The sequence below is a fragment of the Pezoporus occidentalis genome, unplaced genomic scaffold (genome assembly GCF_034315485.1).
Source record: "Pezoporus occidentalis ecotype Australia unplaced genomic scaffold, CSIRO_AGI_Poc_V1 ctg118, whole genome shotgun sequence".
Lineage (NCBI taxonomy): Eukaryota > Metazoa > Chordata > Aves > Psittaciformes > Psittacidae > Pezoporus > Pezoporus occidentalis.
The window spans coordinates 5295648-5439826 of NW_026912972.1; the positions used below are offsets into that span (position 1 = coordinate 5295648).

The following is a 144179-nucleotide window of genomic DNA, read 5'->3' on the forward strand; positions in this document are numbered from 1 at the left end:
GCTAGGTGAAGTCTGTACTCTTGTGTCATCCAAATACCTTGTCCTCAGGGAAACAGGTTTATCTTTGCGGTACATTTTACAGTGCAGACTTTACAACTTCATTAGAAGGCTTATGGAATGGTATGAAAGCCGGGCTCAGGCCCAACTTCTTAATGAACTGATAAGAATCTCTGTTGTAAACTGAACTGAGCTGCTTTTGGGGGAGTCAGCAGATAGTTTTCTCCAGGTGCTTCTAATTCACTGTGAGGAGAAGGGAGCAGGTCCTTGGTGCCAGACCCTCTGAATCCTGCCCTAGCCAGTGCTTTGGGGCTGAGAGGCAGTCAGGTTGTGTTCTCCAAGGTGAAAGGCTCATTCCTGCCAGGAGCTTGACATGCTTGTTCTCATTCCAGGGAGTTCAGCTCAGAGTTCACATGCAGGCATCTGGGAAGCATCTTGCCTGAAGCCACTTCCTTTCTCTATTGTGTGCAATTTGCTTTGAGCAGATTTGAACTCTGATTAGAAAAACAAAGTGAAAATCTGGAGCACAGGGAGATGAACCAAGCCAAGCCCAGGCACGTTTCTTGCTGGCAGTTGCTGTGACCATTTCAAAGGGATGAATTTGGGTTCTGTTCTGTAAAATCTGTTCAGTTTTTGGCACGGAGCAGTTCACAGTTTTGCAATAAACACTTGAGTCGTGCCTCAGATCCTGGCAGGGACAGAGCGGGAAGTCTGCCTGTGTTCCCTTTGCTCAAGCAGCTGCAGGGGTGCATAGGTGGGAGGCAGATTGAGAAGAGCGGAAGTTCTGGTGTGTTCCTGGCTCTGCTGCTGACTTCCTGTGACTGTGGGCATGTATTTAATTCTCCCTGCTTGCCTGCTTGATCCATACTGCTTGAAGTGAGCAAAGCAAAGATATTTCCTGGGGAATATGAGGCATTTAAGATACCAAGAAAACCTGGCAGAGGCTGCCCAGAGAAGCTGTGGCTGCCCCATCCCTGGCAGTGTTCAAGGCCAGTTGGATGGGGCGTGAAGCAGCCTGCTCTAGTGGAAGGTGTCGCTGCTTGTGACAGGGAGCTGGAACTGGATGAGCTTTAATGTCCCTTCCAACCCAAACCATTCTGTTGAGTCTGTGATCATAATCATAGAATCATAGAAGGGTTAGGGTTGGAAAGGACCTTAAGATCATCTAGTTCTAACCCCCCTGCCATGGGCAGGGACACCTCACACTAAACCATGTCACCCGAGGCTTTGTTCAACCTGGTCTTGAACACCGTCAGGGACGGAGCACTCACAACCTCCCTTGGCAACCTATTCCAGTGCCTCACCACCCTAACAGGAAAGAATTTCCTCCTTATATCCAATCTAAACTTCCCCTGATTAAGTTTTAACACGTTACCCCTTGTCTTATCTCTACAGTCCCTAATGAAGAGTCCCTCCCCAGCATCCCTGTAGGCCCCCTTCAGATACTGGAAGGCTGCTATGAGGTCTCCACACAGCCTTCTCTTCTCCAGGCTGAACAGCCCCAACTTTCTCAGCCTATCTTCATACAGGAGGTGCTCCAGTCCCCTGATCATCCTCGTGGCCTCCTCTGGACTTGTTCCAACAGTTCCATGTCCTTTTTATGCTGAGGACACCAGTGAACTGCACACAGTGCTCCAAGTGAGGTCTCACGAGAGCAGAGTAGAGGGACAGGATCACCTCCTTTGACCTGCTGGGATGCGGTTGGCTTTCTGGGCTCCAAGTGCACACTGAATCCAGCTCATGTTAAGTTTTCTCATCAACCAACACCCCCAAGTCCTTCTCAGGGCTGCTCTGAATCTCTTCTCTGCCCAACCTGTAGCTGTGCCTGGGATTGCCCCAACCTGGGTGTAGGACCTTGCACTTGGCATGGTTAAACTTCATAAGGTTGGCATCAGCCCACCTCTCAAGCATGTCAATGTCCCTCTGGATGGCATTCCTTCCCTCCAGTGTATCAACCGAACCACACAGCTTGGTGTCATCAGCAAACTTGCTGAGGGCGCACTCAATCCCACTGTCCATGTCACTGACAAAGATGTTGAACAAGACCGGTCCCAACACCGATCCCTGAGGGACACCACTCGTTACTGGTCTCCAGCCGGACATTGAGCCATTGACCACAACTCTTTGCATGCGGCCATCCAGGCAGTTCTTTATCCACCGAGTGGTCCATCCATCAAATTGATGTCTCTCCAATTTAGAGACAAGGATGTTGTGTGGGACAGCGTTGAACACTTTGCACAGGTCCAAGTAGATGATGTCAACTGCTCTACCCCTGTCCATCACTTCCGTAGCCCCATCATAGAAGGCCACCAAATTGGTCAGGCAGGATTTCCCTTCAGTGAAGCCATGCTGGCTGCCACCAAGCACCTTGTTGATTTTCATGTGCCTTAGCATGCCTTCCAGGAGAATCTGCTCCAAGATTTTGCCAGGCACAGAGGTGAGACTGACTGGTCTGTAATTCCCTGGGTCATCCATTTTCTCCCTCTTGAAAATGAGGATTATATTTCCCTTTTTCCAGTCATCAGGAACTTCACGTGACTGCTGTGATTTTTTAGATATGATGGCCAGTGGCTTAGCAACTTCATTTGCCAGCTCCTTCAGGACCTGCGGGTGGATTTCATCAGGTCCCATGGACTTGTCCACATTCAGGTTTTTAAGAAGGTCTCGAACCAGATCCTCTCCTACAGTGGGCCCAAGGTCTTCATTCTCACAGTCCCTGCATCTGCCTTCCAAGACTTGGGTGGTGCGGTCAGAGCCTTTGCCAGTGAAGACCGAGGCAAAGAAGTCATTCAGAACCTCAGCCTTCTCCAAATCCTGTGTAGCCAGTTCTCCTGAGAGCTTCCTGAGGGGGCCTACGTTCTCCCTAGTCTGTTTTTTATTTGCTATGTACCTGTAGAATCCCTTCCTGTTATCCTTAATACCCTTAGCCAAGTTTAATTCTAACTGGGCCTTAGCTTTCCTAACCTGGTCCCTAGCTTCCCATACAACATCTCTGTATTCTTCCCCGGCCCCCTGTCCTTGCTTCCACCTTTTATAAGCCTCTTTTTTTCATTTGAATTTTCCTCAGGAGCCCCTTATCCATCCAAGGAGGTCTCCTGGCCCTCCTGCTGCACTTCCTTCTGGTTGGGATGCAACACTCCTGAGCTTGTAGCAGGTGATCCTTGAACATCAGTCGGCAGTTTTGGGCCCCCCTGCCCTCTAGGGCTATATCCCATGGGACCTTACTAAGCAGGCTCCTGAAGAGGCCAAAGTCTGCTCTCCTGAAGTCCAGGGCAGTGAGCTTGCTGCACGCTCTTCTCACTGTCCTGAGGATCTCAAATTTGACCATCTCATGATCGCTGCATCCAAGGCTGCCCTGGAGCGTCACATTTCCAACAATCCCTTCCCTGTTGGTGAGCACGCGGTCAAGCACGGCACCTCTCCTTGTCCGATCCTCTGTTACTTGCAGAAGGAAGTTGTCTTCCACACAATGGAGGAACCTCCTGGATTGCTTGTGCCGGGCCGTACCGTCCCTCCAACAGATGTCCGGGTGGTTGAAGTTTCCCGTGAGGACAAGGGCCTGCGGAGCGTGAGGCTTTTCCTCTCTGCCTATAGAGTGCTTCATCCGCAGGTTCTCCTTGATCAGGCGGTCTGTAACAGATCCCCACAGTAATGTCTCCCATCACTGTTCTCCCTTTAACCCTGGCCCACAAACTCTCTGTTGACTGCTCACCTGTCCCCAGACAGAGTTCCATACTCTCCAGCCTATCCCTAACATAAAGGGCAGCTCCCCCTCCCCGCCTGCCAGGCCTGTCTTTTCTAAAGAGCCTGTAACCTTCCATTCCAACACTCCAGTCATAGGAGCCATCCCACCATGTTTCTGTGGTGCCTATTATATCATACCCCTGTAGACGTGCACACATCTCTCGTTTGTTCCCTATGCTACAGGCATTTGTATAGAGGCATCTGAGCTGAGCTCCAAATGAAGCCGGCTCATTGGCTGGAGCGGCTGGAATATCTCTACAGTGCTCCAAGCATTTATTATAGGTGCTGGCAACTGACTGGGTGTGTTGGGATGGAATGATGCCCCTCCTCCCCCAACACATCTAGTTTAAAGCCTCCTTGACCAGTCTGGCAAGCCTCCTACCAAAACTGCTCTTTCCCTTCTTTATCAGACCAGCTCCACCAGCCCCCACTAGACCTGGCCTACAAACTTGGGTCCTGTGTTCAAGACACCCAAACCCCTGACTATGACACCACTCTTTTAACCATTTATTAACCTGGCCAATCCTCCTAGCCTTTTTAAGGTCCTCCCCTGTATCCTGGAGAATTGACGAAAAGACTATCTGAGCTCCAGAGCCCCTAACCACCTCCCCCAGGGCTCTGTAGTCCTTCTTTATGTTCTCCAGGCTGCTGCTGTCTATATCACTAGCGCCCACATGGATCACTAGAAGTGGGAAATAGTCTGTGGGACTTACTAGAGCAGGCAGCCTCTCTGCAACATCCCTGAACCATGCCTCAGGTAGGCAACACACCTCCCTTGAGACCAGGTCAGGCCGACAGATGAGTGCTTCTGTCCCTTTCAAAGTAGAGTCCCCTGCCACTATGACCTGCCTCTTTTTCCTGGCAGCACCAGTAGAGATCTTCTTTACCAGTGCATCAGCTGGTTGTTTCTGGTGCGAGTACGTTTCCTCATCAGCCCCCTACAGGACAGCAAAGTGGTTCTGGGCAGGAACAACCGATTTAGGAGGAAGCCCCTTGCTTTTGATTGTCCTTTTCCTCCTTTTTTTGTTGATTTTATTTGTCACTAATTCCCAGCTTCCCAGGTTAACGGCCTCCTTCTTTCCTCCATGAGCTCTAGAGGGGACGCTTGAGGCTCCTGCACAGTTTGGGCCAGGAGCAAGCATTCCTGCTTCCTCTCAGCTACTCTGACATCTTGTAGCCTATTAATAGCATCCCACACCCAGACACCTGCTGGAGGACCTCCACCACGGAGCACCGAGTGCAGCCCTGCCCATTGTGCACCTGGTTTTCCTTTCCACGCACTGGTTTTCCTTTTAATGCTGTCATTCCATGTGCTGTATGTATGTGTGTGCCCCTCACCCTCCTTGTGTCAGAGGCACTAGGTACTGCCTAGGAATTCTGTGTGCCCTTGCTCTAGCTGAAGAGAGCAGTTTTCTCTCTTTTCTGGTCTCTAAAGTGGCTTATTTCCAAGTGGCTGGATTAGGCAGGACAGGGGAGAGAGGATTCTACTCTGGGGGCTCAGATGAAGACAGTCCAGAGTAGAAACAGTCCATTGCTTATGGCTTGCCTGTTGTCTGTGTTACCCCAAGCCCTGGCCCTGACTGCTTTCTGTGCTGTTGCTTCCCATGGATTGTCAGTGTTTTTAGTCTTCCCTGGTTTTATTATACTTCAAAAGTTGGGTTTCAGACACTTTCCTCCACTGTTGTGCTATTCCTGATGTCTTTTCTGCCATGCTGTTCTGACTGTAGCTGGTACATAGATGCTATGAGGTTCTCTCAGAAGCTTTTAGCTCATTCTTCATCTGCATCATGTAGAGTGTTGGCTAAAATAGAGACTGGTAATAAGCACCTGGCAAATTCTGTGTTCCTGCTCGTAATACACCCTTTGTTTGCTGTCCTTGGTGCACTGTTAATGGAAGTTAATGGACACTGATCTTCCAGGTGAGCTTTCTGTAGAAGATGCTAGCAAACCTAGGATGCAGGTCTGAAAACAAGGGCTTCGGCTGCTGCTCTGTAAGGTCAGGGCGGGAGCTGCTGTTTCCAAGCTGCTGAGAGATGCCCTGAAGGGGGGATCCAGTCCCTACTGGTAGCAAGTCCCTGCTGACAGCTGGGCTGAAGAGCTGTGCGCCTTCCCCTCGCACAGCTCTTTGTAAGAACAGGCTGTGCTAGTCCAGAAGGGCTCCTCATGAGGTATGTTGAGCTCCTGCTAGTTGAGTGAATTACTTCTCCCTTTGATATCTGCAATGATTAAAGGCAGCTCTGCTTAGTATGTGTTTTCCATAGGAAAGGCCATGTCTCTTCTCAAGGAGGGGATAGTTCTGCTGCTTTGGTTGATGTTTTTTGAAGAACTGGCTGCTGACAGGCTCTGCTTTGCACTGTGTGGTGCCTTGATCCCAGCAGGTCTCGTGCTGGCAGAGCAATAGCTCCCAAAGGGGGGAAGCAAAAGCAGAGCAGGAGGAGCCATTCTCCACCTTTTCAGTCAGTACCAGATATCTTCTTTCCTTTTTTCTTCCCCTTCAGCCACCAAGGGCCTCTTCCCTGCAGTACAGAGTCCTGACTCTGGTTGCTCCTGTGCTCTGACTGGAGCTCGGAGTTAGCTGAGAGGACAAACCATGTGGAGATGTGCCTCTGCAGAAAAAGGGTTTAAATGCCGCTGGGCTTGGCATAGCTGTGAGCACCTGGATTGAGAGCCCAGGACATCTGAAAGCTCCCTGCTAACAGGGGCAGCTGCCCCAGCCTTGAAAGTAGCTTTGGTTGGACAACATCAGTTGCTCTGAGTGCTCAAGGCGACCATTGACATAAATGGTGTTTTTAAGGCCCAGCTACTGTTCTGTTGCCACTTTGTGCTGCAGCCTGGGTGAAGCATGGGAATCTTCAGAAGCTTTGGTTCCTTTTGGTTCTTTCTAAAAGGGAAGGTGTGTGGTTGGTACCTTGGATCTCACCTTTCCACTGCCCCTGTGCTGTGCTCTGCTGGTGGGTTTCGAATCCCAGACAGGTTTCAGTCGGGAGGGACCTTAAAGCTCATCCAGTTCCAAGCCTGTGCCACTGGCCCGGACACCTTCCACTAGACGAGGTTGCTCCAAGCCCCCTCCAACCTGGCCTTGAACATTACCAGGGATGGGGCAGCCACAGCTTCTCTGGGCACCCTGTGAACGTAACTTACAGTAAAATGTAACTGAAAATAGATGATTTACGTGGCTGACCCAACACCCAGCCCTGGTACATGTTAAACAGATGTTCTCAGAGATGCAAACCCTCATGATTTAAGGCCCAAACAAACCTTTAGAGGGACCTGAGGCAAATGCAGTGTTTAAATACATTTATCTCGTAATGCTCACTGCAGGGAGGGGTGTGCTGCTGTCACAAGTGATGTGACATGAGATGTACTGTGTGTATAGAAATGTGCTTTAAAAGGAAAGTATTCTGTGTGTCTGTCTACGCCAGTTTTAGTTCTCGTGCATTTTTAACACCCATTTGGCTCTTGAATGCTGGTGGGACAGAACTGATTTCTGCTGCATTCACTGTTTGCAAATGTTTTGGTTGCTCTATAGATAGCAACCTCTGAAAATATCTGCCATGTGTGTTAAGAAGCCAGATTCTATTTTCATGCTACGTTTTATTCAACCCAGAGAAATCCATTGACTTGAGCAATACAGTACTTGTGCAGCTGAGAGAGGGATGTGGCCCAAGGGATCATGACAGAACCTTTCTTGTCCTGTCCTTGCAGATGCTGTACAGGTTTTGCAGCGTTGGCAGCACGAGCGATTTATGGCAAACTTTGTTCAGTAAAATCAAGACTGGCTTCAGTTTAAACAAAGCTTTTGAGGAGAGTTCCAATACCCCCCTCCCCACCCCATGAGGCAGCAGCACAGCAGACTTGAAAGCCAGGATAGACCCACGCGCTTTCTGTTCCCCTCTTATTTTCTGCAGAGGTAAGGGCAGGATGAAGGATACGTAGGCTGCTGTGGCAGCAGTGCCCAAGGGCATGCTCACTGCTCCAACAGCCTCAGTTCTGGATTTGGGCATTTGAATTCCTTGTGGCCAAATGGAGATGGAATAGCTGAGAGCTGAAGGAAGGCAAACCCTTTAGGTGGTCATGGGGAAGAGATGCTTCATTGCAGAGAGGGGTGAACTGTGGCCTCCTCTGGGGTGAGGCATGGAGCAGGGTCTCAGAGACCCAGGATCAATTTGGACCTGTGTGGGAGTCATTGGGGCCACAGACAGTGAATCTTTGAACTTTTCTGACTTCACAGGTGTGGATGGCCTCATTCATTTTGGCAACTCAACCTCACCGAAAGCATATTTGATGATAGATATTTAAGTGTCTAGCTGGACTGAAGGCCATTGCTACCTCTGTTCCTGTTCAAAGCAGAGAATACTTCCTTTCCCCTTCCACTTCCTCACCTATTCCCATAAAGCAAGCAAGCCCCTGCCTCCAGCAGCATGGCACATATACATACATACATACATACAGTGGCTCTACTGGGGCAGGGGGTGCAGGTGGAAGTCTGCAATTAGCAAACTGCTCTACAAGTATTCTCTTGAGGTTTACTCCACGCTTCACTGAGATGTTTGTTCCATCTTGTTTCAAGGCAATGTTACTCCAGCTCAGAATAATAATCTTCATCCTAGATTCCATGGTAGTAGCAAAGAGAAGCGCTTAAATTGCATGCCTGGTTTGTAAATCTTTTTATTAAAAGAGTTGTTTTTTATTCTTTTCCACAGTAGTAAAGCTTTGGCACTTACAGTATAAAAATAATCACTGATCATAATTACACCAAATTCCTCTTTGTCAACTGCATACTAAGTGTCTTCAATACATTTCATTCCCATATAAAAACACTTGAAGGTCAGGGGAACAAAACTGATAAATAACAGTATGAGATACAAAGATACAGCTAGAAAAATACTAGGATCATGGAGAAAGAATGAGGACTGTGCATATTTTAAATATCACAGTGACTGGATTTGCTGTTCCTATCTTATTGCTGGCTGCACGCTTATGTGAAAGCAGAAGTGTTTGATGGACTTTCCTATCTCTAAACTTCAGTGATGTTGTACTCAAATATTCTTTGCATAGCAGGGGAACCTTGAATTTCTACACCCTCCCCTTTCCCTTAATCTTTTGATCCCCCCCCTAATTTGTGATTTAGCATCTCCCCCCCTTTTATTTCCTTTAAATTTGAAAATACTGACTGGTATTCAACACTTTGAGTAAAACCAAGACAATTGCTATCAATCATGAGAAAAGTCTGAAACACTCCAAGAGTGGCGCTTGGAGAAGCTGTGAGTTGAGCTTAAGCTGGGACAATGGCTCCGGAGCATTTGGCCATTCTCCAAAGCTGCAGTTTTGCTTTAGCATCACTCCAGTTTGGTGGTAATCCTGGCAGACAGGGATTTAGACTTTGGTTTGTCTGTTGTCATTGCTGCAAGAGGTCTTGCTGGATGTTACTTTCCCCGCGGATGTTGTGTGTCTGCCTGTACATCTAAGGGCATGAAACACTCAATGGGGCAGTTGACGTTCTGTCAGGAGGGAAGGAAATCAGTTAGTGCTCTGTCCTGTAAGGACGGACGCTTCCATGCTGTGGTTTGGGCTGAGGATTGCTGCCAGCACTTAGGCTTCCTCAGCACAAAGCGCACAAGCTGGTTTAGAGCAGCAAGTGAAGACTAGGAAATCACTACATGCACCACCACCTCAGCCAGAGCATGCAGGAATACCCCAGAACTAACCAAGAAGTCCTACTGATGTGAGTGTGGCACCCAACACCACATGTGGAAGGGTAAGCTCAGTGACAGTTTGCTGGATCAGTGGCTGGACCATGCACTTGTGACCAAGCAGAGTGCTGCACACTACTCTCACTCTCAAGCCCTGTACACACCCCATGCAGAGAAGGAAACTACTCACGGTGTTTGTGGCCTGGTGGTATCTCTGTGTAAACTGTGTGTAGGTGTGCCCAGCAGAGCCTTCAGGGGCCACCTCCACACTGGGTCTGCGGCAGTTGTCACAACGCCAGCCCTGGGGAACCACAACACATGTGCACTGGTCAGACCACTCTGAGGCAGGCAGCCAAGGAGCTGCCAGTATTCACACCAACACCACAGAGGCTGCTCCCATTTTACCTTGCACAGGCCCTGAAGGAAGATTTAAGCTCTCCGGCTAGTCATTTTTTCTCTTATAGAGGCCTGTTTTGGCCAGGCATCAGGCACCATCTGACCTGAAACCCAGCAGTCTTAGGACTGACCTCAGTACAGCCTCCTCTCTTCACCCCCTGTGTTCAGCATGCCACGTCCCTCCTGCTTACCTGCTGTCCTCCATAACAAGTGCAGGAACAGATGGCCCCAAAGTACTCCTTCTGCCACTGCTCTCCAACTTGGTACATCTTCCCATCATCATAGCATGTGGTCTCATCTGTGAAGGAATGGGCAGAGCTCAGCTGCATGGCCTGGCCTTGGCTCCAAGCAGTCTCAGCAGGTTGGTGCTGAGAACAGGATCCTCTGGCTCCTGTCTGAACAGATGCTCACTGACTGGCAGGGAGAACATCAGTCATTTTTATAGCTCTCCAGACACTTCAAACTAGAGCATGAGGGTATTTGCCTGACAAGAGCAATACAGTTTAATTCAGAGTGTGAAGTCAGAGGACATTCAGGTGACAAGCCCTGCAGAAAAGTCCTGTGTTACTGATTAGGGTAATCTACAACCCTTGGTGCAGTTACATGTCCCTCTTGTGCAGCTCCAGGGCCACAGGCAGCCAGATGCTGAGTGTGCTGTGATCTTAGCTAACAACAGAGAGTTTTCTTCTTGTCAAGCTTGGCAATGTGACTTTTACACCTTCAGCCCTTGTGAGAACAGATTCAATCTGTCACAGATTCAGCCTCCAAAACCTGGATCAGACACCCCGATACCCTGCTTGCGCCCATGGCAGGACCAAAAGTTAATGGGAAGGGTCCTGAGGTGCTGAGATTTCCTGAATAGGAGCTCAGATTAACATCAGAAGGGGACTTACGAGGTTCACACTTGAATTCTCCTTTCCCATTTCCAAGGCAAGTGCAGCTCATCATCTGCCCGTTCTCTCCCTGCCGGTCCCACTTCTCCCCAATCTTGTAGTTCACACCATTATCATGGCACCACTCTGAAGAAGGCAGAGGAACAAGAGAAGCAGGAATTATCTCACACATTGAGGCGACCCAGCAGCAGAACACTTTGGCGACCCGGCAACCAACAGAGAGTCAGGAGAAAGGATCTTTTCAGCTTGTCCACGTCCCAAGGATGAAGTGAGTTCCTGCTGGAAATGGGTTCAGCTTTTGCAGCTTTCAACTGCTGAAGACTATTACAGCTCTAGGAAATGTCTGGAGGCTCTTAGGAAAAGAGTAAGTAGGATGTGAAAAAGACTGGGGACAGGGAAAGGAGTGCTGGATAACAGGAAAGGAAGAGAAAGGAAAGGGAATTTGATAGACATGGAGAAAGAAGGGAGAGAGAAATATTTCAAATGCTCTTTTGGAGCAAATACCTGGTAAAACTGTATCACAGAGACTGCAAAACAATGGGTAAACCATGTGTATCAAACAATGAATTATAAAAATGAATCCTGTAGAACAAAAGTCTTCCCTGCAGTCACTCCTCTGAGGCCATGCAAACTGTAGAAATGCCCTCTATGCTGAGCTTACTCTAAAATTTAAATTAGCTGGGTATGTGTTGTGTTAAACCACTCAATCACAGGCTTTTCTTCCATCCCCTTTCATGAAATTTGAGATTATTCCAAGTAAAACCCAGTCCTGCAAAAATAAATCTTAGTGCCCCAGCCGAGGTGGTGCCTGCAGAGCTTAGCAGAGCTTCAAAGAGCTGCTGAGAAAATCACAATATCATCAGGATTGGAAGGGACCTCTGGAGATCATCTGGCCCAACCCTCCTGCCATGGCAGGAACACAGCTGCTTCCACAAGTTGCTTTTGCTTTGCAGAACAGCATGGGGACTTTCTGTAATACCCATTGAAATCCACACAAGTTCTGTCTGGCCCATGACAACCATGTTTATATTTAAGACATACAGATTCAACCATAATCTAATATTCAAAGCCATCTCCTTCACTGGCACTTAGGCCTCTTGCCTATCTGACTCTTACCCATTACCTAGATGTGATTGACAAGGGTAGGGAAAATAAAACATTTCCCTTCGGTGAACAAGTCATTATGTATCAATACAGCATTGCTCATTCATGAGGCAGTAAGTGGCACTACTAGCTAAGCTGCACAGCTCAGGAACAACCCCAGTTTTCCATCACTTCTCGTGATGCAAAACACTGCTTCGGTTTCAAAACTTAAGAGCTCGCACCCATCTGCATCATGTTTGGATCAGGCTGGCTCCATCAAACATGTCATTAGTACTCAGGGAGCTTGGAGACAGGGATGGTCAAAAGCAAGCTACTCACTAGAAGAGTCGCATCTGAAATGGCCGCTGCCAAAGCCTAAACACTGGCACCAGAGCTTAAAGCCAGTTTCAGATAACCGCTCCCATTCCTCGCCAATGGAATAGAAGGAGCCAGTGTAAGTATCAAAGCAGGTGTCGTCAGCTGGCTGGTTTAGTCCTTCAGACACTGGAACAGAAAGAGAGGAAACAGGCATCACACACAGCAATAGGAACTACTGAAAGACAGAATGATTTTCACTGAATACATGTGGCTTTTTTTCTCTTTTAATATCCTGGCAGTAACAGAGCTCCCCCATGGGCATATTGATGATTCTGTCAGCAGCCCAGACTCCCTATGATTTATTTTCCATTTGCATGTGTCAGAGAGATTGAATGATAAAAAAAGCTGACATGGAGGCTATTTTCATTTTGATTTGCCAAGTTTTAAGCAAGTGTGAGTTTCTGCATTTGCTGCTGGAGAGCAACAACCCAACTTAGCCTGGTTTTGAGAGAAGCATGCTGTGAGATGCTGGGGAACAGCAGGAGCTTGAGAGCTGCACGTGCACATTTTTGAGGCACTTCAGACTCTAGCTCATGGCAGGGGGACAGGAGGAGGAGACCAAACCAAGGTGGAAATCAGGACGGACTGATTTACACCTTAGGTATGTGCCTTGATTGAAAGGTGGGTGTTTCACACCAACAGCTCAGTGTGTGATGATCAAGGTTGAGGCTAATGCTCACGGTTCAGTCTGTGACAGACATAAGGCAACTGGGTACTGCAAGGGGAGAAACAGCCTGATTTCCCAGTGAGGCTGCGTGGAGCAGCGTAATGGATGGACAAATAAATCCTTAACTCTTCATTTCCTCTTCTCCCATCCTGTCCTCTTCTTCCTTTTTGACCTCAAAATACACACAGGAGCATCTGGAGGGAGAGCCAGTTGTTGATCAGACCAGACCAGGCTAGACCCCTGTGCTGCTAAAGGCAAAGCCCAGGTCCCACAGGGTGTGTGTGGGCTCTGGGCTTTCCATCTGCGGCAAGTGCTGTCTCAGACCACAAGTACTTTGTGGTTGGTCACATGGCTTCTAAGTGCTGCTTGTTTGGGCATGATCAGCATCTCGGCAGGCAGCCTGCCCTGCTGCCAGACCTTCCCAATGGGCTAGTGGTGCTGCTGGACAGCTAACACAGCAGCAGTGGCAAGTGACTGACAGAGCAGTTAAGCTGACCACCAGCACCTTCACATAAGCATGATGTGATATTTGGACAGAAGACCTTTGCTACTGGACAGGAATGTGCAACACCAGCATGATCCCTGACCTCCTCTGCAAGCAGCAAACACCAGATCTCTTGCTTTCTCCTTGGCACTCATCCTAGAGGAGGAGTGTATGGTGCCTCAAAACACGTTTTTCATGATTAGACAGCAGATCAGAATAGCTCTAGTCATACAGTCAGTGGGCCAGTTATCCAAAATCAATGGAACCCACAAATCATTTGTCCTGATGTCCTGCTATGACCTCTCCTTTGCCAGGAGAAGCTTCCTTTCTGAACTGCTCCCAAGCCTGGGCACCAGGTAGGTTGCCTTGAGTAAGGGAAATGAGGCAAGGGAAGCACAGGTTCACTGGGACTCCATAAGGCTTTTACTTACCAGTATTGCCAACTGTGACCACCTCCTCCAGCACCTTTTGTCTACGGTGATCTTTCAGGGCTTCCACTATGATGTTGTAAGTGGCCCCTCTTGTAAGACCGGTGAGCGTAGCACTAGAAGAAGTGCCCGGAACCCTGAACTGCAACAAGAGGCAATGCCAAGTCACCAGAAAGAGTGATTACTCCCTAGGCAAGTAGTAAAGACATAGGTGTTTAGGTTGACTTCTATGCTCTGCATCTGATGGAGCCCATGAGGTATATGTTATTACCACCATTTAAGGGAAACAGAAACCAAGGGAGACAAAGGGTAAGGGCTAAAAGAGTCTTCAGGGAAGCAGCATCTGTCTTTGAAACCCCCAACCACCTCCCTGACTGTCCCTTTCCCTGGGACTTTCTGGTTTATCAGTTTTATCCTGTAGCCTTCACCATGGAGAGGAGGGAGGCATTTACCCTGCCTTGTTTCAGTTACGTGTTAAAAAGACTCTTGAAGCTAACTCTCACTGCCACTCCCTTAACACAGCAAAGGGACTGGACTCCCAGGAGATGCCTGGTACCACAGGTGAGGCCAACACCATTCCTGTGCCAGGAGAGTTCAGTTACCTGCAGAGTATCCTCGTCCTGGCTGACTGGCTGACATGAGATGATGTATTCAGAACTCTCCAGCAACGGCCTCCAAGAGATGGTTGTTTGAGAAAGAGCTTCTTGTCCTGTGGTGTCGTTGCGCCGGGGCCCATGGGGGTGGGGGTATGAAGGTTCAACTATGATGGGCACTTGGTACCCAGGGATTTCAATTGCTTCATCTACATTTGGTGGTTGCCGCCTTGACCCCGGCCTTAGGGGTGTTGCTGTAGTGGGTACAGGCCGTCTGTAGCCATGTTCCTCAAAGAAGACTTGTTGGCCCTGGTGTCCTATTGTCTGTGGGTGCCCAGAGGTGCCTGGGAGTTGGATACCATTTCCATTGTCATACCTATTGTTGGTGAGGTAAGGGGTGCCCTCATCGATGGAAGGTACGTCCAGAATGTCAGGTTGGTTGGGGTGAGGTCTGGTAATCAATGTGGGAAGCTCATCTAGCCAAAAAGGAGGTGAGAAGCCATAAAGCAAAACATTAAAAATGGTAAATTAAACAGCTAGAGTGGAGGCTGTACACTGCTCCAAGCATCAGAGATTAGCAATCATCCCAAAATACAAAACACTTTGTGTGACCTCGTTGTGATTGTGAAGGACATTTCTATCTCTAGATGTATTTATATACATGTATATCCTTAATACATAGGCATAAGAAGTGTGTTGGTATAAAGTTTTTATACAGCTGAGCAACAGTTTTGAACACTGCTACCTGAAGAAGCCACCACTGATCAAATTAAGAAGAAATGATTACAAGAGATATCCACAGCTTACTTGTTGAAGGTGTGTAGTAAGAAACTGCACTTGCATTGTGGAGGTTTTACAGTAAGAGAAATACAATGGGGAACAAATTAAAGTATCCTGCCCTTGAGGCCACCATGTGCTGGATAGTAATGTGTTTGTTAATCCTAATTCAATTCTCAGTTAGGTAACCAGGCAGGAATCAAGCACCAAGCATATTGTTTTGTTCTTGGGGTTCAAACACAGCTAAATGTGATTAAAGTAACTTCAGAATCTTACCTCCTGCATTCTAAAAAGGAAAACCTCCCTACAAAGCCTATTTGACTCATAAAAAAAGTGTGGCTGAATGGTGTGAACAGAATATTTATATAACATTATTATTTCAGCCCTGAGATTACATTCTGCAAGTAGAAGACATCATCTCCTGTTGGCACACAGCATTCCAGAGCTTTGTTTTACCTGTTCTTTTCCTGCCAACCAGTGGTTCACTCTTTTGATTGTTCTTCACAGCAATGATGTAAATGATGTATTCAGTTCCTGGTTCCAAACCTAGGGAAGGAGGAAGGACATAAAGCAATCCGAAATTTAAGAGCTGCTTTTCTTTAATGATTATATGTGGGATCTAGGGTAGAAAGGGAGGTTGGTAGGGCTACAGTATGGGTATCTTGGATCTGAGGTTTTCAGGACAGTATAAAGAGTCCAACCTCCTGCTCCTCGGAGCAAGTTTCAAATCTGACTATGTCAGCTGGGATCATGGGTGCTGCAGACACAAAGCATAATGAAACTTCACAACATGTGACTGATAGGGTGCCAGGGTCAAGGGCTTTTTCCTTGAATTGATGATAGTTGCCGTGACAGTGGGAACAAACACCTGTGAATTGTTCTAACCTGATGGTTGATCTGCTCAGTTAAGTGTATCATGTTAGTAGGACAAGTATCCTTATAAAACCACTGTCTATCATTAGAAACCACAATGAAGGGGCAAAACTTTGTCTTTCTCTTAGGTGACCATCAACACGTTTTATAATTAGGCCTTCCCCCTCTCCCTTCAAATTTAAGCATTTCAGATGAAGAGCTCCCATGCAAGACAGAGACAGGTACCAGTAATAGTAGCCTCAGTAGTGCCAGGCCGAGGGCGAGGCAGAACCTCTTTGGCTGGTGAGCCAGGTTTCTCATATCTGATGATGTAGCCTGTGATCTTGGCTCTTGGAGGCTGCCAGGTAGCCAGGAGGGAGTTGCTTGTGGTTGTAAGGAAGCGCAGGTTAGAAGGAGCATCAATAGCTAGGTGAAAACAAAAGGACACAAGTCAAACACAGTAAAGGCCAAGCATATTCTTCACCTGAACTTCATCTTCTTGACACACTTCTCAAACTTGGGAGTAAAACCTATTGCTGCAAGTCGCAGTAAAAGTATTATATGGGGTCAGATATAGAAAACCAACTGAACATATGTGATTACAATGTGCTAGCATAACCAGAAAAGTCAGACAAGTTCCTTACCAGTGGAGGCATCAATCACTACTGGGGAACTGCGTGCATTCTCATTCAGAGTGTAAAGGTAGATCTTGTAGTCATTGCCAGGCTGTAAGCCTAAAATGAAGTTGAAACATAAATGTTAGTAATCTGAGGAAGAACTCAGTGTACCTCCTGATATGCACCTGTACCTGCAGAAGCTACTCACTTACCAGTAATAGTGTAAGTCCTAACATCAGGGCTGATGGTCCTTTGAATGGGGTTCTGCCCGCTCACTGGGACAGCATCAATTTGGAAGCCAGTGATGGTCTCAGTCTTGGTTCTCCAGGTTATGGTGATGGTTGTCTCAGTAGCATCTGTCACACGAGCCCTGCGAGGGGGACTAACATCTGCACCAGAAGGAAAAAGTCTCCTCTCAGTACATGGGGGACTCTGAATCTCACCAAGTGTTTGTGAAAGCCTTTGCTGGAGCTTTGTACAGAGCCCTACTTTTGACACAGGAGGACCTCAGCCTCTGCACCCAGCACAGTACCAACTGGTCATTTGTGAAAGGATCATTACTTACTTTCAAGAGTGGTGACCACCCCTTGGGCTGGTCGGCTGGTCAGAGAGTCCTTCAGGGCATACACACTCACTTCATACTTGGTTGCTACCTAGAATCGACAATTACACCATGTTATCAGAAGGAGCTGGCACAGCGGGAAATACTCCTGCCCTCATTCAGAGTTTGGCAGAGTCACATTTCTCAATCACCAGTCACTGAAATGTGAAACCTTAAAATAGTTGAAATCAGTGAAGGATTGATGGCATAATTCTAATTATTTACAGCTGTAAAAAAGAGTAGACATGGGCCTTGTTGATAACACCAGTAGTGCACATATGCACAAACAGGAGCAGATGAAATCCTGGAAGAAGCTTATTTGTCATCTCTCATTTTGGAATCAGTGCTTCAAAGCTGATTCTCTGGAAAAACCTACTTTACCTCCTGTTTATCCTGGGGTTAATGGATGCCATTTGCTATGATAAGGTGTTCTTGCTGTGAAAAGAATGGTGGAAGTTATAACGTGGTATTTCATCCTTGTCTGCATCAGACCAGGAGTCCACTTACAGAAGAATATTTTTTTAAGGTTCATTTTTGAAAATGATTCATAAAACTCCTTAAAAACAGATCAGTAGCTTTTTAAGATAGCAGGAACCATAAAAGCAGTGATTTTCAGCTTTTTCCAGTTCAGGAACTTCTGGAGTGTTTCCAGTGGAGAAGATGGCTGTATAGCAAATTTAAGCCTACTCACAAAAGACTTGCATTTTGTACTTATATTTTACAGATGTCTTAAAAATAGGCAGAAGACTGTCAGAGCTCCCATATCACAGCTTGAAAACCTCTGCATTAGATCAGCTTATCTGACCTCTTTTGTGAAAGATGAGTAAAAGTTTTTTACTGGGTTACTGTTGACTGTGAACCTGATCATTTCGATTTCATTAAGGCATCCAGTCTGTGCTCAATGAGGAAGGAAAAAGAATACAGATTCAGCAGGCCAACTCCTTGCCTTTTAAAAGCTATGGTAACACATAGTTAAAAGTCTGACTAGCCATCAGCTTCAGGTTTTCCTAACATCTTCCCACAACGTGGTCTGCTTTACACAGAGAAAAGAGTTACCATTAATCCAGACACGACAGCAGATGTACTGTCTGGAGAAAGGTTGATTTCTTTCATAGGACCGGTCTTTTCTTTGGGGTTCACTCTGACTCGGTAGCCAGTGAGGCGAACGTTTGGTGCATTCCAGTTGACAGTAAGACTGGTGGGAGTCACCTGAGTAAACTTCAGGTTTGTTGGAGGTGGAATTGCTGCAAAAATCCATATTGGCACATGGTTAGTTTAAAGAAAACCATCTTGGATAAAACAATATTTTGTCCTAAACATGAGACAAGTTTAGGCTCAAAATAGATGAGCAGAAAAGTGGTGTGTCTCCTGCAGACACAGGCACAAAGCTCCGTGCAAGGGGACAAGGAATTCAGGAAGAGGAGCTCAAATCTACAGTACTACTTTTCAGCAGAAATAATAGGGTCTTGATGCCTCAGCCCTGAAGTTAGCCAAGTAACAACACTTGCTGTGATATAAGTTGAAGGCTTTGGGAGGTGCTTAAATCTGCAGTAGGCCAGTCTGGTTTAATTCTGCTTTTCATCACACAGCCAATAGTTCAGTCCTGCTTCACTTGCCTGTTTCTGTTCATTTCTAACATAGGATGGATGATTTACAAAAGTAAGTAGGAAGCAGGCTCAGGAATTGCAAAGAGAATATAAAAATACTGCAAATGCGGAGGGGAAGCATTTTACAGCCACTTACACAAGTGTAAATTACTACACAGAGAGCAAGGCAATGGAAAGCAGAGCTATGGTGGCCATAAGGCTCATCACACAAGAGCCTGTTCATGAGTGAACCCATCTGATTGATGTCTTTGAAAACAAATGTTTACATAAAAAGGAGCATCCATTGAAACATTTTCTTGCCTTACAGTTGGTAATCCTTTGGCTGTAAACAAGGGAAATATACATTGTTCCCATAATGCCCACTATTAGCATGTTGCTGTGAAGTTCTCTAATTTTATAGAGTGGAAATATAAGGTAATTCTTCCTTGTTGCTTTCCTCAAAGCTCAATCTAAAGCTCAAGAGAGTCAATGGAACGTCTTGAATGACTTCAAAGACACTTTTGAAGAGCCCGCAAAGGTTAAACCAGACAGCGGGGTTTAAAAATGACTATATTTGCATTTCTGGCAGGTAGTCAGTCAGCTGTTTCAATCATTATAGCACTTAGCTTCAGTTTAGCATAACAATCTGTACACTAGGAATCACTGTCTTCATTACACCCCTGGAATTATAATGCTAACTTTTCAACCACAAATGAAGAGAAGACCTTTATTACAGAGGTGCTACCTTTGCCATAAGGACATGTCTGGTAATGCTGGAAGATCTGCAATGGATTCTATATTGCTGGAAATAATTTTATGAGCTTCCTTTTCCTTTTTGACAAAGAAATTTGAAACGTATTCTACATGGAGTTGGATGAGACTGGCACATAAGGGACTCTCCTGACTGGATATGTCCTTTCCTTTTGGAGGTGATGTGAGCAGAGGCATGGGCATGCGCAGGGGCTATAGTCCTTAGGGTAGTGCCAGTGAAGGATCTCTGTGAGATCCGAGGGTTAGGCAGTCTCCTAGCCCTTCATGCTCCTTTTGCTCCATCCAACAGTGAGGACCCTGAGGAACGAAAGCTGCCCTGATCTCTTTGTTATTGGTAACTGCTTCTGCTTGCAGGTGCTCCACATCCTAAAGACAAGATAAGAGCATTGTGAGAGGGTGGTTCACCATGAATTAGGCTCTGTGAGTAGGGACCAGACATTACTGATCCACTTGAGGACCAAGAGAAGGCTATGAAGTGACATTCTTCCTTCCTCTAGAATCTGCTCCTTCAACCCTGCCAATCTTTCCTGCGTTCCCTAACTTTCCTAATGCGCATATAGGCTGAATTTGCTGGCAGCCAGCTCTCCAACTCCAACTAAGCCATCTCTCAAGAGCAATCACATCCCTTCAGCTGCCCCTGGGGCTTCCCCGGCACAGAGTTGCGCATGGAAGCACACTTTACCCAACAGGGCAGAAGCCACTGCTGCCATGGCCTACTGGGTGGTGTAGTTAAAGGTGTACCTGTGGACTGGGTCCCAGTGAGGGGCAGGCTCTCCATGTCATCGTATATGGCAACGATATTGATAGTGTACTCAGAACCTGGCCTGAGGCCATGCAGCTCAGCAGTGTCTTCTTCGCCACCTGGGGCCGGCAATAGCTCATGGATTCCATCCTCAGGGCTTGAGTAGGTCACCCTGTACCTGGTGACTTGCCCCTGTGGGCTTTCCCAAGCAATTTTGATGGAATCAACATCCACCTCAGTGAATGTTAGTCCTTTAGGGCGGTCAATGTCTGTTAGGCAAATTAACGGGAAGAGGTTATGTGATAAAAAGCAGATTGTGGGTGAGGAAAATAAAAAGCACTTCTATTACATGCAAAGCAGTTTTCGGTTTTGCGCAGGAGGGGGGGACTTGATTCTCCTCTGTGCTTGCACCTTGCACACGTGCTTACACTGTGCCGAGTGAGGTTGAGAGCCTGCAGGTGCCAGACAGCAGGAAGGCTATCTTGGCCTTGGTGAAAAAAAAAAGCACTTGCATTAATACTTGCAAAGCAGCCAGGCCACCAATCCTTACCTGTATTTGAATGCCATTAGCACTAAACCCCTTTCAAACAACTCTTGCAGCATTGAGCTACCTTCAAGTGGTCAACAGAGGAAAAGGAAGTGGGAATTTTAAGCCTTGTTTCTACCATAAGAGCCAGTAACTGGTTTCTAGTGCTAAAGGTCACCAGTCAACCCACCTGCTTTGGGAAGTTTGGATTCATGCTGCATTTGCTTTTCACTATTGTAAGCTGCTGTGCAAAGCGCCAGTCCAAGGAGAATCAGTCCCGCTGTTTTCTTTCATAAATATCCAATTAACACACTCATCAAAAAAGCAAATTACTCAGTATATTATAGTTTCAAATCAGTTAGAAACAAACTTTTTAGCTTCATATTGAGTGCACAGGGAATGTCCATAGGTGCAACTGGGTGATATGCAGGCTTCCTGCTTCGATCAGTTCATCAGCTTTTCCTAGCAAGATGGGAGCTCAGTGCTGGACAGCAAAGTAAGTGAGCCTTGCTCCACAGGAGTGGCTACCACAGAGCTATACCCATTTGTTACACAAAAGGTGAGGATCTGGCATATCATTTTTATACTGGATCCAAATTATGCTTTTCTAGAGGTTTTCAACTCTTTTATTTGCCATGTTATATTAGTTCATCTTCTAGTTGGCAAAGGTGATTTTTGTCCAGGAATTTGTTCATTTGAAATTGATGTGGACCCTATTCCCAAGCTCCTCTTATCTTTAGGACAATTCTGTAAGTATTTGGGGCTGAGCTGTGGTGTTGAATACAAGCCCGAGCAAGGGAATAACATGCATCAAAATCCCTATCCCAAAGGTGTCCCTGAAAAAGGCACTTGACATCAGGGGTTCCCCTCTGAGTTACATGTTCCCTCTTGCCTTCTCTTTGTAGCCAGTAATCACCTTTGCCACCTAGCTCCAGAAAGATCTTTGCACATTTTTTCCCACTGATTGGCTGATGGCAAACAGAACCCCAAAAGATTTTGTGGCTTTAGTGAAAGAAAAATCAGAAGCACAGCATTTTGAGGGGGTGAGGAACTGCATTTTGCCACTGTTTGAGGTAAGGAAACTGCATTTTTTGCCAGCATCTGCAATTTAGGTGCATGATACTTAGCACAGGGCAGAGACCACTTTGCATTCTCCTGGAGACTAGGCAGCTGCCCCTTGCTTTAACTGGGAATGTGATACTGCATGGTAGACATCCATAGATAACACTTGTTTTGTTACCGTGAAGTGAAATACATACTGGTGACAGCTGTCTCTACCAAGGGGAGGCTCTCTCCATTCTGATTCTGAGCGTAGACACTGACCATGTACTCAACTGTGGGCTGCAGACCTTCAATAGTGACTTGTGTTTGATCTGCCCGGAAAGAACAACATTAGTCCATCAGAGCTGGCCTCTAAGTAGCCTTGAATGAAGGGCCTGTATAAGCCATACCATGAATAAACATCATTAAACAAGATGGGATTGACATATCAAGTTTGCCTTTTGCTTGCACTATGCTTCTCTGGCATTGCACAGCACAGCATCTGCAATTTGTACCTGTTTGAAAGCCCCCCAGCTGAAAGGGCAGGTCAGCACAGTAGAAAAAATAAAGCAAGACCAGCTTTCATCATTTTCTGGGCTAAGTCTGACCATTAACCCAACTGCATCCCTAGAGTGCTAATCACTGCTGATCCTACAAAATACACTGTTCTTGAAAGCAACCCGAGAGCTGACTTGGCAAGCTCTATGGTAATGAGGCCAAGCCTGCAGCCTGTGTGACCTAGTCCATGCTATAAGCAAGGGCCACATTATGGGACCTTCAAAAGGATTTTAGAGGAAGTTTTGCTGGGTGCTAGAAAATCCAATGGCATTTCTTTGAAATCCAGGTGCCTTTCAGAGACACTGAGGGTTCCAAAGCAAACCTTTGCAGCATGCAAAACTTTCAGGGCAAAGTTTGTCTTAGCTTCTCCTGAATGAGACCCAACGGAAGTCAGCAGGGATTGAGCTTCAGGCATATGCCCAGTGCCTGATAGTGCTGATTCTGGTGGCCACATCTTTCATTCTTTACAGATTTGCTCTTACCTGCAGGGACATTTTTAGTTTTTGTGGGCCCATGTCCTTTCTTGGGGACAGCTGTCACACGATACCCTGTGACAGGGGATGTCGAAGGAAGCCATCTGATGCTGATGCTGTTGTCCTGGACATCGGTAACTTGCATCTGGGATGGTGTGTCTATTTCTGGGCAACAAAAAAAGGGGTTTTTGAGTATGTTGTTACAGGGAACCCTGCCCCCACTCTTGCCTCCTTTCTGAATTTTAGTCTGCTCTTCCTTTTCTAGCTGTGCTTCTTGGAACAGCAAACACACGTTGCTACTCATTTATCCCTCACAATAGCCCAGAGCAAAAAAGCCTTAACCAAGATGTGTGGGTGACTGACTTCATATCAGTATTAGCTGAGGATTTTTGTTGTTTTAAAGGACACTAAATGCCTTTATCTGCAGCTACAGAAGGAGTAGGATTAGGCTATATCCAGATGAGGAGTGAGATGACAGTCCTGGCATTAGAAAGCCAGGTTTCATCAGGATCACATAATATGACAGTGTGGCTCAAGTATCAGAGTTAGTTAAGCCAAGAGTGGTCCCATGATACAAGAGCCCAACAGGATTGCCACTCTGAAATAAGCAGTCAAATATTGCTTGTATCCCCACCAGGACTCCACAGGGTGTCTCTCCACCAACAGTTAAAGTCCACAGAAGATCACCTTCTGTGTCATGCCATTATCATGCTGGGGCACCACAATACCAGCAGGTCGAAGGAGGTGATCCTGCCCCTCTACTCGTGAGACCTCACTTAGAGCACTGTGTGCAGTTCTGGTGTCCTCAACATAAAAAAGGACATGGAACTGTTGGAACAAGTCCAGAGGAGGCCACGAGGATGATCAGGGGACTGGAGCACCTCCCATACAAAGTCAAGCTGAGAGAGTTGGGGCTGTTCAGCCTGGAGAAGAGAAAGCTGTGTGGAGACCTTAGAGCAGTCTTCCAGCATCTAAAGGGGGCTACAAGAATGATGGAGAGGGACTCTTCATCAGGGACTGTAGTGACACGACAAGGGGTAACGGGTCCAAACTTAAATAGGGGAAGTTTAGATTAGATGCAAGGAAGAAGTTCTTTACTGTAAAGGTGGGGAGGCACTGGAATGGGTTGCCCAAGGAAGTTATGAATGCTCCATCCCTGGTGATGTTAAGGCCAGGCTGGACAGAGCCTTGGGTGACATGGTTTAGAACGAGATATCCCTGCCCATGACAGGGGGGTTGGAACTAGATGATCCTTTCCAACCATAACTATTCTATGATTCTATGATACACAGCTCCACTGAAAGTGATGGGCTTACAACATAGCCCACGACTTGTAAAAGAAACCAGGGATCAGTGATAAAAATTTACAGGGATAACTGAACATAGGCTGTAGTGGGGTTTGTATGTTTTGTTTTGTTTAAATAGGTCTCACCTGTTTTGTAGGTGACAGTGACTGGCTTGCTACTGGCAGGGCTGTCTCCACGGCCAGTTACAGCATACACCGTGATGGTGTAGTCTACACCAGGTTTGAGGCCAGTGATGGTAGCAGTAGACATAGTGCCAGGCACTGTAAATTCCTGCACAGGGCTGCTTCCACCTAAGAAGGGTTGGGTGGAAAAAGAAATATAATGGATCTCTAAATTCTACATTTTAAATCATTACCAAAACCAGGACAATCCTATATGCATCATTCCTTGAAGACAGAACCCTGTTGAGTTCAATGGTTGTTAGGTCAAAGTTTTTTTCAGACCAATCCAAAGAAAAGAATGAAATATGTACAGAGAACTACTTCTAAATGTCTGGAATGCTCCAGATACTCTTTCTTTTTGGTAGACAAAAAGTGATTTGCTCTCCTTTAAAAACAAACAACACCTACATTTTATAATCTTCTCTAAATATACTGCAAGAATCTCAGAGATACAAGAGGTTTTTGTCTGCTACAGTCAAACCTGCCTTTGCTATTTGCTGTGGCTCTCTAATGGCCTCAGAATAGAATTTCTGTTCTGTGATTGTCTGTAGCAGCCTAGCCTCACCTGTTTCACCATAAGTGATCCGGTAGTATCTGACTGTCACTGCAGGAGCATCCCAGGAAATCACAAGGCTGGTTGGGCTGGTGGGGGTTACTTCCAGGTCCCTTGGAACATCAGACACTAGAAACAAAGAATTGAGAGAGTTTAAATGCAGTTAACATACACCAGTCACATACTCCACCTATCATACTGTGCTCCTCTGCTACTTATCTCCCTTGCTTTTAGGCCAGTGCACACACTTCTACAAGTGATGTATCTGGTTAAAATCCGTCCAGTACTGGACTAGATTTAATGAAAAAAGTCTGCTGGCCCTAAGGACATCCAACTTGATCTGAAAGTAGCATAGTTTCTCACCATTTTCTAAATTAGGCCCTACCTCAGTATCATAGACACTTCCTCATAAGCAAAGTTTCACTAGCTGGTAGGGAATATCTTGTTCAAGAGCAACTACTTTGCTACAGGACACCAAAATTCTTCACAGCAACTTTTAGCCAGTGCTCTCTCAAGGCTTACCTGTCGTTTGTTGGCCGACCAAGGGCAAGCTCTCCTCTCTGCCATTGATGGCAATGATGCTGACCACATACTCAGTCCCTGGAAGTAGGTTTGTAAGGGTGATGGAGTTCCGTGAGGGGGGCACGCGGTCCTCCTTGGGTCTGCCAGCACCATGCTCTGGGTGATACCGGATTTTGTAGCCTGTAATGGTTGCACGAGGAGCAATCCAGTGCACGGTGAAGGAGTTAGCAGTTATATCCGAGAAGTCAAGGCCAGTTGGGGAATCAAGAGCTGGGTATTTCAAAGAGACAAGAGACTGAGCTCAGCCAAACTACTGGTCATCATGATCACTAACATATTTCATTATGCTCAATACTGCAGCTCTACCAGATCCTAAGCTAAATGCCATTTAGCTATAGAACTAAATAAATATGTTAATGATCAAAGGGAGATAAACAAGTACTGAAACACAACTGTAGGGAAAGAAAGTATGGCACACACAGACAACACAGCATAAACAATGCACATGAGCATGCTCCATTACACAGTTATGAAACACAAAAGACCGAGTGATAGATATGACAGGCTCTGCCTGGCTGGTTCTCAGGCAGACACCATAAGTACGTTCACACCAGGTGCTCTGTTTAAAACCAACAGAAGTTCTGGCCCTCAGGCATAGAGAAATGCAAAACTTGTTAGTGTTTCCCAAGAAGTTCCTCTGCTTTGCTCTTTGATATCTAACTGGCGACCCACCAACGAGGTGGCAATATACAAGAGCAAGCAACAAAGTCCCATAAATGAATGCTTACTGGATGGCGTTAATCTTACATGTGTCTCAACGTGCATCTAAGTACCTGTTTTCTGGATTCCAGACAAAGGTGCACTTTCATGTTGCTCAGAAACACTGTAGACTCTGACCAGATATTCAGTACCAGGAAGCAGATCTGTGGAATTTAAGGACAGAAATTCAAGTACAGGAATTCAGATATCTTTCTTTACTAATAGCTAGAAGTCATTCAGCCTACACAATTTTAACTGTGTTTCTTAAGGAAGAGATTAAGGTTTGACTTGATAGAAAATCTGAGCCTCCAGGACAGACAAAAATTTAAATCAGCTCTTTTTGTGGCGTTATGGTTTCTTACAATGTTTTAGCACGAAGGAGCATGGTATCCTGTATCATTGCTTCATCAGTTTGTGGAGACAGGCTAGAAGCAAGTAGTTTTCTACAAGGTCCCTTCTAGTTATCCAGTAGTTTAGTTATGCACCGAGCCAAAGCTTTAGTTGATATAAAGTGGAATAGGGCCAAGGATTTCCAGCACAGCTATTCTAACTCGGATAAACTTCATATCTGGCCTCTTATTTTGAAAGTGGGTATTGTCTCTCACTCAACTCAACCTACCTGATTCTAGGATGGATTAAAAAAAAAAAAAGAGACTTCAAATGCAAAAGCTGGAGCTTTTGCACCAGCAAAAATTAATGTCAGCTTTTCGAAAATGCCCAATGTTCTGTTGCCGTGTCCTGTAAGGTTACAAACAGTGTTTATTTTCTGGTCCCGAGCATACAAAACCAAAGGAGCAATGACCTTTTGCACATTCTGATCCTCTCCCTGAGCCTCTGCACTGCAAGGCCTTGACATTTCTGGCAAACCAGGTGAGTAATAGGTATTTACTCTTAATACCTAACCAGGCTGCAAATCAATGCAATTGACTCACAGCCTGATTCATCACTGTCCTTGGATTGATATGAAAAAATGTTCCTGCAGTTTGGCTTTAACTTGGGTAAAGCACGTGGCCAAACCCCATTTAGTGTGAGTTAGCAGGAGGCTACTTCAACATTAGCTTACATCAGCTGAGAATTTGGCCAGTTGTACTTACAGTAAGCACTTTTTTTTTGCCCCATCTTATGTGATATATAAGGGGCCTCTTTATATTTGTAGATAACCTACTTACTTGTTAAGATCACCATGTTATCTGAGGGTGAAATTGTCAGCTCTGCAACATCTTCGTCCTTCTTCACAGGTGAGTAGCGCACCAAGAAGCTGCTCAGCACGATGGAAGTTGGTGCAGTCCAAGTCACTCTCATAGTATCAGGCCCCACATTAGTGAAGCGGAGATCAGTGGGAGGAGGCACAGCTACATGGCAAAGAACAGACCTCTTAGTTCTGTGATTCATAAAAGCTGATCAAGATGTATGTTCAGGGAATCAGCATCTCATGCATATCAAACTACTGAGTCATATCCATGCAAACAGACTTCTAAACTACGTTCAGTTCTACTATAGTTAAAATATGTCTGTACTACTGTCAGGCTCCTTTAACCTCTTGGCAATTCCTGATACCTGAAATACACCCTGTGGGGATAATTTGAAAACAGGGTAGCAAGTTTAAAAGTAACATGCTTCTTGCAACTACATTTCATATTATAGATGTGGAGCCATGAGAGGTTTAAAGTCACCATACAGCAGATTACAGATGGAAAAGTCATCTCATCTAGAATTCATACATGCACACATAGGAGAGGAGAAGGTAAATCACTAATTTCCTATAGCTCTACTTCTACTCATGTCAAAGGATTTACAGCCTCAACCACAATAGGATTTCATGCAAGAACCAGTTTTCAGCTTGCCTTCTGCTCATGCACTAGAGACACCTTTGACGGCATGGCATGGCTGTCAATGGCTTGTACACAGGGCGTGGCCATTCCATTTCACGTGCATCCTTTGGGGCATTGAGGAAAGAGCGGAGCCACCACTGAAACAGGCTGCTGGAAGCTCAAATAGCTATCAAGACTGGAGGGTGTCTGCTGAACTGCTCCACCCTTTGCAAGCTTACTTTGGGGGATCACAGTTTCATAGTCTGGTGAATATACAGCTCATGTTTCAGGCTCTTGATTCCAACTATATCCCAGCAATATGAATAGTGGATACTGAATGCGTCTGACAAGTCTGCAGCTATTCAATTGGAAATAGCCTATCCATCCCCAGTTGCCATTTAGCAAAAGGAGCGAGCTGAGTCTTTCTGGCTTCCCTGCAGTGAGTGGCTCAATTCCTCTTTGGACAAAGCCCCATCCTCCTGACAGCCAGTGACAGCATGAAACACCGTCCACATCACAAAACACACAAGTTTGCAAGATTCACCCGTTTGCTGTGTCAGAGTGGTAGGGGCGCTCTCTCCACCATTAATGAGTGTGATTACACTGATGTCGTAATCAATGCCCGGCTCCAAGCCTGTCACTGTGTAGTATCCTACTGAGGAGTCCACAAAGTCTTCAAAAATAGGGACACTCTCTCCTGCCGCAACTACTGTGATGCGGTAGCCAATAATGGTGGAGGCATTTAACGGGGTCCACCTCAGGCCGATGCTGGAGTCAGTTATGTCAACAAAGCTTAGGTCAGTGAGTTGGGGCACCTCTAATGAGTTAAAGAGCAAATGGGAAAGGCAAAGACATACAGAGGCAAAAGAAAGATAAGGGAGAAAAAAAAGCAGTGTTCATCACTCTTAACATTGACAGCACATTAGAAGCAACTGCGGTGATATGCAGAATTTCTCATGGGGTTTGGGGGAAAAGGAGAAGCTTTTGGTGGGTTTTGGTTTGTGTGTGTGCGTGTGTGTGGGGCGGTCTTCTTTTTGTATTGTGCCCTTCAATGCAGTCTCCAACTGCCTCCCTGAGCAGACAGAAGGTGAAACTCCAACTCCCTGAGTTGCCACTCTAGACACCTGATTTTCATAAAAACCTATAAGAGGCACTTAATTTGCAACAAATTTACTTTGAGCAACAATGAGCCATAATGATGAAAATAGAAACAGGAAAAACATACCTCTTTTTTTTTTTTTTTGTGCAAGTAGAAAGCAAGAGATCAAAGTCTATTAACACATAAATAAAACAACTCATCTGGAACAATTGTTGATTTAACCTCTAGAATTTCTGTCCTGTTCAAATGGCGAGTCTAACTTTCATCATTAGGATCATAAAACATATCAATCTATTTAAATCAGATTTCACCCTCAGCTGGTGAGAACCATCACAAAGCTTCAGGGTAGATCATTCACTACCTGAACTATTCACACTGGACTTGGGGGAAAAGTCTCAAATCCCTGTAACAGTTTGAGGATCTGGCCCAGAATTCCTTATGTTCTACTTACCACTGACTGCTGCAATATATGTGCAAAAACAGATGATACAGCACAGTGAATAATTAAATACTTCCTCAGAGAGATGGCAAATGGTTTAAAATAAGCATTAGATAGAAAGAATTCTGTAAGTGACAGTGTCCCCATATTCAGAGGTTATACCCAGCACATGATGGAGCCAACAGGCTGACTTGGTTTGTTGGCTAAATTGTTCAAAACCTCTGAACTGAGCACTGAGCAAGGATCCTCTTTCATAACCTAGATATTGTCTAAATTTCTGTACGGCAAACAAGCACAGCTGTGACTGTTTTCCCTATCCATGTTATTCCTATTAGCAAAGCTGTTCTTTTCCTGCATGTTAGGACCAACAGAATTGGGCAGGGAGCAGGGAAAGTTAGATGCCTCTTTAATTGACAATGGCCAAACCCTCAGTTGCTCAAGTCAATAGACTGGTATTGATTTAAGCCACAAGATTTGGATGTGCAACTTTAGCAGGGTGATCCTGAAATCAGAGGGAGCTTATGCATGCTCTTCCTCACTCAGGATCAGACACCCAAAGGTGAGTCAAGGATGCATGACTCAGTACCCATTCTGTTGGATTATTACAAGTTATCTTCAAAAGGAATTATGGGACAGTAATATTTCAAAAGGCTGGCTTTAATAACAGTGGTTATTTCCATTTTAATGTCCTTCTGTGGAAAGACTTATTTTACAGGAGAGATGCAAAAAAAAAAAAAGTCAGTTTTCTGTAAAATCATTGTTTATCCACATGGAATGCATGTACCATATCACCTGCAGAGTGCTAAAAGCCAGAGACATACATCCTTAGCTTTCCCCCACTAGAAGATGGTAAAGGGCCAAAGCTATTACTGCTTTAATTATGCAGTATCACAGTACTAGTTCACCCCCAGGGAGCATACAGTACTTCAGTGAAGCATAGAAATTTTAAAGCAGTGTTATAAGAGCAAGCAAACACAGCAGCTGGCATCATTTCAGAGCTGAGCAGAAACAAAAACAAACAAAGCCCTCACAAAGGAAAATGAAATGAAACCATTTGGAGAGATGCGTATTAATTTTGCTACTGTGGCTACAAAGGTGGTTTCCGCAATCATCACAGCAGGTAATGTGAGGTGGCACACACCACTTTGTGTCCCGTGAGTGCTACAGTGATGGGCCTTTCAATCTTGTTTTTCCTCTCCATTGTGCTGAAGTGATCTTCCACCACTTTTGCTGCCAAAATTTCTCCTGTGCTGCTTCCCACTCTTATCTCTTTTCACCTACTTCTCTTTCCCACCCGCTGTACTCCAGATGTTAGGGCACTTCAGAGCCAAGTTAAATCTCTGTTGCGTTCCAGCTCAGTGTACTGATAAACAGACCCATCTCTTTACCACCACCCTGTTGACAATGTAGGCTGCCCATGCAGAGAAGTAAATGGGTATAAAAACTGCTCTGTCATATGCTAGTACATGGCTATTCTGCTTCTTAAGACTCTCTCTTAAGCCCTCTGCCATCAGACTACTATTTGAGTTCTGCAATATAGAGCTCTCGGGCTCAGCAACTTGACTTTGAGTAGCTAAAACTGATGTTCATCCTTTCATTACCTTGTGTGATGGTTTCAGAGATGGGGATACTCTCCTGGTCGTCCTTGACTGAGTAAACGCTGACATTGTACTCCACACCAGGGTTTAGGTTTTCAAAGGTGCAGGTGGTCTGATCTGCACCTACTACTTCCTCCAAGGTAGAGCCCTGCTGCCCATTGGTAGGAGAAGTGGTCACTCGGTATCCACTGATGCCTGAAATACAGATATACCAGTATGCAGTAATCTCATGATGTACTTATTTACATCAGGTCTCAGTATAAACAACTGAGGCAAACACATTACATTCTGTGTAAAGACAGGCTGAGAGAGATGGGCTTGTTCAGCCTGGAGAAAAGACTCAAGGGAGACCTTAGAGCAGTCTTCCAGTACTTAGAGGTCTATAGGAAATCTGGAGAGAGACTTTTTACAAGAGCATGTAGCGATAGGACAAGGGGTAATAGTTTTAACTTGACTATTAAGTAGAGGGGAGATTGAGATGAGCTCTTAGGCAGAAGTTCTTCCCTGTGAGGGTGCTGAGGCCCTGGCACATGTTGCGGAGAGAAGCTGTGGCTGCTCTATCCCTGGCAGTAGTCAAAGCCATGTTGGATGGGGCTTGGAGCAACATTCTCTAGTGGAAGACATCCCGTAGCAGGGGGTGGGAACTTCAAAGCTCATCTAGTCCAACCCACTGCAATGATCATGGACATCTTCAACTAGATCTTGTTGCTCAGAACTGCATCATATCCTTAATATATTAAAAAATATATAAATTTTTGCTTAAATTACAGCATGCTTCCCATTAAAGTCTCCTTAATGACTTGCAGATAACCACAGAACAAATGCTGGCATTCTGACACAACAGAAGGTTTGAGCATAGTGCGAGTTGACATAGTTACCTGGAGTTGTGCTTCTATCCCAAGAGACTATCAGGATCCCAGTATCAGGATTGGGCTCCAGGCGCAGGTTGGTTGGTGGAGACAATGCTGCAAGCATTAAGACAAATGGGTCATTTGTGGCACTGAGAATCATGCTAGCTCCCTCACATCCCTTCTCCCTACCTTTTATCCTCACCCTTCAAAATGACTTAAAAATATTCTTCTCAAGTTTCGACCCTGCATTGCATAAGCTAGTGCTACCATCACTTATGCATCAAAAACACCCTCCAAACCATGACAGGAGGAAAAGACTAGAACTGAGCCCCAGAAGACAGCACAAGGGCACGCAAGGGAAACAAGTAGAAGAAGGAATAATTGGGGAAAAGCAAATGTGTCATACGTGTAGTCACTCTCCTGATGATAGGAGTCTCTCTCTCCTGGCCATCCATCAGGACTGTGAGGTTGTAGGTGTACTCCACTCCAGGGGTCAGGCCAGATATCACAATGCTGCCAGAATCAGAGATGACTTCCCGAGGAGCCTCTCCACCTTGGCTTGGGCGTACACCCAGCTGCAGAGAAGGAGAAAGTTTGCTTTCCAGTCTCAAATACTCCTATTCCAGCTAACTATCATCCTGACTTATCCAATATGGGTATTATAGGCCCTTATGCTGAATGCCAACTGTTCACCCTGTATCCTTTTTTTAGATGTCCCACTGAGGAACTTGACCTGAAGCCCAGATGAGATGCTTGCATTGACCTCTGTGACCTAGACCTGCCCCCTGTAAGCAGCATGTGTTTTGTACTTCGTGCTGTCTTCAATGCAGTCCACAGTAAACAGCTTTAATCTGCCCTTCCTATCACAATGAAGCAAGAGAAAAAAGAAACACAGGATCAATTCTCCTACCTTGAAACCAATCCTCGGGGCAGGTGTCCAGGTGATGACAATAGAAGTCTCAGTCACTTCTGTGTTAAAAGGAGGAACAGAGCCAGCAGGCTGATCTGTGAAGTGAATTGACAGAGTTGGAGTCTTGCTGCTGTGGTGGTACCAAACAGCTAGAAAACCTGACCTACAGCAGTTCAGATGGCAAGGGGTATGTGATAGGTGCTCAACTATATTACTTCTAAAAATCCAGTGATTTGGGAGAGGTCTGACAGATGACTCTGTCTGCTGCTGGGTTTGATCGACCCAGTACACAAGTGGCAGTGCTTTTGTTGTTCCTAAGGAAAAGGAAAATATTGAACTGGGCCTCATAAATCCTATATGCATCCAACCCCAAGAATTTGAGGAATATTGGTTTTGGCATGATATCTAAAGAGTTCCTCAAACCCCAGCTTTTTTTCCTTCACCCACCATATGCCAGTCGATCAGCAGAACGCTATACCCTTGTCTGTCACCCAGCTGTCCCAGTTAGGACCATCTCATTTCTCACCAACAGCTTCAACTCTTTTGAAGTCAGCAGAATGAAAAGGAACTCAAAGTCTATCTGAGGAATTTGTGGTCTCATTGATATCTGCCAGGAGCATCAGACAGAAGCCAAAGCCTTTGTGTACCCCAGAAAGAGTCAGAATAACTCTGACTTTAATCTGCATTGACCTCACTGTCAATGAAGAGACCTGCTTTATTAATTTTTAGTCTTGAACTGGACTGGTTTCATTCAGATAACCCCAAATTTGAAGGCAATATTCATCTAAGATACCAAATCATATCTTAATCGAGAAATATTTAAAGATAAGGCTGTCTGTTAGCAAAAAAAGAATCTTGCCAGTGTCAACAGTGTTACTCTGATTAGAAGTTTGAACACTTTCACATTGTTCTAAAAGAAACCACATTCTCTTTTGAAAAGAGGATGTGGTTCTGGGCTTGGATGGCTTTGAATTTTGATACTTTCTGTGATGGTTCCATCATTTTTTCAACAGTGAACGTATTTGTTCTTTTCTATAAGTACATCTGGGTTCTTACGGAACTCCTTTTCCTCTCCAAATTTGCTCAGTACTTTTTTCCAACCCAGCAGCACATGTGACTGAAATAAAGAAGCAAACTGCTAGAACACAATGTTTGTATCAGTTTTGTAACTACAGTTAAGCTGGTATGGTTGGACTTGAGAAATGACTGCTTTCAACTTTATTCAGATGACAGACTAATTATTCCTTGCCTAGTTTAAGGCTGCTGTTTCCTTTCCTTGATTCCTTGTTTTTGTTTGCCAAAACCAAACAACTGGAAAGATCAAGTAAAACCAAATTTCTTTGTTATTCAGTTAAACAAAACCTGAAGTACCAGTAGTTAGTAGTTTCCCTTTTGTCTTTAATGACAGAAAAAGCTGAAATATATTTTACTAAAAGTTTTTTTAGTACAAATTACTCTCTTGTATCTTGACAAATAATTCAGAAAGAAGAACAAGGAATATTTCCCAAGCCTTCGGCTGGAATGCTACTTCAAAAGGCTTCTTCTGTAAACCAATTCACAATAGACACTTTCAGCGCAAATTTTGAAGGAGGGCCAGGGTGTTAAGGAAGAGGAGTATGAGCCTGTCATACTTACAAGTTGTGAAGACTCCAGTTTCTCTGGCACTTTGCAAGTCATCTTTAACTGCCACAAGGTACACGGTGTACTCAGTGCCAGGCTGCAAGTTCCTGAGAAGGTACTTGGTGGCAGAAGGTCCTACATTGTAGGTCCTTGGCTGACCTCCTCTTGTGGGACCTGCAGTCAGCCGGTATCCTGTGATCACAGCGCGGGGGCGCATCCACAACACTAACACTGAATGCTCCGTGGTATTGAGAAATCTCAGGTTGGTGGGGGCATCGAGCTCTGGGAAAGAAAAAAAGCGCAATGGGAATCAATTTCCCAGTTGAATCTGTACTTTACCCCTACTTCCAAGGCAGCCCATTACCGTGCAAAAAACACAGGTACACAATGAGGTTGTTGAGAGTGTATTTCTTACTCAGGGTGTTCGTGCAACAGTAGGGAAGAGAGAAGGTAGGAACCAGGACAGAGCTGGTAATCATAGAGTCATGGAATGGTTTGGAAAGGGCCTTAAGGTCATATAGTTCCAACCCCTGCCATGGGCAGGGATACCTCACATTAGACCATGTTGCCCAACACTCTGCCCAGCCTGGCCTCTAACACTGCCAGGGTGGAGCATTTACCACTTCTTTGGGCAGCCTGTTCTAGAGCCTAATCACCCTTACAGTAAAGAACTTCTTCCTTACATCTAACCTGAACTTCTTTAGTTTCAGTTTGAGCCCATTCTCCCTTGTGCTATTGCTACAGTCCCTGATGAAGAGTCCCCTCTCCAGCATCCTTGTAGCTCCCTTCAGACACTAGAAGCTGCTATGCAGCCTTCTCTTCACCCAGCTAGTCAGCCCCAACTTTCTCAGCCTGTTTGCATACAGAAGGTGTTCCAGCCCCTGGTCATCCTTGTGGCCCTCCTCCGGACTTGCTCCAACAGCTCCATGTCCCTTTTATGTTGATAGACGTGAAATTACTACATCCATGCCTCAGTGCCATCCAGTAGTACGCTGGGTGAGGCAGATCTGCATGTTCCTGGCTGTGCTGATTTGGGTGGTTGCCATATGTGCCATCCCATGGGAAGTGAAACTAACAGCTGAGGCAAGACAAATGAACCCAACCACATTTGGGAATTTCAATAGTTTCTCATGAATGCTGAGCATTTTTTTTAAGCTCAGCTCAGTTCAGACTTGTCAGCATAAGCACAGAAACCCAACTTTAGCCCTTTTTAATTAAGAAGATTTATTCTTTTCAATCCTTGCCCAGCCCTATTCCCTACCCTCTCAATATCCCTTCCCAAAACAACATACCCCCAAAGTCGGTCATTTTCATGTAAAAATAAAGAAGAGTCAGCGACTTTCAGCAGAAAACCAGTCCCCAGATCTACTTAAAAACGATCACACCCTGGAACTGACTATCCAACAATTCTAAGCATGCTCATCTCTCCCTTGGGACTCAGGCAACTGCTCTTAGCAGGCTTCCTCCCCTTTTTATCACTGCCCCTGAGAAGCTGCTGAAACTGATAACCCAGCAAACTACATAAACAGGAGGCTGAAGCAACACAGCTTCTTCAGCACTTACACTGGAGTCCAGTGAACAGTGGACATGTCACTACCTTTGGCTGAGACAAGATGAGGCTCAGATGGGGAAAGACACCTAAGCAATTTGTCCTGTACAGCAGGCAGGACTGCAGCAAAGAGTTTATAGCATCCATGCGGCAAGTTTTCCACTTTCCCTAGGTCCCAATTCTATGTTGAAATTAATTGCTCTTTTTTGATAGCAAAACCACCATTTTTAGTTCTCCCCCTGAGTAACTAACATTTTTGTGATAAAAATTAATGTTTTCTCACTGTCACAGTAATTCAGTGGGAGTTTTGTCCCTTTTGTTTTCTCCCCAGTTGTTTTCTCACACTAAATCCAAAACACAGTATTATATCAGCTACTAGGAAGAAGATTAACTCTATCCCAGTCAAAACCAGGATAGGAGAGAGGGTAAAGGAAGTGAGGACTTCCTTCTTCCACCACTTGCAAAGATGGAGGAGATGACAGTTCTAACAGACAAAGGATGAGTGCGACACTCCTTAGGCCCATCTCCAACCCACAAGCTGGGAGTCAGCTTTATTGCTTCTTGGTACTTAACATCTGTCCTAAGTCTCATCTGACAAGGATTTTATCTTCCACCAATTTATAGCCTGCAGTCAATTCCTTTCTGCACAATTTAATTTGCCAGCTCTATTAGGCTTTTATCACTTCCTCTCCCCATAGTAAAGGAAAAAGGGGAAGATTAAAAAGCCACACACACACACTTGGAGTTTATTTGTAGACTGTTTTTTAACGGAAGGCCAAAAAGAGAAGCACATTTACACCGTGGGAAGAGACTTTTGCTTCAGGGTTTTCCTTGGGAACTCTGACTGATTTCTGTTTCCCAGGACTTTCGATTACAGGATGCAATTTATGTGAATGCTTTCTGAAATGTGGTTTAGGCAAAGCAGTTAAGCGGGTGATCACAGCCTATGGAAAATGATTCCAGACATTTGTAACTAGCCCTGCGCTGTCTGAATGAAATGTCTGTGCTCCAATGTACAACTCTGTGTGGACTTTCAGAAGGGCTCTACACATAGCCAAGGCTCCTGAAAACAACCACTTAAAATTACAGATCTAACTGGGAACTGAGCTCTTCTTGTTCTAAAAGCTTCCAAAAGAGTCCAGCCTCCTAAGCTGTATCCTTGCTTTTGAAAGCCTCACTTGAAAGAGGAGGGGGGGCACTCACACAGATACTTATGTCAAAGGATGAACATAAGGATCCCATTGTCCCTGCATAGTCAAGGGAGATGGTAAGAGGTAGAGGCACTATTCACGGCTCCTGACTTTATGGATGTAAGTAAGTAGCATTTCTCAAACAGCATGACTGTACTCATAGATTATCCCGTTTCCTTCCCTCTCATCTCTGTAAGAGTTGGCCTGGATTCTCTGGAGTTGCTCTCTTTTACTGAAAAATGCCACAGCAGCAGCAAGAAATCCATAGCCAATTTTTTGTCTTTTAAATAATGTGACCCAGTCAAAGAACACCACAAACACCAAGTCACCCTTCTACTGCCCAATAAACAGGCTCTGCCCAAGTGAACCACTTCCCAGCTTCTGTCTGATCTGTCTATTTTTGATCAAAAACGGAGAAAATCACCCAAACCCATGCTAAATTCTTCTTATTCTGTCTGAAAGCCTGTATCTTGCCCAACCACTGCTTCTCCCTTCTCTGCACTTCTGCAGAAGTCTAACATTCTGCAAATGTCTAACATTTGTGTACTGTGGTTGTCACTTGCTTCACACTGGTGGATGCTGCACTGCCACTAGATCATTAGCAGCTGGGTTCTGAGAGATCTTGCACAGCCCTTCCTGAAAAACATATGCTCCCATGGGTCTTGTCAACAATCCATTGAAGTCGCTGCAAACCATTTCCCCAGATTGCACTGGGATAATAGTGACATTTTTCTGGGGTGGTAAGACAGCCTGTGGAAAGCCAGGCCTGACCTGGCAAAGCTGAAATGCAGTCCTTTTAATGACCAGGTTTGCCCTTACATGTGCATGCAGAACTCCTGCTGCTAACAGTGGAGCCAAATAGGTATGCAGCTGTCAGAAAGGAGATAAGGATTTTCAGAGCAGTCTCAGCAGGGCTCTTAAGTCATGTTGAAACCTGCCCTAAAGTATCCTCACAAAGAGAAAAAAAAAAAGCAATCACAGGCTGTGATCTGTGCTGTAAAGAGCTGCAGGGCCCATCAATTCTCAGTGAGTAATAAAAAAGTTGAATTCCAGCCATACAAAATTGTTTTAAAGCGCCATGAGAGTTAAACTCCCATTGGAAAGCCCTGGAGGAGGATAAATCTGCTGAAGAGATCATTGACTGAATGAATTCCCATCCCTGTCATCCTAGTTATGGGATACCTCCTGGGCTATAACTGTTGCACTTTAAGTGTTCTGCTTATATATTCTCTAAGTGACAGAGAAATAGGCATTTCAAAAGGCTGAAAAAAGCATGAAGCACTTACTGGTGGTTTGCTGTCCAGTCAAAGGTTTGCTCTCCCTGCCCTGGCTCACCGCAAAGATCTTAAAGAGATAGGTTGTTCCTGGGAGCAAGTCAATGACTTCAGCAAAAGAGCTCCTGGTGACAGGCAGTCTCTGGCCATGCTGGCCAGGGCGATTGACAGGGATCACTTCCACTCGGTAGCCAGACACTTGGCTCTGTGGCGGGGTCCACATGATGGTGATCTTGACATCAGAAACCTCCACAAACTGTAGATCTTTGGGTGAAGGAACTTCATCTGAAAGCATAGTGACGCAACAGCGTTAGACAGAATCCTTGGCAATTGGCAGGAGAAGCTATAGGTTTATATGGAGGAAAAAAAACCCAGTTAATTTTGACTGAGCAATGGCTAGCCAAAGAAGATGTACCACATTAAGAATGTCATGGTAACCTTACCATAAACATGTTTGCACACGTTCCCAGCCAATATTCGAGAAGACTACAGTTCAAAATGTCACTGCATAGTTTGATGTATTTTATGCCTCAGTCATAGAAAGTATCTTGCCGTCACAGAGAACTGAAAGACCAGATGTAATACGCTATGGAAATTCAAGTACATGCAGAACCAAGAGCTTGGGGGAAAAAAATACTCCAGGAGTTGGAAACAGGAACCTCCTTTTAGAATTAAAAGAAAGGGTTTTCAAAACCCGTGGCATGTTCTCAGTATCTATAATTAACTTAAAATCAATCTTTTTTTATTAAAAAACAACAGGGGCTGATCTGGCCCTTGTAGTCAAAGACAATATCCAGTTCCCTTTGTGCTGGCCCACAGTACAGCAGCCTTGATTTCCTATGTTCAAATTAAACTGATACTGCCCTAAGGTTAACCAATGTTCATTTTTTAAATAAACAGATGCCAAACCATAAAAACATTGAGCTGAGTTCATTCCTGGTAAATTCCCATTTGCAAACACATGCTTGCAACTTGCAGGACCATCACATTCCACTGCTACCACATGAGATCTCATGTCTTTCACTATCCTTTCTTTTGGTTTGGCTATTCAGCCCAATTGGATACTTAAAGAATCCTGAAACCAGTAGGTTTTTTTAATTGTGGGGGGCCTCAAGTTTAGATGGCATGGTGCTATTCTGGCACATCAGTCAGTGCTGAGCAATCTCCCATCTCCACTGACTGCAATGGAAAATAATGGTTAGGACTGGAAAAGACAGGGGGAACTCAGGTGAACAATTTGGATTTGTGTTATGGTGTCTGAGTACATAACATTACACATCTGTAGGCCAAGTATAGAAGCAAAATGATATACCAGGCTCCTAAAAAGATCTCTTAGCAGGATCCCCTTAAGACAATTCAGGAAACTCTGATCTCTTTTTTCCACAGACACAATGCAAGATCTGCCTGCAGTCTGATCCCTGGGAATTACACCTCAATTAATGCAGAGTGATGGCTTCACTGTGTCAGTTCATCACTGTTGCTTTACTATGACTTTACTATGAAACTTCAGTACCACAGACATTTACAATTAAGAAACACAACACCAATGATACTAACTAGAACTGAGTCCATTTAACTATTCATTTAGCTAGAGTAATGTGAGCTTGCATTGTCATTGGCTCTGTGTGCTAAGAGAAGACTCAGCGACAGAGTTTAATGCTGCCCATTACCTGCGCGTGGGACACCTGTGGTTTCCTGTTGGATGAAGATAGGAGTACTCTCCTGATTTTCTTCCACTGCGTAGATGCTGATGTTGTACTGAACACCTGGCATCAAGTCACTGAGTGTTACAGAGGTTGCAGTGTCAGGCAGGTTGAGCTCTGTGCTGCTGCCTTCCACAGAGGGTGTGTAGATAATTCTGTAGCCTAAAGCAAGAGAAGTATATACAGTCCTCAGCCATGATCAGTAAGAAAGCACAAGGAATGCCAAAAAATGATAGTTAAACTCATCTTCCTGCTGAGGTTTTATAAAAATAGTCCTGAACTTCAGCAGAACCCATGGCCTGCTTGTGCTCACACCCCATCTACAGATCACACACCCAGAATGCTTTACGAAGCATAACCTGACCTGGATTATCATTTGTCATGTGGATCTCTCTTGCTTGTTATGGGATGGTCTGGATGACATATACAAAGAGAAGGTCATGGGGCTTGTTTTTATTTAACACAAATCCAGAAGGAATTGTTTTGCATCCAGCCTCCTGAATTGCTTGGTTCAGACAGTGAAACCAAGCAAATGCTAAACTGCTCATGTGCTTTCCAGCTGGTTTTTCAGACTGGGCAGAATTATGCACTAGCCCTCTGTCCTAGAGGACATATTATATATGGCACAAAAGAGACAATTATAAAGGCACAAAATTATTATAAAGGCACAAAAGAGACAATTAACCACTGCACATTACAGAATATATATACTTTTAGTTTTTACGTAGATTTCAGATTCTAGCAATAATGTAAAAGAGGTACACTCCCACTAGACAAACCTGTGATTGGAGCCTGTGGTCTGCTCCAGCTAATGACAATTGATGTGTCATCCACACTTTCCACAGTGTGATCGGGAGGTGCATCAGGAGCTGTTTAAGGAAGTAAAAAGAAGAGGCCAGCAAGTGTGAGCATAAAAGATAACAAAAAGTTATTGAGCATACAATAGAAACAGCTTTCAAAGTGCAGCAACAGCCACTCACACATACCTGTAGTCTGTGAAGTAGAGAGGATCAGATTCTGCTCTCCTTCTTCAGAGATCTGGTAGACATTAACAATATACTTGCGACCAGGAAGCAAGTCAGGGATGTTGACAGAAGTAGCGGTGCTTGGAAGATCTAAGGAAGGTAGGAAAGAAAAAACTGCCTTAGCAATTCTACCCATCTTCTTGCTTTCTCTCCAAATGAAAAAACTGAGACTGCTCTAATATGGGCTGAATCACAGTATTCCTGCAATAAAACAGCATCTGTTCCGCACTGTGTCTTTAGTCCACATCAGAGAAGTTGTGTGGAGAGTTGGACAAGGTCTCCATGCTCAGCAGGCAGAGAACACCTAGGACAGCATGGCTTGAAATGTGAGCTGCACACTGCTGGCATTAAGCCATGTCAGATGAGTAGTCATTTCATACCCCAAAATGGCATTTTCAATACAGAAATCTACGGAAAAATTTTCACATGAAGAGGTTATGTGGAAAGACTGACTCATGAGTAGAGAAGAATGACATTATGAGAGTGATGAACTTCTCTCCCCTCTCCCTTTCCCCCAGATGCCCACCTACATGCCAGATGTAGGAAATTCTCCATGAAGCAGCTCCTTACTGGCCAGACTGAAGCCAAGCATCTTAAGGGGAACTGGGAATTGCCTTTCAATTTGCCTGGAAACCACTTTCTATAGACAGATGATCTCAGGACCTGCTTCACAACACAGCTCAGCTGTCTGGGCAACCACTGTGCAAATAAGGAAGGTGGTGACAGTGCTGGCAGTCCCAGTTTAAGTCACTTCTGCTCAGGAGTCCAAGCTTGAGAGTTGAGGAAAGCAACAGTCCAGGGAGAATTATTAGGCCTTTTTCCTGTGTGTCTATCAATCACACTCATATCTGAATAGCTCTTATAACCTCAAATCCTTGTGAGATAACTGCCATTGCCATGGTTAAGACAGGAAATTAGAAAAAAGGAGATAAGATGAAACTACATGTGGTGACACAGGCTCCACAACAGACGTTAGAAAAGAAGATTTAAATCCTAGATCTGAGTCCAATGCCTTTAACCACCTTCCCAGCTTAGCTAAGTTGTCACAGTATCAAAGATGAGGAAGATCCGATTGAAGCAAAACAACTAAGTGGACTGGAACAGATATAAGATGACAAGAGAGGACATTTGGAAAAGATTTCTCTCCATCTGTTTGGATGGAAGGACAAAGGTACAGCAAAGGAAATTAGCCAGGCTGCAAGTTCAATAAATACATTTGGTTCTCTTTTCAGCTGCACTGCTGCTCACTTCAGGATGCTGTGGATGCTATTAAATTAACTTAATTTCAAAAGGAAAAAAATACTGCACAAATTCACAGAGCTGAAAATAATATATATATCTATCCCCAGTTAGCACAAATCCACCATCCCTGGTTCAGGGAGTTTTCTTCTGCAGGATCTGGGACAGTATATTGCCTTCTTTTCCTACTCTTCCTTGGACATGAACATATGGTCATTGATGGAGAAAGGACAATGAACTAAGTGAGCTTTTAATCTGACCTAGTCTCACTGCTGTCATATCCTATTGAATCCTATGGAAAGACAGGAAGATCCTCACTATTCTGATTGTCACAGAAAATGGTTAGCAATGCTTTGCTGTAGTAAACTCAAATATTGTCTCACCAAGATATTGTGGCTCATCACCCTCTTCGCTCAGCTCATACTCAACACGAAATCCAGAGACTGTGTCAGAAGCAGAAACCCAGGAGACAACAAAGCTGTTGGATGTGATTTCAGTGACTGACTCTGATGTAGCAACCATAGGAGGAAGAAGAGTTGTCTCTCCCGAGACAGTGTTGCCTACAAGAGAGAAAACAGGAAAGGTTTAATTAACCAGCACTTCTTCTATGCTACCTGGGGTGCATGAAACAAAGATTTAGGTGAAGGAGATTCTGCTTCTCTGCACGGCCCTGCTGTTCAACTTACTTGTCACTGCTGTGGTGCTGGTTGTGGTAAAATCAAAGCGGGTAACTTCTTTGTGGCCATATTGCTGAACACTGATGAGCTGTCCTTCATATATCACACCAGGCTTCAGGCCTGAGATGGTGTAGGAGTTCTGGTAGCCAGGAACAGTGGCTTCCTTCCATGGCCTTCCAGAGTTTTTCTGAAAGAACAAGGACAGTCAGTAAGAGACTCCTTAGTCTGCAAGCAGAGGTATGTAGTGATGCATCTGCTACGTGCTTTCCAAACACTCTGATATTCAAACACAGGTATGGCTGGAATGGCTAATGCACAGATGGAATCAAGTCAAAGGAGATGAGAAAAGTATGCCAGGAAGCAGGGCTAATGACATTTTGGGAGATTAAGTTTTACTGGGTTAAACTGAAAAAAAGTCTAGCTTTGAACTTTCTGCCTTTAAAAGAAAAATTATTTGTAATACATAAACTAAACTCATTCCTTTATCAAAAACACAGTAAAGCATGAAGGAATAGCTGGAAAATGCATATTTGAAGGCTGTTCACAATAACACTGCGAGCCATCATCTGAAAACAATATATAGAAATGTTCTTCCCACCTACCCTGTGTTTGAACTCTCTGGGAAGCTCTAAAGTAATGCTCCATCCTCTGAGGTTTGTACTCCAGTGCTTTAAAGTCCATTTCATTCAGGCCTTGATCCAAGATACACTGAAGTCAGTAAAAAGACTCTAGTGCCTTTAATGGCTTTGGATCAGGGCCTCTATTGTTCTTTTAATAACAGACAGCATTGAGGTACTAATGTTCTTAATCATTAAGTGGTCTTTTGTGAAGCTGCACTCAGGGCACATCTGTAACACAACTCATCTACGTTGGTTAAACTGAATCATTCCTCAAATACAAATGAGCCAACAAGCGATGGTCAACCAGCTTTGGTTTAGACTTTAGAAAAGATGGGAGATGACTAATCCTATGCTAGCTGTTTATATCTGCATATCCTACTTATTTTTACCTCCTCATTAATAGAATAAAATCTCCCAGTTTTCTTTGGCCATGCACATGGTACTAAACCAATGTTTCTTAGGATGAAGAAGCTTCCACAAGGATTTACATTACCTAAAGTGAGGAAGGATATAAACTTGTCTGCTTACTGTGCTAGTGCTTTGGTTAATAAGATACCTCATGAACACAGTGACCATTAAAATTTGAGCAAGAAAGCATCAAGTGTCTATACAGCACTTGTCTTTGATCCTCAGAGTAACTGTTGACCTCAGCAAAACAAGGAAACTGAATTAGCAACTAAAGTTTGCTGAAACAGTGTCAGCCACTTCTTACAGACACCACAAAATGCAAAAAAATACAGTATTTTGGTGAACAAATGATGATGCATGTGGCACTCACCGGTCTCCAGCGCAAGATGTACTTGGTGATGTGTGATCGTTCAGGAGCATTCCACTGGATGGGGTGAGAGTTTGGCTGGTTCGTGCTCTCTGTGATGATCACCTGAACAGGCCCAGATGACCCTGGAAAAAAAAAGAACTGCTATTTTTAACATACTGGAGGCGTTTTTCTTCTGCCTTCTTTGTGGAGTCATAAAAAGGAGGGAAGTTGCGCGGCTCACGTACTATTGCTATACCCAGAAAATGAATGATATTGTCTTTCCACCCTTAAAGCTTCATCACTAGTTGAAAAACTGATTAACATCCCCTGTTTAGGTTAATTTCCTATGAGCTGTCAATGAAATAGAGAACAGGAGCAGTCCAGTATAGAAAAAGTCTGCAAAGCAACGCTGCATTGTTCAAAGAGAGGGAGCTCCTCAGCAACTAACTACTTTCATCAATTAATATCTCCTGCAATGGGAGCAGAGAAACAGATGAGAAACCTCTGCCGAGTGCAGTCTAATCTTGTGGCATGGCAAACTCCTGATCTGCCACTGCATATACCCTGCAAAGAGACACTAGGCTTTTACTGTGGTGTTATCAGTTGATCTGAAACACTGAAATCAGGCCAGAAACTAATGCAAATACAAGATCAGCAGTACTCTAATGCTTAAGACTACTGTCTGCATTTAGTTAGATCAGGCTTAGGTTCAGCTCCACAAAGCTCCCCAGTGGAGAAGGAAAGGTTCTATGATCCCATGGTTCTCTTTTCACTACCTCCTAGCCTTATTAGGGAGATGTCACTGAAGACTCAGCAGCAATGTCCTCATGTTAATTCTCAGAAAATTCCAGCAAAGAGCACCCCAGAATCTGCAAGGAAGTGTCTCATTTTAGACATTAAATACCTTCACTCTCCCCCTACTCCCAACATTTCTAATTATAATTTATTTGGACAACTGTGTAACATATATACCTGCTTCACATTTAACCAGACTTCCAGGCAAACAAACCTGTGCCCACAGGCAGAAATTTCAAAGCTCACCTAACCCCAAACCTACATTCAGAAGCATTAGATTTGGTTTATTTACACATTTTCAGTCACTCCTGTGTCTAAAGAAGCCCAAAGCCCTGGTCTCCAGTCTGGAGGCATGAATATTTCACATAGCTCAGGAAGATGTTTGCTTAAGCAGTCTGTCAGGAGTCAATGAAGTTCAGCAAGCTTCCATAAGAAACTCAAGAAAAAAAGTTCAAAGAAGGCCTGCTTCCTGTTCTTGCCCTCCTTAGTTTGCTGCCTCAAAGAAAGGCAAGTCCACATAGTTCTGGCTGCCAAGCGTCCTTCTGCCTTGTCTCTGGCTCACTAGCTGGCCACAGATAGAAATGCAGTCAGTTCACTGACAGCACTGCTGGGTACAGGTCAGGTTAAATAAGGTGCTGGCACAAAGACCTTCAATATGATGTGAGTGAAGCCAGCCACAGGGAAGAGGTACCTTATTTATGTGAAGCACACAGTGGCTTCGCATAAACAGCAGGGGCACCTATATTAAAACCCTCTTTCTGAATGAGCTTCACTTTCGCCTTCTTAACTTACAGGGCACTTGGGGTGTAAATATATTGCAGCTAATGAGTGGACAGACTCTTCTTAACCTATCTTGATATAAAAGCAGAGAATCACCTCAGCACTGAAACTGCCATATCTGATCTTTATGCAGTTCCTCCACATTTATGCTCAGAGATGTGCTGGGGAACCAGCACAGCCTTCTCCTCCTTGTGTTGAGCCCAAACACAGCCCTACTTAACAGCAAATTAAGACAGTGGCAGTTGCAACCTTAAACAGGAGAGTAGAGAGGTTCTCCTTATCACGTTCTGTTCAGGAAACTGTAATAGAACAAGCCAACCAGCAGGCATTGCCTGTCCCTATAAAGATTTCCTGGAACTGACTGGTCAAAAAAAGGCCAAATATTTAATTTCTTCAGGGCACTGATCAGGAAAAATGTTTCACTCCATGGTGGATTTTGCTTCTGTAGTGAGTGGAAACGGAAAGACTACACATATTAGAGTTTTAAGCAATAGAAACTGAAGGTTGCAGGTGTGGTATTGCTAAATACCATGAGGAAATGTAAACCCAAGTTGTGTGAACTGATAATCATTCTCTAAACTAATCCTAGCCTCAGGAATAGGTGTTAACACCCACACCTCTTTCTAATCATGACACCTATTTGTGCTTGCCAAGGAAGAGAGGGAAATGGTTCTGTTTAAAAAGGAAACCTGAACAGGTTGAAGGGTGGAAAGTTTGCTTTCCTCAAGTATAACTCAGCAGGTGAGTTGGGTTTCTTACCAGGGTAGGTCTGCAGAGGCTGGCAATGCCATTCTCCAATACCACGACCATAGCAATAGCACTGGTATCTGACACCATGGACATACTTCTCCCATGAATCTCCAATTTGGTAAAAGGTACGGGTCTCTGAATCCTGGCACTGATCTAAAGGCACAAAAGAGACAATTAACCACTGTACATTATAGAAATTGTAGTGAAAATCTATGAGAAATACAGGAGAGTAAATCATGAGATTTTTAGGCAAATAAATGTTTATTTGCAAGTATACTTACATAAAGACAAAGTGGCAACAGAAATTGAATCTCAGATCAAAGTTCTTGATGTATCACTGCATGTATTAAGTTAGCTACTAGGAAGCTAATTCAGCTGTGATGCATTTCTTCAGATACTGTTAGGTACAAGCTGTCCACCTGGCAAACTTCCCAGGGAAGTCACTGGGGTGTTCCTTCAAGAAAGGATTTAGTCTGCACTGCCTATTGTGGAGCCCAGTTCTGCTGCAGTCAACTAACTCCATCACTCATCCAAAGCTAAACCATGCTGCTCTCAAGAAAATCAATGGCAAAACTCCTACTCGCTTGAGCAGTAAAATAAAAAACTTTATAAATAGGAACTCCGCCATGAGTTTTTAGCAGAGTCTTTCCCAATTTACCATTGTATAAACCAAAGGAGGACAGATCAAATCCTGAAATCAGCTTAACTAGTGTAAATGCAACACAGTGCAAGCACTTGGGTACACTTTCTAGTCTCACTTATGCCTGTGTTTCTGGTTCATTGGAAATGTACAGTGAGAACTAGCATTATGCTTGCTTGGATAAACAGAAGCATTTTTTAGAGTGAAACAACAAAATTGAACTGATTACGCTTTTACAGATAGCTGAAATCATTCTCCCTCCTCTCCTTCAAAGTAGTAATTTTCAGGAGCTTTACAATCCAAGTTTCTCCAGTAAACCTGTACAGATATTGCTGTAAATAAATCAGATTTTCTGGGAAATAGTTTGAAGTTCTCTTGAATTTTGTAATTGCAAGCCAAACAGCTAGGTCTTATCTTCCAATCAAGGTTCACCAGGGAAGGGGGGCGGCAGAAGAGATTAAATCGCCCCATTCCTGCAGAGAACCATGATGGTCTTAGCTAACCTCCAGAGTTAACACATGTTCTCATCCTGAGCCTTCTCTTTGCCAGAACAAATGACAGCCAAAAAAATCAATTTAGTCCAAAGTAATTTAATATATGATGGTGCTCCTCTCTCAATTCAATGAGGAGACCTAAAGATTTTTGGAGAGAGAAAGAAAACTAATCCCAGCATCAGTGTCTAGCTGCATATTGTTTTATCAGCATTCAGTCTGAGAACCCTGCCTGCTTGATCAACAGCTCAGGTACAACAATTCAGCCAAATCACCCAGCCAAGGGCTGAAGTGCCCTGTTATCACAACCTTAAGAGGTATGTTGAAATGATCCATTACAACATCACTGCATCATCACTGACTTCTTCTGTAGCATGTCTGATAACCCAAACTTAGGTCCTTAAAACTACAAATGCCCTTTCACCTACCCTCCAGCATATCCAGTGGTACTTCTAGTTTTGCATTTGTGCAATTCAGGACAGAAAGTGGGCAAAGACTGGGCCGAAACACACACACCAGTTTCACCATACCATAATCACTTTCTACATAGCCACAGAGTGCATTTGGCATGTGGGAACAGCTGGTGACTTACCAACAGGATCACATTTCCATCTCCCCCGGCCCTGGCCAAAGCATGTGCAATTCAACATGTGCCCCTCATCATGACGCTTGTGGAAGGTCTGGTTCACATCATAAGTAATACCATCCACAATGCACTGGTCTGTTTGAGAAAGAGCAGAGACAGTTTGTCAGCAAGAGCTCTAAGTGTTAAGACAAAATCCTTCTGCTTGGCACACTGTTCCCTCTTCCTGACCAGCTTATAGAGACTGACCATGACAAGCTCCATTCAAGCGAAAGGGAGCCCTTCTACTATCTGTGATCATCACAGGTTAGTGCTGCATACACACCACTGCTCCCCATTTAATTTATCAGCAGTGTGCAAACAAGCAATGCTGGCAGAAAAGAGGTCTGTAGGGTGCAGTCCAAAGTACTGGATGTTACTCAAACTACAGAACTGTCTAATTTGTCCTTTTGGCAGATTCCACATATGAAAGAAAATCTAAACCAGCACACTAACTCTCTTACTGCCTCCTCTGAGGTGTGAGAAAGGTGTGTGAGATCATTTGAACTACCCATGGAGAAAAGGGCTACTCCACATTTACAAAGATACCACAAAGAAGAACAAACATCCTCACGCTATTACTCTGAAGGGTATCTTTGCTACACTTTGTAGTAACCTGAAGATAGGAGCAGATATATTACACATCCGAGATGCTAGTGGTGCTTACTAATCTACTATTCACTCAAAACAGTAAACAGAACCCATGCTTGGGTACTGTGGCGTCAGCCTCTTAGGTTCAATGGCAACACATCAACCTGTGATCTGGCCCAGAATTCCTACCACCAGTCTAATCACAGCAAGGAACAGAAAGACCAAACAAGCACGCAAACCACCCCAGAAGCATGTTGTTTTGTTAACTGGGACGCAAGAGACGCAAGTTCAGTTCCAGAGTTAATCACAGACCATCTGTCCTTGGGGAAACAACTCAGTTAATTCCAGGCTTTCATTCTCCATCATACTTTCCCACACCACGGGTATGGCGTCAGGATAACCCAAGCAGCTCAGACCCTCCTATGGGTGCCAAAGACCTTCTCTGGCTGCTATGTTTAAACAGCTCTACTTGGATAACCTTTGCCTTTTGAAAAAGCAAAGTATCTCCACCCTCCTCATCAAGAAAGACCACTTTAAGTCCAAAATGGAGCTGCAGAGAACTAGCTGTGTATGTGGAAAAAGGAGTTTTACAGACGAGAACTTTTAGCAGTGCATTTCCCATTGCTGTGATAGAAACACATTAAAAAAAAACCTCCCAAAGCCCTTAAGTGAGCTTTTTCCTATAAATTATATCCCATTTCACCAGTGGTGTTAAGAATCCTTTCTTGGCTGCTTGACAGCAACCCCCTGCCTTTTCCAGACATGAAGCCAATGCTGTGAGCTAGATGTAGGATGATCAAATGTCTGTGCTTTTAAGTTTTCTTTTTTTGGTATTGCTTAAGCACTTTTCCACTTGGACCACTCATATAAATAAGTAAATAAGTAAGAGTAATCCAGTGCTGTCCTGTCAACTTTTCATATAGATTAGACAGCAAATGGCTAATCCAGCACAGAGAAATTGAAAATTTTATTGCAGAACAATAAGACAGAACAGTTCTACATTCAAACTTCAGACTAGTCTGGAGTTCTGTCTGTTCCTGAGAGGCAGAAGTGCCTCTACCAAACTCTCCATAAAGTCCCATTGATGCTGATTCCTAACGTAGACAAAAGGGGGTAGGGATACTTGCTGACCAAGTTAACTAAGTTTTGCCTCCACCTGCTAGGCTGCAAAAGCTGAAACAGCATTTTCCAGCACATAAACAAGACAGGAACTTTGCTCTTGTGATTCACATTCTACTCCAAACCAAAGCTCAACATATAGTTCTTGAACTTGGGCTGAAACAATGATGAAAAAGAAAACCAATTTATCCCACCCCCAAACACTTAGAATCACAGAATAGTTAGGGTTGGAAAGGACCTTAAGATCATCTAGTTCCAACCCCCCTGCCATGGGCAGGGACACCTCACGCTAAATCATAAAGTCACTTAAGACTAAAGCGTTGACATCAACATGAGAATCAGTACCTCTGAGTTGTGAATAGGCAATGCATGTCCATTCTCCACGGCCATTTCCTACACAAGTACATCTCATCATATGGCCCATATCGTGCTGTTTATCCCACTGGTCTCCCACACGGTACATGACACCATCGTTGGTTGTGCAGATTTCTTCATGGGCTGGTTGAGAAGAAAGCATCACTTTATGTGGCCACAATTAACAAGATCTTGAGGACTTAGACCATTTGCAATGCCCCTTCATACTGTGTAGTGGCTTCTGCATCTTAACAAGGAAGCTTTAGGCACTCACTCAATTTCAAATAACATTTTTGCTGGATGGTGACATTCTCTAAGTGCAGATTCCTTGTAGGGGGGCTCATTCATTTTAATTCTCATTTGAAAGCTACTAGAAATAGCTTCTGTACTATGTCCAAAAGGTGCTACATGAAAAAAAACAGCTCTTGTTACATCCATGCCTTTATATGCACACAGTCATCTGAAGACTCATGTGCTCCACAAGCTGTTTTAGGACTCAGATGCTACATAGACATTAGTTAACAAAAGCCTTTCCTTTAAGAACTGGCAGTGACATTTCCTCCCACATGCCCCCTTATGGCATCACAGAGATAAGCATGAACTGAGGAATGGACTACAATATTGATTTTGAATTATTGCGATTTTCAGGGTAACACACTGATACTGTAAGTACAGACTTACTCCTAATCACAGATCAGCCAAAAGAAAGTGATGAGCCATGAAGGAGAAGCTTTGGTAGGTGAAAGATAAAAACCTCACTTGTTACAAAACTCTCTAATGGATCTATACCAGTTTGCACTAGCTGAGAAGTGTGCCTACCACTGACTTGTAGCAAAGAAGTAATGAAAATTGCATTCTCCTGGCACTGCCTAGGTCTGTACTAGAGGTGATCAGTAAGGAAAAAAGACAAAATGAAACTTCAGAAGTGTCTTAAAGGATTCTGGGTTGGAATGCAGCTCAGTGGAAGTCATCATTAACTGATCAACAACAGGCAGCTCTTTACTTTCCACCTCAAAGAACCACTTATAGGTACTCCATAATCCCTTTATGGTTTTCAACCTTACCAGCCATAGGGCAGAACCCAAATTTCTGGTCAGCATCATAGTTCTTAGTGGTTCCACACCACTTCATGTTGTCTCTCCGTCCCTCAGAAGTACAGTCAGTGTAGTTGCGGTTGTTGTACAGGAAGGGAAAGTGGCACAGAGCACCGTTGGAATTGCCACCACGTGTCTGGACCAAAACTGTATAAAAGTGAAAAGAAAACAGATGCAAATGAAGCCTGCACTCTCCCTTAGCGTGCATGGAAAAGCTTGGAAAGCAAACAACTAGCACTACTTTTTCCCATGTGTACCCTGTATATTATTCACAGGCCTCTTTTCTTGGCTTTAATTAATTCAGATCTGGAAACATAAGCCTTGCACAGGGTCAACTCAGTTCAAACATCTCTTTGGAAGAAGTTGTGGAGCCAGCCATGGGAATTCCTAGGGAATAGCAAAACCCAAAGCTTACTGTGTTTGGGAAATAGGTTTGTAGACCCTTTGTGCCAAGGTCTAGGGAATCAAATAAACTCAGTTCTCAGCATACCTGTGTTATCTCACTGAGGCTATTACCCAGTTGTGCCCTTTGGCTTAAAGCAAAGTGTTAGCCTTTAGGAGAGGGTTACAATTCAGTTATGTACAACAGGACAAGTCAAAACCTCTCTGCAGGTTGGAACCTTCGTGTTTTGCAAGCAGCAGTGGAAAGAGGGCTGTAATCTACCTGAACTACTCACCTCTTGAGCAACTCTGCTTTACAGATAGTGGAAAACAAGGAGGCTTTTGTTGAGGTCTTTCTATATTGATATTTCTCATTCCCCACAGTATAGCACAAGAAGCCTCACTAAAACAAGAATGTGTGCAGAGACAGGGACAGTGTTTGGGTTTTGGGGTTGGTTTTTTTCTTAAGAAAGAATATTGTATGTATGCACTACAGAGGAAGTCTTGACTTTTATTAGAAAAAAACAGCTGAAGTAGAAGAGAGTTAAGAAAAAAAATAAATGTATACAGTGTAAGAAGTGGCATTTTCATGTGGGAATGTGAAATATTCTCTCCAAGTTCAGATCCCAGAGGAGTTGCCTGGATTGTGTTCCATGGATGTCTGATGGGTTTCCCAGGAAGTGCAACCACACAGGTAGAGCTGTGCTGTGAAGGGAACACTAGCCATCCACAAACAAGAGGGAATGCTTCCGCATTAGTCAGGCACCAGCTCTTGATCAGTGATCACAAATCACATTAAGATTACTGCTATATATGGCAATCTGGCTAGATAGTCAGGACAGAGGGAGTGACAAGGGACTGCACAAACTGTACGCTATGGATAACCTCTTCTGCCCAGCCTAATATGGGCATTGCTTTAGCAATTCAGCCAAGCAAACTCAAAGTCTAAGCATCCTTCTGGCCAAAGCTCTACCCTGACTAGGTGCTCCCAATTTAAGGTCAGCTTAGAGGAGACAGAACAGGACTCAAAGGATACACCTGTATCACCCTGATAACCCTCCAAAGAAGCCAAGAGCACGAAAATGCCCTGGCACTAGGCAGCCCTTCATTCACAGGACTGCCTTGCTGCTGAGGCATGCCTAGAGTCCCTCCAGGCTGCAAGAATTGTTCAGGACATCTGTCCCTATGTTCTCTGCTCCTTCTTCTATCAGTGAACAAGGCTCATGTGCATGTGAAGATCCTCTGAGAAAAACTTACCGTTCTGCTCAGTACAGAAGGAGTATCTCCTGTCCTGCTCAAAGTTGGAAGTAGTGCTGCACCAGAGGTGCCCATCTGTGCGGCCTTCGGTGGTGCAGGAGTAGAAAGTCCTTCCATCATAAGTGAAAGGCAGAACACAGGCTTCTCCATCAGAATTGCCACCATAAGTTTGGGTCACAGCTTTAAAACAAGCAAATCACAGCATTAGATTCTGTCTTAAAGCAATCCCCAAATCTTAAGACTCTAAATCAGCAATAGCCCCTCTAAGCCAAGTCACTGACTGCTGCAAACCCACACTGACTGCCATGGACCTGGGCCAATACACACCAAGAGACGACTTAGCTCCACAGCTGTGTCATTCTTTTACATTCTTTTCCAAACATACATTATTGCAGCCTGATTTGAATAGTTATTAATGCTGCTTCCCAAGGGCTCTCTTTTCCCTCAGCATGTTATATATAACTCACTGGGAAATGTTTCTGCCCTACAGAACCAGGCTTTAAATAACCAAAACAACTTTTTCCCCCCCCTTACACCTTTCTCCAGCATGTTCTCCTCAGAAGACAGTTTTTTTGCATACATAAAAGGATTCTACTTCAAAATTAACCCCCAGGGCAATTATCTTGAGATCCCACTGAACTAAACAGACACTAAATGCAAACATACCTATTTCCTGACAGCTGACTCCATTGCCCAGGCAGGTACAAAGCATTTGCTGGCTGCCCTGTGTCTTGAGCCACTGCATACCCACAGAGTACACTACTCCATTATCAGTTATGCACTGGCCATATGGCTGAGGCTGGGGCTGTTGAGGCTGGGGCTGGTACAATGCAGTCTGCACATTTGTGAAGCTAGGAGAGCCAGATCCTGCACCAGAACATAGGAGAGAAGTGAGACATGACATACAAAGCTAAAGAACTTTATAAAGTTCCATAAAATGCTGAGCTAATAAAACCTTAGGCACTCCATCATATCGAAGGCACAACTCTATTAGCTTCCCTAGACACATTTTAGTATTCCACTTAGCAAACTACAAAGTTAAAAGAACTCCCGCTTCTGCTAATGACAGCCTTTGGTTTCTGCCTCTGCAGAGTGCCTTTAGAGAGGATTAAGAGTCAATTGCTTTTCACAGGAATATTTTAGAAACTTTTTTTTTCTTAATTTCACTGAAAGAATTGTAGAATAGAAAAATCAAAGTCAGTGACAAGACGATGAAAAATTACCAAGAAGTAGGGAGAGAAAGCAAGAAGGATTAATTTAGAATTTTTCACTGAAAAAGAAAAATAAACCACAAATGTATTCATTTACTCTGGGATTCTTTCACTCTGAATCAAAGTTTTTGGCCCATTATCATTTGGAATAATACTGAGAAACAAAGAGGTTTGTTGTCTACATTATGGAAATATTTGCTGATGATTCCCACAGGCATCTTCATAAATTCAGCTCTGCTGAAACAGGGGAAATAATAATGGAAAAAAAAAAAAATACTGGCACCCTTGAAGCTTTGTGTATTCTGAAGTTCAGACCTTCTAAGAGCCTGAAGTTAATCTGCTGGTACCAAATAGTTAAAGAAAAAATTAGTGTAGGTACTGCAGGAAAACAGAGAAGCTTTACATTGCATTCACCAACAGGAAACCTAGATCCTTAAAATAGCAAAAAAAATCATTTAAAAGCTGAAGACTTTAACGAACCTTGGGCAAAAAATATATGCTACCTATAAACTAGGTAATATTTCATGACAAAATTACAAACTATCTAAAGAACATGTATTAAATAGCATTGCACACATTCCTTGACACTTCTGTTTTTTAAAGCTCAACCTTTACTAGGTGTATTTATCTTGTCAAAGAAACCAGATGGTCTCAGTGGAGTTTAAATTAAGGACATTTCAAGAAAGTTACCCTGAGGCGAATACATAAAGTTCAAATATCAACTTGACTTGCCCTGCTTCCAATACAAAGCTAGTACAGAGTTCCTGTGTATGCAGGGCCTTAGAAGTGATTTACTGTTCTGTGGCTGTACAGGCAATCACATCTGTATGCACAAGCCCCATTTGTGCACAGAAACAAAGTATAAATTAATATTATCTATTCATGCACAAACAAGGAGCATTTCCTGAACTCTGACCCTCTTTGTTGCTGATCTTTCCTGGACAAGACTTCTAAAATCCCTAAATTACGATGGCACAATTCAACCCCAAGTCTTAGCCGTTTAAATTGTGCTTTTCCTTGTCCCTTCCCCTTCCTTACACATTGTGATGCCTCACTTACCAGTGCTAGTCGTATGCAGGGATGTGTGTCGTTCACATTTCCATTCACCTCTGCCATTACCAGTACAGATGCACTGAAGCAAGTTTCCACGGTTATCCTTCTTGCTCCAAGTATCTCCAATTCTGTAGGAGGTCTTGGTGTCATGGTCATTGCACCGATCTGTATAGGAACATGACTGTTAGCTAGTTCTGCATTGAATGACTTCACACCATGCAATTTATAGTACTTAACCATCAACACTTTCAAATGAGCTGATCATTTAAAGCCTTTATTGAAAGCCCACCTCATTTTTTGCAGCTCACCATTACCAGTCTTATATGTACTAAAGCCTGCATTAAACTGCATTGGCTGAGAGCATCTGAAAATCCTGATGCTTTAGTCTAAGAGAAAGTTCACATTTATTTCCAGAACTCTGGGGCTGTTGTCAAAATCAGTGTCGTAACATTCCAGTGTGAACATGTTAAGCTATATTCAAAATCAATGTGAAAAAGCACATTCTGGATTGAAAACCTTCCTGCTAATTACTTTTAAAGCTATTTTAGCCCCATTCTATCTAACATACACCTTAAAGCTTAAATGTGTTCTAATGTCAGGGTTTGTTTTTTTTTTTTGGGGGGGGGGGGAGGGTTAAACCAGATGTCTTTGTAGCTGGATAATTTCATACTATACACAGTTCAAGTTTGGGAATCTACTTCAGTTGAAGGAAACTAAAGCCTATTTGAGGGCAATATGTTAAATTCCATTTCTTCCAACAGAATTGTGCATGAAGCTCCAGGAAAGTTAACATAAGCTGCTCATGTCATACTAGGAATATTAGATTTTCTAAATCTCCCTGCTGTCTTTAATAACCGCAGCCCCTGATGAATTGAGTAAATGGGTTCAAAGGACAGTATAACAAACTACTTTTGTCTTGATGCCAGATCCACAGGATTAACTAGTTGTACTTCCATTATAACATTTTACCTTCTTATTCAACAGCAACTTGATACAGTGGCTCAAATATAATCATGGATCAATGAACATGGATTTATGAAGAACTGGGAAAGGGCATCATACCAGATTGCCCCTGAAAGAGCACATGAAATAGAATATGAATGTGGAAAGCAAGTTACTAATTTGCAGTATATAAAATTACTGAAAATACAGCTTTTGCCAGAAGAGTGGTAAATTGGTGAAGTATTCAAAATGTAATTTTGCAAATGTGAAAAAAACCTGGAGCTGATTCTCAAATTAAGACAATGAGAAGCTGAAATGTCCACTAAGAAATCAGTTGTGATTCTGGAAAAGTTTGGCTATAAAAGATACATAACTGCAGCACATACTGAAATGTAATCAGAATAGTTAAGGTTGGAAAGGACCTTAAGGTCATCTAGTTGCAACTGGCCTCCATGGGCAGGGATGGCTCACACTAGACCATGTCACCCAAGGCTCTGTCCAACCTTGTATTACCCCTTTGTGGGTTATAGCTATCGTTTTATATACATAAATTCGAATTTCTCTATTTGATTGTATTTGAAAACAAACTGAAAAATGAACTGGTCATTATATTGCAATTTCCTCTACAATACAACAGTGCAGACCTGAGTTATAGCAGGAAAGATACTGCCAAATAATTTTTATTAGTAATAGTAACTCCTCCAAAATTCACAAACAACACATTCTGGTTTATTCATTCCTATTTCACAGTTAATGACTTTTCCCCATGTGTTTTTAGGCAAACTTAATATTGTCAAGGCTGGTTTGACTTTTATAGCTTATTTCTTGACCAAGTCTCTCCAAATCTTCAGTTTTAATCCCAATCCTCCTTAAGTGTTCTAGTTCTTTAGAGATCTGCTGTTTGTATCAGCTGAAAGCAATTATCCATGTGCCCTGAGGCAACTGAATACAAGGCAATTTAAATGCTGCAGAAGCATTACCAAACCTTGCATGACAAAAGCGCAAGGTACAAAGTTGAACTTTCTTGAGGCAACTGGTGTAAAGCATGATAGCTCCACAGCAGAGCTTGCCCCTAACAGAACTGGAACAGAAGGTGAATAAACAAGAGAGATTTTGGGTTTTAAAAGCCCTGTTTGCTTTGCAAATACAAATAAAATGGAATATTTAGGGTAATGTCCTTCAGTGATGTAAAAAGTAAAGCAGTCACTTGCCCTGCTGAAGCAAGTTAACACAGAAGACAAAATGGCAGTAAAAACTAACAAGCAAGAACAGTAGAGCACGCAAGACAAAACCTGTTTCAGCTAACATATATATCAAACGTCAGCAAAGAGAAGAAATAAGGCAACATTTCAATCTGGCAGATCCCGCTGTTGGAGTAGATAAGTAATTCTCCCTGAGGAGCAACTACATCAGAAAGGAAGTCAAACTCCACCATTTTGCAGACCAAGCAGTTTCCCTGACAGGAATCCAGGGAGATGCACAGCTGTGACTCAGCTGGCTGCAGATTTCTCACACCTTTCACTCTAAATCAGGTTAAAACCCCAAATAATCCCACCGCAAACCACCAGCTCCCCAACGAGAGGGGGACATTGCAAATGGGACAAGCAAATGCTCCCCTCACCTCAGAGGGGTCTATTTTCCCTGCTTCTCAGAGGCAGCCATCCCTCTACAACCACAGTTGCTTGCAACAGGGTGAAAAAGGAAGATGTTTTCTTTTTGATGCAGGACAGAGTTGAAAACTCCAGGTAAATAAAAAGGAGCAGGGGGCAGGGGCCAGCCCAGCACTTACTTCTGGAGGTGCAGGTGATGCGGCCGCTGCCCTCCCCCAGGCAGGTACAGTCCACCATCATCCAGCCCTGGTAGGGCTTCTCCCAGGTCTCACCGACCACATAGGATGTCCCGGCTGTGTTGTCGTAGCACCTCTCAGCTGTGAGAGGGAAAGGGGGCGAGAGTCAACTCAGAGCTATCCCACACTGGGATGCACCAGGGAAGACAAGGAGGAAGAAGCCATGCACCCTCGCTGAGCTGGGGGAGAAGAAGGGAGCTGCCACCTACCCACAGGCTTGCAGGTCCACTCGCCCTTCCCATTGCCCAGGCACACACACTCCAGCATGTAGCCACCGGTCTCATGGGGCCGGCGCCAGGTATCGCCGATCTTGTAGGACTGGCCGCCCTCATGGCAGCGATCTGCAGCAGAGAGAGGGGAGCTGAGGTGAAGCACCACACCAGGGATAGCAGTGTGGCAACAGTGTAAGGGCTGCCCGGCCAGGGGTGGAGAGGGCCAGCTGGGGCAGAGGTGTGGGGGGGTAAGGAGAAGGAGCAGGGTAGCCATGGCTGTCCCACCTCAAGCCTGCAGAATGGCTCTTGATGTTTTCCATAGGCACCGACCATTTTCTGAGCCTCAGGTCCCATCCTCTCTCTTCGTCTAACCCCCTCCATGTTCCAAACCACAGCCAAGACCTGGCTGGTGAAAGGGGAATACCACAGCCTAAGGAGGTGCTGTTTCTCCCTCAGCCTGAGGGCTGGTGAGGGAGGGTTTGCCTCCACCTTGTTCTGAGCGGTACTTCTTGGGCTTAGAGCTCTGTGTCCATTCCTAAATAGCATGTAGGAGGTGCTTGGTGTGACATCCCAGTCAGACATTGGTTCTTTTGGATTTGGAAATGCCACCCTTTGGAAAGGCAGCTTCCCAGCCTGCCACTGCTCACAACCCTGAGGTGAAGGCTCAGGCAGGGAAAAAATATGGAGAAGGGCAGTTTGCAAACACAGGGTTTTCTTCCAAGATGACAAAAAAAGGAGGAACACATATCCAGTCATTTATTAGGAGCCACTAAAATGTTTCATTGGCTCATTTATGAAAGTAGGGAATCTAAGAGTTACAAAGATTGATTTGAGGCCAATGACAGTCAGTGAGACCCTCCAGTCAGCTCTAAACCAGGTTGTTGATGAGGAAACGAGACTGCTTTTATGTTTGCAGTTTCCTTGCTGACTTTCTTTCCTTACAATGCTTATCATCCCTGCCCAAAAAGGCCATTAAATTCAGAAGGGCTTCAGCTCTACTTGTTAAATTCAGTACATTTTGTCTATGCCATAATGATGGCCGGCTTCCGAGTTCTCTGTGGCAATGCTGATATGATCAGAATGTGTATTTTAAAACAAGAATCTGGGTACTTTTACGAACAAAACTTTTCTCAAAAGTGCCTCAGGGACTTTGAAATCTCAGTGTCCTGACACACAGTGATCTACATCTGTGCTCATAGAAAGTCTAATTGTGAACTGGAGGGAAATGGTGAACAATTCACCGACTCAGTAAGGAAAGGATTCCATACAGAGACATGAAAGGCAGAGCTGGGGATAAAGAATCAAGGGAAGAGAAGGAACAAGAGGAAGGTAAGGGGCCAGCTGGCAAAATGGAATTGCAGAAACACACTGAGCTGGTGTCTGGATGTCAAATCCCGGTTCCATCAGGGACAAATGTTGGCATGCTTGTCACCAGCTGCAGAGCAGACTCTCACTTGTTTTTTTTTCCCAGTCAAAGAGACTGTTTTCATAAACTCACCTGTGAAGATGTAACACACTCTTGTATATAGTAAATGTACTAACCTGTACACTGGCTGGACACTAACAGGAATTTTTCGCCTACGTTTTTACACAGAGCCCTTTACCTCTCAAATAAAAGAGGAATTTGGTTGTGCAACTGTCTGTACGTGGGGCAAAGAATTTCAATTCCAAGATTTTAAGTCTTTGGATCAAAACCCCCAAAGATTCGTTAATGGGCATCTGGAACACTGTGTAAGTTGCCCTGGAAAACATGATACTAAGGAACAATAGCTCTTGTAATAGGCTCTTGGTTACATACTGGCAATGGTGCAGCTGATTCTCCCACGTCCAGCTCCAATGCAAGTACAGTCCCAGATCATGGAGTCCTTGGGGCGCTCGTAAGTCTCCCCTACTCGGTAAGTGGATCCAGTGTATTTGTCAAAACAAGTTTCTTCAGCTGTGAGGGGAGAAAAATCAGCTTCATGTAACCATGCTAGTAACACAGTCAACGGAAACACACATTCCTCACCTCCTCACACAGATGCTTTTTTTTTCCTGGGAAAAAATGCATATCAATCTCCTATTGCTTCCTGGGATGGAACAGCAGAGAGGAAGTTGGGTGAAATTCACCCCCTCAAGGTCCCCATGATGATGAATAGCCCATCTTCCCTCCCCCAGAGGGCAAGAAGTTGAGCATGGCATGTGGCAGGCATGCCCTGAAAACATTTGAACTGCAACAGAACCAAAGATGTGAGGGAGCAAACATCCCATAGAAGCTGTGTGCTTTGTCATGTTAATCCTCATTCTGACTTGGCAAAAGATAGAGTGTATTAATCCCAAAATCTACAGCAGTCCCAAAGTCAACAGCACTACTTGTGAGTTGTTCACACTCGTGCATGAAAAATTGACTACTGAATCATTATGTCAATGCTGCCACCAAACTTTGAGATCTGCAACAGAACAACCTTCTTCACCTCTGGAAAGATAAAGTTAACTGTGTCATACAGGAAACTTGCTATTGGACTGTAAAGCTGTAAAACCTAGTAATCCTTGCAGGGGGAGGAAAGGTAAACTGAACCCTGTTCTATGGAGGAGTAAGGAGACTGAGTACTCTTTAACATACTCTAGCTGTGAGGCAGGCAGCACACAAGCCTTGCAAAACAGATTGCTGGGACTCTCCCATCTGTCTTACATGAACACTATCAGCCAGGAACCAGTTTTTCTCTCTCGTATCTCTACAGCAACATAAAGGAGTTATGGCAAACCGGTGGCTTCAGACAAATAAATACAGACAGATTGCATCTGATAATCTAAACTACATTGTATCCCAGGGAGATGCACCTTCCAGCAGACGTTGCATTTAGAGTTCTTTGTGTTACCTAAGCTTTTCCTGCAGAAGACTAAACAATCTCATTTTACACTCAATTATAGAAAGCTCACAGCACGGCTGGGGGGGGGGGGGTGGAAAGCTGTAAGCTGAAATATTTTTAAACAAGCTGACGACACTGTACAGCTATGAAAAGTTGGGGTGAAGCAATCAAACAGCACAGAGCCAGAGCTGCAAAGTGACTACAGATTTGAACTTCCCCATGCGAGTCCAGGAGTCAGTTCAGTTCATTATAAAGAAGAGGTTGGCTCCAAAATTAATGTTTAGATCCAATCCTCCAGAGGGATGAGTGATGTTTGGCTCAGAGTTCTGCTGGCAGGCCCGTCACTAATGAAAAGCATTTCTTAAATCCCAAGCCAGATCTTCAGTGTAATTGAGTGTAGATCCGTTACTGACCCTAAGTACCAAACTTCAGCTGAAAAAACCGTCTGCCAGCTATATCTCGGTACAAGGCTTAGCTTACTCGGCATCAAAAGCCATGCTGAGGTCTTGGTGCAGACAAAAGAGACCACCAACTTACGTTCAGGCTTGCTTTCGCAGTTAAACCCTCTGCTTCCACCATAGCAGGTACAGACCAGCGTGTTTCCCAGATAAATGCGCTCCCACTGCTGGTTTATCTGATAGTATCTTCCATTGTCATAACACGTCTCTGGGCGGGGCGGGGGGGGGGAAAGGGAAGAAAAGGAGAAGCAGGGGGGGAGAAGAGAAAGAAAAGTTCGACGTTACGGACGGCAGAGGTAAGGGAGAGCAGCGGCACGGCACAGGCAAACCGCGCCTGCAGCGGGCATCGGCTGCCGCGCCGCAGCCTCGCACGTGTGCGGTCCCTCCGGGTACCAACGGGCCGAGCTGCGGAGCCAGAAAAAACCACCTGGGGGTCACTCAGCGGGGCCGGGCCCTGCCCCCCTCCATACCCTGCCTGCGGGACCCCATCCCGGCGTGGTACTCACGCTTTCCCTGCGCGGGAGTGCCCTGAGGTACCGAGGTGGTCTGCGCCTGCCGCCGGCTCTTGCCACCGCCTCCGCGGCGCTGTCCGCCGCCGCCACCACCCCCTGCCGCTGCAGCCCCCAGGCAGAGAGCGAGCAGCGCCAGCCGCCACACTGCGCGGCACGGCATCCTGGCGCGGCACGGCATCCTGGCGCGGCACGGCATCCTGGCGCGGCACGGCACGGCCAGCGGCGCCGCTCGCAGGCAGCCCGAAGAACGGGACAGCAGCGCCGCCCGGGAGCTATATAGGGCGGGCGGCGCGGGAGGTGGGGAGCCCGTTGCCGCCCCGGCGCCCATTGGCCTCGGAGTCGCCGGGGGCCGGGTGGGGGCCGCCGCTGCCCTGTCGAGAGCAGGCGACCTGACCCGGCCGCCACAAAGAGCTTAGCCGAGCCGAAGCGGGCGGGTCGGTTCTGGGCTGCAAAGGGAGCCCGTCCTGGGTGGAATGCCCGTCCCCGTAAGGAGAGCTGACTGCAAGGCGGTCGTGCCATTTTGTAGAACATTTGGCTTAACAAAATGGCTTTTTTTTTTAGGGGGAGACAAACTTTCTCTGAGCTACGCTGCCTGTAAGTTGATACCGCTCCATTCGGGAGGAATAATGTTCTGCATGAAGGGAGAAGGTGAGGAGTAACATAGGTACAGTGTTGGAAATGAGAAGCCCAAAGCGATGCTTTATCTCCTAGTGACTCAAGGTTAATATGTTTCATACCTCACTTGGAAAGAAAAATCCCGATTGGTTACATTCTGTTCAAAAATATAACAGCCTCTTTCTCTGACTTTATTTCTTGCTGCCCAAGATCAGTTCTGAGAACAAAATAAAAGTGAAAAAAAAAAAAAAGAAATGCTAGGATTTGACCCCATTTTAAGTCACTCCTTCAGTGATCTAATGTAACCCTGCTGAATACAATTTCTGGCATTGTCTTTCCCCTGTCTTCTCATAGCCATCTCTACTGTTCGGGGGTGCCTCTTTTCCATTGTTTGAAGGAGAGAAGAGAGCGTGCACTGCCATTGTGGAAGCTGCTAGTGAGCAAAGAACGGTGTGCCCCATCCTGGTCCAGTGCCTGCACCAACACTCAAGTTCAGATCATATAGGAAGGTCATATTGCTAACCATCTTCCTGACCCTCAGGCATAGAGTCATAGAATCATAGAATTGATTCTAGGTTGGAAAAGACCTTTAAACTCACCAAGTCCAACCGTTACCCTTGGGATTATTAATCTAGAAGTCTGATGTGATTCCTGATGTGTTAAAGCAACTCTCCAGAAAAATGTGTGTGTGGAGTATACTGCAGTGTTTCCAGACATCTTAAACTGAATATCCGCAGGTCTCCATAAGAGTTCTTCATCAAGTTGAGCTCCAAGCTCTTATTTCCACTTACTGTCAAACAATTGTATTATCTCTATGGAAATAGAAGCAGTAATATCTCACTTGGGATGAAGACTCTTTCAGTAGGCGGTGTACAGATCCAGCACCTGCTTTGTGCCAGGAAAGCACATAGTTGTGATGTCAGGCAGCTGTTTTCAAAGAAATTTCTATTCCTCTATGAGGAGTGCCCACAGACACATTAACACAAGCTTCCCTGCTGAAAACTTACTGGAAACTGAAACCTGAGCTTGCAATTGAGGTGAGCTCAATCCCATCTCTCCTAGTTTTTATTTTTAGATGTACTGTGCTGCAGTTTTTTGTGATTGTTGAGTTACCAGACACTTCTCAAAATAATCACAGTACTAAGGTGACCATAGCAAGAGAGAGCATTAGATTTTGGAGCAGTGAACATCATCATAAACTAGCAAATATCTGGTTTCTTAAAATGAGAACCTGCTTTCAGAAAGTGTTCCTGCTATTCTGTGACCTAAGATAGGAAGCATCATCTTCAAATTCCAGCTTATGACATATCTGGAATTCTCTGATAAAAACAAGGTGGAGAGCACATTGTCAGAAAATGATGCTGTATGACTCTTTGTAACTGGGGTCTACTTTACCTATCCTGCTCCAAAGGAAGCATTACTGAGTGGAAATCAGTGCAAGAGAAGAGTTTTCCTTCCAGGAAACTTGTATGTGCAGTGAGGAGGCAATTTTAGGCTATTTTATCCAGTCACTGTGTATAGGTCTTGGTCAAATTTTCAGTTCAGTTTCTTCTGCTCAGTATGCAATGTAGTGCCAGTGAGTATGCAAACATGTCCTCCTGTTAAGCTCAGTTGACATGGAAAAGGTAATGAGGAGTCTTCAAGTATAGGAAGATTATAAATAGGCAGATTATAAATAAAAAATGCCAGAGGAAACCTGCTTAAAATGTAAGAGAAGAGGTAATCCATAAGAACAGGCTATGGTGGAATGAGCAAACATGAGGAAGCAACCAGCAGTCCTCACTGTGGAGAAAGAGCCTGTGGGTGCTAGATGCAGTGCAAACAGAGCCCAAGTGTTCTCCAGGGAGTTTATAACCTCTGTAAGTCTTGGCATTGGATGACAAGAGTCCCTGCTCCCAAGAAAAAAGACTTTTAGATGCATTTCCAGGATGCTGCTTTTGGTGACCCCCGTTTCCAGCATGCTTTTAGCAACTGTTTTAAAATGTCATTTAAAAGGTTTGTATACTTGACACACTTCTCATGAAGGCTAAATGATGGACATGGACCTCATTTCCCATGGCTGCTTCAAGTCCAGTTCATGTTAAGCTTGCACTGCACCTAGGTCTTCAGGGACAGTTCTAAGTATTTACACAAACCTGAAAATGGAATTCACTCTGAAAATTGAATGAGAAATACAGTGTTAGCAAGTATGTGACTGTGTCACATGCTTTCCATGGCATTAGTTATGCAAATGCTGCGTACAAATGTACACAGGGACAAACTTAAGATTCTCATTTAAGAAAACGTTAATGGAAGCACACAAAACACAATGATCATTTTCAACATTGCTAAATTAGTTTCTTTCATAGCCATTATTTGTTAGCAGCCAGAAACAGTCTTACAAGTCCTATCTCAACACCACTTGGGACAGCCTGGTTTCACTTCTAAATGAATCTGACAGTAATTATGACACTAACATGTAGTAATTGTCATATTGCATGCTGTTAGACTTTCTGAGATGTCTCTTATCAATTTTGGGAAATGGTTGTTGACTCCTTTGTCTGTTCTGCTGTCAGTTCCCCCCTTGAGCTAACAGAGCATGGAAGAGCAAGAAGATTCACCTGAAGACTTTCTTAGGATGAGATCAGTTTGAATTTATAACCACCCTTCTGTGGTTTTTGCATCCAAATAAGGATTAAGTATGTCCTAAACCACTGCCTTAGCCATGGGTATTCTGATTCATGGTTTTCTTCTGCTGAAATCCTAACTTTTTAACTCTTGGTTAGAACAGGCACACACCCTTATAAGTTTCCCTGACTATTGTTGCTCTGTTGTGTTGTTTTGCAGATAAACCTCTCCACTGGATCGACTTGATTTCCTTTACTGCACACACTCATGGGGGGCTACATGTGTGACTATGAGCACAGTCTGTCCCTGTAACCATTCTCCTGCAAATTCCAACAGCAAAGTGGGAAGATGAATCAGTACAGAAAGGACCAAGCTAGGTCACTTGTTATTCTTTCAGCAACATGGGCTTAATCATCCCCTCCTAAAATTATCACTCAGAGGAACAAGAACCATAAAGACAAGAAGTCAGGATTCCTCTCCTTGACACAGGGAGACCATTAAGCTCTTCCTGCAGTTCCCAAATATTTTGCAAGAACTCCTCTTGCGAGCTGAAAATTTCTGAATCATCACAATTTCAAGTCTGTGGTTTTTGTTAGGTCACAGCAAAATTCATTTCAGAGGCTTTGCTGCACAGTGCTTCATTCACTCTTGAGTGTCTCATCCAGGAATCTGGAACATCGCTCTTTAAATGAAATCCGTTCCTTCTGCCTGTTAACAGTGACTTCAGTGGTACGTAACTTTATGTGGCTTGCAATGTAGGAATGAATTTCATTGTGTGTAAATGGGCCATGACTGGGCATTAATTAGATCCTTGGCACTCTCCATGGAAATTCCCTTCTCCCAGTCTTACCTAAAATATTGTTCAGTGTCATCAAAGCAGAAAAAAGCATTTTCTTTCTCTAGCTATCCAGCGATTATGTTACTTGGTTTGGTCTACCTGAACTGTTGCAGTTTGCCAGTAATGAGAAGTTCACAGCCACAAGCCTTGTTTTGCAGTTGTGTCTGCACTACTATGAGCCCCAGGCATTCAACACTCCTGAGTCACTCTCTGCAAAATTAGAGGAAAAGCTTTGCACGCAGGAGGGAGAGAGATTTTCACCCTTTTCCAGGTAGAGAGGTTCTTTTGGGAATTCTGATTGTTTGTTTGTTTTCCTGATTCTTTAAGGAGGAATCACATACAAAGTTATTTAAGAATGAAAACTGAGATTCTTCACTATGAGGGTGCTGAGGCACTGGCACAGGTTGCCATAGAAGCTGTGGCTGCCCTATCCCTGGCAGTGTTCAAGGCCAGGTTGGATGGGGCTTGGAGCAACCTGCTCTAGTGGAAGGTTCACCCCCATGGCAGGGGTTTGGAACTGGACAAGCATTAAGGTGCCTTCAAACCCCAACCATTCTAGGACTCTATGATTCTGACATGCTTCCTAATGAACTTCAAGAAAAATCAGAACTCTCATGTCATTGTGAATTGCCAGGGAAGTACCATGGGACAGACCGTTGTTCAGAAGAAGCTTTTGGAAAGGCAAACCATCTTGAGATAGCTGCAAATATATTCTTCATCACATTTTGAGATGTTTGGCAGAGATTTTCACAGATGTCTGAATCCTGTTGCCCTAAATCCTTTGGAAATCCCAGCCTGATGCACTGCTGGGGAAGTTCTGCAGCACTTCTGAGAACTTGTCAAGACAGCTCTGGAAATCTGAATCAGCATTTTGGGATGTGCCATGAGCACCATTGAACCAGGCTGCATGACCTTTCTTGAGACACCAAGCATGGGGTTGCCAGCTCTTGAAAGATGTTATTTTAGGCAGACTTGGAACTAGTTCATTTTAATGAAGGATGTTCCATGTTCCCAGTTGATGTCTGCTCTGCTCAAAGGAAATCCCCCTCTAACTGGCTTCTTGTGCCACTTATTTTCCTCCTGTCAGAGGTTAAGCAGCCCCTAAGGACCACTGCAGGGAACAGGCAAGCCTTCTCTTCCTCCTTACATGGAAGGAGATGGGATCCTGCAGCTTTTCCTCAAAGCAGAGAGAGCTCCAAAATGCCCTGAAACAGGGCTACCTGAGACAAAATGTAGTAGAGAGTATGGCTGCAGGGAGCACGGGGGATTACACTGCTGTAACAGATCAAGTATGAGGAGGCAGAAGCCTCCTTCAATCCAGTACAAGCCTGTAAACATCAAGCATGGACAAAGGAAGGGAAAAAGGTATGACAGCTGGAGAAGTGCAGTTTCTTCTGACTGTTATTTGCTTTTTAATCTCTGTGTTTTGGCTAAAATCCCACCCACTGGTGGTAATAGGGTAAGGCTGCTAATTTTTGTGTCTGTTGCTAATTCTTGTGTCTTGTGTCTGTTCTGTCATTCTTCTGTCATTCTGTCATTCTTGTCATTACAGGTTTCTAACAATAACTTGACTTTTGAGTAATAGTTTTTTCTTCTAAAGAAAGGACAACAGTTAGTTACATCCATGTTCTGAGCATAACTTGCATATCCCTCAAAGCACAGAAACAGAATTGAAACCCTCCCTTTTTTCCACTGCAGTCTTACAAGTACAAAAGCGAAGTTAAATAACAGTGATATCACCACCAGCAGCATGAGGTGAACTTGGCCACAAACCCTGGTGTTTGAGTGCAATAGCTTTTATTCTCTCCCAGTGAATATGGCAAATCACACTGAGTCTTGTTTGTTTTTAGGCAGGCCTGGTCAACATCCAGAAATAAATGCTAGTGCTGGGTTGAGCTTGGCTTGCTGCAAGGAAGTTGAATATAATGAGCAAGCAAACAGCTATTTATTATGATGATTATGGGGGAGTGCATAAAGGGTTGAAATTAAGAGTCACAAAGGGCTGAACTGAGCCAGGAGCATCCAGAAAGAAAATACTTTGGCTCCAAGCTGCAGTTTGTCTGCTGTTTCCATCTTACCCCTTCCTCCCAGCCATACATGCAGCCAATGAGTGTGGATAGTTCTTTGCTGCCAATAGTTTTTGAGGGTTTTCCTTTTTTTTCCCCCTTCCCCTCTTTCTTTTACTGTTGGTAACCTGATTTTTTGGCTGCACTCTCACATGAGAGAAGCTTTCACTTGCTTTTTCAGCCCTGCCCAGAAGTTCTCGTTGGCGGCCTTTTATACTTTCCAGCTTCTGAGGAAGAACGTGGGTCTTCTCCTTGTCTTCATTCTCACTTTCTTTTCCCTCCTCTTCCACCCTTTCCCTTTCAGTACTCCAGGTCTCCTGGCCAGCAAGATGTTCCTTGGTTTCTGATGTATTTATTTTAGCTTGGCTGTTTCTGTGGCCCAGCAATAGTGTCACTTCTCCTGTGGGATGTTCACAACTATTCCTCTGCTGTGGGTGGGAATCCAGCCCAGAGTGAGGCCCAGTAAGGGATGTTTCTGACTTGTTCAAACCCATTGTGGAAGATGAGTTTTTAACAAGAAATTTTAGTAAAGCAGGCTGGAACTTCATTTTGCGTTCATTACTTAACTCATTCTGAATCTGAAGTCAGGGCCTCTTACAGGTATGATTCTTACCTAGGGAGCATTGCTAGTGGAGACCTTTCGTCCTGTATAAGCATAGATATTGGTAAGATTTATTTCCTCCAAAGTCACTTTTATTGGAAATGTCGAACTGTAAAGTCAGGCTGAGAAAGGGAGCTACCTCAGTCCTATGTGTCATTGTGTAACTTTCTGGTGTGGTTACATGTTAAAATCTATATGTGCTTTGAATAATTTTTATTTTTTTGAAAGCTGTACCTCATGGAAGAGAAGTTTCTACACTGACTCAGAGAATTTCTGCTCTCTCATTAATCCTTTTAATTAATTCCTTACTTTCAGATTTATTTTTTTTTTTTTTTTGCAAATAAAAGACTGACTAGGGACAACGTAGGCCCTCTCCCGAAGCTATCGGAAGAACTGACTACCCTGGATTTGGGGAAGGCTGAGGTTCTCAATGATTTCTTTCCCTCAGTCTTCACTAGCAAAGGCTCTGACCGCACCACCCAGGTCTTGGAAGGCAGATGCAGGGACTGTGAGAACGAAGATTTTAGGCCCACTGTAAGGGAAGATCTGACTTGAGACCATCTTAAGAACCTGAAGGTACACAAGTCCATGGGACCTGATGAAATCCACCTGTGGTCCTGAAGGAGCTGGCGAATGAAGTTGCTAAGCCACTGGCCATCATATCTAAAAAATCACAGCAGTCACGTGAAGTTCCCGACAACTGGAAAAAGGGAAATATAACCCCCATTTTCAAGAGGGGGAAAATGGATGACCCGGGGAATTACAGACCAGTCAGTCTCACCTCTGTGCCTGGCAAAATCTTGGAGCAGATTCTCCTGGAAGGCATGCTAAGGCACATGAAAAACAGCAAGGTTCTTGGTGACAGCCAGCATGGCTTCACTAAGGGGAAATCCTGCCTGACCAATTTGGTGGCCTTCTATGATGGGGCTACAGAACTGATGGACAGGGGTAGAGCAGTTGATGTCATCTACCTGGACTTGTGCAAAACGTTCGACACTGTCCCACACGACATCCTTGTCTCTAAATTGGAGAGACATCAATTTGATGGATGGACCACTCGGTGGATAAAGAACTGCCTGGATGGTGCACACAAAGAGCCTACAGGGATTTTGGGGAGGGACTCTTCATTAGGGACTGTAGTGATAGGACAAGGGGTAACGGATTCAAACTTAAACAGGGGAAGTTTAGATTGGAGATATGGAAGAAGTTCTTTCCTGTAAGGGTGGTGAGGCACTGTAATGGGTTGCCCAGGGAGGTTGTGAATGCTCCATCCCTGGCAGTGCTCAAGACCAGGCTGGACGAGGCCTTGGGTGACATGGTTTAGTGTGAGGTGTCCCTGGCCGTGGCAGGGGGTTAGAACTGAATGATCTTAAGGTCCTTTCCAACCCTATTCTATGATTCAATGATTCTATGAAATGTTGATAATAGTGATTATTGTGGTCTAGACCTTTATTTGTTTTGTGTTGGGTTTATTTTGCTGGCACTCAAAACTGATAATAATGTGCATGTGCTTTTTTATTATTTCCTTGCTCTGGCTCTGGAGTTACTCTGTATCTTGAGCTGGCTTGCAGTTTGTATTATCAGTCTGTATTGAACTACCTGTCCATGAAATCACACAGGTTTGGAGCTGATGCTTTCCAAAGTCCTCACTTTTTTTACCTTTCTGGTAATATTTATGTGGTTTGTAGTGTTCCTTACTCTCGAGATGATGAATTATTGTAGTAACGAGAAATATACATGGTTCTCATGGGCCATTTTACATCATTCTTTTTGCCATCTATACAGTCACACTATAGGAGTTTCTGTGTGCAAATTAAAGCTTTATCACCAACAGTATTTAGCCATTGAAGTATGTATGATTGCCTTAGCTAGATACACTGCAAGAGGTTTTCCACGGAGGCAAGTGAAAACAAGTCAGTTTGCAGAGAACAAGGAGCCATGCCTATGTTTCAGGAATCTGATGCACTGCTTCCAAGTGCTTGCACACTGATTTAAAGCTTCAGGCACATCTCTTCTCCTCTCAAAACCAGCAAGGAGTGTGTGGGGAACAGATGGCATTGTAATTTAACCTACACTTTCTTGCCTACACCTCTTCTGTAGTGGCATAGGAGCAGTTACTGTGTAATGGATGGAAAACTAAATCCTTTTACTGGTTACAGTAGGTGACTGCAGACCAGCCTGTTAAACTGAACAATAAAACACATGTTTCTCTTAAAATAAGCAGGATTTGGGCCTGTTAGAAGGTAGAGCTAGGGGCTTTTCAAACTGGCTAACTATTAGCATTTCCATAGATATGGAAACAGAGGGTAAAAAGGAGGTTTCAAAGGAAAGAAAAGCCTAAATAGTTTGACACAGTCTGGAGGGGAAAGCTTCTCATTATGTTGTCCAGGATAGCTTCTGGCAACACCAAAAAAGCTGAGGACAATTCTTAAATTAAGTAGGAAGTTTTGCAAACATGCATCATGTGTTATAGTCATGTTAAAAACAATATCCCAAAGCTTTTGGTGATGCATCTGGTGTTTGTACTCATTGAATATTTCCCAAGCCTGCCGTATTTATTAGAGGCACATTTTTACTTAGCTGGGTCATGTAGAAGTTAAAGCAAACATTACCTAAATACGTGTCATCAAACAGGGTTCTTAACCCAGCTAGATTAGTATAAACTACTTGCTGACCATTCCACAGCTGAAAGATTTATAGGGGCAGGTAGAAGCTTCAGAGTCTGGAGATATACATTGCTTCTGCATTTGATTATCCTCTCCAGATTTATATACACTGTGGAAAGAGGTCATAGCTAACTTCTTTCCAGGAACAGCATTCATATTTTCCATAGAGTGCATTAGTATAAAATGCAGATTGCATGCACATTAAATGAAAGGAAAGGTTTTGACAGTATGTTGCTTCAATTAATTTAGAATCAGAATGTAATGTGTAATATTGAAGATAAGTGCTACACATGGCATTTATCTCCTGACTGACACTTCCTTCTCGCTGTTCTCAGGTTCTGTTTCAGTGCTGTGCAGGGATGTGGAAATGAGAGGCTGTAAAAGGCCTGCATAAGTCTTCTGTCTTTAGAGAATATTTTGCTGAAATATAAGTTCTAAAAATTACTCTTTTTTTTTTTTTTTTCCTCTGGCAAATAAAGCAGACTGAGACACTTCTTATATGGAAAGCCTTGAAGGAGAAAACAAAAAGGGGAAGAGAGAAACATACCTTTCATAGGAAGTTTCTATAGAAGAGGGAGCATCTGTGCATGGGAAAGAAATACTTAAGACAACAAAATTCTAAGGATCACAGGAAAATCAGTAGTATTTTACCAATGTTGTTGTAAGATGACTTTTGGTAGAGCTTTGAGTCCTGGAGTACTCGTAGTTAAGCTCCTCTGAAATGTCTGGGGCTCAGGTCAGCATACAAACATCTACCTCCCATGTTTTAGACCTAAGACAGTTTGACAGGCCAGGTCTAAGGGACTTGTGAGCCTAAGTCTAACTGAAAGACAGTACAATTTAGGTTTCTTGGTACATGAGCCTATATAGGCATGTCTTTTAGGCCTCTGGCTCCCATAGGTACATAGGGTCTGGTAGAAGCACTGCCAAGGTGAAGGTAGGTCAGCAGCACCAAGCTAGAAGCAACCCAGCACCTCGAACTCCTTACTGCTTCTGGCTCACAGCTTAGAGATTTGCAAGGGATTTTTTGTAGCTGAAAGGCTCAGATGCTAACCCAACAAAGATTAATTAAGGTGTGTAGCTTTACCTGTTGCAGTAATTCCACTATTTGATTTACCTTGGCTGTCACCTGAATAAAGCTAAGCATGTGCTTTGTCTCTTCAGAGCCTGCACCCCACACCTCTGTGAGCAGCATTTCAATACATCACTACCCTTAGCCTTGCCACTGGGAAAGTGTGTATGAAAAGTTGCATGACAGGGTCATAAATTACATGGACAGTAGAACAAATTTTGGCAGCACGTCATAGCTGCTGGAGAGATAAGAGCTATGGCATACACATGAGGAGAAAAGGAAAAGAAGACTTCTATTTAAGAGGAAGGCAGAAATTTTGCTACTAGACTATGTTCTATTGAAATGAGACCATTTCTGACCTTGGCTTCTTTGGGAGAAGGTTTGGTCTACTAATTTCTGTTAATGTTTTCCTTTTTGTCTAACCCTTCAGGGAAGGATTGATGCTTTAAGACCATTAGAAATTCTGCTGTCTTTATAGGAAACCGAAATCCAAACCATAAAGTGAAACTGACTTTTAAGCAGGCTGGAACAATCCCACAAAAGCGTGTATACTGTGCATGCCTATGTCTAAACCCATGACTGCAGCTATATCCTCAAATTTGTGTGTCAGCCTTCATGGGATGTGGGCCTAAATGCTCTTCCCATGACTAGTGTCCATCACAAAGTCTAAACACCATTACCATGTAAAATAATTTTTTTTCCTTTGAAATCTTGTAACCTTATTCTTAGAAATGTAGTGTGACTTTAAGGCGTGCTTGGAAAACCTTCAAACAATTACAAATATGCACACACAAAAAATCTGTGCTTAGATGAGGTAATCCACAAGAGGGTTTCCAGTTGGCCTTTGGAAAACCAACTATTTTATATATAAATGTCAACGTTAATTAAAAATCAACACAAAACAGGAAGTAAAAGCCCATAATGCTTTATTGGTTATGATCTGAACACACTGATTAAGTCCTACCCCATTACTAAGTGTTTATTCCTGGGTTTGGAGGCAAACAAGCGGAGATGCGCTCACTGGAGGATGCAGCCCATCAGATGATTTCATATTGATCAGATGATTTCATATTGAACAACTCTCAAAGACATTGTGGGGCTTTGCATATGAAAATGGAACCTCTTAATCCTTTTGGCATCTGTAAAAATCCCTCCCATGGAGGGATTTAAGCATATTGGCAAAAGTCCCCTCCCTTGAGAGCTGCTGTTGTCTGCGTAGGCTTACACCATGAATCAGTGAGAGCTCAACAGAGAGAGTTAGTATTTGTGTGCTTACGCTCTTAACTGGCTTTTATGAGTTGTACTAAATGGCTTTTTGGATACGGTTCTCAGATGCACAGAATGTGCCTTCCAACACTGCTGCTTCTATCCAAGCTGCTGGAGGGAATAGGAAATGGCCTGAGTTTAATCCATCCTCAAGACAATCTTAAAATGATTCATTTACACTTGTCCTCGAGCACCACACAGAAGGTTTCACTACTACTGAGTTTTTCCAGAAATCTGCTTATTTATTACTGCTGCATAACAATACTACATTTTATTGTAGGGATGGAAGAATATGCCAGTGCATTCAGGGCATGCTTCACTACCTCACTTGAGAACATTCCCAAATCAGAGCACTTTAAATCAGAAGTGACATGCAGAAAAATTTAATTTCAAAACCATGCTTCACAGTGTGTCCAGTGCTATGAGCATCATTTCTTTTTATGAATGCACAGGGACACTGCAAACATGCCTCAGCTAAGGGTGACTGCTTACATCTTTTAAGTCCTGTTCAGTCAGATTCTCTCCTAAATGGTAGACACAATGTAAATAGATGGTGAATGACACCCACCTTCTTCCACAGCTAAATTATCCATCGTGGGGACAGGATGGGGTCAGAATGGTGTGCTCACACTTGGAAGGGGCGGTGGGGTGTTAGGTGAATGGGAGACCCAAGATAGAAAGCCAGCTGGCAGAATCAGTTCCCCCAAGAATGAAGGGAGTGTGCAGCATTTCCCTCAGGTTACTGGAGTTTGCTTTGCGTGCCATGTGAGGTTTAGACAGTGGAAAAGAGAGTGGTACCTCTTCCAGCAAGGTGGTTTGTATGATGCTCATCATTGATTAATGTCTTTTTATCCTTTCTTCTGCTACGCGGTCTAAGGCAAGGAGGGGCTTTGTAAGCTGCTAATCCACATGCTTCCCTGATGCAAAAGTTTCCAAGTATGAGAAGGAGAGATTTAGACCTGCTGTATGCTGCTGTGATGAAGGTGACTTTCCCCATGTTTCTTTCTTGCCCATTTGATCTGACGTGCTGCCTGGACTAGTGACCACAGGCGGATAGAGTCGGCTGAGAAAGCAGCCTTGTGCCCTTCCTGCCCCATAAAAAATGATCCGCTTGATCTCTGAGGATCCTTTTTAGCACCTGCGTGTGAACACAGATGGCTGGACCTGCTGATGAGCATCCAGCCCTCCTGCTATGTGGCTGATGTCACTACCAGTGCAAATTACATCACAGTGCATGTGAATATGGACTGTGATTATGTAGTTCTAGACAAACATGTTCTTGTTTGCACATATAATTCCAGTGAGTTGTACGTTTAAAGAAGAAATTAACCTCCAGGGAAGGCAACACTTTCTGAGATTCAAATGTCACACTAGAAATCAGTCACTGATTTGTTTTGCCTCATTGAAAGAAGAGACTTGATTTATAAAAGTGAAGTTTTGATGTTGATTTTAAATCCAAGCATAGATTCAGGGCATTTTGATCTGGGACTTTTAAATTTAGATTCATATTCAATTTTACATTCATTTGTCGCTAGATACTCATGCTGTATAAATTCTGTATAAATGAACAAAATCTATAGTGTTCATTGGGTGGGAACTAGAAGACATGACTTTGTTAAACTGGTGCTGGAAGAGTCAACAGCAGGGACAGCATCACCTGTGAGCAATGACGTCCCAAAAGTCAAGGGTTTTGGTAGGGGAAAGGCTCAGGAAACGCCCATAACTGCCTGTGAATGTCTAGAAATCAGTGTTCAGTCTTTTCTGCTGCTAGGGAATGTGAATGAGGCTGCAAGCACCTTGAACCTTGCAAAGTAGAAAGGAAACTTTTCACCTGTCCCCATTTACAAGTTGCCAGAGTCAGTGAGAGTATAAGTACAATAACTCACTGTGGTAGGAATAGTGAACTGCACAGTCATCCTAAACCCCCGTTACTTTATAAGGGTATGCTGAGCATGATGAATGCTTCTGATTTCAAATATTCCAGAGAGAAATTTTTTTTATCTCTCTCTTCTCTTTCAGACGTCTACCAACTGTGTTCGCATCTAATAAAATCCAGATGCTTCTTGAAATAAAATCTTTGCTATATTGGATTGCAAAACTTCTTTTAAAATTACAGTTGTGATATTCTTAGCAAATGCTCCCTTTCACTGCAGCAGACTCAGAGCAGGAAGCTGTAGATTTTCTGACAGTGAAACACAGACAGAAGGTGTTTATTCTTATCTGCCAATAGCGGTCTTACTGCTCTGTGGTGCTCTGGTAGGCAGTTTCTAACATGGTTTGCATCTAAGATTTGTAGACAGCTAGTAAAAACTAGTCTGGTTTCTCCTAGCATAGGGTGTCCTTACTTATATGTGTCTACAGGGCATCTGAAAAATACTATAGGGTGTCAAGATGACCTGAGGAATTCAAATAACAGTGTACACATTGCAATCTGGAGGCATGCTTCCAAAGGAAGACATTTTGGTATGCTATGTCTAGGCATTGTTTGTGACACATTATGGCAGAGGACCAAGCTAGACAAAAAGTGAATTTATAACTACAGTAATAACCATCTTTTATGCTGGTATCACAGCCTGCTTTCATTTGGCTTAAAAGACCAAAGGACTTTCTGTGCAAACCTTGGCTTGAACATATCTGCTTTAAATCATCTCTACTATCACTACAGTAAAATACCATGGATCCTTGTGTATTGTATTGTTGATCACCCCGTGCACAAATACCTCTTCCAGAAATCCTCCCTTAACCATATCTTTGGTATGTGCAGATTGTCCCCAACCCAACTGACATTTTAAGATCTATGTTTCAGGGTTTTTTTAAGAACTGAAAGATTCTGATTGCAAGAACTGGTCCTCCTGGGGTCAAAAGGAATTCACGTGGCCAGATGCTTCTGAATGTCTGTTTGCCTTTCTGAAACAAATACATCTCAGATAATCGCTGGGTGTTTTTCCCTAGTGTTTCCCCAGGTCAGGTGCTACATGGAATAGCATGATGCTGACTATGCTCTTTTTTAGTCCTCCAATTGTTTTTGAGTCAAAAAGAAAACTTTTGGAGCCCTTCCCTTTGAAAAAATGAAAGTTTACAGAGAGAAAATCAGTTTTCAAGTTCATCTTTATAGGGAAAAAAAGTCTTTATTTTGAACAAAAAAAATGTATAATTTATGTAAAGAAAAAAACCCAAAGAAATGTTTCAACCTAAATGTCATGGCAGATCCTAATAGTAAATGGAAAAATAAACCAGTCTAATGCCCATGAAGGTTTCTAGTTATCCTGATACTGACTTGAAAAACACTACTGAGGGAACTCAGGAAAGCAAGATATTAAAGCAAGGATTGCTTCCTGAGAGGTCTATTAAAGTGTCATAAAATCAGATGTGTATTTTGGGTGTCATAAGTGGAAATGACAGAAGGTGCAATGAATGAAAGAAAAGATGGAGATCTCCACTCTGAAGGTCCTAACATCAACCATTAACTCTGCTAATGTGTCTGTGTGTGTGCTAATGCAGCCTAGTTTGTGTTGAAGGTACAGAAGATGAAGAACATCCAGTATCTTCAGAATATTTAGATTTTTAAGAAACTTCCTCTGAGAACAAACCAGAAGGTGAATAATTGAATAATGGAATAACATTAAGGAAAAAAATAATCCCAAAACTATTTTTCAAGAACTGTCATTTCTGTCTCCAGTTAAACATCTGCTGGACTTCACCAGTGAAACACAGGCATGTGCAGGTGGGCAAGTCACAGCCATATATCACGTAGCAGACATTGGTGAGCTGTAGCTGAGCAGTACAGCCCATTGCAGTGTGATGTGTGTAAGGATTTTTCAAGGCTGTAACACAGAAAACTTGAGCCCATAAATTTCACTGGTTATTGTCCTTCAACTTCACACTGAAAATGTTAGGATTCAAAGTTTGGGATCTAGGTTATTTTCAAGCCCGTGGTAGAAGTCCTTCAGTTCTAAGAAGTTCAAGGCTTCAGCTATTAATCATCTTGATTGCAGAAAGGAATTGGATGTAGACTTGTTTACTGAGGGTGCTTGTAATCATTGGAAAGTAAGGTTACGGGACTCTACTTCTTTTCCTCTTTCTTTTCCTCTTCCCCCTTCTCTTTTTCTCTCCTGCTCTTTCTCATTCTCTTGTTCGCTCTCTTCCTTTTTCCCATTCTTTCTCCCTTTCTTCCTTCCTTCTTTTCCACAGATAAACCCCACTTTCCCATTGCACCTTTTCTACTGCTCCCATCTAGACTTTTCCCAATTTGTCCCTAGCCAACCCATTGAAAGGCTGGAGCACCAGAATTAATGGAGTGGTATCACAACTGATCAGGCAGAGCATGGGATAATTTTTGGCAAAAACATCTTACTGATACTTTTATAATCTGAAGTTTTCCTTATCCCTTAATTCTCTGCTGGAGTTTTGCTGCTGCTCCCTTTATTGCTGACCGATCTTCACTTGTCTAAATCAACTTTCATGTTATTGATTTCAGAGGTGATGGCAAGGTCATTTTGGAATCTGACACTGTCCTTGAAATTCTTGGAAGTTTTGTGACTTTTGGCCACACACAAATGTCCCAGTTACGTTCTATTTATTCTTGACAGCTGTACTAGGGAACTATGTTTTAATTGGAATAACTTGAATTTTTAGCTTAAAGTCATTCCCTAAAAAAAAGGAGCATTCAAGACTGAAAAAATTCTAAACATAATCGTATTTAATGCAATCCTTATCCTACCTTATCTCTTCTTTCTTTTGGTTTTTGAAAGAGATCAAAGAAGTGATTTATTCATAGTCTTTTTAAGTGAGCACTAGCAGTTATGTTCAATGTGCTAATGATGTGCAGCAGCAAAACAGAAATAGAAACCGGATTATATGGCAAATGGTTCTTTTTTTCATGCATTCTGATGACTTGCCATGGTTGGAACATCCCAAGAAATATGTGAAGTTTACATACAGAGTAACAGACAGAACAACAAAAATGCCTCTCTTGCTTGCTGAGCTGTATGAAACCAACAGTTCTGCTCCTAATGTAAACTGCAGTTGAAGTGCCTCATGTACATGTGTTTGTGTACATGTGTGTCTTTTGAAAACAAACTGGAGTGAATCACATTGGAAGAGCTTCACAGACTCGTGTTGCTGGCAGAGCTTAGAATAGCAGTGTCATGGAAAAATTAGCTGTCCAGGCAGGTAGGGACAACAATTGTTTTCTAACTGCATAAATCAGGAGGATTTTCCCCCTTCACTTTATATTCCTAACCTGTTCTGTACATTTCTGCATTCCCATCAGTATACTGAATACTGATGTTCTTTCATCAACAGGCTTTTAAACACAGATCCAGCTACTCTGCTGGTTTAACCACACTGTCCCTATTGCAGCCCGTGAAAAATGAGGGATTCTTTGGTAGGAATTCACTGGGGTAAATGCATTCACTTATAAGAATTTGGACCAGTCTTCTCCACTGTAGAAACTAGACTGCCCACAGCCACCAGTAACACTCAGTATGCCGTTTCTTCTAATGACTTTGCAGGGAATTAATATCAACAAAGATCAGGATATTGCCAAGACTGTTGCACTCACTGGGGAGGAGGCAGCTGCAAGAGAAGCACTCAAGCCTGCCTTTGATAGAAGAGATAAATCAGATAGGGTTTGCATGGGGTCAGGCTACTGCCTTATTTGCTCAGTTTTTTGCTGCCTTGGTGCAATGGATATTGACGGTTTTGTAGTGGTGGTGCTTTATCTGCTAAGCATGTTCAGCCTTTAGGAACCCCATGGGTTCCTCTCATGCAACTGAGGATACGTTATCCATCCTCTGACCCATCCCAGCCACCTCTGAGCATGAGATCCTGCTTGCTCCTATTCCATTCTCTGGAGCCACACTCATCCTGGCTATCGCACAGTCTCTCACTCCCTCTTTATTTTGTATCCTGACTTTCAGCTCTGGAGGACATGCCAGAGGTTATGCTGAGCTCTGAGAGACAAAGGGAGCATGTCTCCCTTCTCCAATCAGCTAGCTGATGGCTTTGTGAAAGCTTAAGGTGACTGACAGCATTTTGAGCTGCACAGAGGTGTCAGGGGAGGGATTACAGCGTGTAAAATGATGTGCATTAAACACCCAGGGTATTTATTGGATCTCAGCTTATAGTAGCTGATTCTCCTCTACATCTATTTTTATTTTACTATACCATTACATACTGGCCTAAACCCAGTCTCTAAGGAGCAGATTAGTTGGACTGTTATGCCATCTTGCCTAATACCCCTCCAGATTTATTCCCACTGAGAGTTATAAAAAAATATCGTGTAATCTCCTCCAGGTTACACAATACATTGGACACATTGGCAATCACACCTCCTTCATATCAGGATCTTCATCAATTTCAGTGTTGATGAATGATACTGTAGGAACAGAGATAAACTTGGCCCCTGGTGTATCATGAGTCTGATTTCACAGGCAGCAATTTTTGAAGATTGCAATTTCAGAAGACATTTATTCAGGGAATCCATGCTTTGGCTGTGCTGAGCATGTGAAACCCCTCAAGAGAGGCTCTACAGCCAGGCTGCTGCTGCTCTAATTAATTCTCTTGCGCATTGGCGTTTACAAGCAAATCATTTGACTCTCTCTGGTTTATTAAAACACATATTGAAAAGTGCTCAGCTAAAGAGGAAATTAAAATTTCCTTTCACACCCAAGACTTTTCCTGGTAATACAAATACCTTGATATTGCAACAGCCAACACGTGCAGACGAAGCAAGGCAAAAGAGTAAGAGACATGCTTCATGGAGAGTGTGATTAAGGGTGTTCATGCAGGCATGAAATCCTCTGGTTGCAGAGCTGAGGAGAACGAGAATAACCCAAGTAGCTCTTTAGCTGGTGCAGTTTGGTGTAATTTAATTGAATTCTGAGGAGCTGTTCTCCCTGCCACAGTGGGAGTGGAAATCCTCAGAAAGGCTTGCATGGGGACCTAGCTAGTCATAAACTGGCTGTTACAGAGCTTTATTTTACCAAAGGCAGCCCCAAAATAGGCCCTAAGTAAAGGGCTCAGGAGAGAGACCAAGGGTACAGCTATCGCAGCTGTTCCACAGCTGGGATGGAAGATGTGCTCCACTCCATCCTGTAAGATCCTGAAGTGCTTTTGTTATTTACCAGAATAATTATTCAGTGGAAATCCTTATTCAAGGGAAATAATGACTCTAGAGAAAGCAGCATGCTGAGGGGGAATGAAGCAACATATCCATGCACCACGCACAACAGCATTTACGAGAACAGGAGGGAAACGGCAGCTTTCCTGGCTGAAACCACAAGTGAAATTATAACCAGGTGAAATCTCATTTGAACCTGAGCCAGGGCTGTGGGTTATCACTCCTACTCTTGTGGCAAGTGAGATGGGGTTTTGAATGATGAGGCACAGTCAGTGGTGTAAATTGATGCCTCCTGTGAGAAGCAGGAAGATGCCCTTCCACTGACATTTTGGAACTCCTCAGTGGACTTAATCCTATGTCCTTGTCATCCATCCAATCCATCCACCCAGTGTCTTGTATGTTGCTTAGGAATGTATATCTTTCTTTTTCTTTAACTTAATAGCTGTTACTTTGAATTCTTTCATGATCCAGGTGCACTCCTGGGTGAGAATCTGTTGGACTCAAATGCCTTCATGGAATATTTTTCCGTTGGAAAGTATTGCATACTCAAAGCCAAAACTTTGGAAATGTAAGCAAAATGTCCACAAAATTTATAGACAACCAAATCCACCATTCGGATAATATCAACATCCCCAAAATCACTAGAATATTTTATTTTTAAAATTTCTACTAATTTTAACATTTTAAAAAGCATTTTCTTTAAAAAGCTGTTATGAAAGTGAAAGAGGGGTCACATTATCATAGGATCATAGAATCACAGAATGGGTTGAGCTGGGAAGGGACCTTAAAGCTCATCCAGTTCCAAGCCCCTGCCACAGACAGGGACACCTTCCACTAGAGCAGGCTGCTCCAAGCCCCATCCAACCTGGCTTCAGTTTTGCTCAGTCTTGAAAAGCAATACTCCTGTTTGTTGTGGTTTAAGCCCAGCCGGCAGCTAAGTCCCACAGAGCACCCACTCAGTCCCCTCTCCCCAGTTTCATCCACAGTAGGATGGAGAGGAGGATTGGAAAAAAGTTTAAAAAAGGTTGAGATAAGAACAGTTCAATAAATTAAATAAGGCAAAATATGATGATAATAGCAATAACAATAATAATGAAAATAACAAAAAGAGAGTGGATTAAGACTCAGGAAATTCAAGTGATGCACAATACAATTGCTCACCACCCGCTGACCGATACCCAGCCTGACCTGAGCAGATATCAAGGGTCTCTGCTTGGGATGGAAGGGATGGAGACTGTTCCATCCAACTCCCCCCATTTTATATACTGGGCATGAAGAGCTGTGGTATGGAATACCCCTTTGAATCCTTTGGGTCAGGTGTCCTGTCTCTGCTCCCTCCCAGCTTCTTGTGCCCCTCCTCAGAGACTGAAAAGTCCTTGATCAGGGTAAGCAACACTGAGCAACAACTAAAACATCAGCGTGTTATCAGCATTTTCTGATTCATTCATATTCTCATATTCTCATATTCTCTATATCATTCATATTCTCATATGAAATCCAAAAGACAACATTCCACCAGCTACTGGGAAGAAAATTACCTCAGCCAAAACCATTCTTTTGGGATGAAAATAAATGCTGAAATTGCAGGACTTTTGAAATGCCTTATGTACAGGTTGGTTCTAACAGGAAAGTCAGATTTCAAACACAGGTCTGTACTAACCCTCACTGATATGCAAGAATCATAGAATCAGCTAGGTCGGAAGAAACCTTTAAGATCCTCAAGTTCAATCATTACCCCAGAAAGAAATTCCCATGGGTTAGGGGTAACTTCACTTTTCTTCACAGGTATGCCCCTGATGTCTCTTAAATGCTTCTGTGTTACAGTGTTGGGGAAACCACCACATAAAATAACCACCTCTGTTTTTCTCAGGACCTTTGGAGCACAACAAACAAGAGATCCTCTGGGCTTTTTTTTTTGCCCTGCTCTATTAAACATCAGTCACAACTTCTAGGGTGGGGCTGCTGCCCTTGAAGCATTTTACTGTAAATACCTGCATGGAGTTTATCAGCTCTTGATGTGTTTCATGAATGGTTGGACTTCTGTCCCAAGACCTGCCATATTCCCTGCATACGAAAGCAGTTCAGGAGTGGGCTGATTTGAAAAATAAGCATGGAATGTGCCCTGAGCTGAGGCAGTGGGAATGGTGGTTTCGATCGAAGGGAGAACAACTTTGACTTCTTAATCATCCTGTGTTTGCTTATTTATCCCAAAGTATGTCTTTCATTCCCCTGCCCCCTCTGAGTATGTGAGACGGGCTTGTTACAAATATTAGGAAGTATGAAAGGTGAATTTCCCCTGAATTTAACCCATTTCCAAGTTGCACGTTCTCCTTTAAGAACACAGCTGCTTTGACTGCGGGGTTTTGTTTGCTTTTCTTCCAGCAGTCTTGCCTTTCTTTGGTCTGTTTTTCCATCTTCTCCTCCTACTCTTTTGAGTCATATGTTGACACAACTTGGTGTTGGCCCTGGTTGTTAGAGTGGGCATTATTGCTGTGTATAGATACAAAGAAGGGTTATTCTCATGCTTGGAATGTGAATACCAAAATACCTTTCACTTCTTTTTTTTTCGAAGGCAGTTATTTAGTGTCAAGATGTTCAACAGGTGCCAGTTCACTTTCATAGATCTATTCTGGTGGGCACCAGTTGGAATAGATGGAGACAACTGGCAGTTTCCAAATTAATTTTTCCTGTTTTCAAGAGGGACCTGCCTTCTATGAAATGATCTTTGTTCAGCCTCTAGACCCACCCCAGTGAAAACTGGCATCGTAACTTTGAAAGGTTCCTTTGCACAGGTGTCCTATTGCAAAACACACAGCAAAACAACATGGTGCAGTGCTGCAATAGCAGAGTATTTATATCCTATGTTTGGGGTAAGGAAGAGGACTCTTTGTATAGACCATGTTGAAGCATATATCATGTCCTGGAGTGACCTAAAACTTGATTTGTTCCCCAACTCCCCGTGCCCCATAACCCTGTTTTGAATGCTGCATGAATGCAGTGTTTCCAGTAACGTAGAATCACAAAATGGTTTGTGTTGGCAAGGACCTTAAAGCTCATCCAGTTCCATCCCCCTGCCGTGGGCAGGGACACCTTCTGCTAGACCAGGTTGCTCCAAGCCTGTCCAACATGCAGGTATGGAAAGTCCTGCCCCATTGTCAAGTTGTAAATGGTGATGAAAGATAGCTGAGAACTGCAACTGTGTTGTGGGATGACCATGGTCATTTCATTGTGGCACTGATTTCCATCTCAGGATAGCTCAGCTGGGAATCTTGTCCTGATCTGTGTACCTGATCATTTTGGAAGACCTCAGTCCCTGTGACCACAGGAATGCAGCTTTATCAGGGGCCACTCCTGTGCATTGGGGTAACCTCTCCTCACTTCTTTCCTGCTACCTTTCTTGCCATCCTTATTGACTGGAAGATATCACTGGTGAGAGGCTGGGCTGATGGGTTTACAAAATAGCACTTCAGACTTCATAGTAAAAATGATGAACATTTCTTAAATGACAGAGATCTGTTCTTCCCCCAGGAAAATAACAGACAAGGGAGTTGTTACACTGAACATTTAACTGGTGTCAGGAGAATTAGTGTGCTGTTCCCATTCTCTCTGCTACAAGTGCCTTGATTCTCTTTGCCTCTGCTCTTGCCTTCCATGCTGAAGCAGTAAATACTTCAAGGCAAGGACTCTCTTATAGCTTGTTTTACAGAACATCATGCATTAGAGTTCTTGAGCATCATTTTAAACCTCATGGTGCTAGTGTAAGATAAAAGTGAACATTGCTTTCTCAGATATTACAGGACATACATTTAATGGAACTTCTTTTCTCCTTTTATGATGTGCTTTGGTTTTAGAAGGATCTCTGGTCTTTCTATTTTTGTGTTATACTTTTCTCTCTACTCTTCCTTCTCCGGGTGATGGCTCAGTGTTGCATGGTTATTACATTGCTCTTCACTCTGCTTGGAAGACAGTGTACAATGAACATGGGTTGTGACTGGCTGATAAAGGTGGATGAATCTGTGTTTATTTTATAAGAGAAACTGTGACCCATTTCTCCAGATCAGAACAGAGTTGATTGATTGCGCTTTGATGGGTTTTGTGACCCCTTTTCTCCTTTTTTTGCAAATATCTGTACAACCATTTTTAGTTACAGCAGTATATTCATGGAAAAGAGTCTCAAATATGGAAAGGAAAAAGTATAACACCCTCTGAAAGCATTTGCTCAGCTGTTTTGGAAGTTCTTTGTGTGTGTTGGAGTGTTTTAATCATTCAGTAAAAACAATGCCATGTAATTTAGGATTTCAGAGGCCATTTTCACAGCCTACTCACTATTTGAAAGCTGGAACACATTCAGCTAGTCTTTACCACCAAAGATCTACTTAATTCTACTTAATGCTTTACCATCAGCTCTTACATAGCCTAATTTAAAATAAAATAAGAAAGAGTTTGTTGTAGAGGAAGTGATTCAGGAACAGAAGCAAAGATGCCAAAGAGATGGACCCACACAAATGAAATAACAATCCTCCAGTGGGGTGAATTAGGCAGAACAGAAGTACAAATGAAAACAATCAGAGGAGTCTCTGGGGGGGCAAGTTAACATGAGATCAGAGCAGTAGGATGAGATGAGTACATTGGCGATCTTTAAAATCCAGGGAGTGACTCTTAATTGGATTAAATGATGAATGAACGGTTAGAAGTATGAAACCAGTCAATGTGCCTGAAAATGAGGGAGATTTACTTCTCTTTCTTGCAGCAAGAGATTGTTCTGTTCCTGGATTTGGGATCCTTACAGGTTTCTGAGAGTAAGGATTTGAGAATTTGTCTTTTACCAGGAAGAAATAATGTCGACAGGCAGGGTCGAGATACGTACAAATGCTAAACACTTGCTTAGGTGAAGATGGGCAAAGTTGCTAGACAGGGATAAAAACCCCAGGCATTAATCTCTTGCTTTTCAACCGCAGGACATTAAGCAGAGTGCTTAGCACTTCTTGCTTCTATTAAACACAGTAGCTGGTGATGAATAGAAGCAAGAAGGGTTATATTAAGAGTAAAGTGATCAAAGACTGGCTTTACCATTCTTTACAGAGAAACATCATTCAAAAAGGAAGGGCAGAATTGGTAGCAGAGAGAATATAGGGAAGAAGTTTCCTGGGATATTTTGTTGAGTCAAATGGGTGGTGGGTCCAATGCTCTGAAAAAGGTATTGGTTTAAAACATGACACAGCAGATAGAATTAGACAGCCCTTGTGAAATGCTGCTTCCTTGGAAAGCTGGTCACAAGTGTCTGCAGCAACAGGAAACCAGTCTGTAAGTCATTGCAATATTTATTTTAATTCAGGAGTACATGGTCTGATCTGCTTTTCTAGTATAGCTGTAGTGAATGTATTAAATATGCTCTCAACAGCTGTTCTCCATGCTTCCCACTTCCTAGGATAAAACATGGCATTGTCTGTCTATAGACCCATCGCATAACACTAAAACACAACATGTTCCATGTTTGAGCCTCCTTGTGATAAATTCTACTCAGCTTTAGACTTGCTTTGAGTCTTTCTACCTTGAAAGGGCAGGCATTTAAAGAGAGAGAAAGACAAGGTTGGTTTACAAACTGTGAGATCATTTTAGCTGTGTTGCCTACGCTTTGTTTCGTTACATGATCATGCTCCACTCCCCTCAGTTCCTGAACCGACTAATGTCAACCAACTTCACCAGAAGGGTAAAAATGTCAAAGATAATTTTGTTTCTGTAAGTGTCAGCAATAAATTGTTGAGTAGGAGAGAGAGAGGTCTTGTGACTGAAAGGAAAGTTTGAAGTGTGAGTTCAGGCATGAGTAGGTCTGAATGTGCCCAGGGGAGATGTTATGAAAGCTTCTCTAATGGGGAAATGATTGAGAATCCACACATCCGATGTGGCTCAGTAGCAAAGCAGCTTTCACTGCATGTTCAACTAGTAAAATGAATTGGGGGAGATTTTGACTTGTGGCCTTTGAATTTGTAAGGTTCTCTGTTCTGCTTTCTTCTACAGTCTACCAGGTTACTGTTTTACCATGAAAGTCGACATTGTTCTACAGCTCTAAGTCTTTAGAAGCTGAGCTGTTAAAAAAAAATGCCAAATAAATGGAGATTAATGATAGAATTCAAGGTGTTAATGGCACAGCAGAGAGGTCTTTAGAGAATCTTAAATTATACTGGTATGGAGGCCCAGAAGCGATGTGCCACAGGAGCTCCATGAATCTATGAACCGTCAGGAAACAATTTCATGGCCGTGATGCTGATAGGATTGATAAAAAAAAATATGCTTCTCTATATACACTTCACTCCATTTTCCTATACCTTCCCATCAACGGACTTATTCTGATGCCTCCCTGGATTAACTCTGAGGTCTCTGTGTTTCCTGAAGTAGCTCAAGTGGCTTTAGAGATATTAAAAAATGCCTACACAAGGCCTTGAACAGCCTGATCAAAGCTGCTCCTCCTCTGAAGAGGAGGCAGGTTGCACCAGAAGACCTCCAGAAGTCCCTTCCAACCCATATTGTCCTGTGAGTATGATGATATGACTCTTATGATGTTGCTGGTCTATTTTGGAACACCCTTTGAGGATGTTTGCAAGCTATCCAGTCATTAAAGGGAAAGTCAACTGCTACTTTCAAAGCAGCCCAGTATCGAGGATCCTCTTTTTTTCTTCCAATCTGTGTCGATCTGTGGAAAGACAGGCAGAAATAAGGCTGCAGAATTGAGCTGACATATTCAGTCTGACTTGCAGGCACCTCATGCCCTGTACAAGAAGACTTGGACAGCTTGAGGGAAATTGAGGCCAACAAGTTCCTCCAGATCTAGGTCTGGGTACAGGCAAAGTTGCCAGTGGGAGAAAAATGCTGGCAATGCCAAAAAGAAGATCGTTGTCCTGCTTCTCACTTCCTTATGCCAGAATCCAGAAAAGCAAATAGCTGAGGCTGTTATTTCTGCTGAAGAGGAGATTGTGATAAGTAGATTTGGCTTTCGCAGGAGGCAAGACTCTGTAGTAACATCAGGCCTTTTCCTCATCATCCATGATGTTCCCTTGGTCTACATGGATATGAAACCAAGCTTTTCAAGTTTTGGAGGGAAAAAAGGACACCTGGAAGCTTCCCACAAGTGTTTGCTACTCAAATCTCTCTTTTTATATCCTGAAAATTTAAACAAGGCCCATAAAGAGAAATCTAGAAATGAGATAGAGCCTAGAAGTCAGAGAGTTCAAAGAGTTGTGCCTCTCAGCCCGTCAACTCATTGATCAGGCGCCCTCAGATCAGGAAGCTGGCTTAACAATCATGATGGTTTTGTACACCATAAATGCTCTTCTTTCTCAGTCAGGAGGTTTTAGGTGTAAGGGTGGTGAGGCACTGGAATGGGTTGCCCAGGGAAGTTGTGAATGCTCCATCCCTGGTGGTGTTCAAGGCCAGGTTGCACAGAGCCTTGAGCAGCATGGTTTAGTGTGAGGTGTCCCTGCCCATGGCAGGGGGGTTGGAACTAGATGATCTTAAGGTCCTTTCCAACCCTAACTATTCTATGATTCTATGATTCTATGATGCCTTTAAATATGTTGCATTAGGCTCAAGGTTTATTGGATATCTTAACAACAGGACCAGGACTAGTATTTCGCCATGTTATGCCAAAGCTGGGGCATTAAGTACAATAACCAGATGTTGAGAGACCCCTGAAAATGGCAAGAAATGGTTTAACAGGTTTTTTGTAGACATCTGATTCTTTATTTTGCCGGTGAGGACTGACTATAAGAAATGTGAGAAACTGAGTTCCAGAGTGTTTCTTTGTCTGACCTCTATTTTAATTGGGACTGAGAGGAAATGCCCATTTCCAAGATAAACTTCAACTCTCTTCCATGGGGAGAATGTAAAAAAATAACACACCCTCCAACCAAAACAAGGGGGACAGGGTGGAGAGGGCACATGCAAGGTCTTGGTGACTGTGAGGAAAAATGCTGGCTGAGGAAACTTGTCTGTTCAACTTCGTAAGACACAAAGCATCAGCTTTGGTGAACCAGTATAATTTCATTGATGCTGAAGTGGTAGATTTGGCAGTGTCAGGTTTACAGCTGGACTCAATGATCCTAAAGGTCTCTTCCAACTGAAATGATTCTATGATTCTATGTAGCTGCTTTGCCTTGCACCAGATGAATCACTGCTCTCAGTCCTCCTTCTCGTGAGGATTTCCTGCAGAGGTTTACATTGGATATTAGGAGCAATTTCTCCACCAAAAAGCGTGGTCAGGCATTGCAACAGGCTGCCCAGGGCAGTGGTGGAGTCATCACCCCTGGAGGCATTTAAAAGATGTGGTGCCAAGGGACACGGTTTAGTGATGGGCTTGGCAGTGCCAGATTAACAGTTGGACTCAATGTTCTTAAAGCTCTTTTCCAACCAAGACGATTCTATGATTCTTCTGGAAACAATCATTACTGCAGATCTGCAGATACATTTTTCATTCAAAGCAAAGCAAAATCTGAAAGTAATGCATTCTTTTTGTTGCAGATTAAAACCAAAACAACCCAGAAACTTTCTGTAACTTCCATGATCTATTGATCCTGAAAAATCTAGATACTTAGGCTTTACCTGTTCTCTGTCCCCAGGTCTGATCCTTTCCTCATGACAATGGGATACGTTGGTGGTTACATGAGACAGAGGTGATACACTGATACCCTCTCTGACACCGATGCTACAGTAATGAATTGTGCGGGTTCTCTTGAGCTGTTGCTGAGGGTAGCTGCTGCTTTGGAGTATTGGGTTTGTGTAGCAAGATTTTGGTAACAGAGGGGCTACAGGAGTGGCTCCTGTAAGAAGCTGCTGGAAGCTTCTCCCATGTCTGATAGAGTCAGTATCAACCAGGACTTCTGTGTCTGATAGAGCCAATGCCAATCAGACCAAGATGGACCTGCTGTTGGCCAAGGCCAAGCCCAGCAGTGACAGTGGTAGTGCTTCTGGAATAACATAGTTAAGAAGGAGAAAATGTTACAGGGCAGCCAGAGAGAGGAGTGAGAATGTGAGAAACAGCCCTGCAGAGATTCCCCTGCAGCCTGAGGTGTAGAGCATGGTGAGGCAGGCTGTGCCCCACAGCCCATGGAGGTCCATGGTGGAGCAGATATCCCCCTGCAGCCCATGGAGGACCCCACACCAACGCAGGGGGATGCCCAAAACAGACTGTTCCTGAAGGACTGCACCCCATGGAAGGGACCCATCTTTGAGCAGGTTGTGAACAACTGCAGCAGTTTGTTGTCCGTTTTCCTGATGGTTTTCTCTTTTTCCAGCTTTTCTTAGTGGAGGGCTAGTGAAAAGGGTGGCTGTATGGCTCTTTTCGTTCATAAATGAGGGATGTAAGGTCACAGATTACAATTTCATTCGGCCATATCCCTCCTGTAACTGAGTAGTAATTAAAATCAGGCTAAAAATGGGTTGTAACAGAAATCAGAGAAACACTGGTGCTTCTAAAGGGTTGGATTAGGAATAAATAAATAGTAAGGCTTGTTAAACAGAATTGTTGAATTGAGTGAGGAGTGTGATTTGAAACTGAAAGCCCCTTTTTGTTATGATCATTTGCCTCTAATATATTCAGGGTGAAGGAAAACTGGCTGGAAATTTCCTGTCAAAGCAGAGTTTTGATGGAAAATGCCACTTTTTCTGAAGCCCACATTGTGTGATTTAGGTGAAGCCCCTGTGCAGGAGTGAGGCCAGGCTCTGTGCGTGGTAGGAGGCTTAGGAATACAAAGCAGTGCAAGAGGGACTGACTTTTTTCCTCTGGAACACATCATTTCAGCATGTACTGAGTAAAATTTAAACCAAATTAAGCTTTGAATTTACAGGACCTTTTTAGTTGTATTGAAAAGGAAGGGGGAAAATAACCTCAGCTCCTATCAGACAGGTGCCCAGCATCAGTGCTCAGGTGCAGCACAAAGTCAGTACTGGGTGATAACGGGGAGGGAGGGGGAGAACTATAAGGGGATCCAGTGGTATGCACCAAGTGATTGCTGCTTATACCCCTTTAAATGGAGCAGATGCTGTTTAGGTGGTGCTTTATAAAGGAGAGTCTCTCCTAGGTGTCTTTGTGGAATGCAAAGCTTAGTGTGACTATTGGCTTTCCACTGCTTGGAAGAGCTATGCCTGGGGATTATTGTGTCGTTTCTTCTACTTTTTTTTTTTCTTGTTTGACCCAACTTTGCATGGAGCTTTCTCCAAGCTCAAAAACATGGGGGGCTTTTTATACAGGGCTTTTTCCCAAGAAGAAATCTGCTGTTAGAAGTGTGCTCTGTCTGAAGGGGGATTCTAGATGCTGACATCTTTGCTCCATTCTATATGCCCAACTACCCTCAAAGGCTAGGAAGTCTTAGGGAAAGTTGAGCTGACTCTTCAAATCTCCCTTTTGCACAGGAGGACATTTAAAATGAAGAATAGTCAACTTTTTGCTGCTTGTGCTTTCTGCTCCTACTAACCAGTGGTGACTGGAATAAGCCCTTGCACTTCTTTTGCCCCTGCTTGTTTTGAGTAGCTCTGAAGTGTGAGACTAGGTAGAAAATACCATGAAAGACCAGGCATGAAGATGACTTAATGTGGGGGCTTTTTGCGCTCTTTTTCAGCATCGTGCTTTCCTGGTGCCGTGGTTTAAACCCAGTCAGGTAGCTTGTTCACTCATGCCCAGTCAGTGGTGCCGAGCTGACAACAATCGAGGTCCGTGTCGTGTCCCCCCCCTGCCCCCACCGGGGCTCTCCTCTTCCCCGCTCCCAGAGGAACAGGGAGGAGGATCGAAAGAGTGCAACTCCTACGGGTTGAGACAAGAACAGTCCAGCAACCAATGTACAACACAAATCACCACCGCTACTATCAGCTAAAACAATGATAAGGGAAAATAACAAGGGAAGAGAATACGATACCACCGGCCAAGAAACGAGTCCTGCCCGGAAGCCCGTGTCCTTCCGGGTAACTCCCAGTTACCCCCCACCCCGGGCATGACGTGCTGTGGTATGGAATACCTCCTTGGCTAGCCCGGGTCAGGCGCCCTGTCTCTGCTTCCTCACAGCTTCCCCTCCTCCCTGGCAGAGCATGAGCCTCACAAAGTCCTTGGTCAGGGTAAACATCGCTTAGCAGCAACCGAAAACATCAGTATCACCAACATTGTTCCCAGGCTGGAAGTCAAAACACAGCACTGCACCAGCTACCACAAAGGAGAAACATGACTGCTACTGCTGAACCCAGGACACCTGGGCATGAGCTTAGATTGAATGCCAACAAGTGGTCTGCTACTGCTTTATGACTGAGTGAACATCCTCAATGTGTATGACAGGTAATGCCTTTCCTTTACCAACTTATGGACATTCTTTCTGAACTTTTTGGTCTGGCTGACTTGAGTTTACAGGTGACACAACTATTCTTGGAGCTGATGTGGAAAAGGGATGAAAAAAGATAATGTAGCAACAGAAATACAAGTTTTCTGCAATAGCTCTCCATGTTGTCATGTGGTAAAACTGAGGCTGTTTGTAATACAGAAGCTTAAAGACGGCATCTCTTCATACATACATGTAGGAAATTAACAAGTGCATAGTGAATGGCTGGCCACGATGAAGAGATACTCACCCACCTGAGACATCGCCCGTGACGTTCTTGAGAAACTGGATGGCTTTTTTCTTGCCTGTCGTGGTTTAAACCCAGTCAGGCAACTCGTTCACTCACTCCCCCCCTTCTTGCCCTCCGCCTACTCCCAGAGGGACAGAGAGGAGAACCGAAAAGAATGCAACTCCCATGGGTTGAGATAAGAACAGTTTAGTAACTAAGGTATAACACAAATCACTACTGCTACCACCATTAATAATAATGATAAAAGAAATAACAAGGGAAGAGAATACAACACCTCAGCACCAGCCAACTGGTAACTCACCCCCCCCAGCCCGACCAAGCACCGACCAATACCTCCTCTAACCTCACAGTCCACTAGCCCTGCCAGGTAACTCTCAGTTACACCCCAGCCATGATGTGCTGTGGTATGGAATGCCCCTTTGGTCAGTTTGGGTCAGGTGTCCTGTCTCTGCTTCCTCACGGCTTCTCCTCCTCCCTGGCAGAGCATGAGACTCACAAAGTCCTTGGTCAGGGTAAACATTACTGAGCAACAACTAAAAACATCATTGTTATCAGCACTGTTCCCAGGCTGAAAGTCAAAACACAATGCTGCACCCACTACCAAGAAGGAGAAAAACTGACTGCTAATGCTAAACCCAGGACATTGTCTCTTTTCCTGGCCAAAATAATGGAGTAGCTTTCTCTGCACACTTCAGACAGGGCTTAAAAACGTCCTATTAACAAACAGAATAAAAATAAAAGCCAGTTTTTGTCCTAAAAAGTAATTTTGCTTCAGTTTTGTGGCCTTTATGAGAAGGAAACAAATTTATTTTAAGAAGAACATGTGTAGGGTATAAATAAGAGTTTACTATAATTTGTCAATTATTCCAATTCCAGTATTTTTTCTCATTTTAAAACTCTTTGTTCCCATATGAAAATGGTGTAAGTTTTGTTTTCTTATTTGGGGAAGTGCTAATGTTTCTGCAGAAAACATTGGAAGTGTTTTTTGTAAGGAGGTTTAGACAGTGATATTTCCCTTGGAGCAATGCACAGAACTCAGCCTGAGACAAAGCCTGGCTTGTTTGTGGACTATAGCACAACATAGCAGCTGCAAGCAGTTGAGAATTAGAGGAATCCTTTCATAGCTGCTGTCTTCCCCACACAGACCCACCCATCTCTTACACTCCTAGTCCTGGGGGAACAGGCAGAGTAAGATATTAATGTGAATTTATTCTTATTCCTGTTGTTTTGGGAACAGTGTATGTTAAGCTGAAATAGATAATGATCTGGCAAGGCAGTATCGTGAATACTCTTTAAAATGTGCATAATGTTGTACTATTGGTTCCCCTAAAGCCCTTAAGAGTTCTAGTTTGGCTAGTTTTACAACCAAGGGAAGGAGGAAGGTTTTGGTATTCCCACTTTTACCAGTGGAAGAGCAGCACTGGTCCTCGAAGGTATGCTGTCAGCCTACAGGGCATGTGTTGAGTGTCAGATGGAACAAACTGGATAATGGCTATCTGGAGCACCTGCACAAGGAGCTGTGGTGCAGTCTTGTGCAAGCTAGTGACTGTGTTCTGGTGTTATGTTTTGCTTATAGCTGTCATAAGCTAATTGGGGCATTTACCCCAGAATTAATCAACCTTGGGGAAGTGCTACGGTCCAACCTAAAAGGCCTGCTCCGATACCTCCTGTCTACCACAAAGGTGTAGGATTCTTCCTGGAAACTTCTAGCCTCTCCTGGCTTTAAACTCTGGCAAGGCTGGCTGCCATTCTGAAACTGCATTCAGCTTGCACCCTGGGGAGGCTACAAGCTTGATATAACTAAATACTGTCCTTTTTTAACTAGCTGAGAGCTTGGTTTTGCTACAAGTCAGTTTAGAGTATCCTGAGTACAGACAGTAGCTGGCTAGAACAACAGACAGAATTAGAACTTGCACTGTTTCTTCACTGATGGCCCATTGTGATCCACCATATTATCCCCTCTCCGTACTGCTGCCTCTGGCTTTACACCCTACTGTGGGAATTTTATGTTCCAAACACTGGCTGAAGTCTCTCACAGCAGAAAAGACTGGAGACCGTGGCTCAATATCCCTCTTTTTCCTTCTTTTTCTTTTTCTTTTTTTTTTTTTTTTTGATTATTCCTACCCTAACATTAGTGTCTCTGGATTTCTTTTCTCCTGGCCAGCCCTTTGGTTCCTTTGCTTTGATGTTCTTTCTGGCTCATTTGCTGATTATGCAAGTAAAATATCAAGGCTACATTTTCTCCACTGAATTGCCACTTTTGAACAAACATAACAAATTCTCACTGGAAAGTTACCGGTGCAATTTGTGCATGTGTCTGAGATCTACCCCTTGGAAACATTTCATTATAAATACAGGAGAGTAGAACAGTGGTATCTGATGTAACTTCTTTGTATATAATTATTTTAAGGATGTGTCCCATGCTGTGGGTTTGGTGCATGCTCTCATGCAAATACGTTTTCACCACCAATTCCCTAGTTCCATGTGGAAGAGCACTGGTTAGAAGAGCTGTTATTATCCATGTGTGTAGTGCCACTGGTTTACTACGTGGGAACTGCCCATGAGAGTGAATCTTTTGCTGGTTCTAGCTTTAAATTATGAAAAGTCAACTATTTATTAAACGCTAAGCATATATCTCTCAAAAGCCTGGGTGGAAAGATGATACATGGGCACATAGAGTATTCCTCACCTGGCTGGAACCTCTCAGGGCGTGAAATCAGCGGCTTCAATGGAGGTATTGCCCATATAATTACCACTCTGAAGTATGGCTCATAGAAACTGAGATTGGAAGCTCTATAAATGCTGTATTTACAGTCTGAAGTTTTATCCTTCTTGTGTTGATCTAAAATCATTGTGATGGGAAAATCGTGCAAAAATGGGGCTGAAGCAATAGGCAAGGAAGGGAAGCTGAGGTGAGCTTTAAAGAATATAAAGCAGCTGGAAATCTATTGCTATGTAAACAGTGTTCTCTTAGCAGTGTGGAGATGCTGAGCATTAGTAACTGTGTCAGAAATCTACTGACTTCCATTCACAGGGTGCATTGCTCAACAGGCGTGTGATGACAGCTAAGGAGGCAGGATCTCCAGAGCAGATGTGGTAGAAAGATTTCTGACAGAACGTTTTCACACAAAGAAAACTTACTTTAGCAAATTCAAAACTTGCTTGGTAAAATGCTGGCATCAGTGTAGCTCAGTCGTAGAAACAAATGAAGATGAAGGATTTCCTTTCAGAATAAAATTTTCACTTAAAACATTTACAGTATCGGCCAACTTCAAAACACCACTTCAAGTCTTCCCAATTTTACTGAAATAGAATGGTATGTTTTGACTCCAACAGACATTTTCCTGAGATGGTGATTTAACTGTTGAAACATGAAACTTCTCTAATGTGGGATGAAAGCTGACTTGGAGGTTTTCAGTAAAATCTCATTTCCTATGTCTCTAATTAGGAGTTCTGAGGATGTCCAACATAGGGAAGGAAACTTTGAAAGGCAGGTTAGGGGAAATGGCAAGCCCTGTTTTAAACATATGCCTCCAAGTGTCATTTTCATTAATGAATTTCTGTATAATCTATGACCAAGCACCATAATGCTGGGAGTGCTTCACAGAACCTCATTAGAAGTTGGTGGTGGAAGCAGAACTGTAATCTCCTCTCTTCACAGATCCTCAGATCCATGCCTGATAAAGTAACATACGGTTTGAATCTTTAAAGCTTATTCTAACTTATTCAGCTGTCTTCAGGCTACATCTCTGATCCACAGTGGAGAATGAAGTGGCTGTAAAAATGACAGGAAGGGAGTGGAGTACAGAGAAAGGGATGTCCTTAGGGAAGGGGTGGGCTGGGGATCCACTAGGGAAAGCAGGGCTAAGGAAATAAAATCTGGGCACCCTCTAATCCTCCTAGAGATACTTGACTAGGAGCAGCACTTTCTACTTCATTTTGCCCTGTACTGAGTACTGTGAAGAGGGTGGAATAGGTGCTGCTGCCAGTCCTGCAATAAAATGTTTCCCCACATCCAAAGAACTAGCTCTGGGTGGAGTTTAGGTCCCCAAAACAAACCAGTCCTACTGGGACTAGGGCTGATGGGACTACTCTTGCAAGACTAGATGTGAATGTCTGAGCGTACTAAATGTAGGCAGTAAATGGCAAAAGCTTGTATTTGGACGAGGCCTGAAGTGGTCATATCAGCCACAGTCTGCTCCATGCCAGGATCATAAAACCACGCTAAATTCTTGTTTGCCAGCTCTTGATAAAAAAGCAAAACTGGCATGCAAATTCCTTGCAGATAAAGCTGTATGTTTAAGCACTTCCTCTCTATAATTTAGTGCCCTTTTTAAACTGCTCAAAATCGATTACTTTATTGCAGCTGACACAACTCCAGTAGATAAATATTATTTCTAAGTAAGTGGTGTAATGGTGGCTTGTTATCCTAACATTCAGGCAACACATACTGCTCTACTAGCTAAAAGAGTGGAAACTCTTCCTACTTTTTTTCAGTTTCTGAAAGCTTCTGAAACTTCCAGGCTTGTATTTTCAAGCACATGTGGAGTTGTCTACTGACAGTGTAAAAACTCACTAGGCAAAACCCCATTGTGCTAATGGCTGAGCAAGAACTAACTTCAGAAAGCCCAGAGTCTGATTCTGCTTGTAGGAGAGATAATTCTCATTCAAAGTTCTACAGCCTCTACAAACTCTTACTGTAATGTTCTGGAAACATATGTTTTTTGAGCAAAGGTGCTTGTTTGCTCCTGTTCTTTTTTTGGAGAAGCTTTGAGAAGGGATTTTCTCACACTCTACAAGCCAAAAATACTCTTGCTTATTCCAAATGGGCAAATGGAAAAACCATTCAAATTCACTGCTTTTTGACTCTCCGAATGGTTTGGCTCATATTCTGCTTAAGGCATAGCTAATAGTTGAGGTGAGGAAGTTATCTGGCTGTTACAAGTGTGTGTTGTTCATCGTCACTACAGTATTAATCTTAAAGTGATTTCTTTTGACCAGCTGTAGGTGGGGGAACTCGATTGCTATTGTATGGGTAAATGAGTGCCCACCTCTCACTTCAGTGCAGCTCATTCTGGGTTTGGACATGCAGTGAGCCAGAGACCCAGTACAAGCCTGACTGGGTAGGGGAATGGTAGGTACAGTGCCAGGCAGAACATGCAACAGAGGTTAAACAGCACTGAAAAATGAGCAGTGAGATGAATGCAATAAAACTTCAGCGGCATTTCAGCAGGACATCAGGGAAGAGAAATATGTTGCATCAAACAAATTTGAATACAGAATAGAGTAAGCCAAAGGGGCTGGAATAAGTTGATGGGACTTTGTTGATTAGAATTGATGTGCTTTGCATCAGACACTAAAAGCAGCTGATCATGTATGATATTGGCTTGAGTTTGTCGCAAACCCCAAAAGATTGCAGTCACTTGAAGACTGATGTTTACTTTTGGAGCTTTGTTTTCAGTTTGGAGTTCTTAACGGCTTTTAAGTTGCTATTTGAAATTAGCTTAGTCTGATTTTTCCCTGTGTACCTGTCGTCAATCTCCACATGTACCTTACAGCAGGATCTGTCGCACAGGATGTCCAACATCAGAGTACTGATTTACTTTTTGTGAGGACACTGCCTGGACTAATGTGCCTCAATGCATAGTGCTGGGGTTTTGTCCAATAGCTGTCAGACTGGGACTTCTTCTGAGGTTGGATCTGAAATTCAGGCTTGAAAATGTGTCTGATCCAAAGGGGAGAGAGCGACTGCCTATTAGGGTGGAGTGTTTACTTTGCTGTGAAGTGGTTTTTATAGTGTTCTTTCTTTCTTGAAAGCTCTGTGCAATTGTTTAAAACCAAAATGCTGTCAGCCTTAACAGCAAGTCCTGGAAGCAGTTTTCAAGCCACCTTTCTGATTCATCCTGCCAGTTTGCTTGCAGGTACCTAATACATATGTAGACAGTTCAAGTTTCATGTTTTATGCTAAAAAAGGTGCTCCTGCACATACTTACAGCTTTTGTAATGAGGAAGTTTAACTGCCACCAATACAGTTATATTGGTGCTCTGTCAGTCTGACCAAACATAATCGTGCTCAGAACTTTTCCTTAAGCTGGTTTTGGCTTTACTATGCAAGGACCTCAGGCTATTTAACAAACGTAGCTATACTCCTGTTGACACAAGTTCATACAACCAGCCCAGCTGCATGCAAAGCTTCGAATGGTAGGAACCCCGGCACTCATGAGGTGGTCTGGAATCATTTTCCGTGCTATCAAGTGATGATGTTTTCACAGGGTGTTCAGGGTTTCCATCACATTCCCACTATTCTGTGGGTCATAAAACTCACCACAAAGGTTGTGGCTGAAGCCTACAGACCCTGTTCTTGCACAGCTTCTTCTTTGACTCCCTGTCTTGAATTCTTCCTTGATGGGATCACTTCCAGGATGCATTAGAGGGGATGAGGTAGATCTGGTTTCCAAAGGGACTATACCCAGCTGCTGCAGCTGCTCTGTGGGAGTGTACCATAGGTAGCAGGATGGTAACAAGACTTCATTTTGTATAAATGAAAGATGCAGTCAAATTGCTCAAAATACCTCCAGTAAAAGTTGTAAATGCCTTCTGGATCAGCTGCTCCTGTCTGCTGGTGTCCTCTTGATCTTCACAGGTGCCACTGGCTGGTTTGCCCTTGCCCAAATGCAGTGAGCATACTTTAGGTCCTAGGAAGTGGTGAGACTTGGTTTCAAGCGCCTCTGACTGTAGCAGGCCTATGGTAAGTGTGATTATCTCACAAGCTTGGAGGCATGCCAGTCATTTGGAGCCTGCCACTTCCAGTAAGCATGTACAGCTCAAATTCACATCCAGTGTAATTGTGGGCTTGAGATAAAATGAAAATCTAGAATGAAAGCAACTAATTCCAACTTGAAATTGGCCAAGAGACATTGAGTTTGCTAAAAGGAAATACATTTCTACAGTAATGTCTCTCGACCAAGACTGCTGGTACAGTTCAGTCTGCAGAACAGTTTTAGATAAAGCTGCCTTATGCTGTCGGAGGAAGTTGCTGTTCAACTCCTACCACAGAGGTACCTTTTTGATAAGATGCTATTCAGGAGCAGCGTTGGCATCTTCGTGTGCCACCACATCATTTGTGTGGCAGTTCTGATAGGAATGCAATGTGCTGAACCACAGCTGTGCCTTCAGCTGGTGTGTTCTGGTTTTGCAGGGGGTCCTGGGCAAAATGTGTGTTGGATCAGATGCAGTTTTATCTTGCCAAGTGGGTCAAATGCTGCAGGGTAGTTAGTTTGAGCTTAGAAATCAGCTTGAGCTTACTACTAAGCCCCCAGTCTCTATGGTAGCCTAGAGTAGCAGTTGTCTATGTGAATAATACTTGGGAGGCCAAGGGGTAATAGGCTTAAATTAAAACAGGGGAAGTTCAGGTTAGATACAACGAAGAAGTGCTTTACTGTGAGGGTGGTGAGGCACTGGCACAGATTGCCCAGAGAAGTGGTAAATGCCCCATCCCTGGCAGTGTTCAAGGCCAGGTTGGACACAGCCTTGGGTGACATGGTCTAGTGTGAGGTGTCCCTGCTCATGCCAGGTGGTTGGAACTGGATGATATTAAGGTCTTTTCCAACCCAAACCATTCTGTGATTGTATGACACAGCCAGTGTGTTGCATGGTGAACAAATAGTTAAGCACATCTGACCACCAAGTGTGGGACTGTATGTACCTGCTTGTCTCAGCCTTTCTGGCTCTATAAATTGCTACTGCAGGTGTACTTTGAAATGCTGGAGGACTTGCCTTGTGCAGTTTAATGCTAAGTATACAGAACTAGCTTGCAGCCTTAGGTCTTGATCAATGTAGATGCTTAAAAGCAATATAAATACTGGTGATGCTGCTCAAAGAGCCTGCTGAGGTTTGATCCTGCTTCTGTACCTGGTATTGTACAGAAAAAGGGGGAGGGATGACACAATCCCTGCAGTCAGCTAAATCACTTAGCATATGACTAGTACTGACCCTCAAACGCTGCAGCAAATAACACCTGCTTCCCCCATCTTGTTTTAAGATCATAATCTCTTTTCCCTTCTTTGTGCACATAACTGCAGGGGGGACTTGGCTTTTACCTGTAGGCAATCTTCAGGCTGAGATTAGCATACTGATTGGAGGAAAGAAAATCTGAGGGCAGTTTAAGCAGTGCCCAGCTCTTGTTCTGACCCTTGATTTCCCCCACCTGATAAGAGCTAGTTCCTTCTCCCACAGAAAACTCGCAGCTTGTTATACAGTAATGGAGATTAAGAAAAAGGAATTTGCTGAAGACCTCAACACGCCAGGAAGCCTCTTGTTTAAACCCTGCTCTGCACTTTGCTATCGTAGTTTACTTGAGTTGTTCCAAACCCAAGGAAAGAGAAGGTGTGCTGCCAACTCATGAGTCAGTAATTTTCAAACCAAAGGTTCAAAGGTGAGCATGTTTTTCTTAGTGGTTTACTGGCAACAAATATTTGTTTGTGACAAACAGAGAGCAGGGCCGGCTTGAAACAGAGAGCGTGCTGGCTTGAAGCTGCTCATTGCACCAACCTGCACCGGGGTATTTGGAAGACCTTAAGGCTGCATAGGATGTGCCTAACAGGCCATGGTAGTAAATCTCAGCCTGAGATTTACAGGATGATAATGGATGCCGAGTTTGTTTTGTCAGCTGTATGCTAATATTATTCCTTTAGCAAAACTTCCTCCCTCCACTTAGTAGAAATTCTGCAGCCTCTAGGCTGTTAAGTTTTGGAGCATGTTCCCCTCCAGCTCTGTTTAAGCTCCTGTGCAATATCTTATCTCTTGCAGGTGATGCTAATGGTGCTCAAACCAGTAGCACCCTCTGGGGTTTGCTAAATAAGGATAAATCATCTTTGGTAGAGATGTAGAGGCAAAGTTTTGACTTGTCAACCTATTGCTAAACAGGTTGTGGTATGCTTTTTTTTCAGAGAAATGATATAAAGTCCAGGTCAAGTTTTGACTTAGTCTGTGACTTTCTTTCTGTCTGTTCCTTGAACTCTTGTTCAAACCTGATAGCTTTATTTCTTGGCGTCTTCTGTGTTATTGAGCTGCTGAGAAACATTAACTTGCTTTAGAGGTGTCTGTATTTCAGTGGTGTCTTAGATCTTTCATGCATACTCACTCCTGCAAATACACCAACTGGTGACTAATTTTAAATAAATGAATAATCTCACTGAGCTGGGAATATTCCTATGAACACAAGCCCTCAGGGGGTTCCTAGGGGTTGAATGGGTTCCACATGTAAAGGTCTGTGGGAAGAAGTTTCTGTATAAAACACAATTCTAAGCATTTGTTTGTATTTACACAAAATACATTCCTTCAAAGATAAAGGAATACCTTCCATTTGTAGCTTAAACAGTTTAAATGATTTGTTATGGGTAGTTTTGAATATCTTTTCTATGCCTATTTTTACGATCTTAGTTATGGTTTCCTACAGTTAAAAGACTGTTTCTCCTTGTTGCTAAGAGAAAAACACACAAACAGCAAAGCAACTAAATACAGTCAATTTGACTATTCATAAGAAAGCTACACTAGATGTAAAACCAAATCCTTTCTTATTTTTTTCATTTACACTACACATGTATTTCACAGAGCAATAAGTAGTAAAACTTTTGGACAGGAGCATGATGAAGACCTACCCTTTAAGGCGGTGATAAATAGGGTTTGTAGAGCTGCACACTTAAAACATGCCTCAGAACATGGTGTGACTGCAGAGCTGGGCAGCTTTGAATCAACTCTACATACTCAAAACTAGATCCCAGGTTTTGTTATTTGATCTTGGATACCCTTTCAGCTCTGAGTGTTGTATTTATACATATCCACAATGCTGTTCTTATGACTGTCATTAGAAACAAATGTAAACAAAAGTTTTGTGAAGTCTGAAATGCGCAATAAAGTCACCCACCCCAATGGCTTTAGTTACATTGCAGGCTGTACTACTTCAAATATTACAGCCCTAATGGCTTGGGGGGAATGATGTGTCATCTTTAACATGGATTTTATCTGGGTTTTGTGTGCTTCATTGTTAGATTTTTCAAGTCAACAGTGAGGGCTTTTCATGTGGAAATACTTGGGGCTCTGAAATTCCTATAAAAGCATTAAAAACATGAAACCCTGAAAACTTGGGGGCTGAGAGGCAGCCCTCAAGAAATAGTGTAAAGGACAAAAAGAGAAAAGTTAGTTTAATGGAGTGAGTGTTGGTGAGAGCAATGTATGTGGTGCATGCACACATGCATGTGCCTGTATGTGCAAACAAAGCTGCTTACAGAGCAGGGGTGGCTACGCATTTGTGCGCACATTTGATCTGGTTAAGTCTGGAAGTGAGAGAATGCAGCTGTGCAATGTACAGATGTGCTCAGGAGCAAGAGGGAGGCTCCCTTTGGAGGCAGAGAGCTCATATACTGAATTGTATTTATAGGGTGCTTGAAATTAGAGAGTGAGAATGGTCCCCTCACCCCATCCAGAAGTACAAACAAGAAGTGGCTTGTGTGGCCTATGAAAAAACATGGAGTTAATACTGAGCATTTCTGGATGCAAAATATAGGCAATATTTTGATGTTACCTGTGTAATTCAGTTTACCAAGGTGCATTAAGCAGATGTAAGTCTAAAAGGTTTTCAAAACCACTGATCTCTGAAAGCCAGTAGAGTATAGTGGGACATACTCCTGCAGCCTTACTCTTTTCCCCAGCCCTCTCCTCCCTAAATCTGCCTTTAGCTGTAGTTAGAAGGTAGATATTGTGTTATGATTGCTCTTAAAGCTTCAATGTGTCCAAAAAGCAACAAATGTGAATTGTCTTAGTGTCTTGTCAAAAGTGTACAAGATAGGTTTAATCATTGTTACTGTAGGAACATTAATGTATCAAAATGTGGATGGGGAGTGGTGAGCAGCTGTAAACCATGCACGTAAGGAAGTGAAGACCACATACGCAGGGATGCTTCTCACACATGGAGAACAAAATGCGTTTTTGAGGGAGCTATGCTTAATTTGTACATTATGGTATACAGTGCAAGTGAAATTGTAGGTTGTAACTGTACATTGATTTTAAATGTGTGGAGAAATATTATGGTGAATATATGGAATGTTTTCGAAATGTAACTAATACTTGCATATAAAAATCAGTGGCATATTCTTTCCCCAAATATACCAAAATGGGCACTACAGATTTATGTCAACATGCATTCAAAATTAAGAATTTTTTTCATTTGGATTTGGTTCAGGTATGATACATTCTTGTAACTAAAAGCATTTCATAAGATCACAGACTGATCTGGGTTGGAAGGGACCTTAAACCTCATCTTGTTCCAACCCCTGCCACAGGCAGAAAAACCTTCCACTAGAGCAGGTTGCTTCAAGCCCCATCCAACCTGGCCTTTGAAGCATCAAATTTGAGGAACAGCTGAGACTTACCAGTTTCCTGTCAGAGTAGAGTATTTCAGAAAAGTAGAAAACAAAAAAAAACCCTTCTGAGTTGCAGACACAATGCACTCTAAGGCACAGCAAAGACAACTGTACAGTTCACAGCCATTATTGCTATTTCTGCTACGTCTCAGTTATTCATACTTTTCTATTTGAAGCAATGGCTTAAAATAGAGAAAAAGGGGGTATCTCTGACTGGGAAGGTCATCTCTTAGCATGACTTGGATAACATGGCTTGTACTTAGCACAGAATAATGTTTGCTCCTGGGTGACAGTATTGCCAAGACTAATATTTTCAGTAGGATAATCTGTATTACTGTGGCGTGGAGGAACCTCCCCAACAAACAGCTTCACTGTAAGCATAACTATTTTGATGAAGAGCTTATAATAAGCCACCTTAAGTTTCTCCTTTAGATGGCTTTAAGAACCTGTATCAGAATCAACAGTCCTGTAGTTAAGACTGGCACGAGGGCACAGTGAAGTAGAAGCAGGGATCACAGTATGCTAGAGATTGGAAGGGACCTCAGAAGATCATCTAGTCCAATCCCCCTGCCGGAGCAGGATGTGGATAAAGACTTCAACTATTCCTGAATGCCTTATCCAATAAACTAAAGCAAAGAAGACTAGTCATTATTGCCTTTTTGGTAAAACCTTTCTTGGGTCCTTGCTGCTTCTTTCTGCCAAAGCTGTTCATCTGGGTTTAGTCATCACTTCTGACTAAGACTTTTATCTAAACATTTATGTTATAAAGGCTTTTGCTATTGTTTTGGTATAAAGAAAAGTACACAAATTTTGATTCTCCTTCTAACAAAGCATATGGTCCTCATAAGGACCAGTCAGAGACACTTAAAATTGAATTCTGGGTTTCTCTTTCCCCTGCAGCAGTGAGAAACATGCTGATGTATGGCAAGCCCTACACCACTTCTGACCTCTCCTGGACCTGCCTCTTCAAATGCAACCAGCTCCTTCTTCTGCTGCTGCTTTCAGAGTTACATCTTGACCTGTGCATCTGTCACGAGATCTTCACTTTTTGTCCTGGCCTTCAAGTGACCTTTCCCAAGACCTGTGCACATGTGACATGCACTGTCGCTGTACGTCACATGGATGATGCTCTCCTCTTTATTTCATAGATCAGGGTTCTCATTCCCTAGTTTGTCATTAAATATGATTCCAGCTCTTTCAAGCATTTCTGTGGCTCCGGAATGGTCTGTTTTCAATAAGTAATCCAGAGACACAGTGAGTCCAGACTTCTCAATACTATCATTATGTACAGAGCAAGATAGGAAAATATCAAGAACTGAGTTGTCTTGCTTTTTAGAATGTGGATTTTGATTGCTATCCAAGAACGGTCAAATAATCCCTTGTTTATGCAGATGAGCAGTGAATTTCCAGCAGGGATGGTCTTAGGAGACTGGGAAATCCACATGTAGTTTCAACTCTTCCAGGCATTTCTCCTTGCTTTTTGCCAGCCAGTGCTTCTCTTTAACATGTTCATTTTCTGTAGAAAGCCCTCCTTGTCCTATTTCTAAGCTTCTTGGTTTTCTTCCCCAATCTCCAAAGGTTTTTTCCTTTAACCTAGATATTAAGTACACTTTTTGTCAGGCACTTAAATCATTAAGATATCTCAGTTCTAAAACTCTGTAGAATTATCAAATAAGTTGCTGATATCTGACCATTGCTACTTTAAATTTGAGTTCCGAGTATTACTCAACATACATGGAGCAACTGAGCTATGAACTGTAACCTCATACTCAGAGGATATTTAGGAGTCCCCACCAGGGAGAGCTTGCTGCAAATGAGCCAAGCTGAGGAAAAGCTGCAGTTGATGCTGAAGTTTGCCCTTTTGATTCTTAGATTTCAAAGCTAGAAAGTGTGGGGATGCACCTGAATGCACCTGGTGAGAGTTGAATGAACTGGCACATAGCATGAACAAGTTGTTCATGCTATGTGCCAGTCTGGCTTCACTCTTTTTGGAATGCTCTTAGAAACATTTGGTTTGTTTTTTTTATCTATTAAGGTCAATTCCATAATGTGGTCACTAATATGGATATGTCCAAGCTAGCATCTACTTAGCTAATACATAAGTAATAGGGGAAGGGCTATAGACAAAACATCAAGAAGGATAATACTAAACCCCTGGGGCACCTAGTGATTATTTCACTGTGCTGGAAGTCTGTGCTTCTATGCTCTCACCACTGCTGGTAGTGTGCTGGCTCCTTGAGTCCACTTCTTCTGCACTACACTTCTTGTATTAATGTTTGTGTTATATTTATCTAATATATTACAGGCAGGCCTCCTTTTTTAGCACTGGTGGTAGATTATCTGAAGCCTGTAGCCTTTACTTACAATATCAATAAATCCCCATTTGATGCTTAACTCGTAAGGCAAATAACATTCTTTTTCAGTGAATGCTGCCAGCGTGGCTGCCCAGCTCTACTTCATGCAATGAAAGCTAAATAGCTCTCTTCTAACCTCCACATTGCTTTGTTGCCTGGGACACTGAAAAGGACCAGTGTACCCCTGTGGGTACCATCATGACACAAGAAGCTTAACATTTGAAAGCAAGCTGCATTAGATCTTGATGAAACAAGGGTGGGGATGGCAGAGGCTCTTGTCCCATCTTGACAGTTCTGCCTTGGGGGTTTCTAGATGCACTGGAAATCATTACTCTTTTCTGGCTTTGGATTAAGCTGTTCCCAAATATTTGGTTTTGCAGGGATACTATCCAGCTGTTACACCCCTTCCTCTTGCAGAGCAGCATGTGTAACCCTCACCGTGTCCTTTTTCAACAAGATAGTAACAGACAGTGCAAGAAAAGAGCCCATGTTCCAGTTCCCCTCATTTGTCAGAACAAGCATTGCCATACAGCGCACTTGTACACAGGTACAAAATCTACAGGGTGGTATTAACTGGTAGCTGCATTCTAACTGGTCTGAATCTAGGAGGGTGAGAGCTCATACATGATATAGGATGAGCTCATCTGGCTGTCAGGAACCTGTTTTGAGCCCATCTGCTTGCAAAACCCTTGGGTTAAAATTATTACAAAATACGAAACTGCAGGGTGCCCCAGGATATCATCTGGATTCATATGTGAGAAACAAAGCAATCAATAGGGAATAATAACTTGAAAAGCCAGTCCTGGAGCCTCTGAAACCACATCAACGTTATTAGGAGGAATTTCCAGACTGGCATCAGCTCTCAACAGCTTTGATTTCAGTTGTAATAAGATGTGGCCAAGAGGTCAGGGTTTAGCTTGACAGTTGGTAGCAATATCAAACTCCATACCCACTGCCTGCAGTATCAGAGTAAAGATAAGGCTTGGGATTTTAACTTCTCTTATTTTCTCAATTTTTCAGCTGAAATCCACTTATTTGGAGAAAAAACAGCTAAAACCTATAATCTTGTGTTGCTGGACAAGATGGTCTTGGAATAAAATCGTTTGGGAGAGCTTGGTGTCTCCACTTCACATGCCAGAACAGAAGACTTCAGGCAGGATGAAACTTCACGAAATGCCTTCCCAGGGAAGCTTTAATTTGTATAAAAATAAAACCAAATTTATGAAACAATACAGAAATCAATCCTACGTGACCAGGAGAGCAGTGAGTGAATACATTGTTTAGTGCTCAGTTCTGCCTTTGTTTTACATAGCAGGCTGATCCCCAGGAGTAAAAGATGCTGTAGCAGATGAAAGTGATTTGCCCATCTGTTAGAGGATATAGAGAGCACTTTGAATACTCACAAATACATGATGATTGAGTAAGAAGAGCTTAACTCTGAATCAAGGAATTAATCTCGTCCTGCTCAGCCTCTGTCTAAATGCAAGTGTGCCCAATTTTGAAATGAAAAAAAGCTATTGGATTGTATTGGATACATTGCAGAGATGGGTATTATGGGGGTGAGAGAATTCCTCTAGAAGTCTGGAGTAGAAACAGTTTTGGGGAGCAATGGCTTAGCTTGAATTCATCCAATTTTGGTTCCACTTCCTGGAAATTCACTGGTTACTAGATGAGGCAAATCATTGTTCCCCACAACTGAGATGTGAACATAGCAATAAAAACCTTTACCCATATGAACATTTGGTTTCTTTTAATACTGCATACCTCCCTCAGCTTAGTTACAAATAAAACCATTCCATCAGGATAAATTGCTCTACTTGCCCTTCACAAGTATCTCTTTATGGAAGAACACAAGCTTAGGAACTGTTCTAATTCCCTCCAAGGTGTGTAATGAGACCCCACATAACACTTGACAAATTCAAGGACTGACAAGTGGATGTTTTTCTATGCCCAACTTCTTTATTGCCTCACAAGAGCTGTGGAATAAAGTGAGAAACATTTCATGTATCTCAGTACAAGCTGATTTGAGTTGTTACAAATTCTCATTGCAGCAGAAGATGGAGGATAACACCATGAGAACTGTTTGAGTTCTGTCATGTCTCTACATATAAACCTGGTAACCACTGTGAGACTGTCCTGAGTATTTTCTAGGGCAGGGATTCCAGGGGGGAGGGGAAGAATACGGAGAAAAGGAAAATCCATCCTATCAAATAGGGAGAGGAAAGCCAAAGGTGCTCTGCAGTGTGGGTGTGAGGTGCTTGTTTGAAGCCACAGGAAGTTAACTGCTACTATCCCTTGCAGTGCTGAGCTACCACTAAAGCTGTTGAAACCTAGACTTTTTTTTTATCTGTCTGTAGTTGTTCTGGATAACGAATTTGCAGCCTCTTGAAGGAGGGGGGATTTTCAGGGGTGTAATTCTAACTGGAACTGAATTTGGGCACTGAAACTGGTAATAACCCTCCAAAACAAAACATCAGTACCAAAAACTTAAGTCAGTATTGGGAAATCTTTGAAAGGCACCAAAGGATTCAGACATAATTTAGATAGAAATTGCCTCAGACCTTTTGGCTTGGATATTCTCAGTCTATGTTTCTTCCCTGTGATGATGTGCTGTTTCCAGTTGCATCTGCCTGGAGCCTTTGAAAGATAGCACTGATTTGAAGAATGAGGTGCCATAATCCACAGATCTTCCAGCAAAACCTTGAGGCTACAGTATTGTAGATGGCTATAGCCAGAAACCATTGTGCAGCCTGGAAGCTGAGACACTCCAGGACACCTAAAGACTCAGATACATTCTCTGCTCTATTAAACATCTCACAAGATTATGTTTGCTGGTGACAAACAACAAACATAAGCATTAACCAAATTTCAATATATCTTTTAGTCCTCTTAGACATACTAAAACATCTTGATTCTTCTTATTGCCACTAGCATCTCTTAGCAGAGTACTAAAGGTATTAAAGTTCTTCAATGCGTAGAATGTTTTCAGAGGGTACTGCATGTTTTACATACATTGGGTTGAGAGTGGACAAGCTGTTAGTGGACAGAAAAAGATGGTGCTGGAATATTTTGGTTTTCATTCCTAAATGTCATTAAGGAAATGGCAGGTTGACTTCTAGATGCTGTGAGCATTTAATCCAGTGGATTTGAAAGGGAGGCAAGTAGTTTAGTTTTACCAACTTGAGTATTATGCACTTTCTCCTCTAGAAGATATATCATGACTTAATTACAGTATTGTGGTATCAGTCATTCAAGGTATGAGCCAGCCACTGGAAATGTTATGGAAGTGCTGGGTATGTCCTGCTTCACACCATTTTCCCTGCTGCAGCAGGGAAAATGAGCTCATACCTCATCAAAGAGACAGGTGGACTGACATGGTCATTTGTTACACTTGGACTAAGAGGGGTGTGTGTCTAATTGGCAGCACTAATTTTGTATCTTACAATTATGTAGTCATGCCACTATGAGTCTGTTGGACAATTCCTTAATGGAACTTTACTTACTGTTCAAATGCTTTCTTTAGATGTGGTGGTTTGTTTGCTTAAGCTGAATGAAGTAATGATCACTTGGGTCTCTTGAAAAGAAACATTAGCTTTGAGGAAAACAGTAAGTTTTTTCTCCTTAGCAGCACCTCCCTTCCGTTTCTGTTTGTTCCTCTTTCCTAGTTCCTCTGAAGTTCAGAGGTTTCACAGTCTGAAGTGATGGTCATTTGGGAAACTCTTGATATGGAGAGGTAGGAATTGAATGTTTCTATCTCTGAAATAAATTTATCTAATTTCTTGTTAATGAGACTATTTCTCTTGGTTTTGGGGTGTTTTTTTTTGTTTCCCTCTGGGAGAGATTCTTTAGCAGTAAGGCTCTAAGAATGTATGGCTGAACTATCTACTGCTGCTCTGATTCCAGTGGAGTAGGGCCAGCAGAGGCTCTGGCCCACTGTTTGTCTGTTTCTCAGAAATGCTTTTCTGAATAGATTTGCATTGTTTCCCAGAGGAAGGCAAACTCCACTTAATGTATTAATCCAGACAAGTCCACAAGTGGAAGAATCATATGGCAAAAAATACACATGGGAGTGAAGGCTACCTCATGTCCGATTTCCTTAACAGGTTATATAGTGCATGAAGCAGTCAATAATACATCTTCATCTAGATATAAGGATCTATCATTTATCTGGCACCTGAATGTGTATCTCTTCTCCTTCTAGCAATTTTTGAGTACTAAACAAATGTCTTACATATCACAGGATAAAATTAAGTACTCGGAGGGTCTTCCACTTGGGTATAGTGAGGTTAAATCTGGCCCATAACAAATAAGCTGAAAAAAAAGCAGGTAGGTGCTCATCCTGCAGCAGCTTACTTCAACTTAGCTATTTCTGTAAATATATCATAATGATCATGTCATGTACTGAGTAGGGTGAACTCTGAGGCCCACTGGTTTCTGGGTTTCGTGGCTGGTATTTGTTACTGGTATAAGTGATGTTAGGACACTGATGCATCTTGCTGGAAAAGTATCTATTTGTTATGGGCACACATCTTTGTCTAAATGTGCCAGAAAGGTCAGCTGGGAGGAGCTTGCATGATATATTGCTGTTGTTGGACACTTGCAAAGGTGGAAGCCTTGCCATGCTTGCAGCTTTCATCCATGAGTGCAGGGATATCTGCGTGATATAAACATTTATGGTCCTTTGTTGTAAAGTCATCTAACTTCAGTTCTAAGCACTCAGCTCTGTGTGAACAGCCAGACTGTGATGGCCTACGTAATGATATTTTCCTTGAGCCAGTATTCCTCCTTGGGGGGAATTCTGTGGCTTACTGCAGGATGGGGTACTTGTTACTGAATAAGATGACCCCCTTGAACTGAGTCAGTGAGGGAGAGCACTTCTGTCCTTGGAGTTAGAGGGAATTGCAGAAGGTTACATCTACATCCCCACTCCAAAATGAATGTCACAGGCAGCATGTGAGCTCCATTGCATACAACCTTCTATAGTTATCTGACTTCCTTGAAGCCCCTCTTTTATAGGGGATTACAGTAGAGGAGCTTTGTCTCTAATCCTGAAGCACCAAAAATATGTTGTGCTGGCATGGAGGGAGGAATTCTTTCCATTTCAGCAGCTTTCAGGCCTTGTTGCAGACACTGGGCTGTTTGACTGCATATCTTCCTCAGAACAGGCTGAGTCACTGGCCAGTTCTAATGTCCCTTTTTGCACAACTGCCAGCATGTCTCTGCTTTTTTAGATGTGGAACAGTTGTGGCATCTCTCCCTGCTTTGGACAGAGGCATGGCATGGACTTGTGGCTCTGTACAAAAGGCCACAGCCTTACTGCCAAGACGCCATCATATGAGTCACTTCAGAGTAATAATATTCCAAGTGGTCTGAGCAGCTGTGAGAAAGATCCTGGTATGAGGAGTCTTCTGAGCTCTAGCCCAACTGGATCCATCCTTTCATGTTGTTTCCCATTGTCTCCTGTTGCAGACAAACTTAAGAGCAGCTAACTGCGCAGCTAGGGGGAAATTTCCAAAGTGCTCCTAAAAAAGACCAGCCAAAATTCCTGACCTAAGGTAGAAATGGTAACTGGGAATGAGCCCTTCTATAGAGAAGAAAAGTTACAGCCTACTGCTACTTAAAACAACCTTATTCTCCTTTTTTTTGGAAACCTTCCTTGGTTATCTTGGTAAGAGGTACTTCTCTTGGGGACTAGAATATGTAACCATATACAAGGGGCAGATAGATGTGTCTGTAGGTTTTTCTGCAAGTTGTTCCTCCAAAAGGGGAGCCGAATGTTTGTGACTGAGCATCCCAGAAAGCCTGGAAGGAGTTGGGTGACCTTGATCTGTCCCTTTGATAAGCTTCAATAAGAGCTAGAGAAGGAAGAGGCATGATGATGGGGACAATGTTACACGTCAGTGGATTATCTGTGTACTAAAGGGCTATTCTCAAGCAGCCTGGAGGGGAAAAATCCCTTTAGTGGACTAGACAAGGTACAACTTATTTCTGTTCCATCTGTGCTTGTTCAAGAACAGGACTAAATCTGGTCTGACAGGTATGTTTGTCCCCAGAACACTGTAATCATTTACCATAAAACACTAGCCACTGGAGCTTCCATGAAACACACTCTGAATAAATATTTTCTCCTTCGTCTATTTCTGTGAAAAGGGTCTTTTGATGAAAGTATCATTAGTGCATTTGAAAAACCCATCCCCTGACTAGTTATTTACCAGGTCTTTAAATACACAGGCTGAATAATTGACTCTTGTGAAAGCTCTGCCACTGTAGACCATGCAGAAATACCCCATTTCTCAGTTTGGAGGCTCCAGTAATTTCCTCTCTGTGCTGCAGACAGTGATGTGGTGGCATTTGTGTGGATGCCCAAGGGGAGAACTTCTGCCATCACTCCCTGTATGACCCACCGGTGCAGGACATAGTCAGTGTCTCTGACTTACTTTCCTGTGCACCATGTTCCAGGCTGTGCTCAAATGGAGAATGGGGCTTGAAAGACACTGTGAAACCTGCAGATGTCAAGGGGCATTGAGTTTTCAACACCTTATGTTTCTGGCAGGGCTGGGGTCAGTCTTGTCCCTAAATACTGCCTAACAAAAAGACCAGCCTCAATTATTTTAGTAGAATTTAAGGAGTTTCGATATGGTTTTTGTACCCCTCTTGTGTGGAGGGGAAGGCTGGTAGTGTGGTAGTGCTGCTCTCCCATCTAACCAGCACGCTTTCTGAAAGCCCCTATCTACAATCAACATGTCTGCCTCCTCGTTGAGTTCCTATTCAAAGTGGACAGTGGTATGAGAACTCCATATTGGGTGGAAATCTCTGGAACATCTGACTTGACACAAACTATTTTCAAACATGCCTTCTACTAGACATGACCTATTTTGCTGCAAGCCGAATACACGTACATATAGAAAAATAGTTGAGGGACTGATGAAGGGTTACTGGGTAAGCAGTTGATAAATCTTGACCCATTTCACATCTCACTGAGCTTTTTATGAACTAAGGAGCTGTAAAACATCTGTGAACCCTGATGATCAGCAACATATGAGATGAATAGCCAGCTCATACTGGAGAGTGTAGCAAGAGCCAGTAAATGGAAAAGGTTTTGGTTTCTTTTGCTATAGGTGTTAGATGTTAATTTCACTTGTGGTTTTCATCTGCTATAATGCACTTGGGGTGCTGCAAAATATTGCTTGTGAGCAGCTGAAAGGTCCCATTAGGGAAGAATTGACCAACTTTTGTTATCTTGTGTTTTGTCCTTACTTAGGGAAGGTTGCACCTGGGTATGTGGAAGTATACGGCTATATATAGTGTTGGTGGGAAAGAAGATAAGCTGCAGACCCTCCAGCTCCCACTTCTGTGGGGCTCATTCTCTTGTGTTTTCTGGAGTTTTTGGGAATATTGGTGCACTAAATTCTGATAGGAATTGAGTTTGTAAGTGGAGTTATTAAGTTTTATGAGATGTGCACCATACTTAAGAGTAAGCTTTTTGCTACAGTTATGTTTAACATTCCCTGAAGCTTAAGCTAGATCAAACGCAATTCAACCATGATCCTTGTCTTTGGAGGAAAAGACAAAATGCTGGTGAGCTGAATGAACTAAGTGCTCTTTTTCTTTATGCACATAACACACACACAAAAAAAATACATTGATTGTACTAAGAATCACTTAGTCCTCCAAGTCCCGTATACTCAGTAACATAGTTCTTGAAAAAAGAGAAAGTTGCTTTTATCAGTGTCAGCATCTTTAAGATCCTAAAGTAGCTCTTAACTTGGTCCCATGCCCCAGAATCTTCAAGGTGTTTAGGTATCTGCCCCTACTGCTGGGGCCTAATTCAGTCTAGTAAAATGAGACTTTGGGTCCTGAATCAGAGGGTGCTTACTAAAATACAACATTCCAGCCAGATGCTGTAGTAGAAATTATAGTTGTTCAGCTGCTAACATTCAGAAGTTGATTCTATTGTTTTTTCTCTCATGGATAAGCAGCGATTTATCTAGAACCAGGTCAGTTCTATAGTTGCTTTGATTGCCTGTCTTATCATTTGTTCTTGACTACTTTTTATATTATGAATATTTGTATTATTCAGAAAGGTTTGATATTTTAAATAAGATGTTTACTAGTGTATTTTGCCTGTCTTCTCCATTAATGCAGAGATGCTCTAATGGTGCTGTATTTACAGCTCTGCAGTGCCAGAACAGCAGAGAGTCCCCAGAACTTACTCGTGAGCCTTGCTCTGTGTATTCAGGCATAGCATGGATAAAAATGTTGGCTATGACTGTGCTGTTGCAAAGGTGATGGGAACGTTTTGCAATCTGAAATCACTTTCCTGGTGTATTTTTGGGGGAATTGAAACCCTTGGTAAAAGTCTGATTTTATTAATGCATTGCTACCATGTACACATTGAAACCAAGAACCTTTTGAGGTTTAATGACAGATTAAATCTTTCTGCATGATTCTGGGAAAGATTATTGAGGAGATCCCTTTTTATGCTACTAGTGCCATGCAAAGAACCATTAGTCTAAGCTGGCATTCAGTTCTTCACATTTAAACTTGGGGAGAGAGTGGTTGACCCAAACCTCTATATAAATAATCTCAAAATCCATTTAGATACATACCCTGAGTTACCGTAGACTGAACTGAAAACCGCCAACTTCCTTGTGTCCTGAACCCATGCAGCTAGATTTGTGTGGGTAGGAACTGCATATTTTAAACATGTATTTTGAAATGTGTGGTTTAAGGGCTGGAAATTGTGCCTCTGCTCTAGGTATTTTTTGTTTTCCATAGTTTCCAGGCTGGTCTCTTAATAAAATAATATTGACTGTGCTAATATTCAGTGTTAAGGGGAGGATTCTCCTCTCCCCAGCTCATCTTCAGGCCACAGTGATGGTCTAGCAGTGGCAGCACAGGAATATTGTTCTCTAGTGCTGTGTATGAACACTTCAGTGCCCTTTTGAAAATATCATTTCACACTCATCTGTGCTGTCATGCAGACAGCACTTAATGCATTTACTTATTCATCTAACTGCCTATTTGGCTGCTGTTTCCATGTTGTTTCTGCTACTTAAAAAAAGCTTGGTGTGCTCAACAGGCCAGAAGAGCCACATGTTCCAATCCCAATGGAATGGGCCATTTTAGCTCTTCTAAGTTACCTTGGAAATTTATCTCCTGTATTACTATAGCTCTTGTCTTAAAATAACAAAGCTAATGGTTGCAGGAGAGCATACATAAGATGTTCAAAGGAGCAAAGGGGACAACAACATCTATTTCTTATAATAGGCAGTGTATCAATCATCCCTTAATGTCATCATTACATGAATATATTGAACGAGGCAGCCCCTGTTTGAAAAACCATTGAAATTGCCAAAAAGATCAAACCAGAGAGTAGTTGCTATGTGGTTTACCAAGTAAAGCCCCTATTCTGACTGGATAAGGAATAAGCCACTTCCCATGTTGTGAACTGTTTTCTGAAGGGGATCTGAAAGGAGGCTGTGTGAGGGTGTATGTATGAGGGGGAAATGAGCAGAAACAGTATTAGATGTATCAATGGATCTTAAGAAAACGAAACAATTTGAGCATCAGCCTCAATATGCAAAAAGACTTTATCTGGGAAGATCTGAGGAGAAGCCTATAAGCTAATGTCATTGCTTCATTAGCTTTGAAAGCAGCTGAGTGTTGATGCTGGCATTGCTCAGCAGCGTATGTATGGTATGACATAGGATCCTCTACCTCTAACACCAATGTCCTTGCCAAAGTTGGTGTATGAATGTACCTTTTGAGCTGTCATTTACCACTGTAGACAAAGCTAGGCTTGGCTAGATGCTCTATTTAAAGCAGAGATGATAATCGCACTTGCTATGGTTATAGGCTTCCCACAGTACTGAGGAAACATGACAAATCCAAGCCAACTCTTTTTCCAGATTTAGTGCCAGAGCTCGGTTTGCATAGGTGGCAGTATTGGAAACTCTCCAGAGAAAGCTTTTTATCTGACCATTCATTTCTATGAGCTGTTCTTATTTTGAATCCCACTCAAGTTGAGTCTAAACCCGCCATAGTTGAAAATGTCAACCAAGCTGCTATCCAAAACAACTCGCTGATCTCAAACCTACCACAGACTGAGACAAGCGAGTCTCAGATAAAGGCAGAGCTGGGCTTTTCCTTTTCCTCTGATTATCACAGCTAGAAGCCCTTTTCTAACAAGTTGAACTCATCCAAAAGTACTAAAGGGGGTGAATATGGATTATTGGCTGGTTGCTTTCTGCAAAAACATGTAGGTTTTCACCATTGGCATGGGCAATATAATATCACATAGTATGCTGAAGCCCACCCACCCAGGCAGATAGGTGGGTAAATGTGAGCTTGCCTCTGAGCTGTTCTGGCTTCAATTCAAGGCAGTTTGGAGGTGAGGACTGAGCTGTAATGAATTACTTCGGCCACTGGGCGTTGTGTCTACACCTCGGCTGAGTGACTGACACGTCTGAATAAGAGCACTGAGTAATAATGAAGTTTGCAATGAGCTCCCAGACGACGGGTCTGTTGTAGTGAAACTTTGAGGAATTGGGCTGTTGTTCAGTATCTGAAGATACTGGAATTCTCTGGTTCACAAGTAATAAAAAATAATACTCTTCTATTCCAGAGATAATACCAAAACCCCCTCTTCTGTAATATAGGTACTCTTCTAGAATGTGCATATATACACATACTTATATGGGAAAAAAAAATCACAATGGTTTTACTTTCTGAGCAGTTCTATCAAGCGGCCACCCACTTTGAGCTGGTCCTTTTCTGGAAAGCAAAGCTCCTGAAAGCTGTGTCTTCTGATCTGGGAATCTCTGTCAGCAGCCTTGGAAACATGGCCTCTTTCTTTCAGACCAATGTTTTCTGCCTGTATTTGGAGGGAGCCAACAAAGATGGCCACAAATGGGGTCACCTCTGAAATTCCAGGTTGTGAATGGAGATGACGGAGGTGGGTGAATTAAGTGTTTGAAGATGAAACATTGCCCAGCAGATTGAAACCTCTTGTGTCTTATATGCTTTGAGAGCAGTGGTTAGTGCTAAGCTGTCTTGAAAATCCTGAAGCCACCAATTATTCAAAGGCTTGAACAGCCTCTGAAAGCCTTTGCTGACTGATGTTCTGTTACGCTGGAAAGCAAAGGAAGGATCAGAATCTCATGACTATGAGAATATCCTGAGTTTAAGCATGTGGAATGCTGAGGTTCCTTTGTCCTCTAGAGAATTGTTATTACTTTGTGCTGAGTTCTGAAAAATCAGACCACACCACATGCAAAAAGAGCAGGTAATGATGCTGCGTGAACTGGCTGATCTCAGATGTGAAGTCGTATGTGCAGACTCTGCTCCCATGGGATTCCCACTGGAGAGGGCTCCTGATTGCAGCAGTCAACATAGTCTGAGGCAATTGGTAAGCATCTAAAATTCTTGTGTTCATTACAAAGTAAGGGCCATTTCACCTTTATGTTCACTTGGCTCCCTAGATTTGCTCAGCCTGTTTGTTGTATTTTCATGGTTATAGTAGCTACACTGAAAGCCCTTCCCTGAGATTACTTGTATTTTAGGCATATGTTTGGGTAACTCACCAGATGGATTTTAACTATGTATAAAGCAATTCTCTCTGTTCTCTAGTCTAGGGGAAACAGGAGCCATGCAAAGCTGGAAGGCATTGCCAGTTGAAAGCAAAGGAACCCCAATCATTAGAGGTCTCCTAAGCCTGGGGTTAGAAAATTAATCTGAAGCATAACAGCAGTATCAGCATAAGGTGGAATTTGCCAATAAGAAGTGAAATGCTGTCTGAAACAAATAGCCTCACAAACCTGTGCAGCTGGATTGATTGAGAAGCTTGATTACTCATCCTTTCCTGTCTAGACAGACCTAGCTTTTAGATTTTATTTAAAAAGTGAATACTTATCATGTTTGATGACTGTCTTGGTGCTGGGGTGAGGTTTTGGGAATTACTGTCAATATGATTGAAGACTGGAGTTCGGGAAAATATTACTACAGTAGTCTTACCTTTTGCTGTAGTTTAGTGGAAAAAAACATGCTCTTCGTCAGGGTGGATATAAAAGAGAAGGAACTCTCCCCTGCCCCCTTTGCAGAGTTTGACCACAGTGAATGTCCTTGGCATATTCTAAGATGGAATATTTGAGAAAATCTTGGCCCTTTTGGAGATAAACAAGAAATGCTGAATCCTACCGGGTATAAAACTGAACAAAAGCAAGGTAGTCAAATGTATCAGGTGTATGGAGAAAGGAAAGTAGATTAATCTGTACCTGGAAAACTTTTATATCTTGGGGATAGTGTAGCTTGTTTAAAACCATGAAAGCATAAGGTGACTTGTGTAAACTGTGCCCCAGGCTTTACATTGTATGATGGTGGTAAAGTTGTCCCCTTACTTAGAGCATGCCCAGGCAGGGAAAGGCTTTGTTTTCCCCCTTCTACTTGTTGCTCTTGTTGCAAAGTGATTTCTCATTATTGACAGGCAGAGAAGGGGATGAGAAACCACGGAGGTGACAGTGTGCCATGCAGTCTTTAAAGGGGGCCATTTGTTGTCAGCCCTCTAACTTATACATCAGGGACCTGAGAGCTGAAGACCCTGATTTGAACCAGTCTTATTTATTTTGATCGACTCCAACAGATTCAAGGGAAATGGTTGTGAGAAATAGATCTGACACTATCAAAACTCAGTTTTGTTGGAGAAAATGGGCTTACCCTTGCTTTCCTTCTTGCTCTTCAGTTAATCTGGGCAAAGTATGAAGAATCCAGAGAGATTTAAAATACTCAGGCTTTGTGCTAAGACTTTACAGGTGAATAAAGAAGCATGATGGCTTATGATGGTATTTACCAAACATATTCTTTGGAAAAATAATATGTCAAGAAGAAAAATATCTCCTAATGTTGCACTTATGGTGAATTTCAGAGCCCTTCAAAGAAGTTAGAGAATGGTCATGGCTGTTTACTCATAAAGTAGCACAGATAATAGATCTAAAACATAGTATTAACTTAGTGCTGCCTATTGCTCTACAATTAACTTCTGAACATATTAGACAGTGATTTACCTTTTGCAACCCAGCCAATATTGGATTCAGAGTTAGGGATAGCTTCCCACTTCAAATGCAGTTGCTTTAAATGGTTGAGAATAGGAGAAATTAAGTCATTTTAGCAGAAGGTAAACCCTGGGCAAATCTAAGATCTACATTTATAGAGTCTCCAACTCTTAAATTGGAAGAGAACTACAGGTTCAAAATACCTGCAGAGATGAATGCTGAAAGGGCATGCCTACAGCAGAGTTGAGAGCTAAACGAGAATCTCAGTCTAGTACTTCACTGGATGCTCTTTCTAGGTAGTCTGTACTACCTGAGTCTACTATGAAGATCATTGAAACATCATTACACAAGGAACCCAACAGAGTACTAGAGATGATGCTGTGCCATATCAGAGTGTGAGCTGACTTCATTAATGGTCTCCTCCTGATCTCTTCACACTCTATATAGATGTTGTTGGATACCCTAGCTCCAAGAGTGTCTGATCCTGAAAGCAAATCGGATCCTGAAAGTGACCTTGGAGAGAAGCTTTAGCAGGTATTTGAGCTGGCCTCTCTTCTTTTATGAAGAGTGTCATGCTAAGTGCTCCTTGGCTGGTGTTTCAGGGAGCTGGCACAAAGTGAAGTGCAAAGGAGCTCATTTTAATAGAGTCATTTTAATAGACTCATTAGCATTCCAGATGCTGGAAACGTGCATAGCTGGATCACTGCCAAACAACAAACCTCTTCATCTGTGGCTTTCTGCTGGCCTAAAAATAAACTTCAAACTGACTTTATTAAAAATCTTTATATGTATACCTATATAAACATATATATTTATACATGTATAAACACACATTATGGCCAAGCTGGTGTTTGCCCATTGCCTGCTTAAAGGATGAAGTCCTGCTCTGTCCTTTGCTGGTGGGCACTGTCAAGTTGCAAGGACTATGTTCGCATCCAGGTCTTGAGGTGACAAGTTAGGTTTGCCTCATAGCAAGGCATACTCTGAGATATTCTGCTAGCTCCCTAGCTCAAAGAGGGACTGTCACTTTAGGGTACTGTATCACCTTGGTTAACATGGCTGTAACCCCTCTGTGACCAGGCTGGCATTTCCTCATGCATATGGAAATCTAACTTCTTGTGAGTGGGAATGTTTTGAAACCCACCTTCTTCCGTAAAAGCTAGAATACGTGATTGTATGAAAACAGCAATTCAGCTGGGGTAAGAAAAAGATGAAATGATGTCCCCAAGGTACGGGTCATTAGCACATCCTTCCTTTAAGATCTGCATGGGGATTTTGATACTCAAAAGTATACAGAGAAGGACAGAAATAGAGGAAGGGTGTGGAATGGCTTTTGTGCAAGAGGTGACTGAAATTGTTGTTTCAGCATGGAAAAGATGAATAAGAAAGAGCTGTCTTTAACTCCATGACCTGTGGGGAGAAGGTCAATGGGGAAGGCTTAGTCACCTCATGGTTTAAAACTCAGAGACAGCAAGTTAAATTGCTAGCTAGATTCTTCAAAACAAATGAGAAGAGGTACTTTGTCACACCACATATAAATTGGGTGCAGAAGTCATTGACAAAAGTTGCCAAGCATTTTCTCATCAAAAAAAATCCAAAATGCATCCAAAACCAAAAAAAAAAAACAAAACCCAAACCCCAACAAAAAAAAAAACCTTTAGAGAAACTACTGTAAAGATTTATTGGGGATTGTTAAACTCAAAGGTCTGCTTAAGCTCAAGAAGTCTGAGCTGCACATGACCAAACCCTGAGAGAACAATGGGAGGTGTTGCTGAATGTGTGCCCTCATGAATGTCTGTCCTCACATGCTTCCTTATAGTTGGCTGCAGCAGTTCGAGGGAGGTTACTGTGCTTGGGTGGCCCCATAGTCTAATCCACTGTATGCAGGTCCCCCAAGAGAGGGAAAACTTCCTGAGTCAATAGGCTGCAGTTGAAAGGCTGGCTGCAGTGCTGCAGAACTTGATTAACAAACATATCCCCTGAGCAACCATTTGAATTTCTACCCTCTTTCCTTTGAGGAGTTAGTATTCTGGACTTGATTCTTTTAAAAAGGCAGGGCTGGATCTTTAAAGATGCTTGGAGATTTAAGTGCCATATATTTTAAGGAGAAATCTGTATCCTTATGGCTCTTTCAAAAAAGAGGTCATCTATATTTAAATAGACCTATATAACTAGTTCTTACATGCTCTGTTTTAGCAGCAGAAAGGATATTTACCTGCTTGTCTGGTAAAGGCCCTGTTCTTTCCCAGGCTTTGCCCATTCCTGCATTTCTAGACATGAGAATTTCTGCTTGGGAACTTAAAAAAGTCTCATCCATCTGAGCAAGTCACCCAGGGACAGAAATCAGATGAGAGATTGCAGGGGAGAAGTTCCGTGAATCACAGTAGTGGACAGGCTTGATTTTAGGGGAAAGGGAAGAATGAGGAAAAGCTTAGCAAATTCAGTGTGGGAAAAACTGTGGGAGAACAGTGTCAACAAATATCACCCTAGGAAGTGGTCAGCAATGTACTATCAAATCATAGCTATACTGAAAGATGAATTAGGCTCCCTTCTGAATGGGGACAGTTTACCAGAGTATACTGCACCATTGCAGGCCTTCCAAGGATGTCTGAGACAGGAAATACCCATCTACTATATGTTTACCTATCAATGAGTGTGTCTGCAAATGATCCCGGTTCCCAATAAGATGATGTTGTGTATAACCACTATTTTCTCCATCATAGTCTAGTTCAAAGTTAGTCTTGTGGGTTTATGGCTGGCTAGTTCCCCCTCCATTCTGTTACATGGTCTCATTTTTAATTAAATGCCCATCATTTAAGGAAATAAAAACAGTCCAAAAAAGTTTTGTTGACCGAAGTCTGAAAATATGAAATGTTCTTTGGGGGGTTTTGGGTGTGGATCGTGAGGCATATTTTTGTAATATTTAGTATGTCATCTTCAAGCAATGTTTTTAAACCTCAAAACTCCAGGGAAGTTCTGTAGGCTTTAGCAAACAGATGTTAGCAGTCAAGAAAGAATTATAATTTCTGCCCAAAAATATTCCCTCCTGCCTATCAAGATATAGGAACACTTTCAAGATATGTCTCTTATGGAAGTGGGGACACAATGTTTCAGTAGGCCTGTGAATCAATAGATTAAAAAGGGGTCTTGAGTTCCTCTTAATCTGTCATCAAGGCCACGTATCATTTGGAATGTCTTGATTTACAAGAGCATGTATTAATGTACGCTTTGTCCCTATTTTGTAGCTGCCTAAAGTTGACTCAGCTGCTGCTTGTACATTAACAGTCTTTTAACTTTAAATGTGTGCACTAAGATCCTTTATGTCACAAATTTTGTAATCTGCTTCAGGGATCAGTGGGAATTAACTGTGAATCCAGCCCTCTGCTGTTGTGAAAACTGAGGAAGGGTTGGCCCTAGAGTTCTCGATAAGGGGGAAAACTACAAGTCAGTGGGAAAAGCTTAGCTTCACGTCTATGGAACTACATCAACTTTCTGGCATTTTGTATTTATAGCTTAATGGTAAAGGTGTAAAGGTTCCTGGGACACAGCATGAAATCATGGCTCACCAATCCAAAAGGACTGGGAGCTTCTGCTGTTTAACAGTTTAACAGTAACTTCATGAAACTACCAAGCAACATGGGGATAAATGCTTGAAAATGAGCTGGCATTCTGCTGTTGTACAGTAAGAAACTGAAGGACTGTCTCTACATTCCCATTGCAGAAGCACCACATAATAACACAACTGCATTATCTTTGGGTTGATGCAACCCCATGCTGCTTTCTTCCCATGGGAGAGCATAAAGGGTATTATCCCCTCATTCTTCAGAGCTACCATGCTTTAAGATTGAATGGAAGCATCTGAAATGTTTCTCTTCCTTTGTAGAAGCCCATGGTGGGGGTGGTATAAAAACCTGTAAACAACTTGCCTATACAGCCAGCTGCAACCCTGTGGCCTCTTGTTGCCCTCTACATTTATGTCCCTATCACCAGCAAAAGCTGAAAATACAGCAGAAGAGCTGTGTGTTTAAATCCAGAGGTGGCTGAATTTAATCTCTGCGTGTGGCTTCCCTGTTCTGCTGCTTTTCTTAAACTTTCATGGGCTATGAAGAAAATGGGAGAGAGATGTAAAGGAAGTTGTAAAGGTTTTAGGTTTTCTTTTAGTGCTTTTGTCAGTGGGAAGCAGAGAATGTTTTGGTATTGGTCTTAGTCTGAAATGGTGTACCATTTTCTTCTCATATCCAGCCAATGGATGCAGTGGCATAGCTCCTCTTTTATCCTTCTGCTTACACTTGCATGATGCCCATTTCAATGAAGGTGAGAGTCGCAATTTCAGCATATTGGGAGCTCTGATGTTTGAACTTGTGCTGGGATTTATTAATAATTTCAAATGGACAAAAATCACTCTTTGAAATAGAATGACAGAATCCTAGAATAGTTAGGGTTGGAAAGGATCTTAAGATCATCTAGTTCCAACCCCCCTGCCATGGGCAGGGACACCTCACACTAAACCATGTCACCCAAGGCTCTGTCCAACCTGGCCTTGAACACTGCCAGGGATGGAGCATTCACAGCTTCCCTAGGCAACCCATTCCAGTGCCTCACCAACCTTACAGTAAAGAACTTCCTCCTTATATCCAATCTAAACTTCCCCTGTTTAAGTTTGAACCTGTTACCCCTTGTCCTATCACTACAGTCCCTAATGAAGAGTCCCCCCCCAGCATCCCTGTAGGCCCCCTTCAGATACTGGAAGGCTGCTATGAGGTCTCCACGCAGCCTTCTCTTCTCCAGGCTGAACAGCCCCAACTTTCTCAGCCTATCTTCATACAGGAAGTGCTCCAGTCCCCTGATCATCCTTGTGGCCTCCTCTGGACTTGTTCCAACAGTTCCATGTCCTTTTTATGCTGAGGACACCAGAACTGCACACAATACTCCAGGTGAGGTCTCATAAGAGCAGAGTAGAGGAGCAGGATCACCTCCTTTGACCTGCGGGTCACGCTCCTTTTGATGCATCCCAGGATACGGTTGGCTTTCTGGGCTGCGAGCGCACACTAAATCCAGCTCATGTTCATTTTCTCATCGACCAACACCCCCAAGTCCTTCTCCTCAGGGCTGCTCTGAATCTCTTCTCTGCCCAACCTGTAGCTGTGCCTGGGATTGCCCCAACCTGGGTGTAGGACCTTGCACTTGGCATGGTTAAACTTCATGAGGTTGGCATCAGCCCACCTCTCAAGCGTGTGAATGTCCCTGTGGATGGCATTCCTTCCCTCCAGGGTATCAACCGAACCGCACAGCTTGGTGTCATCGGCAAACTTGCTGAGGGCGCACTCAATCCCACTGTCCATGTCACCGACAAAGATGTTGAACAAGACCGGTCCCAACACCGATCCCTGAGGGACACCACTCGTTACTGGTCTCCAGCCAGACACTGAGCCATTGACCACAGCTCTTTGTGTGCTGCCATCCAGCCAGTTCTTTATGCACCGAGTGGTCCATCCATCAAATTGATGTCTCTCCAGTTTAGAGACAAGGATGTCGTGTGGGACAGTGTCAAACGCTTTGCACAAGTCCAGGTAGATGACATCAACTGCTCTACCCCTGCCCATCACTTCCGTAGCCCCATCATAGAAGGCCACCAAATTGGTCAGGCAGGATTTCCCCTTAGTGAAGCCATGCTGGCTGTCACCAGGCACCTTGTTGATTTTCATGTGCCTTAGCATGCCTTCCAGGAGAATCTGCTCCAAGATTTTGCCAGGCACAGAGGTGAGACTGACTGGTATGTAGTTCCCTGGGTCATCCATTTTCCCCTTCTTGAAAATGGGGGTTATATTTCCTTTTTTCCTGTCATTGGGAACTTCACCTGACTGCATGATTTTTCAAATATGATGCACAAATAGCTCCACGTAATGTAACTACTACATTTAGGATCATGGTCTACCAATATTTACCATAATAATCAAGCCCATTCTCCACATGAAGTTTGCCAGGCCTTTATATTGCAGTAAGGTGAAATTGGCTGACAGTGAAAAGTAAATATCTTTCTGATTAATACACGCTAATATTATCTGTGCAGTGAATATAAGACCCTCCCATTCATCTTCAAAAAAAAACTTCTTGTGTCTGTACTATATTGTTTCATCTTACAAAAGACTCATCCTTTGTGATAGTGAGGTAAGGACAGAATGGATTTCCTAGGAAAATGTTGTATTTGTCATATCTTCAGTTTATTCATATTTTTCTATGGAAATAGGTAATACTGTGCATGGATCAGCTCTTTGGAGACCAACCCAAGCTTGAGTGCTTGAAATGCACTTCCCCTTGATTTGGGGTCTGTGGTGGAACTGGTACTTTGAGAGGTATTAATTAAACTTTAGACTATTATGATGTCTTAATTATGTTACAGCAATCACGGCTGGTTTAGAAGGCAGGAAGGCAGTGAAGAACCTCAACTAGAAAACTGCAGGTATCAGTAGGCAAAAAAACTGCTTTTTTTGTGACTGATATGAAGGAAAAGAGATGTTCCAAGAGCAATGTTAATGGTAGTAATTCTTTTTCCTATCTCAAAATCCATGAAGTCTTTTGAAAGGCTTCTTTTTGTACTTCAGGCTTAGGACATGCTCACCGGGCCCAAGAAAATGCACAATGTGTTCACTGAATTTGAAGTCAGATGTGCTGGCATATTCTCTGATTTAAAGCAAAATCCCTTGCAAATGGCTGAGTCCACCTAATAAAAATCAGAGCTGTGATCTCTCAGGTCAGGCAAGTCCAGCACAATTGTGATGACAGCCTTCTGCTGTCTGAGCCACTGAAAAATGAACGCCACGATGAAGAAAGGTAGAATTTGCATATTTACTTACTTATTGCCTTCACTTTTTTAGTAACTGGGTAAAGGTAAGTTACATGATTGCCAGGCCAAGAAAGGCACTCCCTGCACTGGTTTTGAAAGCTTCCAGAAACAGTGAGAGTTTGACGATCTTGGATTGTAAAGTGCAAAATTCCAAGCACAGAAGTTCTCAAGTGTTTTTAAGAGGCAAAGAAGCTCACAGGTTTTGTTAGAGGCAAAGCAAGATTACACTTATAGCTGCTTAAGGCCTGATGTCAATGGAAATCCCTTTGCTCAAGTTCATGAGCAAGGCTGTGAAGCTGGAGAGAAACAAGATTTATAGAGAAAGCTGTAAATGGGCAGTTTACACCTTTCACCCCGTTCAGTAGAAAGAGCTGCTGAAGATTAATCCGCAGCACTTTCATTGCTGAAGGCATTTGAACCATGAGAAGACACATCAGTGCTAGTAATGAGCGCTGAGATGCATTTCCATGGTTTTGGAAAGGTAAGCAGTGACTGCTGCTCAAGTGATGGGCTTAGAAAACAGTGTCTAGCTGGGTATGTGAGGAGAAGCAAGGCTTGGGGGGGGGGTGGGGGGGTGCTGTTCAGGAGGCAGGGGTGAAGTATGACAGCACCACCAGTGTGCTGGAGACAGGCCAGATACACATATTTGGCTACACAAGATAAAAAAAATCTGACTAGAAGAGTATGTAAACATCAAGTTTTAACTTTGTGTCAGCCTCATCTGCCACAGAAAGGAAGCCTTGTGTGCTGAGCTATTCTGCTGCTCTGTTAAAAGCTACTGGAATTTGGACTGTGATGAAAAGGAGCAATTTAGGGATAGATTTTTAAAGTTTTACTCTGTTTTTCCAAAAGATGACTTTCTCACATAGGTCCCTTCTGACTCGGGAAGGAGAAATGATTTGGAAGGGAACAAATCTCTACTGATATCTACTCACAAGAGGAAAGCAGCCAATGAACGTGGGTGATCTAATATTCATAAATGCCATGGATGATGCACTGAATAAGCTCTCAGTTGTTTTTGTTATGCTATTAAGTTTAGCTTGAGGCTTCCAAGAACCACAGGCACACTTTTTTGGGCTGTGCGCATTGCAGTGAAACTTTGACTGGAGTATCAGCACAAGGACTGAAGTATACTCCGGTAGCATATCATGATTATAGCATGATCAGTCTGTAATACATGGGCTGTCAGGCTGGAAACCTACTGAATGCAACAGAACCTTGCATCTCTTTAGCCTCAGGGTGGTTGCTGGCCAGGGGTCTGCTGGCATTGTAAAGGAGGATAACTTCTGCCTGAAGGATGACTGAACTGTCTAAAACAGCATACTGCTACAGAATGGTGTCAAAGCAGAAATGGACTTGCATGTGTTAAGTGTACACTTGACCCATTCAACTCATATTGTGTCTTCATTGTTCTTTATCCTAAACTGATAGCTGAGGACAGGGAATCTATTCCAGTTGGAATTAGGTTGGGTGCAATCAAGAAAGGTCCCCTTTCTGCTGTAACTGATCTTTTTATCTTGTTCCTTCTACTTCTACAATCCATCATCTTCTCCTCAGTCCCTTTTCTCATATCTTATTAAAGCTGTTGACCATTTCTGTTCAATCTTCAACTGCAGTCAGGAGTTGGATGGCAGACCTAGACCTTAAATCACAGATTTCTAAACAATTTTGCTCCCCAGACTTACTATGGATGTGCTCACAGGGCCCAAGAAAATATATGGTGTGTTCATGGTGTCACTCTTCTTGTTGTTGTATTTGCAAGGTAGGTAAATATCATTTAACTGGAGCCTGTTATATATCTGTCTTAATAGAGGAAAAGAGCTTCCCAATATAATACTGCATGTTAGACTTAAGTAAAAGACAAGTAATTAAACTGTCTAATTTTCACTGTCGGACTTCAGTCTTCAGGAAATGAAGAGCATTGGATGGGGTTGTTCTGTGCTACGAAACAGAAAATTGAAAAAATATAGGAGAGGTTTGATTTCTGATCACCAAACTAAAATCTGAGGACATGGCATAAGATGATGTGGGGAAGGTGTCCCAGGATGCTTATGCAGTTTTGGGATATTGGTAAAGAAAAGAAATGTGTGCTGGGAATACGAACACATCTAGGTCCAGATCCAAGACCACTAAAGGCAATGTACAGGCTCCCACTGAGTCTGTCTGTGTCTTCATGTTGGACCAGCTTGTTTCCTCCACCCTCCACACTGAGCCTGGGGCTGGAGTATGTCTGCCATTGAGACATCCAGCCTTTCAGAATAGGAACCTGACGTTAATGCATCTGGAACAGCCAGAGCCTGGCTAACAGCCTGTTTTGATTTGGTGAAATATTCTTGGCAACTGCCAAGCATTTTTAAACCAGTCCTTCGTTAAGTACAGTTTTATATGCCAAAGTATGCCAGTTTCACTTTATATGCAAACTGTTTTAAGGAAACTTATGTGCAGGCTTTTATTCATGATAATAGCTGGAGCTGCACTGCCACAGTCAGGCCAGGATTCCCTGAGGGAATGGGAACTGGCATTTGCTGTGTCAGGCAATGTAAGGGCTTCTGTTATTTCTGTCATCTTTTATCCACCTCGTCTATGTGGCCACAAAATCTCAGTCATATGGACTCCCACTTACTTACCTTTGTGGGGCCCTTGTGGTGTAGAAGTGGCTTCTCTAAACTGAGCTCAAAGTGCTGAGGCCTTTCAAGGCAGTGGCTGTTCTGTTCTGTGTGAGTTCTAGCTGGCATTTCATATGTGGTTGTAGAGCAAGTGATGGCGACGCTGTTTATATCTTCTCCTACTTTTATGGGAGGGGATAAATGCCATCCTCTCAGAAAACTAATTTTAATAAGCCAAAATCACTTTACAGGTTAGTTTAAGATAATACTGGTAGTAAAGACGTAAGTAGCAAACTTTGTTTTACAAACATGTTTGGAAATACTGAATGGTTAGGTTCAGTAATCTCATTTTCATAGTATTGTCAGACTTGCTGAATTTGACTTTCTGGGGTCTAATACTTTGCTGTTCAGCATTCACATGGCTTGTGTGCCCTTCCCTCTCCACAGGCTTCAGGGACTTGGTATAGTCTCCTTTGCAAATCCCTTGTGTGAAGGAGAGGAAGAACCAAATGCAAGAACCTTGGCAAGAACCATCACAGCTATTGCCTGCAATGAGGAAGTCAGTGTGTGGATGAAGCAGGTTTAGTAGCATGAGAGCAGTCACAAACAAAGGAAGGGCTGATAGGCAAGTTCCTCTGCACCTCTTACCCCAGGAAAAAAGGGCAGGAGCCACTGAAATTGGCAGTTCTTGGCCTCCCAAGAAAAAGCAAGCTTACATGCATCCTCCTTGGCCCTGGATCAGCTTCTACACTTGCTGAAACCTCGCAGTGGTTGAACAAGCTCCAGTTCTCCTGTGCCTTTGTCTGGGATGGGGGAATTGGCATGTGTTTGGCTCTCCTACTATAGTGGGCATATGGAGGTAGCTCTGGATCTTACAGGCGGGAATAAAGTGTGTTTGAGAGGTTTTCACACCTTCATTAATACATAAATGCATTGACTTTCTGGAAGGTGATCACTAGCTCTGTATTTGCCCATGCCCTTCTCCAAAGGGGATATGTACTCCAGTTCCAGCAGGACTGACTTCTCCAAGCACCATGTGTTTTTCAGGTCTTACCCTCTGTGTAAATGTGGAATCTATTTACAGAATGCAGGTCATGGCTGAATTAGGCTGGAATTGGGTCCACCCTGAGACTATCGAGCTGTGGAGCTACCAAGCACAGGAGCGAAGCGTGAACTCAAGTGTTTGGGTCTGGATATGTTTGGGTTAAGAAATGTCTCTATCGCAAGCTGGCTCAGGGCTTCTCAGATGGGCACTTTAAATAGTCTTGTGCTCTAATTGTCAGTGGCTGGGGCTGCTATAGGAGCATGGAGAGGAAAAGGAAGGTGCCATAAAGCATCAGTGTGGCACCTGGATAAAGCAGGCAGGAGACCTACAGCCATTCTGTTGTACCTACTGCCTGTCTTGCCTGTGCTGACCTGGTCCTGTGTCAATCCTTCAGGCATCCTGAAAGGTGCTACGTATTTGCAATGTTGATTTGCAAGCCCTTGAAATTAAGGTATTTCTCTTCTGTTGCATATTATTTGTCACCCGTGTCCTGGGCTGCGTCCCTGGCGTGTGAGTAGCAGGTCAAGGGAGGCGATTCTTCACCTCTGCTGCACTCTGGGGAGATCCTCCCTTGCAGGTCTGATCCAGCTCTGGGGCAGCAACACAAGAGGGACATGGAGCTGTTGGAGCGAGTCCAGAGGAGGCCATAGAGATGCTGCAAGGGCTGGAGCAGCTCTGCTCTGGAGCCAGGCTGAGAGAGCTGGGCTGGTTCAGCCTGGACAAGAGAAGGCTCCTTAAGGAGAGACCTCAGAGCAGCTCCAGTGCCTAAAGGGGCTGCAGGAAACCTGGAGAGGGGCTTTGGACAAGGGCCTGTAGGGACAGGCCAAGGGGAATGGCTTTAACTTGACAGAACAGGGGAGATTGAGATGAGCTCTTAGGCAGAAGCTCTTTCCTGTGAGGGTGCTGAGGCGCTGGCACAGGGTGCCCAGAGAAGCTGTGGCTGCCCCATCCCTGGCAGTGTCTAAGGCCAGGTTGGACACAGGGGCTTGGAGCAACCTGCTCTAGTGGAAGGTGTCCCTGCCTGTGGCAGGGGTTGGAACTGGATGAGCTTTAAGGTCCCTTCCAACCCAAACCAGTCTGGGATTCTGTGAGTTTGGTACTGTGCTGAGGGCATTGTCACTGGCTGAAAAACGCTCATTTAAAATAATATTTTTGTCTTTTTCCTTCTGGGCTAAATGCAAGGTTATGTTTGACCTCAGCGGGGGAGCAGATGAGTCCTACTTTTTGGTGCACTCAAAAATTTTAAATCATTTTTGGATGGATCTGAAAAAAAATACTGTGTTTTTAAGTTCAGCCAGGAAACCAAAATACAATTATTTGCACAGCTGTAATCATACTTCAAAGGAGACATGACTCCTCCTGGAGCCCCAGGTGCATGGAGAGGCCACTCCAGCCCCTGCCATGAGCTCTGCATCCCTCCCGTCTGTACCCATTGAAATGCAGGATGACCACCGCCCTACTCCTTTGTTGACCACTGCAGCATCCCAACTAACAGGTTGTGTTTTACAGTAGGAAACTCAAGGTATGTCTACACTATTTCATGAGCAAATGCAGCTCCTCTTTTGTTCTGGGTCACTGAGCTACGTTAATGTGGTGCTTTGTCCTTACAACTCCATGAATGTAATCGTGTTTATAAGTAAATAGGAGCAGTTTTCATCCCCTTAGCAGCACTCCAAAAACTGTCTGAAAATCAATGGGCTTTTTAAACCAAAATTTTCCACAGAAAGGTACCTTTGTGAAAGTATTTTTTCATAGCCTTCCCCCCCCCCCCCCCCCCCCCCCAAGTTCTAAAACTTCCAGCAAAATTGTTTATCAAAACATTTTTGTCATCTTCCAGTGGTCAGAATGTACTCCTGATATTTGCATTAAAAACCTGGGGAGCCGCTGTAAAAACTTTGAGAAGGTTGTAGAAAATAGTGTCTTCTTTAAGTGCTTTCCAAAGAAAAATAGTAATTCTATTTTTATATCAGCAAATAGGTTTATATCATTTCACCGGCTTGTCTCTTTAGCTTCCTTGTACCTCCAGCTTGAGCCAGTGACCCAGGGGATGTGAGCATCCTTGGAAGACCATTGCTAATGTGGCAAGGTGAAAGTTTCTTCTGTCTGGACCTGCTCATCTGTCTCTGGTCATTGCAGGTGGAACTAGATGAGCTTTGAATGTCCCTTCCAACCCAAACTGTTCTATAATTCTTACGTAAAAAGAGAATTCTTAAATGGAGGCTGTATTTTAGTGCTCATGCTTAAAGATTAGCTTAATATGTGAGGGCAAAAATACGCATTTTTGAGACATTTTTCTTCTTTCTGTCATAGTCTATTCTGCCCTAAGTGCTGCGATGGCTGGTACCTGTTTGCTCCACAGTTTGTGGCTAAGGGTTGTTCTGTGGCATTTCCTTTCAGGTGAAAAAAAGAGAGAAGGGGGCTGTGAAAAAAGAGGAGGCTGCAGGTCCACATTATTTAGCAGAAAGCCATGTGGTTCAATATCCTTTAGGAGTCTGGCCTGTCCAGTTTCTGTCTGCAACAGGGTTTTAGTGGAGATGGGGGAATTACTGAAAGGACTGCAGAGTGCAGCAAGGCAAGGTTTGGGAACACAGAGGAGAAAGTTCACCAAATTAAACCCACTGTGTTTGTTTTTCTTCTTTCCTATTGAGTTCTGTAGCTGATTTTAATGGGTATTTATTCCCAGCTCGCTTTAGAGAGTGGTTATTAAAAAACAGCCTCTTAAAAAATTATTAGAAGTTTTTTTCCATTGGCAGGGGAACATTTGTCCAGACAAGGTATGTAATTACTTCTGAAACTGGCAAGGGACCTGTTCTTTCCTTTGGTCACTGACAGTGTTGCCTCTCTTTAATGACTGGGTACATATATATATATATATATATATATATATATATACACATAGCTTTATTATTAAAGCTTTTGGGAGCTTTAGCACAAGTTGGTTAAAGCAGACTGGAGGCTTCTGGGGGGCTTACTTCTCCAGCAAGACTCTTTGAACAACTCTGTGGTCCAAGCAGACATCCCCCTGGATGTATTGATACTTTGCTGGAAGGATCCAGGAAAATATTATTGCTAAGTTGTATCTTGACTGGCAAATCCATGCTCAGTAATGGTCTGAGATCTGCCCAATGTGCCCTTTTAGCATTGCTTGGAGCCATCTGTCTCACTTAAATATGGGGCAGGAGTGAAGAGTGCTCTGGCATTGCAGCTTAATTGCTGTTTTCTTTCTTTCCCTATGATCAAAGACCCTCAAATAACTTGATCTGGTGTGAATTCCTTTGAGAAATGCAAGGTTGCTGTGTCCCATGGAAGTTAGAGGTAGTCGAACTGACCTCCTATGTCCTGTCAACCTGTGTCTATAGCATCCTTTCACCATAGTTCCTAAAGAGACAGAGATGAATCCCCAACAAGGGGCTGAGGCTCCAGTTTTTATAAGAGTTGAGCATGTCCATAGGTTTTCCTTCAAGGAAACAAGTCAGAATTTGGGGGCAAATGTTTTAAAGCTGCATTTATCCGCAGATTATCTTTCCTGTTAGAATCCATTTGTTTTTATGTGCCCATATTTGTGTTGCTGCCTTCTTAAGCATGACAGCAAATACACACACAGACTTACAACAGGACATGGCCTCAAGGAAGACAAAGGAAGATTTCTGCCAAATAAAATCCCTGTAAGGCTGTCTGTCTGGTGTTGGTTAGACACACTGAAACATCTGCTGTGCTGTTGAACACTGCTTCCTTCGCTATCTCCTGCTGCCACCCATGTTCTCATACATGTGTCCTGTCTACCTGTCCTGATGTATGCTTTCTATGTCTAGACAGAAGTCTGCATCTGCCTGACAGCCCAGTTGAATTCATTCTCCTGGATTGTCTGGACAACCTGGAAATTCTTACTCTGGGATGCAAACATTTGTGGCTTACCTAGAGCTGCATCGTAGCCTTAAACCACAACTATTTTGTGTCCTGGAATAAGCCGTTCATTTACAACTGTACTGGTTAAAACAGCAATAGAGCTCTAACCCAGAGACCCCTGTGCCACACAGGCTGCAGGGATAAGACATCCCCTCTTCTGACACGTCTGCCCAGACGCTGTTTCTGTACTGACTGCTTCTGCAATGTATTCAATTCCCACCACTGATAACAGTTCAACGGTAGGCTCAGTGCCCTGAAGCACTGGTTTCTGAGATGAGGAGGTAACAGGATCTGAATATATGGCCCTTAGCAACATGTATTCAGTTTTCAGCAACTCGTCAACAGCATGATACTGGCAAATTAGTGGGATATTAAGAAGTGCAACTTTGAAGGCTGGTACAGAGGCATTGTTGCAGGAAAGGTTTAAATATTAAGTAGGAGTAATTTAACAGAGCAACACTGAAGAGCATCTGTCTGCCAGAGATTCTCTAGTTCAGAATTATGGTATTGCCCCAGAAAAGAATGAAAGCACCTGAATCCAGAAAGGGGTCCCCACATCCTCAGTCAGCTGCTTCCCAATCCCAGGAGATTCACTGGTCTTTTCTCAGTAGCAAGAGCATCCTAAAGTGGTCCCTATGTCCCCTCCCTTTACCTGCTTGTTTCTGACCCAGTGCCTGGCTATGCCTGTCTGCATGGTAAATCTGAATCTGAGCAGATCTGGGCTATAAAATAATCCTAGAGGAAAAGTCTAACTTGATCTGTTCACTAATGCTGTGTCCTGAGCAGCCCTGAGATCAACTAGGCTGTCAAAGCAGAGGGGATGATTGATGGGAGACAGGCAAAGGTGGGAGCTGTTTAAGCTGGCATAGCTGCTGAGTCTAACACGGGCTGACTTCACCAACCACCTAAAATCCTGCTCGTAGTTAGGTATGCTTGTGGTCTAGACAGAGCCAGACATTTCAGTACTTAATCCTTGCCCCATATATTAGTTATCCTTCAGTTTGCTTTATGCACAGGGTTCAAACCAGTACATGTCCTCAGCCTGTGCAGGGTCAGACTGGTCAGGTCAGGGCACAGTAGCATTTGCCCCTTTCCAAGAAATGATGGTTGTGGCACATGGAAGGATGAGCTACGCTGAGCTTCAGGGTTCCTCAAGGTGAGTCAAACCCAGCACATCGTCCCTGTCATTCCCCAATGGTTTCTAGCTTTTAAAATGTTGATTGTGGGATGGAGCATTCCCACTTCAAGTGTCAGTCTTTGCAAATTTAGGATTCTGCACCCAAACCCTCTCTTCCTGTCAGTACCCAAAAGACTAAACAATTGTCCTAATTCTCAGCTCACTTCTAATGGCTGTGGTATGCTGGGAAATAGAGGGAATGAGAGCACCACCTCTACAAAAACCTGGGTGCTAGGGCAGCCTCCTGCAAAGCAGAATCTGCAAGTTTTAACCCCCCCAGCAACGGGCTGAACCCCGTTGCGATAACCACCAGTGAAACAGTCAGAGGAAACAGGGAGCCATAAAACTTCTCCTTCAGCCTTTAAAAGTTAAGCTCCTGGGAAAGCTTTTGCACTGGGAATCATAAGTGGAAGGAGTTGCTTCCTATTTAAGGTTGGGTGCCAAATTCATGAGATGATGGCATTTAGGAACTAACTCCGGTGCTGTTTCCAATGCAGAGCAATTCCTGTTCTGTGGCAGTAAACCTGCCCATACACTTTGCAGTGCATCTAACTTGGATGCTTGGGTTTCAATAGCTGAAAGCGCACTTTAACTCTGAGCTCTGAGTTAGTGACGGGTGATTATATTCTTAACTATATACTATTACTTATAGGAAATGCCAGCCTTCAGCTATGCTTGCTTGATCCTCCAGCTCCAGAAAGGTCTTTCTGACCCTGAAGCATTTCTGCAGCTTCTTGACATCTGCTGTTGAAAACTATTTTATGAGCATTGTACCTGGCTTGTAGCAAGCAGTGGTGGCCTTACTTACTGCCTGGGAGGAAAAATGAGAGGGAATCCAAGGGCTTTGGCATGCAGGGCATATAAAGGATACTAATGACTTCATACATTCAGCATCAGTCCTTACCTCCAGTGGCAAATAGGAACAGCTGATGAGTAGAAAGACTAAAAGCTCACCCCAACTCACATGTGACACTTTTATTAGGGAGTGAAGTTGTGAGTGGGGCATCCAGGAAGCCTGTGGACACATCTATTTGGTACCTTCTCACCACTGAGCTTGGATGCGTGTGAGTCCAAGGCTGTTCTCAGGGCTGAATTACCCTAATTGTGTGGCGCTGGATCCAACTTTCTAGCTAAGTAGCTGGATTTCATCTAACAAAGCTATTGTGCCTTTAACAGATAGGAGGCTGTTTTATAGCTGAACCATTCATTTTTTAGTCCCCCCTTTGTCTCACGTTTGCTATAGCTACCTGTGGCCTGCCTGTGTCAGTCAGTGCCAGCAGGGACTACTCTGAACTGTCTTTTCTTTTTAATCAAGATACCTCTCACTATTATTGTTAGATATAGTCTTCAAAATATCCAAGCTATCAGACCAGTCTTTCTCAACATGAGTTTTATCTTGAATAGGCACATAAAAATGGTGGTATGCTTTGGGGTTTCAGAAACAGGCAAGGGGATTTTATAGAGTAGCTTTGTTTGGGTCTTCTTGGCTGTGAGGCTCTTTGAAGATGATTTAAATAAACATCACTTGCTGGTGGCTCATTATCTAGTCAAACAAAGAGATTTTATTGTTTGGAGTTACAGAAAGGAAGGCATCAGCTAATGTAAATAACAGTGGATGATTTTTATATTTGTGGTTGTCACAAAATGAAGCTGGGACTTGCAGAGCATTTTTGAAATGATCCCATCAAATCCTTAACAATGTTACACAGAGCAGGGAAGCAGCAGGGCCCCCTGTTTGCTGAGAAGTTAAATTCTGCCAAAGTCTTTTGCTGGATTAGGAGCACTATGATTTTCTTGACACCCTAAAGGCCTTACTTTATGAATATTAAATATTCATGGTATATTAAAAATATAGGCATCATTATCTTAGACCTACTTATGCACCCGGTCTGGGGTAAGGGCTGGGATAAGGCGTAAAGAAACCTGATAAACAAAGAAGTGCACAGAGCCAAATTCCTGCTTGGCAAAGTTCCTCCAGCATTAGAGCCTTTGGCAGACAATATTTAACAAAGCACTTTCGTCCACACTTAAAACTTCACACCATTAACATTCTCCACCTCTGTTTCTATGCACTGTTTTCCTTCAGATGCTATTCAAATAATAGAGATGACCATTACAGCTCTCAAGGCATTTGTGTCAGTACAAAGTAGAGGTGTTGTGTGTACCACCACTGCTCATGTTTTGGATGGGCTAGTCCTTTGCTGTGCAAAGATTCCCTGTCTCAATTCAGTCCTTTGCAAAATCCCTTCAGCCAAGAGCAGAAAAGTAACAACTACTTTAGTTTAACTGCTACCTGTAGAATGCTTGAAATGCACATTACATTTGGTTTCTCACTCTGCTGAGAGCCTGAGCAGCTGGAAAATAGCAAGGAAATGGTTAGCTGTGGTTGGGAATCCTTGCTGGGGATGGGAAACCTCCCCAGCTCAACTCAAACAAGGGCAAAAAGCCACTTACCCCTCCTCAAAAATGAGGGAAATTGAAGGCTCTTTGCAGGTTTGAGGCAAGTTTCTTACTCCCAAGATGGGAACTGTGGACAGGTCATGGAGTGTTGAAGTCCTCTGTGGGAAAGCTGGGCAACAGCAGGCTGTGAGACTGATCTGTGAAAACTGTGAAGGTCAGAGGGTCCTGTGTGCCTTGGATAGAAAGAAAGTGCCTGAACTGGGCTGGCTTAGAGATAGGGTGACATGCTGGCTAACAGGAGCCTGTGTGGCTACCCAGCTAACATGCAGAGCAGGCAGTGACAGCAATGTTTCAAGAGATATTTTAGAACACAGAAAATCAGAAAGGATGCAAGTTCCCACTCCTGGCCACCTGAATTTGAACACTTTCTGCTAATTCTACTAACTTCTACAATTAGAAACAGACAGATGTGAATTCCTTTGCTATGTTGATACACTCACTCCTGTTCATCAGGCTTGAAAAAAAGAATGCATTGATACCATATGTATACAAGGCAGGTATTTTCCTGGATGAATGCTTTCCAGTTACACAGTGTTGGAAAACTTAGCGGTTTTTCTGTAGCATATTGGTTCATGTTCCCCCCCTCTTGCTTTAAGCTCTGCAATATTCAGGAGCTATCTCTTGCTCAAATATTTGAGTTTGAAGCATTATAGTTGCTTAGAACCAAGCTATTTAATTCATCCCATGGACAGCAAAAGGATGCTGTAGTGTTCTTCCCAAGTATCTGACCCTCTTCTCCATCCCTCACTGTCGTTCAATTGCATCTTGTTCCTCTTATTTGCCTTATAATCTCTGGGTGATAAGGGAGCTTTCTTCTTTATTTTATGCTCAGAGAAGCTGTGGCTGCCCCATCCCTGGCAGTGTTAAAGGCCAGGTTGGACACAGGGGCTTGGAGCAACCTGCTCTAGTGGAAGGTGTCCCTGCCCATGGCAGGGGGTAGGAACTGGATGAGCCTTAAGGTGCCTTCCAGCCCAAACCATTCTAGGATTTTTCAGGTGGGCGAAACATAAGGCAATTAGAGATTTTCATAGGGTCAGATAGAGGACCCTGCCTGAGCTGGAGCTGAATCCCCCTTTGGCGCAGTATTTATCAAAAGAGGACCTGAGCTTGTGCTTAAATTTTATACTTCTTTTTTAAAATCCAGTGCTTGCATCTGGCTTTTTTGAACTCAGAATCATCTGCTTGAGAAAAATGTCTCCCTGTGTTTCTAGCCTTCAATGAAAGGTAACTCACATTCCTCTTTTGGTACGTAACTTCTTCTCTAGGCTGCAATGTTGCTTGCTCTGGTTGCTCCCTGCTGCTCTCCCTCTCATCCACCCTGATGTGGCTGGTAAGGCCACTCCAGCTCAGTGTGCCTGGGTGTTTTTCCCCTGCCCGGCCAATCTGTAGCCCGTGTCCAGCACCTCAACTGGCCTGAAGACAGAGGCACTTTTAAACTGCCCATCTTCCCTCTGCAGCTACCCTGGTAGCGAAGGCAGCAAATGCTATTTCTGACCACAGCAAGCTGTCCAAAAGAAATAACTTTCACATCAAATGCCCAACAGAAATTCAAGATTATACCCCAGCTGCATGGTGTGTATGAGAATCGCATACATGGCTCTCCAAGGGGCTCCCCAGGCTGCAGTGCAGGGGCTTGACTTTTCTTGCCCTGGTTTAAGCCCAGCCATCCCTTTGCTCTCCTTCCCCAGGGCACTCAGTTGCCCTTGAGCATTGCGTTGCCATGGGTGTGGATCTATTGGAAAACTCACAAGCCAAACCTTCAGAGATGTTTTTCCAGGGGCTGGGAGCTGTGCCCTGCCTGCTCCACCCTGAAAGCATCTCATGGCAGGCTCACTGCTGCAAGGAAGATGGTAGCAAAGGGCAGGACATGAGGGTGTATGGTGTCTGACAGTGTAGACAGCAAATGACATGCCTGAGGTTGTGCAGCCCCTTTTTCTTTGTAACCTATTAGAGGGATCTGAGAAGCGCAAGAGGAGGTAGTGCTGAGAGTTATTGTTCTGATTTATCTCATGAGAACTAAGTTAGAGAGGCCTCCCTACAGAAATTCTGTCTCTATTTCTCCTTTCTCTGCTGCAAGCCTGGAAGGGGAAGACTGAAGATTTTGTTAACAGAGCAACAATGTAAATAAATATGCTGAGTCAAGGCGCTAACCCATTCATGCTGTAGGCAGACCCCCACTGCCTTAGGAAGGCTGTGATATGAGTCACACCTCAGAGGTCTCCAGCACCAGGAAAGGGGATCTCTGAGCTGAGACCAGCATTCCCTCCTCTTTGCACTGCTCTCAATTAAGGATGCTGCAGAACCTGGTAAATGGTTCTGTTTATTTATTAACAGGGGTGAGAGGAGAAGGCATTTGCAGTCATGGATTGACCCTGGTAGGGGCAGAAACCCCCCTCTAAACAGGTGCCCAAATTTTGCTCTGAGCCCTCTAGCACTGCTTGCTCTAACACACGTGGTCACTTTGATAGACGCTAGTGCTTGCTGGAGCAAAACCTTGCTATGCAGTTGTGCTTTTAGGAGAGAAAAAGCAAAATGTCAGGTTTGCTTGATGGAACATCTATACTTCCAGGCTTTATAAAGGCCCATCCCTGGCAGTGTTCAAGGCCAGGTTGGACGGGGCTTAGAGCAATCTGGTCTAGTGGAAGGTGTCCCTGCCCATGGTGGGGAGTTGAAACTGGTTGAGCTTTAAGGTCCCTTCCAACCCAAACCAGTCTGTGGCTGTATGAAACAGGAGTAAGGATCCAAACCAGCCAAAGCTTTTGTTACCCTCCAGCCCCAAATGCCTCATTCCACATTTTTTCTTTAAAGGATGTTTTCATATTCCTTTGCTTGGGAGCAAATCCTGTTTCCCTACCAACTGCAGGCCTGCTGGAGAGCAGCTCCTTCTCTTTCCTCACCCTCTCTTCCCCCTTCCTCAGGAGGGGATGGGAAGTGCAGGGCTCTGCATCTGCCTGCCAGGCATTCTGCTTCACTGACAGAACCCACCACCACTCTCTATCCAAGACAGGAAGTGTTGTGCAGGCTGGAGGTGACTCTGGGTCTGCTTGTCTTAAGCTTTCTAGTGACTCATCTGTCTGCAACTGATAGGATGTCGTCTGATATGTTTGTATTAAACTGCAGACAGCATTTACGTGCTGAGATACTGAAAGGCTGATTTCTGTTTTGACTGTTGTCATGTTGGCTCGCAAAGCATAAGGTATGTGTCACTTTCTGGGGTTAACCATTCTCATTCAGTAATTTTATTAGTAGCTTCTAGGCTCAGGAATGAGAAAACACCTTCAACTTGTTGAAATTGGAAGGAGTGGGAAGGAACTTCTCACTTTTTCCGGTCTGCTGTGGATTTCAGAGGCTTTGCTCAGAAAGAGGCACTCAAAGAAGGCTGAGTTTCATTCTGCCTGAGTGGAGCCCCAGCTAATTACAGCACATCTGACTCTGTCTCTGTTATGCTACAGAATAGATTGAGACTTATGAATGAAACCTGTTAAACATTAACATGTTAAATATATCCCTGTGGTGTCTGGAGCTGTATAGTAGCAGCTTAAAGGTTTAGAATTTAGAATAAAAATATAAGTCAGTAGATTGTCTTAGGTTCAGTAGATATAGGTGTAACGTACAAATTAAAGCACAAAAGAAATCAAGTTAAAAGGATCAGCTGAGACAACTTGAAAGTATTTCTCTGGCCTCTACCCAAGAAGTAATGATAACAAATATGCCATTTCATAGAATCGTAGAAAATGTGCCATTTCTTTCTTTCTAAGGAATCTGTTTCTTTTGGTTTTAACTGTATTTATTTACATAGCCTGTGACCATTCTGTGATTCTTCTACTTTCTGACTAGACCCAACCTCTTAAATAATTTGGATGGCCTTTTCAAAAAGGCCCGCAGGCTTAGGAGTTGTGCTGCTTTCAGATGAAAGATTTTTCATGCCTTTCAAGGGTGGCCACATGTCATGTCCCTCATTGCTGATTCAGGGCATTTACCACCAAGCAGAGCATCTCCTCTGAAATGATGAGCTTGGAAGAGAGAGGATCTGAACAGGACTATCTTTTATTGCCTAAGGAAGCCCAGGGTTCCAGCTAGAGGGGGGATGGACTAGATAGCTTTTGAAGGTCTTTCCAGCCACTCCATGATTCTATGTGAGGAGGGAGAAGAGGCTGCGTAGGGGTATAAAACTCCAGTCCTGATGCTCAGCTCCTGCTCCTGATCCCTTACAGTGAGAGCTTGCCTCTGGTCCAGCAGGCTGCAAATGATGCCTGTCATCTTTGGTGAGGATACCAATAAACCTGTATGTCAGAGGGACAGGGAAATTAATTGATTACTCGAGGAGCTCAGCCTGTGCATTAAGGAAGCTGCAGATGGACAGGGCTGCCTGAGCCACTTGCTTAATAACAGATAGTGGTGGATAAACAAAGCATGGGGAAATAGGGAAACAGCTGAATGTCAGAGAGAATGAGGACACCCCCCCTCCAGAAGACCAAGGCAGTTCTCCTGTGATGGTATTGCATTCCTCCCTCAAAACAGAAGTCCCTGTGGTTGAAGTAACAGGAGGAAGCCAAGTCCCACTCAGGAAGTCTTAGGCAAAGAGGCAGAGGGGCCAGGTTATCCCTCTGGAATTTTTATCGGCTCCAGCTGCTTTTCTCCAGGCTGATTCACCCCTGTCTCTAAGGAAACATGGGGAAAAGATGACGTTTCCAGCAATCTGGAGGGACTCAATATGTCTTCAGGGCACTGGGTGTATAAACAGAAGAATTTGAGATCAATTACCTGGGCTGTTTAGGTTGGCTTTTCGCTCCCCTTCCTTTGCTGATTGGTGACAGAACTTGTATTGAGGTGATTCATCCCCCAGGATTCTCTCAGTAACTGTGGAATACTTTCCAAACAGCATGTACCTGACATAACCAGTCATGTTTACGTGCACTGAAATGGTCCTCAAGGAGTTGGTGGTGGGCTGGTCTGAAGTTCTCTTAACTATGTTTCATTCATGTTAGTGAATTTGCAGTAATTACAAGGATAAAAATCGACAAGTTACAGAAAGAAGCTGATGTCTGTGATTCATGATGGGATTTTGTTGAAGAAGAAGCCCTTGTGAGCAAAGTTACTGAATATATAGAATAGAAAAGACATGATTTTTCCATGGGAATTTTAAAATGCATTTCACTCAGGTGCGGTTAACAGGTACAATGAAAGCACCTCATTCCTTTGCAAATACAGCTACTAGCAATATCTATCAGGTCTCAGGAGAGACCTTATAGCAGTCTTCCGATACCCAAAGGGGCTACAAGAAACCTGGAGAGGGGCTTTGGACGGGGGCTTGTAGGGACAAGACAAGGGGAATGGCTCTAACCTGCCAGGGGGGAGACTGAGATGAGCTCTTAGGCAGAAGCTCTTCCCTGTGAGGGTGCTGAGGGTGCCCAGAGAAGCTGTGGCTGCCCCATCCCTGGCAGTGTTCAAGGCCAGGTTGGACACAGGGGCTTGGAGCAACCTGCTCTAGTGGAAGGTGTCCCTGCCCGTGGCAGGGGTTGGAACTGGATGAGCTTTAAGATCCCTTTCAGAAAGAAGAAGAATAAAGACCCTGTTGCTGCTCACCTGTGTCCAGACCACAGGCTGCTGCTTTGCAAACCATGGGGCAAGTCGTGATCCGCAATCTGGAAATCTTTGGTCAGCAGCATTAGGCAGCTCAATGGAATTTGTTGCTGTGCAGCAGAGCTGCAGGACCCTGTGCTGCAGCAGGTTGGTTCTGCATGAATTATATATTCTTACATTAGAAAAATTATCTGTCAAAGCAGAAGAAAATCCCCATCCAGTGAACAGTCTCAGTTAAAAAAGCATGTAAATTTATGGTAAGCCCTATGAACTACTGAGAAATGTGTATTGGGGCCCATAAATGTGCTGGCTTTCGGTCTCGGCCTTAATTGCCCTGCGTGCTGCTTTACTATGTACTTCCAACTCCTGCAAAGAAAGTAGATGGGATCTGGATATAACAGCTGCTTACATGTTAAAGATTCATCCTTTTGGAAATATATATACATATATTTAATAGCACTGACTAGTCAGGTGTGTGTTGATAGCTGGATTGCATTTATTCAGTAGGATGCTGGAATTCCTTCAGATGACACCTGAGACTAAACAAATTGTGAGCACATCTGTAGACTGAAATTGATGAAGAAAATTGCAGTGGTACTAATTTCTAACTAACGCTAACTCCTGCTTGAATGTGAGCTCTTTATACAGGCTAGGAAGTAAAGCTGCTTCACCATAAACCCCCAAAGCAGTCTAAAACATCATATTATATTTTTGTTAGCAAAGTTTGTATTTTAGTCTGGTTTAATTTCTTTTTCT

At 43.4% G+C, this 144179-nt stretch overlaps 2 protein-coding genes across 6 annotated transcripts in view; one reads left to right on the forward strand and one right to left on the reverse strand.

Annotated features, from left to right (window-relative positions):
* ATIC (5-aminoimidazole-4-carboxamide ribonucleotide formyltransferase/IMP cyclohydrolase) overlaps positions 1–4 on the forward strand; it is a 22754-nt gene extending 22750 nt beyond the window's left edge. The window contains exon 16 of the mRNA XM_062603426.1: positions 1–4. This exon is cut by the window's left edge and continues 341 nt beyond it. The gene's annotated coding sequence lies outside the window, so the exon portion shown is untranslated.
* Positions 5–7315: 7311 nt separating this feature from the next.
* Positions 7316–62710, reverse strand: FN1 (fibronectin 1). Of its 5 annotated transcripts, none has more exons than XM_062603341.1 (46): positions 62516–62710; positions 62089–62217; positions 60501–60638; positions 58700–58831; positions 58434–58571; positions 55709–55867; positions 54105–54305; positions 53439–53618; positions 51771–51947; positions 50698–50850; positions 48613–48741; positions 46899–47042; positions 44586–44707; positions 43197–43374; positions 42894–43070; positions 41233–41361; positions 41026–41115; positions 40214–40408; positions 38556–38828; positions 34546–34812; positions 32911–33005; positions 32407–32575; positions 32028–32114; positions 31153–31344; positions 28558–28830; positions 27372–27554; positions 26277–26366; positions 25444–25713; positions 24934–25050; positions 24333–24497; positions 22910–23065; positions 22088–22201; positions 20302–20571; positions 18260–18447; positions 17168–17255; positions 16815–16991; positions 16630–16719; positions 16232–16411; positions 15590–15679; positions 14366–14832; positions 13767–13905; positions 12146–12310; positions 10724–10849; positions 10022–10128; positions 9625–9735; positions 7316–8347 (listed from the first exon to the last, which is right to left on the reverse strand). In XM_062603341.1, the coding sequence occupies exons 1-46, from the start codon at positions 62697–62699 to the stop codon at positions 8318–8320; spliced, it is 7434 nt and encodes a 2477-aa protein (XP_062459325.1). In that variant the 5' UTR covers positions 62700–62710; the 3' UTR covers positions 7316–8317. The 5 variants fall into 5 exon arrangements, with proteins under 5 accessions (XP_062459325.1, XP_062459314.1, XP_062459346.1 ...); XM_062603330.1 differs by lacking the exon at positions 7316–8347 and adding an exon at positions 8393–9242; XM_062603362.1 differs by lacking the exons at positions 7316–8347; positions 28558–28830 and adding an exon at positions 8393–9242.
* Between the last annotated feature and the right edge of the window lie 81469 nt (positions 62711–144179).

Bases quoted from the DNA above. Each gene is read 5' to 3' on its own strand.
- FN1 (XM_062603330.1), bottom strand. From the start codon at position 62,699: ATGCCGTGCCGCGCCAGGATGCCGTGCCGCGCAGTGTGGCGGCTGGCG. The intron at 53,619-54,104 runs GTATGTTTGCAT...CTTGTTTTAAAG, and splicing joins AGTCAGCTGTCAGGAAATAG to CTGTGACCCAAACTTATGGT. The intron at 33,006-34,545 runs GTAAGTATGACA...TTCACTTCACAG, and splicing joins AACTGGAGTCTTCACAACTT to ATCAGCCTGCTGGCTCTGTT.